Here is a 132286-nt window from a genome sequence, read left to right as displayed (position 1 = left end):
AAAAAACTCAGAAAAAAATACAATGACCCCCTTACTCCTAATTTAATCAAAAGTCCTTTCTACCATATCATTTCCCTTTTCAGTCTCAATACTGCTATTACAACATCTTTATTTAATTGTGCTTTCCGAATATCATCTTCCAAACCTAAAACTGAATCTAATGTCATTTCACACTTCCAAAATCCACTCTAATAAAACACTTTATCACCACTCTTTCCAAAATATAACTCAAGCGCTTGATTACCATACATTCCATAAGTTTACATAAATGAGACTTTCACGATATAGGCCCTTAACTAGAAGGATCAAATGGGGATCTACCAGGTTTTCAGGCACTACTATTTCCATTTTCCATGAGGAAAGTGGATGCACAATTCAAATATTTAATATTTTACAAATGCAAATTATATACAATTACAATTTCAAATATCACTCTTTCCTGGAGACACCTGACCTGCATTATTAATAGACTTCTTAAATTCATACAAAGAAATCTCTCCATCTGTGATACTATCATTGCTGCAGCAGACTTCCAACACATCAGGGTATTCACTGAAAAAACATATCCCTATATTGTTTAATTTCTTCACTTAAATTATCCTGATTATGAATCTCATCAAATGACCCAGCCAGTAACCCAACCTTCCCTGTTTCAGTAACAATCATTTTGCCCTCAATAATCAACACAGGAATATTATGATCCCCACAAATCCCCCCATTTTCTAAATCATATCCCAAACAATTCCAAGTTTGATATCCCTTCCAATATTATCTCCATATAACCTCCAGTAAATCACCTCCTTCCTCACCACGGCCTTTGCCCTTTTATTGTTAATAATGTAACTCGGAGACTGATGCACCATCACATAAAAACTCACATTTCTCCCAATTTGCTTCCTGTCCCGTTATAAATCCAAATCCAAACTCATAAAGACAGGAAGGCTGACTGACGTTCACATAAACTAATCACCCTCCGAGTTCCCATTTGAGCGACAGGCACTGCAGCCAATGACAGCAGGCGTCAGTGTTAGGTCTGAGCTGCGATAGGCTGGAGGAAATCGGCCCATGACCAGCCCCTCCTCTTCCGCTCCATCGCCATGGCGGAGATCAGCGAGTCGCTTCTGTCGGTGTCGCCGGACTCGGCGCCCACAAGGACGGGTGTGATTCCCCTTCGCGCCTCGGTGGGTCTGTTTCGGTGACGGCTGTGGTGGCTGACGAAACATGCTTTGTCAGGGAGCGAGCGAGGACCAATGACTACAACTCCCAGAAGGCCCCACTGATGACGTTGTGGTGTTTAGGGGTAAGGTATAAAAGCAAAATGGAGGAAAATGTAATGCATTACGTTTTCTGTACTGTGTCGTGCCTTCAATAGACAATTAAACTAAAAGAGAGATTCCAGCGAGAAATAGATAGAACATAGAACAATACCGCACAGTACAGGCCCTTCGGCCCACAATGTTCAACCTGGAGAAGTGTGAGGTGGGACACTTTGGAAGTACAAACTCCAAGGCAGAGTACAAAGTAAATGGCAGGATACTTGGAAGTGTGAAGGAGCAGAGGGATCTGGGGCTACATGTCCACAGATCCCTGAAAGTTGCCTCACAGGTAGACAAAGTAGTTGAGAAAGCTTATGGGGTGTTAGCGTTTATAAGTCGAGGGATAGAGTTTAAGAGTCACGATGTAATGATGCAGCTCTGTAAAACTCTGGTTGTGCCACACTTGCAGTACTCTGTCCAGTTCTGATCACCTCACTATAAGAATGTTGTGGAAGGGTACAGAGGAGATTTAACTCTGCTTAAACTCTGCCTCCCAATCTTAACTTCCTCCATATATCTGTCTAGTTGGCACTTAAACTTCACCGGTGTATCTGCCTCCACCAGTGACTCGGGCAGTGCATTCCACGCACCAACCACTCTCTGAGTATAAAATCTTCCCCCTTGAACTTCCCTCCCCTTACCTTAAAGCCATGTCCTCTTGTATTGAGAGTGGCGCCCTGGGGAAGAGGCGCTGGCTCTCCACTCTATCTATTCCCCTTAATATGAACTATACCTCTATCATTTCTCCTCTCATCAGCCTTCTCTCCAGAGAGTAAAGCCTTAGCTCCCTTAATCTCTGATCATAATCCATACTCTCTAAACCACACAGCATTCTGGTAAATCTCCTCTGTACCCTTCCACAACATTCTTATAGTGAGGTGATCAGAACTGGACAGAGTACTGCAAGTGTGGCACAACCAGAGTTTTACAGAGCTGCATCATTACATCGTGACTCTTAAACTCTATCCCTCGACTTATAAACGCTAACACCCCATAAGCTTTCTCAACTACTTTGTCTACCTGTGAGGCAACTTTCAGGGATCTGTGGACATGTAGCCCCAGATCCCTCTGCTCCTTCACACTTCCAAGTATCCTGCCATTTACTTTGTACTCTGCCTTGGAGTTTGTACTTCCAAAGTGTACCACCTCACACTTCTCCAGGTTGAACTCTATCTGCCTCTTCTCAGCCCACTCCTGCATCCTATCAATGTTTTTCTGCAATCTTTGACAATCCTCTTCTCTATCTGCAACATCACCAACCTTTGTGTCTTCTGCAAACTTGCCAACCCATCCTTCTACTCCCACATCCCGGTCGTTAATAAAAATCACAAAAATTAGGGATCCCAGAATTGAAACTTGTGGGACAACACTAGTCACAACCCTCCAATCCGAGTGTACACCCTCCACCACAACTCTCTTTCTGCCGGCAAGCCAATACTGAATCCACCTGGTCAAACATTCCTGGGTCCCAGACCTTCTGATTTTATGAATAAGCCTACCGTGTGGAACCTTGTCAAATGCATTACTAAAATCCATGTAGATCACATCCACTGCACTACCCTCATCTATATGCCTGGTCACCTCTTAAAAAATCTCCATCAGGCTTGTTAGACACGATCTGCCCTTCAGAAAGCCATGCTGACTGTCACTGATCAGACCATGGTTCTCTAAATGCCATCCACCTCTGCGTGTTTCCCATTCCCCAGTGTACTACGACAGGTATATGTAGCCTCAGGTCCCCCGGGCGGGAGGGGGCAAGAGAGCAAATGCTCCGGGGGCCCTGGCCTTCATCCTATGGGGGGGGGGGGAGAAGGTCTGCCACCCCTGTGGTGAGGCGCCTTGGTGGCTGAGGTGGGGCATTTCCTGTCTCAGGAAATCTCTGAGTTCTGCCCTCAGGCAGTTTCAGGTAAGGGAGGTGCAGAGGGTGGGTTGGTGTGGGCATGGTCTGGCTGGGTGGGGCGGTCTGGGTGGTCTTGTTGCAGCTAGATTTGCCCCTGTAATGCAGAGAACGAAGTGAGATTGGGGAGAAAGACGGGGGAGTGGGGAGAGGAAAGAAGGGGGAGTGGGGCCTGTGAGAGAGAGGGAGAGAGGGCAATAGAAGAGAGAAGGGAGTGTGGGGACCGGGAGAGAGACGGGGAGTGGATATGAAGAGACGGGGTAGTAAAAGAGAAAAGGGATTGTAGGGGGAAAGAGAGAGAGAGAGAGAGAAGGGAGAGTGTGGATTGAAAGAGGTAGAAGTCCGAGTGGGGAGATGAAGAGAGATAAGGAAGAATAGGGAATAAGTGACGAGTAAGGGCAAGTGTGTTGTGGAAGAGGGATTCCGGAGAAAGGGGAGTACAACAGTGTCACTCCACTCTTCAGGAAGCGAGAGAGGCAGAGGGAAGAGGGATTCCGGAGAAAGGGGAGTACAACAGTGTCACTCCACTCTTCAGGAAGCGAGAGAGGCAGAGGGAAGGAAACTGAAGGCCAGCTGGTCTGACCTCAGTGTTTGAGAAGATGTTGGATTCGATTATTAAAGATGATGTCTCAGTGCTCTTTGGGCAAATGATAAAAAGGGCCGGAGTCAGCATAGTTTCCTGACAAATCTGTTGAAATTCATTGAAGAAATAACAAGCGGGATAGACAAAAGACAATCGGTTGATGTTGTGTGTTTTGAATTTCAGGCCTTTAAAAAGGTTGCAGACATGAGGCTGTTTAACACGCTACGAGCCCATGGTATTACAGAAAGAGCCCAGCACATATAAAGCAGTGGCTGATTAACAGGAGGCAGAACCTGTGAATAAATGGAGCGTTTTCTGTCTGGCTGCAGATGTCCAGTGGCATTCCACAGGGGTCTGTGATGGGACCCATTCTTCTCTGCTATATGGCAATGACTTGGATGATGTATTTGATGGTTTTGCTGCAAAATCTGCAGAGGAACAGAGATGGAGGGAAAGGTAGTTCTGAGGACGTAGAGAGGCCACAGAAGGAGCTAGACAGATTAGGACTGGAAACGGCAGATGGTATTCAGAGCATTCATTTCATGAGGACTAAAAGGTAAAAGCAAGGACGAAATGTTGGAACTTTGAAAAGCTCTGGTGAGGCCTCACTTGTATTTTGAGCAGGTTTGAGCTCCTTGTCTTAGAAAGGATGTGCTGAATCTCGAGGGGGTTCAGAGGAGGGGCACGAAAATGGTTCCAGTATTGAACAGGTTGTCATATCACCATTGATGTCTCTGGGCCAGAATTCAGAAAAATAAGGGGTGAACTCATTGAAGGAGGAGCCATGATAGAGTGGATGTGGGCAGGATTTTTCCTGTGATTGCTGGAAGACCGGATGAGCCATAACGGAGGGCATCCTGTTAGAATGGAAATGAGGAGGAGTTTCTTCAGCCAGAGTGGAGAATCTATGGGATTCTTTGCCACAGGCAACGGTGGAGGCCGTCTCTCTGTACATTTACTACAGAAGGTCATATATTACTGATTGTTCAGGGTGTGAAAGGATACGGGGAGAAGACAGGAGATTGGGTCTGGGACGAAATTGGATCAACCAGGATGATATGCTGATATATTGAAATAGAGTCGATGGGCCGAATGTCCTAACCTGCTCCAGCACCTCATGGTCTTATGGACTTTCTGCCTTTTGAACACTTCTGTCTCTTTGGGATGTGTATATCCTGTGCTTTCTGAATTGCTTCCCGAAATTCCACCCAGTCTTGCTTTGACGTTATCGGTGCCAAAGGTCTTTTCCAATCACTTTTGGCCAGCTCCTCTCTCATGCCTCTGCAGTTTCCTTCATTCCACTTCAACACTGCATCTCCGTTGTGCTTCCCCTTCTCAAATTGCAAATTCAATCCCGGTTCATTGCATCACACCCTAACCAGAATAGCAGATCCCTTAGTGCAGTGGTCCCCAGCCACCAGGCCGCAATGCATGTTCTACCGGGCCGCGAGGAACCGAAATGATTTGGCGATAGTGGGGTTAACCACGAGCTGCTCTCTGAAGCCACCTCGCAGGCATTCTAGAAATTCTCCCCCGGGGCATCCAGCACCAACCGGGCTTTCCCAATCTATTTGTGTACTGAAATCCCACATGACTATTGTAACGTTGACCTGCTGACTTGCATTTTCTGTTTCCCGTTGTAGTTTGTAGACTACGTCCTTACTACTGTTTGGGGGTCTGCACAAACCTTCCACCAGGATTTCTTTGCACTTGCAGTTCCTCAGCTCTCCCCACAGCGACTCAGCACCTTCCGCCCCTATGCCGGCTCTTTCTGATGGTTTGATTTTGTTATGTTTACCAACAGGGCCACGCTGTCAGTGATGCCCACAACCTCATGTATGCCAGTCCGCAGCTCTTCCTCCACGTCAGTTTGCACAATGCGCGCATTCAAATGTAATACCTTCAGTCCTGTGTTCAGCCTTTTAGATTCTGTGCGTCTTTTCCATTGCAACTCATCCTGTCGACTGCCAGGTTGCCCTATCAGCAGCCTTTCATTGCCAGCAGTCTCACAACATACTGTCTCTGTCTACAAACCAACGACCTCATCCTCGGCGGTAGCACATCGGTTCCCAAACCCCTTACCTAACTCACAAAATATCTTTTTTAGGGCCTGCTGACATTTTTAACTGTCATTGGTGCCAATATTTACCAACAAGTCTGGTTGCTCGCCCTCCCCCTTTAGAATGCCAGGGACCTGATCGGAGTCATCCCTGTCCCTGGCACCTGGACACATCTCACCATCCGGGTGACTCTATCGCCAGCACAGAACCGCTGGTCGTTGGTTGACAACAGGAGGAACTCTAGCCATGTTCCAGAGGAGGGAGGATCGGGTGAGAGTTAATGTTCTGGAAATGGAGGGGTTGTCTCATGGATCAGAGGGAATGAAAGGTTGGAGAGGCTTCAGTTGTTTGCTCTGTAGCGATGGGGGCTGAGGGGAGACCAGAGGCAGACCGAGGTTGAGTAGAGCTGAGAGAAGAGAACCGGCAATCGTTTGTTCACCAGGTGAATATCTCAATTACCAGAGGATGTGATTTCAAGGTGAGCGTGGGACAGTTCAAAGATGATGTTTACCTGTGTCCCGGTACTCTACTCTGCTCCACAGTCCTGTCCTCTTTCTCTCTCTTTCTCTCTCTCTCTCTCTCTCTCCTCTCTCTCTCTCTCTCTCTCTCTCTCTCTCTCTCTCTCTCTCTCTCTCCCTCTCTCCCTCTCCCTCTCCCTCTCCCTCTCGCTCTCCTCTCCCTCTCCTCTCCCCTCTCCCTCTCCCTCTCCCTCTCCCTCTCCCTCTCCCTCTCTCTCTCTCTCTCTCTCTCTCTCTCTCTCTCTCTCTCTCTCTCTCTCTCTCTCTCTCTCTCTCTCTCTCTCTCCCTCTCCCTGTCTGTCTCTTGCTCCCTCTCTCTTTGTCTCTCTCTCTATCTCCCTCTCTCCCTTGCTCCCTCTCTCTCTCTCCTCTGCCTGTCTCTGTCTCTTGCTCCTCTCTCTGTCTTTCTCCCTCTGTCTCCCTCCCTCCCCCTCTCTCTTCCGCTCCCTCTGCCTTTGTATCTGTCTCTTGATCTCCCTCTGTCTCTCTCTCTCTCACTCTCTGTTCCTCTTTCTCCCTCTCTCTCCGTCTCTCTCACTCTCTCTATACATGTACAATTCCTCAACTTCTCTATCTCCTCTTTCCTCTTCTTTATTCTTTTGCACCCTCCCAGTCTTTCCTTCAAACATTCTTCCCGACACAGTCACTAACCTGCATCTTTCCCTTATTGTCTCTTACTCCGTTTATGCCTAACCTTTTCGCTTGCCTCTCGTTTTCTCCCCAATACCCCCTTTCCTGTAGCTTGCTGTCTCCGCCACCCACCGTCCAGACCAGCACCCCTCCCTCACCCCGCACTGTGATGACGGTTTTACACACTCAGTGGATTACAGATGTTTGTATAATTTCTCATCGGTTGGAAAGATTCAATGTTCTCTCAGAAGATAAAGGCTTGTGGTTTCCAGAGAGGCCTGTATGTTTCCGTTTAGTGTGCTACAGAAACAGGCGGTGGAGGAGTGTGGAGAAGGGGGGAGAGAGAGGGTAAGTGAGGACGTAAGAGAGGGGGAAAAAGAGGGGAAAGGAGAGGGGTAGAGAGAAAGGGAAGAGAGAGAGGGAGAGAGAGCGAGAGAAAGAGAGAGAGGATAGGCACAAAGAATGAGAGGGGGGGAGAGAGAAGAGGAGAGGTGAGGAGAGGACAGTTGCTTTCAATGAATCAAAGTACAGTGATAACCTTTGATTCGCAAGCCGCCCATAAAGATTAATTCTTCACCTCGTGACTGGGAGTGCGGGGTCGCGAAATGTGAGGGCCAATTAATTAACTTAACGAATCATACATCCATGAGGTACTGAACTTGTTCACAGCTCTCTGCAGTGTTTCCGGTGGTGGCCAGTGCTGTTGCCATGACAACACGACTAGTTTCCGCACAGGATGTGTTCTGTAAAAACAGATGATGGTCGTCCAGGAGGCGCCGATTTTCTTCAGCCTCTGGAAGAAGCAGAGATGCCGCTGAGCTTTCTTGACGATAGTGTCCTTGTGGCTGGACAAGGACAGGCTGTCAGTGGTGTTCACTCTCAGGAGATTGGAGCTCTCAACCCCCTTATCCTCTGCCGTTGATGTAAACAGGAATGTCGGCATCGCCCCGGCTGACTTCCTGTTGTCAGTAACCAGCTCTACTGTGTTGGTGAAATGGAGGGGGTGGGGAGTGTTGATACCAGGTCACAAAGCTCTCCAGCTCCGACCCGACACGCGGGTGAAGAAGGTTTACTGGAGTAAATTCCAACCGTGTGCAAACAGCACTGGCTCTGAAACAGCACTGGCTCTGTGAACACGGGTGGAACTGTCCAGACGGACTGAAGGATCTATTTCCCGCGCTTTCCCCGAATCTCGTCCTTCTCTCTTACTTTTCTCACTCTCACCTTCCTCTCTCTCTCCTCTCTCATCCCAAACTCTACTATCCCTCCCCTTATTCTCCTCCATTACTCCCCACTCCCTCCGCCTTACACCACTCTCACACTGACCCCTCACCGTCTGCTTACTCCCTCCCTTCCTGAATCCTACATCACTCATATGAAACATATTCCTCCCGCGCCCTCCTCATCCAGCCGAAAGTCTTTATCTGCTGTCGCTTCCGCAGGACACGGATTTACTCAACTTCCGGTGACTCTGATTCACTGTCAAACCCTCAGCTGATTTACTGTCAAAGATAGAACAGGTAAAGAGCTCGGGAGAAGTTGAGAGGCAGCAGTTACTGGGAAGTTGGAGAAACAGGACTGAATGGAACCAGACAGGAGAGGAATTTCACTCTCACCCTTTCCATCTCCCTATACGTCTCCATCTCTCTCTCTCTCACTCTTTCTCTCTCTCTCTTTCTGTCGCCCTCCCTCTCTCTCACACTCTCTCTACTCGCTGTCGCTCTCTCTCACTCTCTCCACACCCTCTCTCTCCCCTCTCTGTCTCTCACTCACTCACTCCCCATCTCATTCTCTCTACCTTTCTCTCTCTCCCTCTCTGTCTCTCCATCTCTCCCCCTCTCACTTTCTGTTCTCTCCCTCTCTTTCTCTTTCTGTCTCTCTCTCTCTCTCTCTCTCTCTCTGTCTCTCCCTCTCTCCCCACCATCTATCTCTCTCTCTCTCTCTCTCTCTCTCTCTCTCTCTCTCCATATACAATTCCTCAATTTCTCTGTCTCCTCTTATCCTCATCCGTACTCTTTTACACCCTCCCACACTTTCCTCCAAACATTCTTCCCTACACAGTCACTAACCTGCATCTTTCCCTTATTGTCTCTTACTCCGTTTTTGCCTAACCTTTCGCTTGCCGATCTTTCTCCCCAATTCCCCCTTTGCTGTAGCTTGCTGTCTCCACCACCCACCCGTCCAGACCAGCACCCCTCCCCCACCCCGCACTGTGATGACGGTCTTACACACTCAGTGGATTACAGATGTTCTATAATTTCTCGTCGGTTGGAAAGATTCAATGTTCTCTCAGAAGATAAAGGCTTGTGGTTTCCAGGAGAGGCCTGTATGTCTCCGTTTAGTGTGCTACAGAACAGGCGGTGGAGGAGTGTGGAGAAGGGGGGAGAGAGAGGGTAAGTGAGGACGTAAGAGAGGGGGAAAAAGAGGGGAAAGGAGAGGGGTAGAGAGAAAAGGAAGAGAGAGAGAGGGAGAGAGAGCGAGAGAAAGAGAGAGAGGATAGTCACAAAGAATGAGAGAGGGGGGAGAGAGAAGAGGAGAGGTGAGGAGAGGACAGTTGCTTTCAATGAATCAAAGTACAGTGATAACCTTTGATTCGCAAGCCGCCCATAAAGATTAATTCTTCACCTCGTGACTGGGAGTGCGGGGTCGCGAAATGTGAGGGCCAATTAATTAACTTAACGAATCATACATCCATGAGGTACTGAACTTGTTCACAGCTCTCTGCAGTGTTTCCGGTGGTGGCCAGTGCTGTTGCCATGACAACACGACTAGTTTCCGCACAGGATGTGTTCTGTAAAAACAGATGATGGTCGTCCAGGAGGCGCCGATTTTCTGCAGCCTCTGGAAGAAGCAGAGATGCCGCTGAGCTTTCTTGGCGATAGTGTCCTTGTGGCTGGACAAGGACAGGCTGTCAGTGGTGTTCACTCTCAGGAGATTGGAGCTCTCAACCCCCTTATCCTCTGCCGTTGATGTAAACAGGAATGTCTGCATCGCCCCGGCTGACTTCCTGTTGTCAGTAACCAGCTCTATTGTGTTGGTGAAATGGAGGGGGTGGGGAGTGTTGATACCAGGTCACAAAGCTCTCCAGCTCCGACCCGACACGCGGGTGGAGAAGGTTTACTGGAGTAAATTCCAACCGTGTGAAAACAGCACTGGCTCTGTGAACACGGGTGGAACTGTCCAGACGGACTGAAGGATCTATTTCCGCGCTTTCCCCGAAACTCGTCCTTCTCTCTCACTTTTCTCACTCTCACCTTCCTCTCTCATCCCAAACTCTACTATCCCTCCCCTTACTCTCCTCCATTACTCCCCACTCCCTCCGCCTTACACCACTCTCACACTGACCCCTCACCCTCTGCTTACTCCCTACCTTCCTGAATCCTACATCACTCATATGAAACATATTCCTCCCGCGCCCTCCCCATCCAGCCGAAAGGCTTTATCTGCTGTCGCTTCCGCAGGACACGGATTTAATCAACTTCCGGTGACTCTGATTCACTGTCAAACCCTCAGCTGATTTACTGTCAAAGATAGAACAGGTAAAGAGCTCGGGGGAAGTTGAGAGGCAGCAGTTACTGGGAAGTTGGAGAAACAGGACTGAATGGAACCAGACAGGAGAGGAATTTCACTCTCACCCTTTCCATCTCCCTATACGTCTCCATCTCTCTCTCTCTCACTCTTTCTCTCTCTCTCTTTCTGTCGCCCTCCCTCTCTCTCACACTCTCTCTACTCGCTGTCGCTCTCTCTCACTCTCTCCACACCCTCTCTCTCCCCTCTCTGTCTCTGTCTCTCACTCACTCACTCCCCATCTCATTCTCTCTACCTTTCTGTCTCTCTCCCTCTCTGTCTCTCCATCTCTCCCCCTCTCACTTTCTGTTCTCTCCCTCTCTTTCTCTTTCTGTCTCTCTCTCTCTCTCTCTCTCTCTCTGTCTCTCCCTCTCTCCCCACCATCTCTCTGTCTTCCTCCTCTCTCTGTCTCTCTCACTCTCTCCCCACCCTCTCTCTCTGCCTGTCTCTCTGACTCTCCTCTCTCTCTCTGTCTCTCGCTCTCCCTCTCTCTCCATCTCTCCCTCTGTCTCACTCTCTGTTCCTCTCTCCCTCTCTCTCTTTCTGTCTCTCTCCCTCTGTTCCTCTCTCTCTGTCTCACCCTCTCACTCTCTGCACCTCTCTCTTTCTCACTCTCTTACTCTCTCTCTGTCTCTCTCCTGCTCTCTCTCTCACTCCCTCTCTCTCTCTCTCACTCCTCACCCTCTGTCTCTCCGCCCCCTCTCTCGGTCTCACTCTCTCTGTCACTCTCTCTGTTTCCCACTTTTTTTCTCAGTCACTGTCTCTCTCACTCTGTTCCTCTCTCTCCCTCTCTCTTTCTGTCACTCTGTCTCTCCCTCCATTTCTCTCAGTCTCTGCCCACCCTCTCTCTCTGTCTGTCGCTCTCCCTCTCTCTCTCTTTTCCTCTCCCTCTGTCCTGTCTCTCACTCTCCCTCTCTTTCTCTTTCCATCTCTCCCTCTCTGTCTCTCCCTCTCTCTGTTCCTCTCTCTCTCCCTCTCTCTTGCTCTCCCTCTCTCACTCTGTTCTCTCTCTCCCCCGCTCTTGCTGTCCCTCAGTCTCTCTCACTCTGTTTCTCTCTCACTCTCTGTTTCTCTGTCTCTCTCCCTCTCTCTCACTCTCCTCTCTTCTGTCTCTCTCTCACTCTCTGTTCCTCTCTGTCTGCCTCTCTCCCGCACTCTCTCTCTTGCTCTCCCTCTCTGTCTCTCTCACTGTTCCTCTCTCACTCTCAATTCCTCTCTCTCTTCCACTCCCTCTCCCACCTTCTCTCTCTCCCTCTCTGCCTCCCTCCCTCTCTGCCTCTCTCTCTCACTCTCTGTTTCTCTCTGCCTCTCTCCCCCTTCTGTCTAGCTCCCTCTCTCTGTCTCTCTCACACTCTCCCCACCCTCTCTCTCCCTCTCACTCTCTCACTTCCCACCCTCCCTCTCTCTCCCTCTCCATCTCTCCCTCTCTTCTCTCTCTCCCGCTGTCTTTCTCCCTCACTCTCTCCCACCCTCTCTCTCTGTCTGTTTCTCTCTCTCTCTCTGTTCCACTATCTCTCTCCCTCTCTCTCTTGCTCTCCCTCTCTCTCTCCCCCCTCTCCCTCCCTCCCTCTCTGTCTTTCTCTCTCACTCTGATACTCTCTGCCTCTCTCTTTCTATCTCTCTCTCACTCTCGGTCTATCTCCCTCTCTGTCTCTCACTCTCTCCCCCACTCTCTCTCTCTCTCCGCCTGCCTCTCCTTCTCTCCCTCTGTGTCTCTCTCACTCTCACTCTCTCTCTGTCTCTCTCCCCCTCAGTCTATCTCCCTCTCTCTCTCTCACACACAATCTCCCCACCCACTCTCTCTCCCTCTCACTCTCTCACTCCCTTCCCCACACTCCCTCTCTCTTTGTCTCTCCCCCTCTCCATCTCTCCCTCTGTCTCTCTCTCTCTCTCTCTCTCTCTCTCTCTCTCCCCCCTCTCTCTCCATCTCTCTCACTCGGTATCACTCTTTCTTTCTGTCTATCTTCCTCTCTCTCTCTCTCTCTCTCTCTCTCCCTCTCTCACTCTGCACGCCCTCTCTCTCTGTCTCTCTCTCCCTCTCCGCCCCTTTCTCTGTCTCACTCTCTCCCACACCCTCCCTCTCTGTCTCTTGTCTCTCTCTATTCCTCCCTCTCTCCCTCTCTCCCCACCCACTCTCTCTCTCTCTCCCCCTTCTCTCTCTCCCTCTCTGTTCTTCTCTCTCTCTCTCTTGCTCTCCCTCTCTCCCCTCTCTCTCTCTTCCTCCCTCTCTGTCTTTCTCTCCCTCTCTCTCTGCCTCTCTCTTTCTATCTCTCTCTCTCACTCGGTCTCTCTACCCCTCTGTCTATCTCCCTCTCTGTCTAACTCTCTCCCACACTCTCGCTCTCTGCCTCTGTCTCTCCCTCCCTGCCTCTCTCTTTCTGTCTCTCTCTCTCTCTCTCACTCGGTCTCTCTAACCCTCTGTCTATCTCCCTCTGTCTAACTCTCCCCACACTCGCTCTCTGCTTGTCTCTGTCTCTCCTTCTCTCTCTCTCTCTATCTCTCTCTCTCTATCTCTCCCTCTCCAACCCTCTCTGTCTCTCTGTCTGTTCCTCTCTGCCTCGCTCCCCCTTTCTCTATCTCTCTCACTCTCTCTTTCTCTCTCCCTGTCTCTCTCACACTCTCCCCACTCTCTCTCCCCCTCACTCACTCTCTTCCCACACTCCCTCTTTCTCCCTTTCTCTCTGTCTCTCTCCCTCTCCATCTCTCCCTCTGTCTCTCTCTCACTCTCTATCCCTCTCTCTCTTTCTGTCTCTCTTCCTCCCTCTCTGTCTCTCTCTCTCTCCCGCTGTCTTTCTCCCTCTCTCTGTCTCGCACTCTCTCCGCACCCTCTGTCTGCCTCTTGTCTCTCTCTGTTCCTCTCTCTCTCCCTCTCTCCCCACCCACTCTCTCTGTCTCTCTCCCCCTCTCTCTTCCTCCCTGTCTCTCTCCCTCTCTCTCTTGCTCTCCCTTCTCTCTCCCTCCCTCTCTCTTTCTCACTTCCTCTCTCTCTGCCTCTCTCCCCCCTCTCTCTCACTCTGTCTCTCTCCCCCGCTCTGTCTATCTCCCTCTCTCCCCACCCTCTCTCTCTGCCTCTCTCTGTCTCTTTCTCTCAGTCTCTGTCTCTCTCTCACTGTTCCTGTCTCTCCCTCCCCACCCTCTCGCTCTGCCTGCCTCTCTCTTTTCCTCTCCCTCTGCCTGTCTCTTGCTTTCCTTCTCTCCCTCTCTCTCTCCCTCCCTCTCTCTGTCTCCCTCTTTCTCTCACTCTCTCGCCACCCTCTCTCTCTGTCTATCTCTCTCTGTCCCTCTCTCTTTTCCTCTCCCTCTGTCTCTCTTGCCCTCCCTCTCTCTCTCTCTCCCTCTCTCTAGCCCTCTCCCTCTGCCTGTCTGTCTCTTGCTCCCTCTCTCTTTGTCTCTCTCTCTATCTCCCTCTCTCCCTTGCTCCCTCTCTCTCTCCCTCTGCCTGTCTCTGTCTCTTGCTCCCTCTCTGTCTTTCTCCCTCTGTCTCCCTCCCTCCCCCTCTCTCTTCCGCTCCCTCTGCCTTTGTATCTGTCTCTTGATCTCCCTCTGTCTCTCTCTCTCTCACTCTCTGTTCCTCTTTCTCCCTCTCTCTCCGTCTCTCTCACTCTCTCTATACATGTACAATTCCTCAACTTCTCTATCTCCTCTTTTCCTCTTCCGTATTCTTTTGCACCCTCCCAGTCTTTCCTTCAAACATTCTTCCCGACACAGTCACTAACCTGCATCTTTCCCTTATTGTCTCTTACTCCGTTTATGCCTAACCTTTCGCTTGCCTCTCGTTTTCTCCCCAATACCCCCTTTCCTGTAGCTTGCTGTCTCCACCACCCACCCGTCCAGACCAGCATCCCTCCCTCACCCCGCACTGTGATGACGGTTTTACACACTCAGTGCATTACAGATGTTCTATAATTTCTCGTCGGTTGGAAAGATTCAATGTTCTCTCAGAAGATAAAGGCTTCTGGTTTCCAGGAGAGGCCTGTTTGTTTCCGTTTAGTGTGCTACAGAACAGGCGGCGGAGGAGTGCGGAGAAGGGGGGAGAGAGGGTAAGTGAGGAGGTAAGAGGGGGGAAGGAGAGGGGTAAAGGGACGTGAAAGAGAGGGGGAAGAGAGAGACGAGAGAGACAGAGAGAAAGAGACAGTGACAGGCGGGGGGGGGGAGAGAGAAGAGGGGAGCAGAGGTGAGCGTAAATTGGGACACTTGCTTTCAATTAATCAAGGTACAGTGCTAACTTTTGATTCGCAGCCCGTCCATAGAAATCAATTCATCTTCTCGAGACTGGGAATTCGGGGTCGCGAAATGTGAGGGGACAATTAATTAACTTAACGAATCATACAGACCATTTAATCACAACACTGCATTAGGGAGATTGTGAAGTTAGTGGCCCATCTCTCAGGAAGTCAGAATGTTCGACGTGTGTGGGGTCTTTGATAACGTGGACTGTTTTATTGAGGTAGAGAGATGTGTAAACAGTGTCCACAGTTTCCATGATGTACTGAACTTGTTCACAGCTCTCTGCAGTGTTTCCGGTGGTGGCCAGTGCTGTTGCCGTGACAACACGACTAGTTTCCACACAGGATGTGTTCTTTAAAAATAGATTATTGTCGTCCAGGAGGCGCTTATTTTCTGCAGCCTCTGGAAGAAGCAGAGTGGCCGCTGAGCTTTCTTGGCGATAGTGTCCTTGTGGCTGGACAAGGACAGGCTGTCAGTGGTGTTCACTCTCAGGAGATTGGAGCTCTCAACCCCCTTATCCTCTGCCGTTGATGTAAACAGGAATGTCTGCATCGCCCCGGCTGACTTCCTGTTGTCAGTAACCAGCTCTATTGTGTTGGTGAAATGGAGGGGGTGGGGAGGAGGGAGACTAAAGGATGATGAGATATGGGGAGAAGTAAGTGTGTAGAAGGAGGAGAGATAGAACAGATAATGAGCGGGGGAAGTTGAGAAGCAGGAGATACCGGGAGGATGGAGAAACAGGACTAAATGGAACCAGACAGGAGAGGAATTTCACTCTCACCCTCTACATCTCCCTCTCCCTATCCGTCCCCCTCCTCTCTCTTTCTCTGTCTCACTCTCTCCCTCTCACTCTCCCTCTCTCTCTCTCTCTCCTCTCCCCCTCTCTGTCTTCCTCTCACCCTCTCTCACACTCTCTTTCTTTCTCTCTCTCTGTCTGTCTGTCTCTCACTCTCCACACCCTCTCTTCCCTTCTCTGTCTGTCTCCCTCTCCCTCTATCTCAATCTCTCACTCCCTCTCTCTCTCCCTCTCTTTCTCTCTGTCTGTCTCTCCCTGTCTCTCTTTCCCTCTCTCGCTCACTCTCCCCACCCTCTCTCTCTCTGTCTCTCTCCCTCTCTCTCTCTGCCTCTCTCTCATCCCTCTCTCTGTCTGTCTCTCTCTCACTCTCTTTCTGTCTCTGTCTCTCTCCCTCATTCTGCCTCTCTCTCTGTCTCTCCCTCTCTCCCCACCCTCTGACTGTCTCTCTCCCTCTGTTCCTCTCCCTGCCTGTCTCTCTCCATCTCTCCCTCTCTCTGTCTCTCTCTCTCACCCACTCTCTCTCTGTGCCTGTCTGTCTCTTTCCCTTTCTCCATCTCTCCCTCTCCCTCTTTCTGCCTGTCTCTCTCTCTGTCTCTCACTCTCCCTCCCTCTCCCTCTCCCTCTCTCTCTTTCTCTCCCTCTCTTTGTCTCTCTCCCTCTCCTCTCTCTGTCTCTCTCTCTTCCTCTCTCTGTCTCTTTCTCTCTCAGTGTACTATAAAGGCATGGATGAAGGATATGCAGTCTGGGAGAAAGGCGGAGCTGGGTCACTGAACGAAGCCAATGCCGATACAATCAATACGAACAATCTACTAAACAAGTGTAAACAGAGCACAGAATCATTCTGTGAGGGGGGTGTAGAGGGGGAGATAGGGTGGGAGGGGGAGAGTGGGGGAGACTGGAGAGGGGTGGAGAAAGGGGAACAGGGAAGGGGGAGAGGGAGGGAAGAGAGTGAAAGAAAGGGAACGTGGGAAGAGAGGGTTCAAGAGTAGGAGAATGGGGTATACTGGGGAGGAAAGAGTGAAGCAGAGAGTTGGGAGAGAGTGGGAAGTGTGGGGAGAGAGTGTGGAAGAGGGGAGGACAGTGTGTGAGAGAGGAGAGAGTTGAGAAAGTTGAGGAAGGGGAGGGAGAGAGAGAGAGAAGTGGTAAGCAGTGAAAGTGAGCTTTGTAGGCAAGAGAGTGGGGAGGGGGGAGGGACAGAAATGGATGGGTATGGAGTGGGAGGTGCCTCACCTCATCTTGCCCTGATGACGGATGCTGCTTTTCCTTTTGCTAAGGCAGAGGTTGATGGACTTTCGATCGGTCAGGGCATGAAAGGATACGCAGTGATGGCAGGAAAATGGGGCTGGGAGGAAAAATGGATTTACCATGATGAAGCGGCAGAGCAGTTTTGATGGGCCAAATGGCCTAATTCTGCTTCTGTCCCTCATGGTCTTATGGTCCAAGAGCAGCCTCTTATTCAATGAGAGCAAGAGCAATGAACTGGTTCTGGACTTTGGGGGAGGAAACAGGAACCCATGAGGCAATCCTCATCGGGGCTCAAAGGTGGGGACGTTCAGCAACTTTAAATTCCACAGTGTGAACATTTCAGAGGATCTGTCCCGAGCCCAGGACACAAGTGTAATTACAAGAAAGCAGAAACTGTCTGACCTCAGTAGAATGGCCCAGCACATCATAGTGGATATGGCCCAGCACATCACGGGTAAAACTCTCCTCATAACTGAGCACATCTCTGTGGAGTGCTGTCGCAGGAAATCAGCATCCATCATCAAGGACCCCCACCACCCAGGCCATGCTCTCTTCTCAATGCTGCCATCAGGAAGAAGGTGCATGAGCCTCAGGAGCCTCAACCCCAGGTTCAGGAACAGTTATTACACTCAACCAGCAGGTCCTTCTTTCTTTTTACAATATTTTTATTCAGAAGAAAAAATAAGATTTACAGAGTGCAACACATAGATACATTTCAACATAACTTGTGTACATTCATATATTGTAATAAAATTGATCAAAATGTTATAGCATAACACATAAAGGTATACCACTCTGAATTCAAATATTTAAAGATAGGTCATACATCATAAAATAAATTTTGTGTGTATATATATATATATATCGATAATTAGAAAAAATGTATTCACAAGAAGAGAAGATAAAAATATACATAAAATTCTGTGCACTGTTAAACTTTATAAATTGGAAATGTACTTTAGGAAAGGCCCCCAAGTATCATAAAAAGATCATTTCGAATTTAAGACTGAGCAGCGGATCTTTTCTAAATTTAAATAAGACATAATATCACGTAGCCATTGAAGATGTGTAGGCTGGGTAGACTCCTTCCATTTAAGCAAGATTGCTCTTCTTGTTAAAAGAGAGGTAAAAACTAAAACCTGTAGGTTAGGAGTATTTAAAGTTATATCTTCATTTGCATTAATAGCAAACAAGGCAGTAAGGGGATTTGGGTCAAATTGGACCCTAAAATGTTGAGATAAGGTATGAAATACTTCCCGCCAAAACTTTTCAATTGTAGGGCAAAACCAAAACATATGAATTAAAGAGGCATCAGCAGAGTTGCATTTATTACGAAGTGGAGAAACATTCGGGTAAAAACTGGAGAGCTTCTGTTTAGAAACGTAAGCTCTATGAACCACTTTAAATTGTGGAAGAGAATGACGAGCACAGAAAGATGATTTATTAACCCGTTTAAGGATTTTATTCCATCTATCATCAGAAATCTGACAATTTAGGTCATCCTCCCAAGCTTTTATTTTATCTAAAAAGTCCTGACTAGAATCAATCAACAAGTTATAGATACCGGTAATAGAACCATTAAGAAAATGTTTTAAATTTAAAAGATAGTCCAGTAGATTTTTATCAGGACCTATAGGAAAAGTAGCTAATTGGAAATGTAGAAAATCTCTAATTTGAAGGTATCTGTAAAAATGAGATTTTGGGAGTGCAAATTTATTTGACAATTGGTCAGATGATGCAAGAGATCCTGTGATAAACAAGTCCCAAAAACATTTAATACCTAGTTCATCCCAATCCTTAAAGACTTTGTCAGTCATGGAAGGGATTAAAAAAATAATAATTAAGGAGAATGGGACTTGAGAATGAAAAATTCGCTAAACCAAAAAATTTTCTAAATTGAGACCAGATCCTTAGACTTTGCTATTCCCACAACCAATGGACACAATCAACAGCTCTTCATCTCAAGTTCTGGATGTTTCTTTCTGGGTTATTTATTTGTTTTATTTCTTTTGTATTTGAATTTTGTTGTCTTTTGCACATGGTTGTTTTGTTTGTCCTGTTGGCGGCGATCTTTCATTTATCGTACAATTGTTCTTGAGTTTACTGAATTTACAATATAATCAAATCCCCGGATTATACATGTTGACATGCCTATACTTTGATTATAAAAGCAATACACAAGTCAGGCGGCTGATATCAGCTGAGCGTCCAACACAATCAGACCATCAATTGTAATCAAAAAGCTCCAAAACCTGGGCCTCTGTACCTCCTTCTGCAACTGGATCCTCACCAGGAGACCAGTCTGTGTGGATCAGAAATAACATCTCCTCCTTGGTGACAATCAACACGGGCACACCTCAACGATACGGGCTCAGCCCACTGCTCTACTCTTTCTACACCCACGTCTGGGTGTCTAGGCTCATCTATAAACTTGCTGATGACACAACTATTGTTGGTGGAATTTCAGACGCTGATGAGGAGGAGTACAGGAGTGAGATAGATCAGCAAGTTGAGTGGTGTCACAGCAACAACCTTGCACTCAGCATGATGAAGACAAAGGAATTGATTGTGGATTCAGGAAGGGGAAGTCGAGGGAACGCACACCAGACCTCATTGAGGGATCAGAAGTGAAAAGGGTGAGCAGTTTCCATTTCCTGCCTGTCAACATCTCTGAGGAACTATCCTGGGCCCAACATATTGATGCAGTTACAATGAAGGCACAACATCGGCTATATTTCATTCGGAGACTGAGGGGAATCGGTCTGTCACTAAAGACACTTGCAAATTTCTACAGATGTGCTGTGGAGAGCATTCTAACTGGTTGCATTTCTGCCTGGTGTGGAGAGGCCACTGCACAGGATCGGAAAATGCTGCAGAAAGTTGTAAACTTAGCCAGCTCCTTCATGGGCACTGGACTCCACAGCATCCAGGACACATTCAGATGATGATGCCACAAAAACAGGGCATCCATCATTAAGGACCCCCATCAGCCAGGACATGCCTTTGTCTCATTGCTACCATCAAGAAGAATGTACAGGACCCTGGAGACACACTCACTGGTTCAGGAACAGCTTCTTCCCCACTGTCAGATTTCCGAATGGACAAAGAACCCATGAACACCCCGTCAGTATTTTCCCACTCGTTTTGCACTACATTTTAAATGTAATTTTACACATTCTAATTGTAATCTGTTGTTTTTATTACTAAATATTGCAATGTACTGCAGACACAAAGGAACAGATTTCACCACATATGCCGGTGATATTAAACCTGATTCTGATACACAAACACACACAGCGGGGCTCAGACATACAACACTCCCACATTCCTCCCTTTGTGACACCCTGCTTGCTCCGTGGCCCCCGGTATGAAGCTCAAATTGTTGCAACACCTGCCCTTTAAATTCATGGCTGAGGCTGTGTTGTGTCTGTTCACTGTTTGAGTTCGATATTAAATGAAGAGCATTGAATGGGAAGGAAGGTCTGAATAGAAGAATAAAGATCTCCTCTGAAAGTATATGGGGTCCTGGTGAAAGGCCTAGGCAGTGTAGATATAGAAAGGATGTTTCCCATGGTGGGAGAGTCCAGGACAATAGGGCAGGGCCTCAGGATAGAGAGGAGTCCTTTCAAAACAGAGATGCAAATAAATTTCTTTAGCCAAAGGGTGGTGAATTTGTGGCCACATGAAGCTGTGGAGGCCAGGTCGTTGGGTGTATTTAATGCAGAGATTGACAGCTTCTTGTTTGGACATGCCATCAAAGATTACGGGGAGAAGGCCGGGATCTGGGGTTGAGGAGGAGATATAAAACAAGGGATCAGCCATGATTGATGGTGGAGTAGACTCGATGGGCCAGATGGCCTCATTCTACTCTTCTGTCTCACGGTTCTTATGGTCTTATGGACTATTTTCTAAATGGGGAGAAATTTCAAAAACTGAGATGCAGAGGGATTTGGGAGTCCTTGTGCAGGTTAACTTCCCGAAGGTTAATTCCCCGAAGGTTAACTTTCAGGAGTCTGTGGTGAGGAAGGCATTTGCGATGTCACCATTCATTTGAAGAGGACAAGACTATAAATGCAAAGATGTAAGTTGAGTCTTTATAAAGCACTGGTGAGACCTCACTTGGGAGTATTGAGAGCAGTTTTGTGCCCCTTATCTTGGAAAGGGTGTGCTGAAACTGGAAATATTTCAAATGTGGTTCATGAAAATGATTCCAGGATTAAATGGCTTGTTATATGAAGATCGTTCGATGGCTCTGGGTCTGAATTCACTGGAATTCAGAAGAATGAGGGGTGACCTAATTGAAACCTATTGAATACTGAGAGAGCTTGATGGAGTGAATGTGGAGAAGGTGTTTCCTCTGGTGGGCATGTCTAAGGACACAGCCTCAGAATAGAAGGCTGTCCTTTTGAAAAAGAGATGAGGAGAATTCCTGTAGCAGGGAGAATTGAATCTGTGGAAATCTTTGCCTAAGGCAGCTTGTGAGGCCAATTCATTATGTATTGTTAAGACAGCGGTGGATTGATTCTTGATTGGTCAGGGCATGACGAGGATACGGGGGAAGACAGGCGATTGCTGCAGAGAGGAGAAATGGATCGGCCATGATGAAATGGCTGAGCAGATGTGATAGGGAATATGGCCTTATGATCTAATACACGAATAAACATCTCCTCTGAAGGTATATGGGGTCCTGTTGAGAGCCTGCATGGAACACTGTGCTCAGGTCTGGTCCCCGTCTCAGAGGCAGTCTGTCGGATAAAGGGAATGAAGAAGTTTCCCAAGTTGATTTTGGGTTGTGGTAGTGTCCTCAGAGAGATTACATTATTTGGGCCTGTCTCAAAACTAGAGAAATAAGAGGTGGTCTGACTGAAACAGACACAGACTCACAGGGTAGGGGCAGGAATCATGTTTTCCCCGGCGGGAGGGGGGGGGGTGTTGGCGGTGGAGATGTTGAACAAGGGTTTACAGACTCGAAATCAGAGGTCACCTCAGCAGGGCTGAGATCCGGCGAAATTTCCTCACCCAGACTGTAGTGCATACTTGGAATTTTCCTCCACAAGTTTTTTTTTTTAAATTTAAAGTCAAATTTAGGGGCTCAGAGATGATGGGAAAGTTGTTGGAAAGTGGCGCTGATGTCAAAGATCGGGTATTCTGAGGAAAGGGTAGAATAGGAGCAACGGGTCGAATGGCCTTGCACGCTCCTATTTCTTATTTTCAAAAGCACGAGTTTACCTTTGCGCCTTGTTCTCCCTTGGTTTTCAGCCGTTCGGATTGCACAGGGGAGCGGTGAGAGCTCCGGGGATCCACCGGCAGCCGCTGCGGGGCAGCTCCCGTCTCCCGGCAGGAAGGGACGGGTCTGGGAGACAACTCCAGACAACAGGCCCCGATCCTCGGCGGGGAAAGGCCGGCCGTGTAGCTGAAACATCTCACGGAATCTCCGCCGGTCTCTCCAGCTCTGCCGGTGGTGCAGCCGAAACCCGAGGCGCAGCTCCCGATCTCCGGCCTCACTCGGTTCCGGTCCCAAACTCCGGCCCGGCCGGGTGCTCAGCCTCCCGCCCACTGACACTCCTCAACCAATGAGCGCATCCTTCTCCCAGAGCTGGTCGCTGATTGGCTGTGTGTGTGTGAGGACGGGCTGCTGCTAGGAGCTGGAGATGTCAGTCACAGTTTGTTCTCAGAATCAAAGTGCAGATTAAAATACAGGTAAAATACAAAGTAAAAATGTACAGATTAAAGTACAGGGAAGTCATCAGATTCAAACGATATACATGAACTGACAGACACTGTGACACCCTCCATCAGTTTTTGTGCGGATGCATGTGTACCCACAAAAACTTTCCGGACCTTCGCCAACAATAAGCCATGGTTTAGCCCCAAACTCAGATATCTTCGCTAAGCTAAGGAGGACGCCCACAGGAGTGGGTATAGGGCCCTGTACAGGCTGGCCAGAAATGCACTGACCAGAGAAATCAGAGTGGCCATGCGGCTCTACTCCGAAAAGTTGAGGAATAATTTCTCAGCTAACGACTCATTGTCGGTGTGGAGAGGCCTGCAGGAGGTCACTGGCTACAGGAGACGCACTGCCCCTCCCCCCCTACTGAGGTTAACAAAACTTTGGCAGACGACCTTAATACCTTTTACTGTAGATTTGAGAGAGTCCATTTTACACCTGTCCCTCCCCCCTCTTCGGACTCTCTTCCTGCCTTCCCTCGACCATCACTCGATGGCACTCATCCCCCAATTACTGCAATCACCTCCCCACCATTTCTGCCCAGCCCCCCTAGATCACAGCTTAGAATCAGTGAAGGAGAAGTACGTCGACTGTTCCAGCGACATAAGACCCGAAAATCTCCAGGCCCAGATGGGGTCTCCCCCTCCTGTCTACGAGCCTGTGCTGATCAGCTGGCTCCCATCTTCACTCAGCTCTTTAACAGATCTCTGGAGCTGAGTGAGGTTCTGACTTGCTTCAAGCGCTCTGCCATCATCCCGGTCCCCAAGAATCCCACCATCACAGGACTGAACGACTACAGACCTGTCGCATTGACATCTGTGGTCATGAAATCCTTTGAACGCTTGGTGTTGAACCACCTGAAGACCCTCACCAGCAGCCTGCTGGATCCCCTGCAGTTTGCCTACCGGGCAAATAGGTCAGTAGACGATGCAGTCAACCTGGATTGCACTATATCCTGCAACATCTGGATCGTCCTGGGACCTATGCTCGGATGCTGTTTGTTGATTTCAGTTCGGCGTTTAACACCATCGTCCCTCATACCCTCTGCTCCAAATTGTCTCACCTCACTGTGCCACCTGACCTCTGCGATTGGATTTACAGCTTCCTGACCAACAGAAGTCAGCAGGTAAGGATGGGACAGGTCACCTCGGATACTCGAATCACCAACACCGGCGCCCCCCAGGGGTGTGTCTTCTCTCCCTCTACACCAATGACTGCACCTCTTCCAACCCCTATGAGAAGCTTTTGAAGTTTGCAGACGACACCACCGTCATCGGACTAATCCAGAACAGTAATGAGTCTGCATATCGACAGCAGGTGGACCAACTGGCGCTCTGGTGCGGTCGGAACAATCTGGAGCTGGACACGCTCAAGCCAAAGGAGATGATAGTGGATTTCAGGAGACATCCCCCCGTTATGTCCCCCTCACAGTCCTCGGCAGCCCTATGTCCACCGTGGAGAACTTCAGGTTCCTGGGAACCACCATCTCTCAGGATCTGAAGTGGGAGCAGTACATCAGCTCCATCCTGGCACAACAGCGGATGTACTTCCTGCGGCTCTTGAGGAAATATGGTCTGCCTCAGGAAATGCAGCTGCAGTTCTACACTGCAGTCATTGAGTCTGTCCTGTGCACCTCCATCACTGTGTGGTTTGGAGCCTCCAACAAGCAGGATAGAACCAGACTGCAGCACACAGTGAGGACTGCCGAGCCCATCATTGGAGCCTCCCTGCCCTCTATTGCGGACCTGTACTCTTCCAGGTTGAAGAAGAGGGCGGGGAACATCATAAAGGACTCCTTCCATCCTGCGCACGGACTGTTTGAACTGCTTCCGTCTGGTAGGCGCTTCAGATCCCTCCAGACTAAGACTAATAGACACAGGAGAAGTTTTCTCCCTACTGCGGTCACTTTGCTGAACAGTTAACTGCCGGTTAACTGTCGACTAACTGTTACTTGGATTGCACTACCTGTTTGTATAATCTATATTTTCATTTATATTTATCATTATTATTGTTATTAGCAGAGAGACAACATCTGCCGGAAGTAAATTCCTTGTGTGTGCACAGGGACTTGGCGATTAAAGTCTGATTCTGATTCTGAGAAGCATTTTCCTGCAGACATACCTGGAAAAAGTATAGAATAGTAACCATAACAGAAACAGGCAGTGAAAGATCAGCCAGAGTGCTGAAGGTAACACACTGTGCAAAAACAGAGAAACAGCGATAAAATAACAACGGCATGATATAACCGCAGCGGCTGCTGATGGATCTCCGGAGCTCTCACCGCTCCCCTGTGCAGTCCGACAGGCTGAAGGCCAAGGGAGAACAAGGCGCAAAGGGAAACTCGTGATTTAGAAAATAAGAAACAGGATCAGGCGCTCCCATTCGGCCCGTTGCGCTGTTCTGCCCCTCACTCAGAACATGTCTGATCTTTGGCCTCAGCGCCACTTTCCTGCAACGTTCCGAAGTTTGCCGAGCCCCTAAATATGTCCGTTTAATTTAGAAAACTTGTGGAGAAAACTCCAAATATTCACTGCACTGTGTTGGGGACATTTCTCCTCATCTCAGTCCTGCTGAGGTGATCTCGGATTTTGAGTCTGTGATCCCTGGTTCAACTACCCAGCCAGGAGAAACATCATTCCTGCCCCTACCCTGTAAATACCCTGTGAGACTGTGTCTGTCTCAATCAGGAGGCTTCTCCATGTGAACCTTGTGTTAACGAAATTGGTGGCAGTTCTTTCAGACCAGCAGCTTTGACCACAAGAACACCAGACAGTTGTCAGCACGGAATGTCCTGCAGTTACTGCAGGAGAAGGACTGGATGGACACAGTGGAGAGGTTCCCTGAGCAGACAGTCCAGACCATCTGGCAGAATGCCTCATCACCAGATCTCACCAACAGGCACCAAGACCTCACCTGTCTGGAGACGAGAGGGCCCCTCCCAGTCTGATCCTTGCTGCATGCCCGGAGTCACTCCCACAGCGCACTGCCCCGAGATTACTGCAGTGGAGACGAGAGGGCCCCTCCCAGTCTGATCCTTGCTGCATGCCCGGAGATCACTCCCACAGCGTGCTGCCCCGAGATTACTGCCGTGGAGACGAGAAGGCCCCTCCCAGTCTGATCCTTGCTGCATGCCCGGAGTCACTCCCACAGCGTGCTGCTCCGAGATTACTGCAGTGGAGACGAGACGGTCACTCACCTCTTTGTGGACAGTGGGCTGGCGAAAATCTGTGGAGAGAGATGCAAGGGCCTGTGCCACAGCAGCTGCGTGACAGAAGGCTCACTGATCTTCGGGCTGTTCCCAGGATCCAAAGAAAATCGGACAGCGAGTGCTGCTGGAAGATCATCAGCTCGGGGAAAGACACTCTAAACTTTTTGGCCTGCCATCACACCGAGATGTCCGGAGAGCAGGGGTTCCCAACCTGGGGTTCACGGTTACTGGTATTGGTCTTTGGCACAAAAAAAGTTTCGGAACTGCTTTCGTACAGGAATGCTGCCGACTGACACATTCCAGTCTATAGGGACACCATTGGATATACAGGGATTCTCTACACAGGACAGGGAGTGGCCGGGTTGGCTGAGGAATCCTCAAGGTTATTGTAGTAGTGAGCCACCCCAGGGGGGCAGACGGCTTCTCCTTTCAGCGCAGGACTTCAATCGTCTTCCAGGGGAAGGTCCTTCCGACCGCAGGGATGGGGCCTTTTGAGATTCAGCTGACGTTTTTGTCGCTCTAGGTTGTTAATAGATGGGTTTGCAAGCCATATGGCCATCTCTCCTCCGCTCGTAGCCAGGCTTAGACAGACCATGTCCACGTTTTCTTATCTGTTGCACTTTTAATGTCTTTTTGATCCCACATTAACCAAAATTTCCACTGAACACATCCAGCATCATAATCTGCAGCTCTCGTAGTGGACAATCGCGGTACTACAATCGCAGGGGTTCAGCAGATCCCCGAAAGTGAAAGCATTCTGAATCAGGAAGTGCCGGGAGTTAACATGGCTTCGAAAAGAAAGGCCGAGAGTTGGACCGAGGAGGTATTTTGTTCCATCTGCCTGGATTTCTTCACCGATCCGGTTATTCTGGAGTGTGGACACAACTTCTGTCGCTCTTGTATCACACAGTGTTGGGAAAGGGAGCAGAGAAACTCCTGCCCGGAATGTAGAGAGGTGATTGCTGACCGCACCCTCAGGGTGAATCGGGCCTTAGCAAATCTGGCTGAAAAAGCTCGAAATCTAAACCTGAATCTGAAAGGGAAGGAAAGTAAACTTCACTGCGAGGAACATGAGGAAGAACTGAAGCTGTTTTGTGAAACGGACAAGACACTGATCTGTGTGATCTGTGCAGTTGCGCAGAAACACAGAGAACACCGCTTCATGACGATTAAAGAAGCTGTTAAAATCTACAAGGTAAAAGTAATTCGAATTTAATACTCTCCCCATCGTTTATTGTCCATGACACGAGCCTCCATAAACAACACATCATCCCCCACCGTTCGCCGTCTCCAATGGGATTCTACCACGATGCACATCTTTCCCTTCAAAAGCGCAGTCCCACCCTCCTCCACAACAACTCTCCGCTCTCTACGTAATTCCGTTACCCACTCGCTTCTCCCCACTGACTTATCTCCTGACACCGATACCTGCAAACGGGGCAAGTTCGACACCTGATTCCTAGCAACCCCTGCATCACCACTATTCATGGCCCCAAACAGCCCCCAAATCCCCCCTTTTCCTCCATGGTCGATTGTCCTCTCGCTCAGATTCCTTCTTCTCCAGCCCTTTACCTCTTCTACCCGTCCCCTCTCAGCTTCTCACTTCATCAAGTTCCCCCTCACGTTGGCTCACCCGTCACCTGTCAGCTGGTTCTCATCCCCAACCTTTTCTTTCTGGCTTCTGTCCCATTCCTTCCCAGTCCTAATGAAGGGTCTCATCCTGAAACACCGACTGTTTATTTCCCCTGAACAGATGCTGTCTGACTAACTGAGTTCCTCCTGCATTTTGTGTGATAATCGGGTTTGATCACCTGTTTCTTTTGATGCATCTTTGTTTCTATTTCCTTCACTCTCTGACTTCCAGGTTCAGATAAAATCTTCCTTAGACTCTCTCACAAAAAAGAAATCAGACTTCCAGGAAAAGGAGCAGCAACAGAAAGAGAAGATTTCCGGAGTTCGGGTGAGTCTTCCTGAGTGGAATTTCTGTTATTACTGTCCAGTTTTGCTCCATTTAGTGCAGAATAGACGAGTATCGCAGCTCCACTGACCTGGGTTCAATCCTGACCTCTGCTGCTGTCTGTGTGGAGTTTGCATGCTCTCCCTGTGGCCATGACAGTTTCAGACACATTCCAAGGACATGCCGGACGAAAAGTTAAATAAAATTAACCCTGTGAAGTTGAGGGTATGTGAATCAGGTGGGAGTTAATGGGTCAATGAGGGAGTATAGGTTTCAGGGAAACGTGAGGGAATGGGGTTGACAAGAATGTCTCAGAGGTAGTATGGACCCCAGTAGACCGAACAGTCACCTTCATATCAAAAGGAAATACTACACAGCAATGTAGTAAACTAATCTTCACCTTTTATTCGACAGGAACAGTCACACAGCCTTCAGTCCCACATCACATCCCAGTTTGCTGACCTGCACCAGATTATCACTGAGAAAGAGCAGAGCTTACTCAGGGATCTCAGGGAAGAAGAGAAGAGGATTCTTAACACAATGGAGAAAAACCTTCTTAAGATTCAAGAGAATATAAGGTTTATTCAGGAGGAAATCACTACGTTAAAGGAACAGATGGATCGTAAAGACGGTGTGATATTTCTGAAGGTGAGGGAATATGTTTCAGTTTATATCTGTCAATTTGAACTAAATGAACAGTGGAAAATTTGAAATAAACACAGCACAGCGGCCAATTCTACCAAATCAATTGCCGCTGCTGGTGTCCTGACACAGAGTGTTCTCCTTGCATGACGAACCTCCAATCACTCCGTTAATGACATTCTAAAATGTCGGAGATAGATATTCGATCCTTCATCAGCAACGTATAATATTTAAGCAATGAATTTTCCGCATAATTAATCGTACATTAAACTGCAATTAATCGGTCAACAAAAAATATGGCATTTGTCAGTCCCAGGATCAAAACAGCCCAGAGCAAAGTACGAATACGTAACTTATTCCCTTCGCTTTTACCACGTCCCTACTCACGTGACTGGTTATTGTAATAAACACGTAACACAGAATACAATGCAGATAGAAAAAAGACGTGTTGCTCCTACGCACAGCATTTACAAATGGCAGTAAACTGTTTCTCACCAGACAATTGATGCAACTATTCAGGGTTGTTTTTGTCCCAAAACTGGACTTCCACAACTTCTGTACATCCCAGGACAGAATGCAATCTTCTCTGGAATGATATACTGTGATCATAACACAGAGCTGCTGATTGTGTCCTTAATTACCACGTTAAATAACCTCTAAAACTCCCATTAACACCCAGTTCCGGTCATAGGCTCTGAGTGTGACTGGTGCGGTGGGTGTGAGGGTCTCTCTGTCAATCAGTGAGGACAAAGAATGTGACCCACACATCAGACTTATCCTCCATATCTGGTTTCCATCAGATTACGGAAACTTTCACTGTCTCTACATTTTCAGATATGATTTACATGGGATTGTGTCTCATTCTCCGTCACAAGCAGGCCATTTGGTCCATCTCCTCTAATCAATTTCCCTTCTGCACAATCATCCTGCCACCTGCTCACCACAACCAGCAATACGTGTTTATCCTGCCTCTCCATTACATGCAATTTCTGCTGTTCCACTTTAACCACTCCTGTGGCACTGAGTTTCACATCCTCATCACTAAATTTCTTGTGGGATTTATTAAAAACCACCTGGCATTATATCTTTGACTGAAGGTCTCCCCATAAATAGAAATATAGAAACAAAGAAAATCTACAGCATAATACAGTCTCTTCGGCCCACAATGCTGTGCCGAACATCTACTCACTTTACAAATTACCTCGAGTTAGCTATAGCTCTCTATTTTTTCCAAGCTCCATGTACATTTGTGGGAGTCTCTTGAAAGACAGTATCGCATCCGCCTCCACCTTCGTTGCCGGCAGCTCATTCCACCCATTCCAAAACACTTACCCGACATCCCCTCCGTACTACTTCCAAGCATGTGTCCTCTCGTGTTCGCCATAATGAGGTACTTTTTCCACCTTCACGCAATGAAATTCAACACTTATCTTACATTGTTCCATTTTATCATTCTGACGCCTTATCCAGATGGTAATGCACAGCCTGTCCTGTCCTTCCTGTAAGTGTTGGTCTAATTTTGAGAAATATTCCCTGTAATTTTCCCCGTGGTTCTGTATTGTCCGTGTGTGTGAGTGACTGTTGGAGTGGAAATTTTTAACACCTTGTAATGATTTGGATGAAATTCACGATATGGACAGTAAGTCCAAGTGCAATCAGATTTGTGTTTTATTTATTTCAGGAGGAAGCTCGTCGGAACAGAAGGTAGGACAGGATTTTTACTGAAACCCTGAATGGATTTGAAAATAGTTCAGAATTACAGTTTATCACCAGCAGTTTAATATTTACAGAATCAGTTACGATCTCCAGGAATTGTCAGTGACAGATGATACCCTACCGGTTGAAAAATTCGATCACCTCTATTTGTTGAACACAGTGTTGAGAGAAACGCTTGATGCTATTAATCGAGGTAAAACTTACAAAGTTTCATTTTCTCTTTGTTTATGAGACACAATTAAGACAATTTGAGGCAACGATTGGCTGTAATAATAGGCTGATAGGGGAAAGTTTATTCCAATCATCAGGGGAGCAGACAGGAGAATCTGTGGACGTGAATGGGACACCCGAATGGTATGTTGCCTCCTGGGTGCCATGGTGGGACGACTCGGATCGTGTCCGCAGCATTTCCGAGAGGAAGAGAAAACAGCCAGATATCTTGGTTCATATTGGTTCCAATTACATTGGTTCCATTACTCTGTGCCCTGTGAGTGCAGTGTCTGATTGACGCAGGTCTTACCCCTTTTTGATCGACATCTCTCACTGTTGTCAGAGGCAGAATAGGGGAGTGGTAGTGATCGGGAACTCAATCTTCATGAAGCAGACATGAACGGGACTCCTGAATGGTACGTTGCCTCCCAGGTGCCAGGGTCAGGGACTACTCAGATCGTACCTGTAGCATTTTAGAGAGGGAGGTAAAACAGCCAGATATCTTGTGTATTTTGCGACCGATTACATAGGAAGTAGAAGCAAAGAGGTCCTGAAAATAGAATTTGGTGAGCTTGGTAGAAAGCTCCGGGATTGTAATTTCTGGATTGCTGCCTGTGCCACGTGCTGGTGAGGGTAGAAACAGGATAATTTGGCAGATTAAAGATGGCTGAGAAGCTGATGCAAGGGTCAGGGTTTCAGGTTCTTGGATCAATGAGATCTCTTATGGAGGAGGAATGACCTGCTCGAAAGGGATGGGTTGCACCTGGACTTGAGGAAGACAATATTCTCAGAGAGGTTTGATGGAGCTGTTGGGGAGGGTTTAAACTAATTTAGAGGGGGTTGGGAACTGGAATGAAGGGTAAAATGCAAAAGATAGCATGCAGTGAGGCTGTCAGACATGACAGATCTGAGGACAAAATTGCAGCCAGCAAGGTGAGTATGAGTGCTTTAGAGATGCAGAATTAAAAAGGGTAGCAGCTACAGTACAGAAAGTGTTATATCCCAATGCATGGAGTATGGAAAATAAGGTAGATAATCTTGTTGCACTATTTCCCATTGTCAGGTATGATGTTGTGGCCATCACGGAATCGTGGCTGAAGGATGGTTGTAGTTGTGATCTCAATGTCCAAGGTTACACAATGTATCGGTGGTACAGGAAGGTCGGGTGAGGGGGCAATGTGGCTCTGCTGGTAAATCAGCAGCTGAATGTGACATAGGGTTGTAAGATGTTGAATCCTTGTGGGTTGAGGTAAGGAACTGCAAAAGTAAAAATGACACTGACACCAGTCATATACAGGCCTCCCAACAGTCAGTGGGTTGAGGCCCACAGATTACAATTGGAAATAGAAAAGGCTGATGAAAAGGACGATGTTATGATAATCATGGGAGATTTCAACATGCAGGTCAATTGGGAAAATCAGGTTGGTAAAGGATCTCAAGGGAGTGAGTATGTTGAATGCAGTGAGAGCAGATTGTCGTTGAGCCTACTCGGGGAACAGCTCTACTGGATTGGGTGTTATGTATTGAACCAGAGGTGAGTAGTTAAAAGAAACCTTAGGAAGCAGAGCTCACAACATGACTGAGTTCAACTTGAAATCTGATAAGGAGAAAGTAAAGTCTGACATTGTAGTATTTCAGAGAAATAAAAGAAATCACAGTGGTCTGAGAGGGGAGTTGGCCAAAGCAAATTGGAAGGAGATGCTGGTAGGGATGAGAGCAGAGCAGAAATGGTGTCAGTTTCTGGGAAAACGAGAGAGGTGAAGGATAGATGTATTCCAAAATTAAATAAATACTCAAAAGGTAAAATTGTACAACCGTGGCTGACAAGGGAAGACAAGTTAATGAAAAGGCAAAAGAGAGGGCATATAACTAAACAAAAATTAGTAGGAAGACAGAGGATTGGGCAGCTTTTAAATATCTACTGAGAGGAACTAAAAGAATGATTGGGAGGGGACAAATAAACAAGAAATTGGTTTGAATTTAATTGACTTTATTACTTACATCCTTCATATACATGAGGATTAAAAATCTTTACGTTATGTCTCCATCTAAATGTGCAATGAGCAATTTATAGTAATTTATGATTAATTATATATATGACATGCTGGTCAATATAACATAGAAATACAGCTGTGTCCACATGAGTTAAGCAGCCTGCTGGCCTTGTTGAAGAAGCTGTCCCGGAGCCTGTTGCTCCTGGCTTTTATGCTGCGGTACTGTATCCCGGATGGTAGCAACTGGTACAGTTTGTGGTTGTGGTGACTCTGGTCTCCAAAGATCCTTCAGGCCAGTTTTACACACCTGTCTTTGTAAAACAAGTTATCAAACAATATCAAATTGTTTTTCAAGTATTGTAGAAAAATGAAACAGAGGTGAGAGTGGATACAGGACCGCTAGAAAATGAGGCCGGATATATAATAACGCGGGATAAAGAGATGGCAGATAAACCAAATATTTTGCACCAGTCTTCACTGTGGAATACACTAGCACTGTGCCCGGTGTTGAAGAGTGCGAGGGAGGAGAAGTGAGTGCAGTTGCTGTTACACGGGAGAAGGTGCTCAATAGGCTGAAAGCCCGACCCGGACCAGATGAACTGCACCCTAGTGTTCTGAAAGAGGTCGCAGTAGAACTTATGGAGGCATTTCAAATGATCTTCCAAAAATCACTGGACCCTGGCATGGTGCCAGTGGACTGGAATATGGCAAATGTCACTTAACTCTTTAAGTAAGGAGGAAGGCAGCAGAAAGGAAATTAGTGACCAGTTAGCCTCACCTCTGTGGTTGGGAAGAAATTGGAGTCAATTGTTAAGTGTGAGGTTATGGAACACTTGGTGACACTGGACAAGATAGGAGAAGTCAGCATGGAATACCCTGCCTGACAAACCTGTTGGGATTCTTTGAGATTACTAGCAGGATCGATAAAGGGGATGCAGTGGATGTTGTATATTTGGAATCTCAGAAGGCCTTTGACAAGGTGCCACACATGACGGTGGTAACCAGGTTAAGAGGCCATGGGATTACAGAAAAATTACAGGCATGGTTAGAACATTGGCTGATTGGTCGGAAACAGCGAATGAGAGTAAAGGGATCCTTTTCTGGTTGGCTGCCAGTGACTCGTGTTCCTCAGGGGTCAGTGTTAGGACACCTTCATTTTATGCTATATATCAAGATTTAGCTGATGGAACAGACCATAAGATATAGGAGCAGAAGTAGGCCATTCGGCCCATCGAGTCTGCTCCACCATTCAATCATGGGCTGATCTTTTTATTCCGGTCATCCCCACTCCCCTGCTTTCACCCTATACCCTTTGATGCCCTGGCTAATCAAGAACCTATCTATATCTGCCATAAATATGACGGCCTTAACAGCCACTTGTGGCAACAAATTCCATAGATTTTCCACACACTAACTAAAGTAATTTCTCCACATCTCAGTTCTAAAAGGACGTCCTTCAATCCTGAAGTCATACCCTCTTGTCCTAGAGTAGATGGCTTTGTGGTCGTCGAAATAATGTGCAGATTTTTTTTTCAGATGGGGAGAAAACCAAAAAAAATACAAAAACCCAAAAAGCTGACATGTAAATGGACTTAGCAGTCATTAAAGTAGTTTCTCCGCATCTCAGTTCTAAAAGGAACTAAATTAAACGGACATATTTAGGGGCTCGGCAATGTTGGGAACGTTTCAGGAAAGTGGCCCTGAGGTCAAAGATCAGCCATGTTCCATGTGAGGGGCAGAATAGCGCAACGGGCCGAATGACAACGCCTGCTCCTGTTTCTTATATTCTAAATCACGAGTTGACCTTTGCGCCTTGTTCTTCCTTGACCTTCAGCTTGTCGGATTGCACAGGGGAGCGGTGAGAGCTCCAGAGATCCATCAGCAGCCGCTCCCGTTATTAATCGCTGTTTCTGTATTTGCATTTGCACAGCTTGTTACCTTCAGCACTCTGGCTGATCTTTCACTGCCTGCTTCTGTTATGGTTACTATGCTATGCTTTTTCTGAGTGTGTCCGCAGGAAAATGCTTCTCGGGGTTGTGAGTGGTGACTTATCTGTCCTCTGATAATAAAACTTACTTTGAAATTTGAGTTTCGGGGAACTTCCTTTGATCCTGAGAACAAACTGTGACTGACATCTCCAGCTCTCAGCAGCAGCCCGTCCTCTCACGCACACAACCAATCAGCGGCCACTGCTGGGAGAAGAATGCTCTCATTGGCTGAAGGATATCCTTGGGCGGGACGCTGTGCGCCCGGCCGGATCAGAGTTTGGGACCGGGACCGAGTGAGGCCTGAGATTGGGATCTGCACCTCGGGCTTGAGCTGCAACACCGGCTGGACTTGTATCCTTTCGAAGGCAGAGCTGAAGAGACTGGCGGAGATTCCAACAGACAATAGACAATTGGAGCAGGAGTAGGTCATTCGGCCATTCGATCCAGCACCGCCATTCACTGTGATCATGGCTGATCATCCACAATCAGTACTCCGTTCCTGCCTTTTCCCCATATCCCTTGACTCCGCTATCTTTAAGAGCTGTGTTTATCTGTTTCTTGAAAGCATCCAGAGAATTGGCCTCCACTGCCTTCTGAGGCAGATTATTCTACAGATCCACAACCCTCTGGGGGAAAAAAAGTTTTTCGTCAACATTCTAAAGAGTCTAAGGGTAGATACATCTCCAGGACCAGATGGAATACACCCTTGTGTTTTGAAGGAAGTAGCTGTGGAGATCGCGGAGGCATTAGCAAGGATCTTTCAAAAGTCAATAGATTCTGACATGGTTCCGGAGGAGTGGAAGATTGCAAATGCCTCTCTGGTATTTAAGAAGGGGGCAAGGAAGCAAATAGTAAATTATAGACCTGTTAGCTTGACATCGGCGGTTGGTAAGTTGTTGGAGTCGATTGTCAAGGATGAGGTTACAGAGTACCTGAAGGCATATGACAAGATAGGCAGAAGTCAGCATGGTTTCCTGAAAAGAAAATCCTGCCTGACAAACCCATTGCAATGTTCTGAGGAAATTACAAGTAGGCTGGACAAGGGAGATGCAGTGGATGTTGTGTATTTGGATTTCCAGAAGGCCTTTGACAAGGTGCCGCACAGGAGGCTGCTAAACCAGATAAAAGCCCATGGGATTACGGGAAAGTTACATATGTGAATAGAGCGTTGGTTGAATGCCAGGAAACAGAGAATGGGAATAAAGGGATCCCGTTCTGGTTGGCTGCAGCTACCTGTGTTGTTCCACAGGGGTCGGTGTTGGGACTGTTTCTTTTTATGTTGTATATCAACGATTTGGATTATGGAATAGGTGGCTTTGTGGCTAAGTTTGCTGATGATACAAAGATAGGTGGAGGGGCCGGTAGTGCTGAGGAAACAGAGTCCGCAAGTAGACTTGGATAGATTAGGGGAATGGGCAAAGAACTGGCAAGTGAAATACACTGTTGGAAAGTGTACGGTCATGCACGTTGGTAGAAGAAATAAACGGGCAGACTATTATTTAAATGGAGAGAGAATTCAAAGTTCTGAGATGCAATGGGACTTGGGAGTGCTCATGCAGGATACCCTTAAGGTTAACCTCCAGGTTGAGTAAGTGGTGAAGAAGGCGAATGCAATGTTGGTATTCATTTCTAGAGGAATAGAGTATAGGAGCAGGGATGTGATGTTGAGATCTATAAGACACTGGTAAGATCTCACTTGGAGTATTGTGCGCAGTTTTGGGATCCTTGTGTAAGAAAGGATGTGCTGACGTTGGAGAGAGTTCAGAGAAGATTTACTAGAATGATTGCCGGAATGAGAGGTTTAACATGTGTGGTGAACTACGTGTGCCTGTCTGGACGCGCCCCCTGCTGACAGCTCCTGTGGCTCCTCCCACAGGCCCCTGTATAAAGGCGATTGAGGCCTGATGCTCGGCCTCAGTCTCCAGGATCTAGTATGATGGTCACTCACTGCTGGTTCCTTATTCCAGTCAATAAAAGCCGACATCTAGCCTTTACGTCTCAGAGTGAGTTATTGATGGTGCATCGACATGTGAGGAACACTTGACCGCTTTGGACTGTACTCCGTGGAGTTTAGAAGAATGAGGGGGGAACCTCATAGTAACATGTCGAATGTTGAAAGGCATGAAAGGACTGGATGTGGCAAAGTTATTTCTCACGTTGGGGGAGTCTAGTACGAGAGGGCATGACGAGGATTGAAGGGCACCCATTCAGAATAGAGATGCGAAGACTTTACTTTTTAGCCAGAGGGTGGTGAATCTGTGGAATTTGCTGCCATGGGCGGCAGTGGAGGTCAAGTCACTGGGTGTATTTAAGGTCGAGATTGTGGGGAGAAGGTGGAGGAGTGGGACTAAATGGGAGAATTGATCAGTTCATGATAAAATGGCGGAACAGACTCGATGGGCCGAATGGTCGACTTCTGTTCCTTTGTCTTATGGTCTTCTGATCTAAATGGCCTACCCTTTATTTTTAAACTGCGGCCTCTGGTTCTGGACTCCGCCAACGTCAGGAACATGTTTCCAGCCATTAGCATGTCCAATCCCTTAATAATCTAACATGTTTCAATCAGATCCCCTCTCATCTTTCTAAATTCCAGTGTATACAAGCCCAGTCATTCCCATCTTTCAACACACGACAGTCAAAAAATCCCAGGAATTAACCTCGTGAACCGTCACTGCACTCCCTAAATAGCAAGAATGTCCTTCCACAAATTTGCAGACCAAAACTGCACACAATACTCCAGGTGTTCTCTCGCCAGGGCCCGGTACCACTGCAGAAGAACCTCTTTGCTCCTATACTCAACTCCCCTTGTTATGAAGGCTCACATGCCATTAGCTTTCTTCACTACCTTCTGTACCTGCATGCTTACTTTCAGTGACTGATGAACAAGGACACCTAGATCTCGTTGTGCTTCCCCTTTTCCTAACTTGACACCGCTCAGATTATAATCTGCCTTCTTGTTCTTGCCACCAAACTGGATAATCTCACATTTATCCACATTAAACTGCATCTGCCCACTCACCCAACCTGTACCGATCCTGTTACTGCTATCCAAATGTGCCGCTATTTCATCTTTTATACTTGACTCCAGCATCTTCACCACCACTTATGTCAGGCTAACTGGTCTATAATTCCCTGTTTCCTCTCTCCCTCCTTTCATAAAAAGTGGGATAACATTAGCTACCCCCCAATCTATCGGAACTGATCCTGAATCTATAGAACATTGGAAAAGGATTACCAATGCGTCCACGATTTCTAGAGCAACCTCCTTGGTACCCTGGGATGCAGAACATCAGGCCCTGGGGATTTATCTGTCTTCGGTCCCATCAGTCTACCCAATACCATTTTCTGACTAACGTGAATTTCCTTCAGTTCCTCCGTTACCCTAGGTCCTCTGGTCACTATTACATCTGGGAGATTGTTTGTGTCTACCCTAGTTAAGACAGATCCAAAGTATCTGTTCAAATCGTCTGCCATTTCCATGTTCCCCATAATAAATTCTCCCGTTTCTGTCTTCAATGGCCCAACTTCGATCTTAACTATTTTTTTCCTCTTCACATACCTGAAGAAGTTTTTACTATCCTCCTTTATATTCTTGGCTAGTTTACCTTCGTTCCTAATCTTTTTTCACCGTATTGCCTTGTTAGTTGCTCTTTAAAAGTTTCCCAATCCTCCGGCTTCCAGCTCATCTTTGTTATGTTACACTTCTCTTTTATTTTTATATTGTCCTTGACTTTCCTTGTCAGCCACGGTTGCCCCTTACTCCCCTTAGAATCTTTCTTCCTCTGTGGAATGAACCGATCCTGCACCTTCTGCATTATTCCCAGAAATACCTGCAATTGGTATGTTGGCATTCATAGCAAAAGGATTTGAGCACTGGAGCAGGGAGGTTCTACTGCAGTTGTACAAGGCCTTGGTGAAACCGCACCTAGAATATTGTGTGCAGTTTTGGTCCCCTAATCTGAGGAAAAACAGTCTTGCCATAGAGTGAGTACAGAGAAGGTTCACCAGATTGATTGCTGGGATGGCAGGACTTTCATATGATGAAAGACTGGATCAACTAGGCTTATACTCACTGGAATTTAGAAGATTGAGGGGGGATCTTATTGAAACGTATAAAATTCTAAAGGGATTGGACAGGCTAGATGCAAGAAGATTGTTTCCGATGTTGGGGAAGTCCAGACCGAGGGGTTCACAGTTTGAGGATATAGGGGAAGCCTTTCAGGACCGAGATGGGGTAAAACTTCTTCACACAGAGAGTGGTGAATCTGTGGAATTCTCTGCCACAGGAAACAGTTGAGGCCAGTTCATTGGCTATATTTAAGAGGAAGTTAGATATGGCCCTTTTAGCTAAAAGGATCTGGGGGTATGGATAGAAAGCGTTCTGAGTTGGATGATAATCCATGATCATACTGAATGGTGGTGCAGGCTCGAAGGGCCGAATGGCCTACTCCTGCACCTATCTTCTATGTTTCTATTGATGTTCCACTGTCATCCCTGCTAGGGTATCTTTCCAGTCAACTTTGGCCAGCTTCTCCCTCATGGCTGAATAGCCCACTTCGTTCGACTGTAATACTGACACTTCCGGATTTCCCTTCTCCCTCTCAAATTGCAGATTAAAACTTATGATATTATGGTCAGCTCCTTTACCTCGAATTTCCTTATCAAATCTGGTTCACTACACAACACTAAATCCAGAATATTCATTTCCCAGCCCTGGTCCTCTTGCAGCCATGTCTCTGTTATTCCTACAACATCAAACTTCCCAGTTTCCAATTGAGCCTCAAGCTCATCCACTTTATTCCTTATACTTCGTGCATTCATATATGATACTTTCAATCCATTACTCCCCCCTCCTTTCACATCGATTCCTACTGCACTTGGCCATACTCTCCGATCTTTTCCTGAGCTTTCAACCCCGTTAATTCTGCTGTCTTTCTTAACTTTTCTTATTCTCCCTTTCCCTTTAACTCCATCCTTATATTTCCAGCTCATCTCCTCCACCCCATTACTTAGTTTAAACACACCCGTGTAGCGGTGGCATACCTGCCGGCCAGAATGCTGGACCCCGCATTGTATGTTGCAACCCGTCCCTTTTTTACAATTCATTCTGGCCCCAAAACAGTTCCCCCTTGTCTAAGAATCTAAATCCCTGCATCCCGCACCAGCTCTTAAGCCATGCATTCAGATCCCAATCTCCCTGTTCCTGCCCTCATCAGCACGAGGAACTGGAAGCAAACCGGAGATAACCACCCTGGAGGTCCAGCTTTTCAGCCTTCTTCCGAGTTCTCTGAAGTCACGCTGCAGAATTTCATTCCTCTTCTTCTTGACGTCATTTGTGCCGATATGCACTACCACTTCCGGCTGTTCACCTTCACCCTGGAGGATTCCCTGCAATCGGTCCGTGACGTCCTGGATCCTGACAACAGGGAGGCAACTCACCATCCTGAAATCCCAACTGTTGTCGCAGAAACCTCTTTCTGTGCCTCTCACTATGGAGTCCACGACTACCACTGCTCTGTCTGAGTTCTGTCTCCTCGGCATTGCCTCAGCGCCATCTGTTAACTGGCAGACCTGTCCGCCTCTCAGACTGGCAGTGTCTTCTGTCGCGGCAGCTTCCAAGAGGGTGAACCTGTTTTCAAGAGCTACATCTCCCGGGGTCTCCTGTACTTCAAGCCTCCTAATGGCTGCTTTACTTCAATCTCCCGAATAAGATCAGGGTAATTACACAACACCCAATTTAAGATGGCCTTTCCCCAAGTCGACCCAAACACAAGCTGCTCTTAAAAGCCGTCTCTTAGGCATTGAAAAAATTCCGTCTCTTGTTATCCGACAGCAACCTCATTTCTCCAATCTGCTTTCATATTGATGTTGCCGATACAATTGTGACATTGCCCTTATTACATGGCTTTCCCCCCTCCATACTGTGAATTAATTTAAAGGCACTCCCATAAGTTTATAAAGTTTTTATATGAAAGCTATCGACCTCCAAAGATTGATTTTTCCGCCTTATATGCTTCACACTGAAATAGTATGTGTGTAATTGTTTCATAATGACAACACGTGCACGACACAGAATGATGATTTCTAATCTGATACAAGGTATAATTAAGAATAGTTTGTAGGCAAATCTAAGTCGTGTCAATACAATTCTTCCCGTTCTTATTTTAACCCCTTCTTCTATAAACCTAACTGGTTTATGCATTCTGCAAAGGTGCTGTCCTGATATCCATCTTTCTACAAGTCTTGCCATAAGCCCCTGATGCTCAACCTTACTAACTACTTCTTAGCTTCTGATCTGCTGAGTGGAAATTCTATAGCTACTGTGACGAGTCCCTAAGGTTTATTCAATATGGACTCTGCCTCTAAAAGGAGAGAGAGTGTGTGTACACTGATTCAGAGAGAGAGAGAGAGAGCGCGCCGAACAGTTCATGAGTCGCCATGGTTACAGAAGGGCGGAGCTATATAATGGACAACTGGCGTTCAGTATGTTTAGGATGTATACAAGGTCAGCTGGCTTTTCAAACAGACACATAGACAAACGGAATACACAGACAGAAATACTAAAGAAATAGACACTGGATGAGCTTTGAGTGCCCAAGAAGAGTGGGTTTCGCTCTCAATGCGGAAAAGTGGTGACCAGAGGAAAGCTATCGGTGTGTTTAACCCTTGCCTGGGTTGATAGCTTTGCCGCGTGAAGACGGTACCCTTTAGGGTGGTCAGAGTCGGTGACTTTAACAGGACTTCGGAGGACAACATGGGTAGAATCGACGGCGTCGGCTTACTTGGAAAACAAATCACCTCTCTCTCTCTCCTAAATCTACTCAACTCAGTATCACGAACTGAACCGACTTCATTCCTATACCATCGTAAGACTGTATCATATACAACCTGAACCTGAAGAAGTTTGAGGTCTTATATTTACACACATATATGCATACACTCTACTAGCCTGTTTGATTTATATTACTATATTACGTAGATACTCATAAAGTATTTAGTTTGTAGCAAAACCAAACTCCAGGTGTGTTCCATTTCTTCTGCTGCTTCTTTTAACCCGTTTGGGGTATGTAACACTACAGCAAAACATTTAACAGGATTTTTTTTGCTAAACAGTTAAACTTATCATTTCCCTCGACATTGCGATGTGCAGGGCCCATACGGTGCAGACATATAGACGAAACTTTTTATATGCAATACTCTTTGATGATGTTCTAGCAGTAAATCTGACCTACTGTTAGAATTACCTATGTTAAGGCTTCTCAAAACTGAAAAGGATACTGAACAAATTAGTAATTTGCAAAGACAAATTTCCGCCACTCACTGTAACCCTAAAACGGTGGCAAACAATTCTGCTTCATATACTGATTAGTAGCTGGTAAATCATCTCTTTATCATTACCTGCAACGAGGGCACACAGAAAATGTAAACAGCCACACCAGCACTTTCAGATAAATTATCTTTTGATCCATGTTGTATCATCAAATACACCCATATTTCCAGCCTGATAAGACCCCAGCCACCCAAAGCTTAAACCATTCTTCTTGTGATGTCCCCAACAGCTCTCTGGCACACCTTTCACACAACGATTGTTTCTTTGCCCCTCAGATTAATCAGTATATTGACATCAAGTTCAAACTCTGTCATTGTGAGGGCAATTGTCCCATTGCAACCTGTAAATCCGAAACAGGAAGCGACCTTTCTGCACCACAATTCGATATTAAATCCTGTGCTTGCATTACGTCCATACATTTGAAAATGAAGCTGATTCATAAGTTACACAGCCGTAATCAAGAACAGATAATTAAACAAGTATAAATGTTCAACAATGATTTTCATGTTCCAGCTTAAGAATACCCACATAGATGCCTGCGGACATTTAATGTTCCTTTATATTTATTAATTATTTTACTGAGATGTTGCTGCATGTCAGCTTATTATCCATCCAACCGTCTGGAAATCTTACCGCAGACACTTCCTCAAAAGTTTAATCATATAATTTCAAATCAAGTGCAGGTCTAATAATCCTGTTTGTAAAACACGTAACGTGTTTTCGAGACTCAAAGCTCAAATCGTCGTCGATTTGCCCAAGGTTCGTCCTTGCTAATTGTAAGTTACATCCTCTGTAAAATTGTAATTGCTAACTCTAATCCATAACGTTGCAGTATCTGAATATAGTGATCTACCCAGAAGAGTACCTGTAACAGAGAAAATATAATTAATCATAATATTGAATAATAAAGGGCTACCGACACTGTGTTTCGGGGACACTCCTTCCTCACCACGGCCTGTGCCCTTTTATTCTTATTAATGTAACTCGAAGACATCACATAAAATCTTAAATTTCTCCCAATTTGCATTACCAAAAATCTATCTCCTACAAGTTGCTTCCTGCCCCGATATAAATTCAAACTCAAGCTTATAAAGATATGAAAACGATCACTTCCCAATGTTTCATCACGCATAACATCCCACAAGCACTCCAGCCAGTATGTTCGAAACTGAACGTAAATCTAGAGCGGTTAATTATTCTGAACGTTAGTTTTGGTTGTACCAAGCAGGATTGCTGTACCCATATAGCACCAAATCACAAATAAACATTAGATCATAAGATATAGCGGCAGAAGTAGGCCATTCGACCTATTAATCTGCCTCGCTAGACATTCGTGGACTGATCTAATTCTTCTGGTCATCCCCTCTCGTTGCTTTCAACCAATACCCTTTGATGCCCTGGCTAATCAAGAAAGTATCTATCTCTGCCTTACATACACCCAGTGACTTGGCCTCCACTGCCGCTCGTGGCAACAAATTCCACAGATTTGGCACCCTCTCACTGAAGTAATTTCTCCGTATCTCAAATTAAAAGGAAGTCCTTCAATCCTGAAATCCTACCCTCTTGTCCTAGAATCCCTTACCACTAGAAATAATTTGCCATATTTGATCTGTTAAGGCCTTTGTTAACATTCGAAGTATTTCTATGAGATCCCCCTCATTCTCTTGAATCCAGGGAATACAGCCAAGAGCTGCCAGACGTTCCTCATACAGTAACCCTTTCATTCCAGAATTCAGTCACTTGAATCTTCACTGAACCTTCTCCGATGTCAGTATAACCTTTCTAAAATAAGGAGCCCAAAATTGCACACTATACTCTAAGTGGTCTCACAAGTGTCTTATAGAGCCGCAACATCACACCCCTGATCTTACATTCTATACTTCTAGAAATGAATGCCATCATTGCATTCTTCATTTACACAACCGACTCAACCAGGGTTACCCTTTAGTGTATTTTGCGCAAGCTCTCGCGAGTCTCTTTGCATCTCCTCATTTTGAACTCTCACCCCTTCTAAATATTAGTCTATCCATTTATTTCTTCCACCAAAGTGCACGACCATACACTTTCTAAAATTAAATTTCATTTGCCAATTCTTTCCACATTCGCCTGAATTATCTAAGACTCTCTACAGACTATGTTTCCTCAACGATACCCGCTCCTCCACATATTTTGGTATCATCGGCAAACGTCGCCACAAATCCATTAATGCCGTAGTCCAAATCATTGACATACTGCGTAAAAAGCAGCGGTCCCAAGATTGACTCCTGTGGAACACAACTGGTAACCGACAGCCAGCAAAATAAAGTCACTTTAAACTCATTCTCTGTTCTCTCCCGAGCACCCAATATTCCTCCGACTCCAGTAAGTGTCCTGTAATTCCCTGGGCTCTTATCTTGGTAAGGAGCTTCATGGGCGACACCTTCCCAAAGGCCTTCTGAAAATCCAATGACACCACACCTACTGCGTCTCCTTTGTCTACCCTGCTTTTAATTTCCTCAAAGAATTGCAGTAGCTTTATCAGGTAGGATTTTCCTTTCAGGAAACCATGCTGGCTTTGGCCTATCCTGACATGTACCTCCGGGTACTCCATAATCTCATTCCCAACAATCGATTTGAACAACTTCCCAACCACTGATGTCAGGCTAACAATTCTCTCGTTTGCCTTTCTCCTGCCTCCGACCTTCTTAAATAGCGGAGTAACATTTGAAATATTCCAGTCATCCGGTACAATGATTCTTGAAATATCGATTCTTGAAAGATCATCGTCAATACCTCTGTAATCTCTCCAGCGACATCCTTCAGAACCCGAGGGTGCATTCCATCAAGCCCGGGTGATTTATCTATCCTCACATCATTAACATCTTAGGCTTCACCATTCAAAATCATGCCTCTCGCATTCCACTGCAATATTCTGAATCCCATTATGTAACTTCAGAATTAGGTTGGGATACAGATACCCCACCCGTCAAAGCTTCGTTTACAGTTTCCAACTTAACACCAGTTATACCAAAATACCTTTCTGCGGCTTGCATAATAATTTTACTTTTCTCAGTAGGATGAGATGTTTGGTCGGTACTGTTTACTGCATTCGTTATAGACGTCACAAACTTTACTCTATCCAGTCGTAAAGTATTTTTAGTAAGGAAACTGTGATGACGACATATATCGACTGACGTCACAGTCTGCTCTCTGACCAGGAGTACTTTATCAACGATCGCTTTAAATGACGTTCATGTTAACAATTCATCATGTGAGGTCTCATTTAACCGACAGGCATATCAGCTGCTAGCATCAAGGGACTGAGGTGGGTACAGAGCCACGACGTTGAGGATGGAAATCTGCCCGATCCTCAAGCACCTCCCCACTCCTACTGCACGATTGCCATCGCGGTGCTCAGCGAGTTTCAGCTCTGCGTGGTCGCTGGCCTCGGCGTACACAGGGATTGGCGTGATTCTCCTTCGACGTCTCGGCGAGCCCGTTCCGGTGGCTCAGGAAAAGTACTTTTGCAGCGAGCGAGCGTGAAGGCGAGATATTAGACAACAACTCCCAAATGGCCTCGCTGCCCCGCCTGAGCGCGGTGGCGACTGGAGTTGTAGATCATAAACAAAGCGTGTCTTTGTGAATTGTGTGCAGTTCTACTGTGAACAATTTGTGTCATTTGTCACCCTGTACGGGACCGTACAGTAGGACCAGTGGGGACTCTTACGGTGGAGGGCAGGATCACTGTTGAATCACCCTCAGTTTTGGGATCAGTGCTCAGTCACTGACCAACCAACGCGCACAAAATGCTGGAGGAACTCAGCAGGCCAAGTACCATCTATGGATAAAAATACAGTCGACCTTTCGGGACGAGACCCTTCAGCAGGACTGGAGGGCAAAAGCTGAGGAGTAGAATTGAAAGTTGGGGAGGGGAGAGAGAAAAACACCAGGCGATAGTGAAGCTTGGAGGAGGAGTGGTGAAGCAGAGAGCTGGAAAGTTGATCGGTGAAAGGATCAGAAGGACATGGAATAAACAAAAGGGGGAAGAGCACCAGAGGGAGGCGATGGGAGGGCAAGGAGTTAACATGAGTGTGGGAAAAGGGGATGGGAAGTGCAGAAGTGGGCATCGCTGGAAGTTTGAGAAATCGATCTCATTGCATCAAGTAGGAGGCTACCCAAACGCAAGATAAGGGTTTTTTCCTCCAACTGAAGTATTGCTTCACCGTGACATGGAGGAGGCCATGGATGGACATATGGGAATGAGAAGTGGAATTAAGATGCTTGGCCACTTGGAGATCCCGCTTGTTCCGGCGGATGCTCGGCGAGAGTTTCCCAACCTACGTCGGGTCTCACAGATATACAAGAGTCCACGGCGGGAGCACCGACCAGAGTATACGACCCCAACACTCTGACAAGGGATGTGTCGCCTCACCTAGAAGGACAGTTTGGGGCCGTGAATGGTAGTGAGGGAGGAGGTGTAGGGGCATGTGTAGCACTCGTTCCGCTTGTAAGGATAAGTGCCGGAAGGGTGATCACTGGGGAGGGAGGAAAGAACAAGGAGTCGCGTAGGGACGGCGAAATTGGCGGGGAGGCGGAGTGTAGGGTGCTTGGTGGTAAGATCCACTTGGAGCTAGCGGAGGTTTCGGAGATTTATAAGCTGGACGCGGAGGCTGGAGGGGTGGTAAGTGAGGACAAGTGGAACTCGCTCCCGGATAGAGTGGTGGGAGGATGGGATAAGTGCAGACGTGCCTGAAACGGAAGAGATGTAGTTGAGAGCATCGTTGATGTTTGTGGGAGGGAAACCCCTTTCTCCTCTGATCCCGTCTACAAAAGCCACGATTGCCTATTGCGCTTTTCTAGGTTAATCACGTCCTTCCTGGGGCGGCTGACCTCAAATACCGTTTTGACACATTTCCCTTGCACACCTGCCTGTCCCTGAAGCAAATGCAAATGCAGAATAAAATCTTCGGCGTCTCTCTGGGATGACTATTCTGATCGTCAAGTGCACCATCTTTGTGCCTTGAAAGCCTTTAGTTCTTCGCGTATCACCAGAGACCCTTAGGATTCTCCTTCACCTTGTCTGCTGGGGAAACCCATGGCTTCTTTGGTTCCTGATGAATTTTCTATGAAATACTTCATGTTACCTTATACTTGTCAAGTGACTCATTTGTTCCGAACTGTCCGCGCCCCTTTCGTCTTCTTAACCAGACCCTCATTATGCCTCTAAAATACAGGCCTTTATTTCAACAGGAACACATATTTCGTCTGAAGTTTTCCAGCTTCGGAAGCACTCGAACCCAATCTACAGTGGCCTGAACTGTCCTGATGACATCAAAGTTGGTGTATTTCTAATCTAGAATCACAATACGAGGAGCAGTTATGAAAATCTCCACAATTAAAATGAAACTAATAGAACTATGATCATTTGATGCAAAGTTTCCCTGGGCACACTCTTCTGTCACCTGTAACCTATGACGTCCGGCTTCCCATCCGCTCCCTAAAGGATTTGACTTTCTCGATTAGAGATGCCTCCGACCCTGGCACGTGAGATTCAGCATACTTTTTCAGATTCTTATTTTCATCCACGGAACTCTGTCTGTACACCTGATCAGTCAATTCCTGTCAGTCCTGCTGAAAGGATTCACAGTCTGTACATCTGATCAGTAAATCCCTGTCAGTCCTGCTGAAAGGATTCACAGTCTGTACACCTGATCAGTAAATCCCTGTCAGTTCTGCTGAAAGGATTCACAGTCTGTACACCTGATCAGTAAATCCCTGTCAGTTCCGCTCAAAGGATTCACAGTCTGTACACCTGATCAGTAAATCCCTGTCAGTCCTGCTGAAAGGATACACAGTCTGTACACCTGATCAGTAAATCCCTATCAGTCCAGCTGAAAGGATTCACAGTCTGTACACCTGATCAGTAAATCCCTGTCAGTCCTGCTGAAAGGATTCACAGACTGTACACCTGATCAGTAAATCCCTGTCAGTCCTGCTGAAAGGATTCACATTCTGTAGACCTGATCAGTAAATCTCTGTCAGTCCAGCTGAAAGGATTCACAGTATGTACACCTGATCAGTAAATCCCTATCAGTCCAGCTGAAAGGATTCACAGTATGTACACCTGATCAGTAAATCCCTATCAGTCCAGCTGAAAGGATTCACAGTCTGTACACCTGATCAGTAAATCCCTGTCAGTCCTGCTGAAAGGATTCACAGTCTGTACACCTGATCAGTAAATCCCTATCAGTCCAGCTGAAAGGATTCACAGTATGTACACCTGATCAGTAAATCCCTATCAGTCCAGCTGAAAGGATTCACAGTCTGTACACCTGATCAGTAAATCCCTGTCAGTCCTGCTGAAAGGATTCACAGTCTGTACACCTGATCAGTAAATCCCTGTCAGTCCAGCTGAAAGGAGTCACAGTCTGTACACCTGATCAGTAAATCCCTGTCAGTCCCGCTGAAAGGATTCACAGTCTGTACACCTGATCAGTAAATCCCTGTCAGTCCTGTTGAAAGGATTCACAGTCTGTACACCTGATCAGTAAATCCCTATCAGTCCAGCTGAAAGGATTCACAGTCTGTACACCTGATTAGTAAATCCCTGTCAGTCCTGCTGAAAGGATACACAGTCTGTACACCTGATCAGTAAATCCCTATCAGTCCAGCTGAAAGGATTCACAGTCTGTACACCTGATAAGTAAATCCCTGTCAGTCCAGCTGAATGGATTCACAGTCTGTACACCTGATCAGTAAATCCCTGTCAGTCCTGCTGAATGGATTCACAGTCTGTACACCTGATCAGTAAATCCCTGTCAGTCCCGCTGAAAGGATTCACAGTCTGTACACCTGATCAGTAAATCCCTGTCAGTCCCGCTGAAAGGATTCACAGTCTGTACACCTGATTAGTAAATCCCTGTCAGTCCTGCTAAAAGGATTCACAGTCTGTACACCCGATCAGTAAATCCCTGTCAGTCCTGCTGAAAGGATTCACAGTCTGTACACCTGATCAGTAAATCCCTGTCAGTCCAGCTGAAAGGATTCACAGTCTGTACACCTGATCAGTAAATCCCTATCAGTCCAGCTGAAAGGATTCACAGTATGTACACCTGATCAGTTAATCACCGTCAGTCCTGCTGAAAGGATTCACAGTATGTACACCTGATCAGTTAAACCCCGTCAGTCCAGCTGAAAGGATTCACAGTATGTACACCTGATCAGTTAATCCCCGTCAGTCCTGCTGAAAGGATTCACAGTCTGTACACCTGATCAGTAAATCCCTGTCAGTCCTGCTGAAAGGATTCACAGTCTGTACACCTGATCAGTAAAACCCTATCGGTCCTGCTCAAAGGATTCACAGTCTGTACACCTGATCATTAAATCCCTGACAGTCCTGCTGAAAGGATTCACAGTCTGTACACCTGATCAGTAAATTCCTGTCAGTCCTGCTGAAAGGACTCACAGTCTGTGCACCTGATCAGTAAATCCCTGTCAGTCCTGCTGAAAGGATTCACAGTCTGTACACCTGATCAGTAAATCCCTGTCAGTCCTGCTGAAAGGACTCACAGTCTGTGCACCTGATCAGTAAATCCCTGTCAGTCCTGCCGAAATGATTCACAGTCTGTACAGCTGATCAGTAAATCCCTGTCAGTCCTGCTGAAAGGACTCACAGACTGTACACCTGATCAGTAAATCCCCGTCAGTCCTGCTCAAAGGACTCACAGTCTGTACACCTGATCAGTAAATCCCTGTCAGTCCTGCTGAAAGGATTCACAGTCTGTACACCTGATCAGTAAATCCCTGTCAGTCCTGCTGAAAGGATTCACAGTATGTACACCTGATCAGTAAATCCCTGTCAGTCCTGCTGAAAGGATTCACAGTCTGTACACCTGATTAGTAAATCCCTGTCAGTCCTGCTGAAAGAATTCACAGTCTGTACACCTGATCAGTAAATCCCTGTCAGTCCTGCTGAAAGGATTCACAGTCTGTACACCTGATTAGTAAATCCCTGTCAGTCCTGCTGAAAGGATTCACAGTCTGTACACCTGATCAGTAAATCCCTGTCAGTCCTGCTGAAAGGATTTACAGTATGTACACCTGATCAGTAAATCCCTGTCAGTCCTGCTGAAAGGATTCACAGTCTGTACACCTGATCAGTAAATCCCTGTCAGTCCAGCTGAAAGGATTCACAGTCTGTACACCTGATCAGTAAATCCCTATCAGTCCAGCTGAAATGATTCACAGTATGTACACCTGATCAGTAAATCCCTGTCAGTCCTGTTGAAAGGATTCACAGTCTGTACACCTGATCAGTAAATCCCTATCAGTCCAGCTGAAATGATTCACAGTATGTACACCTGATCAGTAAATCCCTATCAGTCCAGCTGAAAGGATTCACAGTCTGTACACCTGATCAGTAAATCCCTGTCAGTCCTGCTGAAAGGATTCACAGTCTGTACACCTGATCAGTAAATCCCTGTCAGTCCTGCTGAACGGATTTATCATGATTTGGAAATGTAGGGGCTAAATCGGGACAACACATAGATCTAGAGAATCATAGAAATGTATAGCGTGGACACAGGCCTTTCGGCCCATGTAATCCATGCTGAACCATTGAAATTTCCCATCGACATGCAACTGTCCATTGCCCTCCATACCCCTTCCATATATGTACTGATGCAAACTTCGCTGCAGCGTTGAAATCGAGTTCACATGCATCAATTGCGCCGGCAGCTTATTCCACTATCGCAGCCTCTGAGTGAAGATTCTTCCTGTCATGTCCGCCTTAAACTTTTCACCTTTCACCATTAACCAATAACTTCTGACTGTCGTCCCATCCAACCTCAGTGCAAAGCTCTTGCTTGCATTTACCCTTTCTATAAACCCATAATTTTGTACACCTCTGTCAAATTTTCTCTCCCACCATACAAGGATTGAATCTCTAAGTGCTTAGTGTTAGCACATACCTATATCCAGACCTGGCAACACCCTGGGAAATTTCCGTGTCCCCTTCAACCTTGTGTGCAGCTTTCCTGTAGGTAACTGTCCATAACTGCAGACAGTACTCCAAACAAGGCTTCACCGGTGTCTACTACATTACATCCCATCCTCTGTACTCGATACATCTATTTAAGAAGGCCAATATTCCCACAGGTCTCTATACTGCACCAAATACCTGTGACACTACTTTCAATAAATTATAGACCTGAATTCCCAGATCCGTTTGATCTACAACACCACCCAGTGCCCTTCCTTCACTTTGTGAGACCTCTCTGCTTGGTTCCATCGAAGTGCAACACCTCTCTTTTGTTTGCATTGAATTCCTTCTGCTATTTTTCTGACCCTGATTTCAGCTGGTTCAGATCCTGTCAATCATGGGGGCCTTCGCAAAAGTGCTGATCCACTTTATCGCTTTATCATCCAGATCGCTGACAAAGGTGACAAACAACAAAGGATCCGGCAACGATCCCTGCAGCACATCACTGGTCACAGTCAGAGAGGCATCTACCTACTGCCACACTCCGGCTTCTCGCACCGAGCCCATTTGGGAGAGTCGGTAGAGTTGGGGTGGTGACGAATCTCAAGGTTGTTACATTTATAAATACTTTAACAATAAATACACTTCGAAGTTTGAACTTCGTTCTTGATTATTAAAGTGGGGTAGCTATATGGGAACTGTTTTAAATGACTCTTGCTCTGGTATAATCTATTGTGCATTTACAGGGTGTCAGTGGGTTTAGGGTGGGGTGCCTACGGCGATTTAGTGCACACAGATTTGGGGAATGCACATAGTTATGTATGTGGACACGAATATTGGGGTGCTCACAGAGTTAGGGTTGTGATGAAACAGAAGGTTTTTCATTTTTGATACTTTAATAATAAATGTACGTTGAACTTCGTTCTTTATATTAGTTTAAGGTAGAGGCAGCTATGTCCTAACAGTTTGGAATGATTCTTGCTGTGGGATAATCTAAAGTGTATGTGGGGTGTCAGTGGGTTTTGGAGTGCGCACAGGTTTGGGGAAGTCTACATACTTAGGGGCATGGCAGCGAATGTGGGGGATTAGGGAGTGCAGGTCGATTTGAGGTGTGATGAATATCAGCGTTATTTCATTCGTAGATACTTTAATAATATATGGAGTTTGAACTTTGACCTTTGTTCTTGCTCTTGGATCATCTGGTTTTCACGTGGGCATGTCAGCGGGATTTGGCTGCACAGGGATTTGAGGGTGAGCATAGATTTTTGTTTGCACATAGATTTAGGAATGTCACTGAGTTTAACGGTGCAAACTGATTTGGAGCTGCACATTGATTTTGTGAAGGGCACAGATCTAGGGATGTTTTGGCCAATATGGGGTATACACTGATATGGGAATGTGCGTAAATTTATAGGTGTGTTGTCGAATAATGTACTCAAATTTGATTGTGCGGAGAAATTTGGTGTGTGGCTAGATTTGCGGGTGTGTCCGCAGATTTAGGGTACACACGGATTGAGGTGTGATGAATCTCAAGGGAATTTACTAATAAATACAGTTTGAACTTTGAACTTTAGTTTTGCTATTTTGCAAGGAGGAGGCAACTACTTGGTGAACTGCTTGAAATGATCTTTGCTCTGGGACAATGTAATGTGTATTTGCGGGTGTCACTCTTTCGAACTTTCGGTCAGTTTTTTACTCAGAGAGTGGTGAGTGCGTGGAATGGGCTGCCGGCAACGGTGGTGGAGGCGGATAGGATAAATTCTTTTAAGAGGCTTTTGGACAGGTACATGGAGCTTAGTAAAATAGAGGGCTATAGTGAAGCCTAGTAATTTCTAAGGTAGGGACATGTTCGGCACAAGGATGTGGGCCGAAGAACCTGTATTGTGCTGTATGTTTTCTACGTTTCAATCACAGTCATGCGTGTACCCGCGTATGGACAACACGCCCTTAAATTTAAGCAAGCCCCATATCAGTGTCCTCCCCAATACTGACCGACGCATTCCTAAATCTGTACCCTCCCCAAAATCCAAGTGCACCCCCAAATCCCAATGCACTCCATAAAAATGTGTGCACTGTCAAATCCACTGACATCCCCAAAACCGTGTTTAGTCTAAACCCGTTGACACCACCAAGCGCACATTAGATTAACTCCAAGAAATAACAGTTTCAAACAGTTCATAAAATAGCTGCCTCCACCTTACAAAAATAGCACGATGAAAGTTAAGAATTTAAACTGTATTTGTTAGTAAAGTACCTGTGAATAAAACAGCGTTGAGATTCATCATGCCTCCAAATGACCTGCGACCCCTAAAACCCCATATTAGCCGACACGCCCCTAAATCTGCGCTCATCTCTAAACCCGTGCGCAGTCCTGAACCCACTGACACCACCTCGCAGAGGATTATCCCAGAGCGAGAGTCATTTCAAACTGTTCAGTAAGTAGCTGCCTCCACCTTAAACAAAGAGCAAGAACAAAGTTCAAAGTGCATTTATTATTAAAATATCTTGGGTTTCGTCAGAGTGCTACCTCCACACCAAATCTGTGTGCAGCCACATATCAGCGTGAACCCGCAGCTCTGGGTGCACTCCAAAATCTGTCGCACACAAAGCCCACTGACACCCTCCACATTAGATTATCCCAAACAAGACTCATTTCAAACAGTTCACAAGTAGTTGCCCCACCTTAAAAATATCAAGAACAAAGTTCAAACTTCAAAGTTTTCTAAGTTTTATTGGAAGCTTTATGTGTTGTCAAAGTATCTGTAAATGAAACAAATTTGAGCTTAGTGACAATCATAAATCCACTGACACTCCCAAATCGGCTTTGTGTCGGAAGCCAGATGGTGGTTGTAGATTGTTGCCTCCCTGACGGAAGACCTGACACTCCCAAATCGGCTTTGTGTAGGAAGCCAGATGGTGGTTGTAGATTGTTGCCTCCCTGACGGAAGACCTGTGACCGGTGATGTGCCGCGATCGGTGCTGGGTCCGTTGTTGTTTGTCATCTATGTCAACAATCACGTGATAAACCGGATCAGCAAATTTGCGGAAGTCACCGAGATTGGGGGTGTAGTAAACGGTGAAGAAAGATTTCATTGCTTTCAGCAAGATCTGAACCAGCTGGAAAAATGGGATGAAGAATAGCAGATGGAATTTAATGCAGACAACAGAGAGGTGTTGCGCTTTCACAGATCCAAGCAGGATAGGTCTTACAACGTGAGAGAAAGGACACTGAACAATGTGGAAGAGCAAACGGATCTGAGAATACAGGCCTATAATTCATTGAAAAGCTTCGCAGGTATTCAGGAAATTGGCCTGATAAATGAAACTATTGAGTGCAGGACATAGGATGTAATGTTTAAGATATTGGTGAGGCCTTGGTAGGAGTATTGTATGCAGTTATGGTCACCTACCTACAGGAAATTTGTAAATAAGATTGAACGGGTGCAGGGAGAAATTACACGAATGTTCCCGGGTCTGCATTACCTGAGTTATACGCGAAGACTGAAGAGCACAGGACTTTCATGCTTGCAACGTGGAAGAGTGAGAACAAACTTGATAGAGGTGCACCGAATTGTGGGGTGTATAGACAGGGTAAATGCAAGCAAGATTCCTCCACTGAGGTTGGGTGGGACTGTGACCCGAAGCCATGGGTCAATGGTGAAAGGCCGAGAGCTGAAGGGGAACATGACAGTTCCTTTGCTTTACTTTTCTATGAGTCTATAGTTCTTTTTATTGTCCCTAATTAGGCCATTCTTTATCAGATCGTTACGAATCCATTTAACAGGACTGACCGGGGATTCACTGGTTAGGGGCACAGACTGTGGGTTCTGTTGACGAGAATGAGACTTCGGAAAAGTCTGTTGAAACTCACGAGCCAGGGTCAGGGACATCTCCAATTGCGGAAGTAGTATTCTTCAGGGAGAGGGTGAGAAGCTAGGGGTCATAGTTTAGAGGTGACGGGAGTGTGTGCCAGGGGAAACTTTGCATCTTGTGATCATAATTCTATGAGTTTCAAGATAACTGTGAAGATTGTTAGAACCGGTCCTCGGATTGCGATTCCAGGTTGGAAACACAATGAAGTTTGATGTCCTCAACAGAGTTCAGTCCGGTGTAAATCGGATTAGGGTGCTTTCTAACTTGCAATAGTGAAATATTGAGAGCAGAGAGTTTATATATTTGTACACGCCGGTCCCGTCAGCTGCGGAAGTCGAGGGAAGACAATCTCCGACACAGCCGAACGTGGTGGATGGAAGTGCAAGCCCCCCAAATCCCCTGTTTGTGTGGATGCTCCGTCAGTTGTTACCCTGTTACAAATACAGGGGCATGCAAAAGTTTGGGCACCCCCGGTCAAAATAGCTGTTACTGTGGATAGCTAAGTAAGAAGAATTGATCTCCAACAGTGATAAAGTAAAAGATGAAACATTCATTTCAACATTTTAATCTAGATTAGAAACATAGAAAACCCATAGCAGAATACAGGCCCTTCGGCCCACAAATTTGTGCCGAAGGCTTACCACTATTTTACTACGCACCATGTACCTATCTAAACATCTCTTAAAAGACCTATCTTATTAGCCTCCACCACCGTTGCCGGCAGCCCATTCCACGTACTCACCACTCTCTGAATAAGCAACTTACCCCTGACTTCTCCTCTGTACCTACTCCCCAGCACCTTAAACCTGTGTCCTCTTGTGGCATCCATTTCAGCCCTGGGAAACAGCTTCTGACTGTCCACACGATCACTGCCTCTCATCATCTTGTACACCTCTATCAGGTCACCTCTCATCCTCCTTTTCCAAGGAGAAAAGGCCGAGGTCACTCAAGATATTCTCATAAGACATGCTCCCCAATCCAGCCAACATCCTTGTAAATCCCCTCCGCACCCTTTCTATGGCTTTCACATCCTTCCTGTACTGAGCGACCTGAACTGAGCACAGTACTCCAAGTACCGACCAGAGTCATATATAGCTTGTGCGTTACCTCTCGGCTCCTAAATTCAATTCCCCGATTGATGAGGGCCAATACACCATACGCCCTTTTAACCACAGAGTCAACCCGAGCAGCTGCTTTGAGTGTCCTACGGACTCGGAACCCAAGATCCCTCTGATCATCCAGACGGTCAAGAATGGTCTTAGCATGGATACTATATTCTTCCATCATATTTGACCTACCAAAATGAACCGCTTCACAGTTCTTCTTCTTCTTCTTCTTCTTCTTCTTCTTCTTATTATTATTATTATTATTATTATTATTATTAGTGTATTATTTTGCTTTGTTAAGTTATAGAGTGAGGAAAAGGAAAATTTGGACACCCCAAGAGATTTGAGCTCTCAATAAATTTTACCAAGGTCTCAGACCTTAATTAGCTTGTTAGGGCTATGGCCTGTTCATTGTCATCGTTAGTAAAGGCCAGATGATACAAATTTCAAAGCTTTATAAATACCCTGACTCCTCAAACCTTGTCCCAACAATGGGCTTGTCTAACCAGCTGCCTAGCACTCTGAAAAATAAAATAAATGATGTCCACAAAGCAGGAGAAGGCTATAAGTAAATAGCAATGCGTTCTCATGTATCGGTTTCCTCAGTTCCTAATGCAATTAAGAGATGACAGTTTACGAGAATGGTAGAGGTCAAGTTGAGGTTTGGAAAACCAAGAAAACTTTCCAAGAGGACTGCTCGTAGGATGTTTAGAAAGGCAAATCAAAACCCCCGTTTGACTGCAAAAGACTTCAGGAAGATTTAGCAGACTCCGGAGTGGTGGTGCACTGTTCTACTGTGCAGCGGCTTCTGCACAAATATGACCTTCATGGAAGAGTCATCAAAAGAGAACCTTTCCTGCGTCCTCACCACAAAATTCAGCATCAGAGGTTTCCAAAGGAACATCCAAACAAGCCTGATGTATTTTGGAATCTAGTCCTGTGGACTGCTGAAGTTAAAATAGAACCTCCAGTGTTTGGAGAAAAAAGGGCGCAGAATTTCACGAAAGGAACAACTCACCAACTGTTAAGCACGGGGGTGGATCGATCATGCTTTGGACGTTCGTTGCAGCCAGTGCCACTGGGAACATTTCACTGGTAGAGGGAAGAAGGAATTCAATTAAATACCAGCAAATTCTGGAAGCAAACATCATACTTGCCAAAGGTGGTATTACTAAGTACTGACCATATAGGGTGCCCAAACTTTTGTTTCGGTCCTTTTCCTGTTTTGTTACTTTGAAATTGTAAAGGATGGAAATAAAAAAAAGTAATCTTTCTTAAGATATTAAAGAGAGGTGTCATTTTTAACGTTATGCGTTTTGGAAATCAGGTCATTGTTAACTCGCTTAGCTATTCACAGTAACTGACATTTTGACCGGGGTGCCCAGACTTTTGCATGCCTCTATATGTGCTACGAAATAACGGACAGTACACCGCATAGAAATAGTAATATTTAGCTTTATAATTCTTCGTTTGATTAAAGAGTTAGTAAAGAAAAGAACAAAAAACGTGTCCAGTTTATTGAAGCAGTCTAATGCGCACAAGCTGGAGCTCGCAGTTTCCCCTTCGGGATCCTCCTTCGACCTCCCCGGGCTTCGTCGAATCACGGCCACACTCCTGGTCGACTCCTACAGGCTCCTCTCTCCGGCGTCTTCACTCTTCTCCGTCAACCAAGTCCCAAGCCCAACCTTAGTCTTCCTCACTGGAGAAATCGCCCCTAAACCTAACCATCCTAACTGGATGGGATACAACTCTCCTATCTCTTATCTTCCACAGTCACCCAAACAAGCAGCGCAGACAGAACAGACCAGCATCCCATGGAAATGAATATGAACCATCTGAACCAGGGCATTACACTCTCCACCCTCCACAATGATCATGTCCCCGTGACTTTGAAGTAATTTTTCATCCGGCATTATTCACACTCTGTTCAAAAGAATTTCGTGATGTCAGAAACTTCAGTACATTTTCTACAGGGTACTGACATATCTCACAAGAGGGAAAGACGTAGCTCCCTGTTCCCCTGAGCTACATAGGCCAGCCCATCTGGGATCCCTGATACTTTGAGAACTCCTTACCCCGTCATCTACTCCTTCAGGTTTGGGCACTCCGTGGGATACCGCTGGCCTATCTGGAGAGGACTCCCCCGTCTATCACTCGACACCCCCCCACAACTCGGATCCCTCTGCCGCGTAAATGAGCCCCGCATCACCCCCTTCATGAAACCCAGCCTCTCCACAGATAGTTCCCCCGATTTCACTTAGCTCAGCACGAGAAGGGTTGGGAATCCCTCCCTCAATTAGTGGGGAGATAACAAAAGACAGCTTATAGCACACCACCATTTCCTCATCCGCCGAGTCCATATCCCATTCCGGGGCGGAGTCCGGTCTCATCTTTCTTTCTCTTGCTCCTCCGATTCTCTGCAAAGTCCTCTTAAAAGGTCTCGGCTCCATATCGGGCGCTGGGTCAACACGCAGCTCTTGTCCCAGACAAGGTGGTTCCGATGGAGAATCTTGGTAGACCCGTTCCCATCCTCTTGTTTCACCGGGAAGACTATCCACTAAATCGGGCGTAGCCGCCCAGTGGTCAGCCAACTTATACTTCCCAGGTAGCCCCAAATTCCTCCTGAGGACAAGGTCTCCCGGCCCGAGATGGCAGAACCTAACCTTTGGATGATGCGTCCTCTTATGTCCTTGATTCTGCTTGGCTGCTGCGACCTCAGCAAAGTAATCAAACTTTTTTCTGCTCCGTTCTCACATTAGACACATACTTCAGATAAGCCTTCGGTAGTAGGTCTTCCTGGCCAGTGCCAAAACAGAGGTCGACGGGCAGCCTCGCCTCACGCCCAACTGCAGATAATATGGCGAGTCCCCGGTAGCTTCTTTACTTATACAGTTGCAGCAGTGGACCAGATGCCAAATATGTTGACTCCACGTGCTCTTTTTTGCTGATTTCCAAGGTTCCTGGCATGTCTGTCAAATCCAATTAAATCTCTCATGCTGGGGATCATCCTGCTGGTGATAAGGAGTAGACCTCGGCTTCTCTAAGTATGCTTATAGGCCTACTCTCAAAATCACAACCAGATCACTATGTATCAGACTGAGGAGTCCATAATAAATGAATACCGCTCCCATAAATCTTTGGCCACCGTGGACGCCCTCTAATCCTTGGTAGGGAAAGCCTGCGCATATCTGGTGTAGTAGTCCATGATGAATAAGACATTCGCTGCGTCGCTGCATCGGTTCTATTGACAGGAAATCCATACACGCCAGGTACAGAGGCCTCGCACGCTGCAAATGTGACAAGGGAGCTGCCCGCGTAGACAGTCTCTTCCGCCATATGCATCGAATGCACGACCTGCTGTATTCTTCGACCTCCAGCTTCATTAGCAGCCGGCAGAACCAATCTCTGAGCAATCGATTGGTCCTTTCAGCCAGAATCATCAGGAAGTGACTTCAACACTGTCCTCCGATACTTCTCAGGCTGAATCGGCTGAGAAGGCCGAGGCTGGTCCGAAGGCGTCATGACCCGGTATAAACACCGCAGCAGAGACATGAGAGACACAGGCCTTCAGGTAATCTGCTATACTGGTCTATAAATGATAAAAATATGATTCTAGTCACAGTCATTTCAAAAGATTTCGTTTATTTTCACTCACACTGTTACAGCGGTTTGTAGACTGCAGAATGACTCCAAAGACACGAGGAACCATCTGGGGTGTCCTGAAATAATACCTGGGTTTGTGGGGTCAGGTGACCCACACTTTGCACAGGTAACACCGCTAGTAGAAGCGAAGGTTTGAAATCGGAATTTTCCCTCTCCCAGATGAGCAACCATCGGTGGTTAACGAGCCCCATCTGCCCGGGGCAACGGGTTTCAAGGCGCCAGTGGCGCTCCTTTGCCTCTTCTCCTGTCGGTGAGAACAGCTCCGCCCCGTGAAGGCCAGGAGTCGGATCTGGTTGTCAGAAGCTGCTTGAAACGCGCGCCATGAAGAGCATTTGTTTGGCAGTGGGAACTCGTCCCCACTACCACCCTTCGGCTGTGACCACGTTTGCAGCCTAGAGAAAGTTATATCGGAAAGTTAAAAACAAAGTTTTTGTTGTGATGAAAGCCACACTTTTGTATTTTTCTCTACATAATAATATGTTTTCATTCGTTTCTTTGTAAATACTTTTCTTCAGTACAACCAGTTGGCAGCTTTTTTTACTTTTCCATCTTGCATTAATAAAACCCCTTGCACTAACTGCCATCGGTTTGATTTTCAATTGGTGACCCTCGTCGTGGACACTTCCCCACACCTGATAGCGAGGTGTGACACCCCTAAATACACGTTAGATTTTCCCAGAGCAAAACCCATTTCAGACAGTTCACAAATTAGCTGCCTCCACCTTACAGAATAGCAAAAGCAAAGTTCAAAATTCGAACTGTATTTATTAGAAAAGTACCGTGAGATTTATCACACTCCAATCCGCGTGAACCCCAAATCTAGTCACACCCCAAATCTACCCACTCACCCAAATCTACAGGCACACACCCAAATCTACCCACACACCATATCTGTCCGGACAATCAAATACGACTGTATGCGCTTATTCGATAATACACCCATAAATTTACACACATCCCCATATCAGTGTATATCCCTATATTAGCCAACACATCCCTAGATCTGTGCCCATCACTAAATCACAAATGCAGCTCCGAATCCCAATACATCCCACAAATCAGTGTGCACCGTCAGTCAAATCCACCGACATCCTTATATCCCTGTGCAGCCCATCCCCGCTGACACTCCCACGTGAAAATCAGATTATCCAGAGCAAGAACCGTATCAAACAGTTCACAAAATAGCTGGCTCCACCTTACAAAAGTAGCAAGAACAAAGTTCAAAGTTCAAAATTTATTTATCAGTAAATTATCTGTGAACGAAACAACGCTGAGATGCATCACACCTCAAATCAACATGCACCCCCTAATCCCCCACATTCGCTGCCACACCCCTGTAGACTTCCCCAAACCTGTGCGCACTCCTAAACCCACTGACACCCCATATACACATTAGATTATCCCACAGCAAAAATCATTCCAAACTGTTCAGTAATTAGCTGCCTCCGCGTTAAACGAACATCAAGAACCAAGTTCAAAGTGCATTTGTTATTAAGGAATGAAAAATGAAAAGCGTTCTTTTTCATCACGAGCCCAAATCGGTGTGCACCCACTTAACTATGCGCATCCCCGAAATCTGTGTACATTCCCAAATCCGTGCGCACCCCAAACCCACCGACACCTTCCAAATGCACTTTCGATTATATCAGAGCAAGAATCATTTCAAACATTTCCCAAATTCCTACCCCACCATAAAAAAGTATCAAGAACAAAGTTCAAACTTCGAAGTGTATTTTTTGATAAAGTATCCATAAATGTAACAACCTTGCTCACTTTAACTGGGCAGGAACGACACGCCGATGGGTCAAAGCGTTTGTTTCTGCACTGCGGTTTCTTTGACTGTCTCTCGCGTGAGAGTAACAACAGTGTGACGGGCCGAAGGGTAGTCTATGTGCTGCCCTGTTTGAGACTGACTCTAACCTTGGGAAATTATATGCACAACTAAAAGAGTTAAAACCTAACTGAGTTATTGGCAGCCTGACAAGTCGTGCTGTGAGAATAAAGTATGAACAAAGAAGTGTTTGTTGCATGAGAAGCTGCACAGTGTCCCTTATCAGAGTGTGTGTGTGATAAGGAATATTTTTAACAGCTGCGGACTCTGTACTCAGAAACAGACCCTTCGTACATTATCCTGGCTGTGAGAGTCAATTACAGACACAACACCACATAGACCGTTAGGCCCATTATCCTGTTGTTCATGTCACATTAGAGTCAGGCACAAACATGTGTGTGTGTGTGTGTGTGTGTGTGTGTGTGTGTGTGTGTGTGTGTGTGTGTGTGTGTGTGTGTGTGTGTGTGTGTGTGTGTGTGTGTGTGTGTGTGTGTGTGTGAGTGTGTGTGTGTGAGACAGAGAGAGAGGAGGAGAGGAAAAGCCACTCGGCCCATCATCCTGCTGATTCTGTCCCATTACAGTGAATCACAGTCACGCAGAAACACTCTTTCAGCCCAACTCCCTATTCGTTTCATCCCATTGTCCACAGACACTGTAACACTGGCAGAGATGCTTCAGCCCATGAAGACACCCATTCTATCCCATTATCAGTAGAAACTAGAGTACAGGGAGAGGCATTTCGGCCCATTCTCCTGCCGCATCAAAAAAAATTCGAATCAGTCACGGACACTATGGCATCGAAACAAACTCTCCGGACTATTTTTCTGTTGTTCCTGTCATGCTTGTGTCAGTCACAGACACATTACAGCAACGAAACAGACTGGGAACGAACAGGTTGATAATGCTAATTCTCCGCTAACCTTGACCCTTTGCCCGGTTAGTCACTCCCCCTGGTTCTGTCCATGGTCTATTTTCCCCAGAGTTTCATGCCCTTTTCCCTCCCGTTCCGCAACCCTTGGGAGTTCACATTGATACAATGGCTAGTTTGGCTAATCAAAACAATCATTTCATTTAACTTGCACTGCTGGTCTATAACTCATAGAAATAAGGATTCTAGACTCAGCCATTCCAAACAGTTTTATATGTTTTCACTCACACCTTTATAGGGGTTTTTAGAAAGCAGAACGACTCCAAAAGACCAGAAGGACTGTTTGAAGCGCCCTGGGTTAGTGGTGTCAGGTGCCCCGCAGGTAACACCACTGGTGGGGAATCACTGTGCAGAGTGCAATCCACTGACGACCCCAAAACAGTTTGCTGGCCCTGTTTAAGGACACCCCTAAACCTGTGTGCACTAAATCGGTCTGTACCCCTAAATCAGTGTGCAGCCCCAACACGCTGACACCCCACCTGCACATGAGATTACCCCAGAGCAAAAACAATTTCAAACCGTTTACAAAATACCTGCCTCCACCTTACAAAAACAGCAAGATCAAAGTTCAGAAATCAAACTGTTTTTATCAATAAAATAACTTTGAATGAAACAACCTTGAGATTCGTCACACCCCGAACCGACCTACACCCCCTACCTCATCATATTTGCTGACACACCCCTGAACCTGCGCTTATCCCCAAATCTGATCGCACTCCTCAGCCCAGTAACACCTCTCATACATGGAATATTATCTCAGAGCAATAATCACGTCAAACTCTTCAGTTAATGGCGGCCTCCACCTTAAACTAACAGCAAGAACAAAGTTCAAGGTGCATTTATCATTGAATTATTCAAAAATGGAACAATCTTGTGTTTTGTCTAAGTACCAATTCCGCAGACACGCCAAATCCGTGTGCACCCACATATCAGTGAGCACCTCCAAATCTATATGCACTGCCGAATCCGTGTGCACCCCAAACCCGCTGACACTCTCCACATGCACATTAGATCATCCCAGAGCAAGAATGATTTCAAACAGTTCACAAACAGCTACCCCACCCTAAAAGGTAGCAAGAACAAAGTTCAAACTTGGAAGTGTATTCATTATTAAGTATCTATAAATGTAAAAACCTCGAGATTCGTCATACCCTCAGATCCGCCAGCACTGCAAATTTGCAGTGTCGGCAGGAATTTGCAAATTTGCAAGTCTCTTCCGCCGTATGCATCGAGTGCACGACTTGCTGTATTCTTCGACCTCCAGCTTCATTAGCGGCCGCTAGAACCAATCTCTGAGCAATCGATTGGTCTTCTCAAACCCCAAATGGTCAGAGTCATCAGGAAGTGACCAACACTGTCCTCCGATACTTCTCAGGCTGAATCGGCTGAGAAGGCCGAGGCTGGTCCGAAGGCGACATGACCCGGTATAAACACCGCAGCAGAGACAAAAGAGACACAGGCCTTCAGTTAATCCGCTCTACTGGTCTATAAATGATAAAACTATGATTCTAGTCCAGGGGTGGGCAAGCTATTTGACTTGTGGGCCACAAAGGGTTCTAAAATTTGACCAGGAGCAGATGGACGGTGCGTTTTGGTAATACACCTCATAAGAGAAAATAAAATATCATGGGATATGTAGAAAACATGTGCTTTAATTTCAATTGAAAATGAACAAATGCATTACAATAAAATATCTGTCTTGAAGTCCCATGGTATTTAGCTACTTATTGAAATAACTTTTAAAACACTGAAAATTAAATGAATAAAATACAGCTTTTTAATAGTAAGTTATTATTTTAAAGCACTGAAAATTCTGTTATCCTTCAAGATATCATCATCACTCTCCTCCTGACTGTCTTTATTACAAAAACGGTAGGAGATGCAGGTCTACTTGTCCTGCTCCTTCTTATTCAATTGTCCCCTGTGCCAAAACTCAACAACGACCAGCACAAAGACAGGACAGTGACAGAGCGCCAGTTTGCGGAGCGTGTTATTTGATCTGGAGCGCATTTTTTATTTTGAGAACGTACGTGCACCTGCACACTACTCATGTCCATCACTTAACAGAAATGACATGTAACATGTAAGGCTTATTGAAAAAAAATATTTTCAAATGCATCTTTTACATAACACAACGACGAAATTTATTTTTAATTTCAGTGGGAACAGTGTTGTTGATCTCCCTTTCTAGCCAGCGCATCAAAGTCCGGATTTAGTTTTGTTGTGGCGATTCTCAGGATGGATCTGAGGTGTTGGTCAGTTAACTTGGATCTGTGGCTGGCTTTGTTGATGTTCATGACGCTGAACGCCTGTTCACACAAATAGGTCGAGCCGAACAAAGAGTAAAGCGCAAATGTGGAGTAATACGCTGCACCTCAACAAAGGTCAATGTATATAGAGTGCGTAATCTATTGGAAAAACGCCAGAATTGCGGGAAAAAAAACGTTAACAAGGTTTATTAAAATAATTTCATCAAGTTCTGCGGGCCGGATTAAAAAGCTTAACGGGCCGCATATGGCCGTACTTTGCCCATGCCTGTTCTAGTCACGGACATTTCTAATGGTTTCATTTATTGTCACTCACACTGTTACAGCGGTTTGTAGAGAGCAGAATGGCTCCAAAGACACGAGGGACCGTCTGAAATAATACGTGGGTTAATGGGGTCAGTTGACCCACACCTTGAACAGGTAACACCGCTAGTGGAAGCGGAGGTTTGAAATCGGAGTTATCCCTCTCCCAGATGAGCAACCATCCGTGGTTAACGAGCCCCATCTGCCCGGGACAACTGGTTTTAAGGCGCCAGTGGCCCTCCTTTGCCTCTTCTCCTGTCGGTGAGAACAGCTCCGCCACGTGAAGGCCAGGAGTCGGATCTGGTTGTCAGAAGCTGTTTGAAACGCGCGCCATGAAGAGCATTTGTTTAGTCGGGGGAACTCGTCCCCACTACCACCCTTCGGCTGTGACCACCTTTGCAGCCTAGAGAAAGTTATATCGGAAAGTTAAAAACAATGTTTTTGTTATGGTGCAAGTCACTGTATATTTGTATTTTTTCCCACATAAGAATGTTTTCATTCGGTTCTTTGGAAATACTTTTATTCAATACAACCTTTTGGCAGCTTTTGTACTTTTTCCATCTTGCATTAAATAAAACCCCTTGCACTAACGTGGTGGTGCGGACTGATGTCGGTTTCATTTTCAACTGGTGACCCTCGTCAGGTGCACCTCACCTGATAGCGAGGTGTGACACCCCTAAATACACATGAGATTTTCACAGAGCAAAACCCATTTCAAACAGTTCACAAATTAGCTGTCTCCACCTTCCAGAATAGCAAAAGCAAAGTTCAAAGTTCAAACTGTATTTATTAGAAAAGTACCATGAGATTTATCACACTCCAATCCGTGTGTACCCCAAATCTACAGACACACTCCAAATCTACCCACTCACCCAAATCTACAGGAACACACCCAAATCTACAGACACACCCGAAATCTACCCACACACTCAAATCTACTGACACATCCCCAGATCTACCCACACACCCAAATCTACAGGCACACTCCCAAATCTACCCACACACCCAAATCTACCCACACACCATATCTGTCTGGACAATCATATTTGATTCGGGCTTATTCGATAATACACCCATAAATTTACACACATCCCCATATCAGTGTATATCCCCATATTAGCCAAAACATCCCCAGATCCATGCCCATCACTAAATCACAAATGCAGCTCCAAATCCCAATGCATCCCACAAATCAGTGCGCACCGTCAAATCCTTATATCTGTGTGCAAACACAAATCTATCTGCTCCCTGAAATCCGTGTGCAGCCCAACCCCGCTGACACCCCCTCTTGAAAATTAGATTATCCAGAGCAAGAACAGTATCAAACAGTTCACAAAATAGTTGGCTCCACCTTACAAAAGTAGCAAGTTCAAAGTTCAAAGTTCAAAATTTATTTATCAGTAAAGTATCTGTGAATGAAACAACGCTGAGATTCATCACACCTCAAATCGACCTGGAACCCCTAATCCCCCACATTCGCTGCCACACCCCTAAGTCTGTAGACTTCCCCAAACCTGCGCGCACTCCTAAACCCACTAACACCCCACATACACATTAGATTATCCCACAGCAAGAATGCCTTCAACTTAAACTAACATTTTACGTTTCGAGATTCGTTATACCCTCAGATCCGCCGACTCAGCCAAATTTGCTTTGTGTGAGAAGCCAGAGTCTGGCCTGTGACTTCGAAGAGTATTCATTGTTAAGGTATCTATAAATGAAACAACCTGAGATTCGTCATACCCTCAGATCCGCCGACTCAGCCACATTTGCTTTGTGTGAGAAGCCAGAGTGCGGTATTAGATGGTCTCCTCTCTGAATAAAGGCCTGTGACCAGTGGAGTGCCGCAGCGATCGGTGCTGGATCCGTTGTTGTTTACCATCTATATCAACGATCTGGATGATAATATGATAAATTACATCAGAAAATTTCTGAATGCCGCCAAGACTTGGGGTGTAGTTGACAATGAAGGGGGTTTTCATGTTTTTTTTTTCAGCATGATCTGATCCAGCTGGAAGAATGGGCTGAAAAATAACAGATCGAATTCAGTGCAGACAAGAGAGAGGTGTTGCTCTTCCATTGAACCAAACAGGGTCGGTCTGACCAAGTGAACGGAAGGGCACTGAGGAGTGTAGAAGATCAAACGGATCTGGCAATACAGGTCCACAATTCATTCAAAGTGGCTTCAAAAGGATACAGATTGTTCGGAACATTGGCCTTCCTAAATCAATGTATCGATTATAGGAGATGGGATGTAACGTGAGAGATAGTGATGAGGCCTTGCTACAAGATCTGTGTTCAGTTATCGTCACCGAGCTACAGGAAAGCTGTAAATAAGGTTGACGGGGTACAGGGGAAATTTACAAGGATGCTGCCAGGTCTGGATTATCTGAGTTAAAGACAGAATAACTTAAAATTTGGGTTAGGGTTTATCCTTTTTATCCTTGCAAAATGCAAGATCGAGTGTAAATTTGATAGAGGTGTACAGAATTATGGAGGTATAAATTGGCAAGATTTTTCTGCTGACTTATGTGTTCGATGTTTGGGAGGGATCCACCCGGGATGTACCGGGCCGAATCCAATACCTTGTGTCGTTTCATCAACCCTCCCCCTTTCCTTATAAAACTGGCAACACCACCCCTCTACCAACTAACCTGTCAAGCCGAACGACAATATAATCCTGCACAGGAATAAAAACTTAAAATGTGCAGGTTTCCTGAACAGATATAACATCCGAAGAAACAGAAAATCAGAAATGAACTTCTTTAAGTCTTGACCATTATAAATCAGAGTTCTCGCATTTCATTGCAATATTTTAATCATATTATGTAAGTTGACAAGTAGACTGGGATACAGATCCCCACCCAACAAAACGTCATTTAAAGCTTCCCACAAAACACCAGTTACACCAAGAAACCTTTCTGCAGCTTTCACAGTAATTTTAATTTCCTCAGTAGGATGAGATGTCTGATCAGTACAATTCCCCACATTGGTTATAAACATCACAAATTTCATTTTATCCAGCAGTGAAGTATCTTTGGTGAGAGAACTGTGATGCCGGCATATATCCACTGACGTCACAGTCTGTTCTCTGAGTGGGATCACTTTATCCAGTTTACCTGCTCTGCTTGCTGTACTTGTCCTTGAACAGGCCCCTCTGCTCACTGTGTTGTTCTGAACCAATTGAACTGGTCACTTCATGTCTTACTAAACCAATCCCTTCTGCCTACACAAGGAACACATCCCTCCATTCGCCTCACATCCACGTGGTATTTAATAGCCTCTTTCGCCTCCACCACCACCCGATATTCACTCCAGACACCCACCACTATGGGAATGAAAAACAAAACTTGAAACGCAAGTCCCCTTTAAACAACCTGAGTCAGGTATTTGAAATCTTTGTCTTTTCCAATTGTGTTTTTTTTTTCAACAGCAGCTATGCAGAGAAAAGATACAAAATTACACTAAACTACAAAATACTTAAATAGTGCAAAAATGTCCAATGAGGATGTGTACCCCCTTTTTCCTGAAGTTCATGCCCACTGGCCTTGGACATTTCCTCCTTAGAGAAAAAAATCCCAGCTGTCCACTCTGTCTGTGTCTCTCACTTTCCTGTAAACGTCTGTCAGATCTCCCTCAGCCTCTGCCACTCCGGAGAAAATTCCCTGAGATTGTCCGGACTCAATTTATCCAGGCAGCATCCTGTTAAGCCTCTTCCACTCACCATCCAAAACCTCCGCCTTATTCCTGTCTACGAATACAATTCTCCAGATGTCATTAAACTAAAGATTTATACAACTGCAACATAACTGCCTGACAATGGAACCACTATCTCGGAGTTATGAACTCGGATTCCAAGATCCCCCTGCAGATCAACACAGTCCAATCTCGCCCCATGAATATAACAGCAACGAGATAATGCTGAGGATTTATAAGACATGAGTCAGGCCACACTTGGAAGTATTGTCAACAATGTTGGGCCCAACATTTCGGACAGGATGTGATGTCATTGGAGAGAGTCCAGAGGAGGTTCAGAAAGATGATTTCAGGAATGAAGGGGTTAAAATATGAGGTGCGTTTGGCAGCTTTGACCCTGTGCTCACTGGAACTCAGAAAAATGCGGGGGCATCTCATTGAAACCTACCGAATGTTGAAAGGCCTGGATAAGGTGGTTGTGGAGAAGGTATTTCCTGTGGTGGGGCACAGCCACAAAGTTGAGGAGCCACCTTTTCAAACAAGGGTAAGCAGCTTATTTATTTTATTAGCCAAGGTGTATTGGATCTGTGGAATGCTCTGCCACAGACTGCGGTGGAGCCCGAGTGTGTGGGTATATTCAAGGCGGAAGTTGATCGTTTCCTGATCGGTCAGGGCATCAGAGGATATGGCGGGAGGTCAGATATCCGGAATTGAGTGCGATCTGGGATCAGCCATGATGGAAAGATGGCTGACTCAATGGGCTGAATGGTGTAATTCTGTTCCTATACCTTATGGACTTAAGAACACAAGCCCCCTCCATCATGATGAATCTCCTCTGCACTCTCCCAGAATAAAACATCCTTTGTACAGAATGCTAAGCGGAACTGAACGCAACTTTTACAGAACGTTGTCAAGTCAGGCAGCATCTGTTCAGGGGAATAGAGTCGATGGTTGGGACAGAACCCCTCCCTTACCGCACTAACGCAGGCCCTTCGGCCCAACCTTTCCATGCTGTCCTCCAGTCCATTTAAACTAATCCCTCTGCCTGTCTTTGACACAGAACACAGAAATCTACAGCACATTACAGGCTCTTCAGCCCACAATGTTGTACCGACCATGTAACCTACTCTACAGACTGCCTCGGATTTCCGGAACGTATATCCCTCCATGTTTCTAAGCTCCATGAACCTATCTGAGAGTCTCTTAAAATATCCTCTTGTATCCAGGTCCACCATCGCTGCCGGCAGTGCATTCCACACACCCACCACTCTCTGTGTAAGAAACTTACCCCTGACGTTCCCTCGGTACCGACTTCCAAGCAGCTTAAAACTACGTCCCCTCGTGTTAGTCACTTCAAGCCTGGGAAAATGCCTCTGGTTATCCACACGGTCAAAGCCTCTCATCATCTTATTACAATTACTTATGTACAGGTTAGGAGGAATATAGCTTCAACATCACCTCACAGCTCTTGAACTCAATCCCACGGTTGATGAAGGGCATCACACCAGACCCCTTCCTAACAACACTGCCAACCTCCACAGCAGCTTTGAGTGTCGTATGGACATGGACCCCAAGATCTCTCTGACCCTCCACACTGCCAAGAGTCTTACCATTAATATTATATTCTGTGTTCAAATTTGACCTGCAGAAATGAACATCGGTGTTGAACTCCATCTGCCACTTCCCAGTTCAGCATCCGAGGTGAGGAAATAGATTGCTGAGCCCCAGGCTAGGATCATTATGTCCTCAGTGTCCATGGGAATAGTACCGGAGGATTGGAGGGAGGTGAATGTTGTCTCCTTGCTCAAAAAGGGTAGTAGGGATAGTCCGGATAATTATAGACCATTGAGCCTTACATCTGTGGTGGGAAGGCTGTTGGAAAAGATTCACAAAGATAGGATCTACTGGCATTTAGAGAATCATGGTCTGATCAGTGACAGTCAGCATGGCTTTCTGAAGGGCAGATCGTGTCTAACAAGCCTGATGGAGTTCTTTTAGGAGGTGACCAGGCATATAGATGAGGGTAGTGCAGCGGATGTGATCTACATGGATTTGATAAGGCTTATTCAGAAAGCATTGGACTGAAGGCATTGGATCCGGGGATGTTTGACCAGGTGGATACAGAATTGGATTGCCTGCAGAAAGCAGGGAGCTGTAGTGGAGGGAGTACATTTGAATTGGAGGGTTGCGACTAGTGGTGTCCCACAAGGATCAGTTCTGGAATCCCTACTTTTCGTGATTTTTATTAACGACCTGGATGTGGGGGTAGAAGGATGGGTTGGCAAGTTTGCAGAAGGACACAAATGTTGGTGGTGTTGTGGATATTGCAGAGGATTATCAAAGATTGCAGAGAGACATTGATAGGATGCAGGAGTGGGCTGAGAATTGGCAGATAGAGTTCAACCTGGACAAGTGTGAGGTGGTACACTTTGGAAAGACAAACTCCAAGGCAGAGTACAAAGTAAATGATAGGATACTTGGAAGTATGGCCAGAGGGATCTGGGGCTACGTCCACAGATCCCTGAAAGTTGCCTCACAGGTAAACAGAGTATTTAAGAAAGCTTATGGGGTGTTGGCTTTCATAAGTCGAGGAACAGAGTTTAAGAGTCGCGATGTAATGATGCAGCTCTATAAAACTCTGGTTGGGCCACACTGGGAGTACTCTGTCCAGTTCTGTTCACCTCACTATAAGAAGGATTTGGAAGCATTGGAAAGGGTACAGAGGAGATTTACCAGAATGCTGCCTTTGTTTAGAGATTATGGATTATGATCAGAGATTAAGGGAGCTAGGGCTTTACTCTCTGGAGAGAAGGAGGATGAGAGGAGAAATGATAGAGGTATAGTTGATATTATGGGGAATAGATAGAGTGGACAGCCAGCTCCTCTTCCCCAGGGCACCACTGCTCAATTCAAGAGGACATGGCTTTAAGGTAAGGGGAGGGAAGTTCAAGGGGGATATTAGAGGAAGATTTTATTCTCAGAGATTGGTTGTTGTGTGGAATGTACTGCCCGACTCAGTGGTGGAGGCAGATACACTAGTGAAGTTTAAGAGACTACTCGACAGATATATGGAGGAATTTAAGCTTAGGGAGGAAGATTTTAAGGGTCGGCATAAAATTGTGGGCCGAAGGGCCTGTACTGTGCTGTATTGTTCTATGTTCTATCTATTTCTCGCTGGAATCTCTCTTTTAGTTTAATTGTTTATTGAAGGCACGACACAGTACAGAAAACGTAATGCATTACATTTTCCTCCATTTTGCTTTGATACCTTACCCCAAAACACCACAACGTCATCAGTGGGGCCTTCTGGGAGTTGTAGTCATTGGTCCTCGCTCTCTCCCTGTCAAAGCATGTTTCGTCAGCCACCACAGACGTCCCCGAAACAGACCCACCGAGGCGCGAAGGGGAATCACACCCGTCCTTGTGGGCGCCGAGGCCGGCGACACCGACAGAAGCGACTCGCTGATCTCCGCCATTGCGATGGAGCGGAAGAGGAGGGGCTGATCATTGGCCGATTTCCTCCAGCCTATCGTAGCTCGGACTTTACACTGACCCCTGCTGTCATTGGCTGTAGTGCCTGTCGGTCAAATGGGAACTCAGAGGGTGATTAGTTTATGTGAACGTCAGTCAGCCTTCCTGTCTTTATGAGTTTGGATTTGGATTTATAACGGGACAGGAAGCAAATTGGGAGAAATGTGAGTTTTTATGTGATGGTGCATCAGTCTCCGAGTTACATTATCAATAAAAGGGCAAAGGCCGTGGTGAGGAATTAGGTGATTTACTGGAGGTTATATGGAGATAATATTGGAAGGGATATCAAACTTGGAATTGTTTGGGATGACTTAGAAAATGGGGGGATTTGTGGGGATCATAATATTCCAGTGTTGATTATTGAGGGCAAAATGATTGTTACTGAAACAGGGAAGGTTGTGTTACTGGCTGGGTCATTTGATGAGATTCATAATCAGGATAATTTAAGTGAAGAAGTTAAACAATGTAGGGATATGTTTTTTCAGTGAATACCCTGATGTGCTGAAAGTCAGCTGTAGCAATGATAGTATCACCGATGGAGAGATTTCTTTGTATTAATTTAAGAAGTCTATTAATAACGCAGGTCCGGTGTCCCAGGAAAGAGTGATATTTGAAATTGTAATTGTATATAATTCTCTTTTGTGAAAATATTAAATGTTTGAATTGTGCATTTACTTTCCTCATGGAAAATGGAAATAGTAGTGCCTGTTCTAAAACTTGGCTGATCCCCATTTGATCCTTCTAGTTAAGGGCCTATATCGTGAATGTCTCATTTATGTAAACTTATGGAATGTATGGTAATCAAGCGCTTGAGTTATATTTTGGAAAGAGTGGTGATAAAGTGTTTTATTAGAGTGGATTTTGGAAGTGTGAAATGACATTAGATTCAGTTTTAGGTTTGGAAGATGATATTCGGAAAGCACAATTAAATAAAGATGTTGTAATAGCAGTATTTCTTGATACTGAAAAGGGAAATGATATGGAAGAAAGGACTTTTGATTAAATTAGGAGTAAGGGGGACATTTTTTTTGTATGGACTGTCCAAGTAACGGTCGGCATGTTTGTGTCTATGAGATAGAGAATGGAATCCTACCCCCGCCATTGGAGAACTTCTTCAGTGGGACATGTCTCTCCTGCTGTTCCCACATCCGTCAGCCACCTCTGTTAAGCCGTCATCCCCAGAGTAACGTCCCGATACAAATGTACACGACAGTCATATGAAGCAAGGTTAGCAGAGCTGGGACCTTTTTCTTTGGAGCGTAGAATGAGAGGGGACTTGATAGAGATCTAGAAGATTATGAGAGGCATAGATAGGGTGGATAGTCAGTACCTGTTTCCCAGGGCACCAATAGCAAACACCAGAGGGTGCAGGTACAACATTAATGGATGCAGGTTCAGGGGAGATATCAGGGGTAAGTTTTTTACACACAGGGTTGTGAGTGTCTGGAATGACTTTCCAGGGATGGTGGTGGAGGCTAAAACATTAGGGGTATTTAAGAACCTGTTGGAGAGGCACATGGATTAAAGACAATTATAGGGTTAAGTGGTAGTGTGGGTTTAGTACGTTTTTTTAGGATTATATGGGTCGGCACAACGTGAAGGGCTGAAGGGCCTGTTCTGTGCTGTCGTGTTCTATGGTCCTATGCCACAGAATGAAGTTTTCTAATTAGATACAAGGCATAATTAAGCACAGTGTTGGCAATTCTAAGTCGTGTCAATATCATTCCTTCCTTTCCTGTTTTAAGCCCTTCTTCCAAAAACCCAACTTGTTTATGTATTCTGTAAAGGCATCAGTCCTTGTGGCAATTTTACTACAGATCTTGCCATAAGTCCTGAATTCTTAACCCTACCATCCCCTTAGCTTCTGATTTGCAAAGTGGACTGTCTATATCCTTAGTTGAACTTCTAACAGGTTTTGTTGCTGAACAGTCAACTCCATCATTTCCCTCAACAGTGCGATGTGCAGGGCCCATAAGGTGCAGACATATGAACCGAACTTTGTATATGAAATAATGCTTGATGAGTTTCCAACAGTCAATCTGACCTACTGCTAGAATGTCCTGTTCTAAGGCTAATCGAAACCGAAAGGGAATCTGAACAAATTACAAGTTTGCAAGGACCAATTTCCTCCACATACAGTAACCCTAAAATCAAAGCAAAGAATTCTGCTCCATAGACCCACAAATGGCTGGTAAGTGTTTTGCTTATCATTGCCTGCAACTCAGGCACACACACAAAATGAAAACAGACACACCAACATTCCCAGTTAAATTTTGTTTTAATCCATCTGTAAAAATGCTGACCGTATGATAATAACTTTCATTAATATACTCGTGAACCAACAGACTCTCAGGCAGAACAGAATCCAGTTGTGTAACCTAAGGTTTACTACAGTCGTTGGAAAAAACAACAAAGTGGGGTTACCAAGAAAGCTACAGTGGGACAAATTGTATCATCTAATACACCCATATTCCCAGAGTGATAAGAACGCAGTCACCCTGAACTAAAAGCATTCTTCTTGTGATGTTCCCCACCACCCTTTAGCACATGATGTTAAATCCAATTTGTTAACATCAACTTCCACCTCTGTCCCTGTAAGGGCAATTGTCCCAGTTCAACCAGTAAAGCCGAATCAGGGGATGACCTGACTTAACCAGAACACAATCATAAAGCACAAAATGTATCACACCCAAAAATCATAAAGTTGAAGAGGAAGGTGATCTATAAACCACAAACATAATGAAGAACAGATCCAATTAAACAAACGAGATTGGTCAACAAATATTTTCATGTAACACCTCAGAATATTCAGAGAGATAACAAAAAGTATTTAAAGTTTATTTACATTTATCTATTATTTTCTGATCCGGTGCTTCCATGTCAGCTAATTATCCGTCCACATGCCTGGAAGTCTTACCACTGACACCTTTTAAAGAGTTTGACCATATCATTTCCAATCAAATACAGGTCTGCTAATCCTGTTTGTAAAACAAATAACTTATGTTTTTGCTACTGAAAGCTCAAATCCCATCTATTCGCCATCTGTTCGACCTTACTAATTGCTAAAACATCCTATATACAGTAAAAGTGAAATTTCTACCTCTAATCCATAAACCTCCATCATCTGCATATAGGGATTTACAGAATAAAAAACCTGTGTCAGAGGAAAATATTATTAATTATAATATAAAATAATAAATACTGCCTGAGGGATCCCAGTCTCTATCTCATAACAACCTGAATATAACTTTCCCACCCATACCTGACACAACCATTCAATTAAAACAACTCAAAGCCCCTCCAACCTCATTTCCACAATTTCCTAAAAATTCTTTCCTTCCATAAATACCATTTTCCTTTTGAAAAGTAAAAATACTGCTGTTACAACATCTATATTTAACTGGCTTTACTAATACTATCTTTCAAATATAAAAATGAATTCAAGGTCATACTTGCCCATCCAGACCTTTACAAGACATACAAATAAAAAAATCAGAAAAAATTGTACAAAAGCCCTCTCAATTGCATTTCCAAATATTAATCAAAAGTCCATCCTTCAATAAATATTATTTGCCTTTTCAATATCAAAAAAAATCTATTACATCTTTATTTAACTGTACTTTCCTAATATGATCATCCAAACTCAAACTGATTCCAATGTTATTTAAGGCAGAGATTGCTAGGTATCTGAGTAGCCAGGGTATCAAAGGTCATGGTGAGAAGGTGGGGGAGTGGGACTAAATGGGAGAATGGATCAGCTCATGATAAAATGGCAGAGCAGACTCGACGGGCCGAATGACCGACTTCTGCTCCTTTGTCTTATGGTCTTATTCTACCATTCCAAATTCCCCTCTGATAAAACGAGAAATTACCTCTTTTATCGAAAATATAGTTCAAACACTTAATTACCATACATTCCACAAGTTTACACAAATGAGCCTTTAAAGAACTACTACAACCATTTTCCATAAGAAAAGTAGATGGCCAAACCTCCAAATATGATTCAGAAAGTTAAAATCTTCACAAAAGAAAATTACACACATACCTGTTGAATCAAGATTTTCTACAAGTTCAGGATACATTTTATTCCCATTCACAACTCTATACTCTGCCCCTTTCCTTATAAAACTGACAACACCACCCCTCTACCAACTAACCTGTCGAGCCAAACGACAATATAATCCTGCACAGGAACAAAATTTAAAATGTGCTGGTTTCCTGAACAGATATAACATCGGAAGAATCTGACAAATCAGAAATAAACTGCTGAAAGTGTTGGCCATGTAAAATCAGGCTTCTTGCATTTCACTTCAATATTTCAATCCCATTACATATCTTCACAAGTAGACTGGGATGCAGAAACCCCCACAACTCAGAGCTTCATTTACAGCTTCCCACAGAACACTAGTTACACCAAGATACCTTTCTGCAGCTTTCACAATAATTTTAATTTCCTCAGTAGGATGAGATGTCTGAGCAGGACAATTCACCCGATTGGTTATAAACATCAGAAACTTCATTTTATCCAGCAGTGAAGTATCTTTGGTGAGAGAACTGTGATGACGACATATATCCACTGACGTCACAGTCTGTTCTCTGAGTGGGATCACTTTATCCAGTTTACCTGCTCTGCTTGCTGTACTTGTCCTTGAACAGGCCCTTCTGCTCACTGGGTTGTTCTGAACCAATTGAACTGGTCACTTCATGCCTTACTAAACCAATCCCTTCTGCCAACACAAGGAGCACATCCCTCCATTCTCCTCTCATCCACGTGGTATCTAATAGCCTCTTTCGCCTCCACCACCACCCGATATTCACTCCAGACACCCACCACTCTGGGAATGAAAAACAAAACTTGAACCGCAAATCTTCTTTAAACATCCTGAGTCAGGTTTTTAACATCATTGTCTTTTCTAATTGTTTTTGTTTTCAACAGCAGCTATGCAAAGAAAAGATACAAAATGCACTAAATTACAAAATACCTCAATACTGCAAAAAGTCCAATGAGAATGTGTTCCCCCTTTCTCCTGAAGTTCATGCCCTCTGGCATTGGACATTTCCTCCTTAGAGAAAAAATCCCGGCTGTCCACTCTGTCTGTGTCTCTCACATTCCTGTAAACGTCTGTCAGACCTCCCTCAGCCTCTGCCACTCCGGAGAAAATTCCCCGAGATTGTCCGGTCTCACTTTATCCAGGCAGCATCCTGTTAAGCCGCTTCCACTCACCATCCAAAACCTCCGCCTTATTCCTGTCTTCGAATGCAATTCTCCGGATGTAATTAAACTGGAGATTTATACAACTGCAACATAACTGCCTGACAATGGAACCACTATCTGGGAGTTATGAAAATGGATTCCAAGTCTCTTAAAATATCCTATTGTATACACCTCCACCACCGCTGCTGGCAGTGCACTGCATGCACCCACCACTCTTTGTGTAAGAAACTTACCCTGACATTCCCTCGGTACCGACTTCCAAGCAGCTTAAAACTACGTCCCCTCGTGTTAGTCACTTCAAGCCTGGGAAAATGCCTCTGGTTATCCACATGGTCAAAGCCTCTCATGATCTTATTACAATTACTTATGTACAGGTTAGGAGAAATATCGCTTCAACATCACCTCACAGCTCTTGAACTCAATCCCACGGTTGATGAAGGCCATCACACCAGACCCCTTCCTAACAACACTGCCAACCTCCACAGCAGCTTTGAGTGTCGTATGGACATGGACCCCAAGATCTCTCTGACTCTCCACACTGCCAAGAGTCCTACCATTAATATTATATTCTGTGTTCAAATTTGACCTGCAGAAATGAATCTCTTCATCTGTGTTGAACTCCCTCTGCCACTTCCCAGTTCTGCATCCAAGGCGAGGAAATAGATTGATGAGCCTCCGGCTAGGATCATTATGTCCTCATTGTCAACGGAAATGGTCGCAGAGGATTGGAGGGAGGTGAATGTTGTCCCCTTGTTCAAAAAGGTTAGCAGGGATAGTCCGGATAATTATAGACCATTGAGCCTTATATCTGTGGTGGGAAAGCTGTTGGAAAAGATTCACACAGATAGGATTTGTTGGCATTTAGAGAATCATGGTCTGATCAGTGACAGTCAGCATGGCTTTCTGAAGGGCAGATTGTGTCTACCAAGCCTGATGGAGTTCTTTTAGGAGGTGACCAGGCATATAGATGAGGGTCGTGCAGTGGATGTGATCTGCATGGATTTTAGTAATGCATTTGATTAGGGTCCAAACGGTAGGCTTATTCAGAAAGTCAGAAGGCATTGGATCCAGGGATGTTTGACCAGGTGGATTGAGAATTGGCTTGCCTGCAGAAAGCAGAGAGTTGTGGTGGAGGAAGTACATTCGGATTGGAGGGTTGTGTCTAGTGGTGTCCCACAAGGATCAGTTCTGGGACCCCTACTTTTCGTGATTTTTATTAGCAGCCTGGATGTGGGGGCAGAAGGATGGGCTGGCAAGATCGCAGAAGACACAAAGTTTGGTGGTGTTGTGGATAGTGCAGAGGATTGTCAAAGATTGCAGAGAGACATTGATCGGATGCAGGAGTGGCTGAGAAGAGGCAGATAGAGTTCAACCTGGAGAAGTGTGAGCTGGTACACATTGGAAGGACAAACTCCAAGGCAGAGTACAAAGTAAATGGCAGGATACTTGGCAGTGTGGAGAAGCAGAAGGCTCTGGGGCTACATGTCCACAGATCCCTGAAAGTTGCTTCACAGGTAGACAGAGTAGTTAAGAAAGCTTATGGGGTGTTAGCTTTCATAAGTCGAGGGACAGAGTTTAAGAGTTGCAAAGTAATGTTGCAGCTCTACAAAACTCTGGTTGGGCCACACTTGGAGTACTCTGTCCAGGTCTGGTCACCTCACTATAAGAAGGATGTGGAAGCACTGGAAAGGGTACAGAGGAGATTTACCAGAATGCTGCCTGGTTTAGAGAGTATGGATTATGATCAGAGATTAAGGGACCTCGGGCTTTACTCTCTGGAGAGAAGGAGGATGAGAGAAGAAATGATAGAGGTATAGTTGATATTAAGGGGAATAGATAGAGTGGACAGCCAGTGCCTCTTCCCCAGGGCACCACTGCTCAATACAAGAGGACATGGCTTTAAAGTAAGGAGAGGGAAGTTCAAGGGGGATATTAGAGGATGATTTTATACTCAGAGAGTGGTTGGTGCGTGGAATGCACTGCCCGAGTCAGTGGTGGAGGCAGATACACTGGTGAAGTTTAAGAGACTACTAGACAGATATATGGAGGAATTTCAGCTTGGGGAAGCATAGTTTAAGGGTCGGCACAACATTGTGGGCCGAAGGGCCTGTACTGTGCGGTATTGTTCTATCTATTTCTCGCTCGAATCTCTCTTTTAATTTAATTTTTTACAGAAAACGTAAAGCATTACATTTTCCTCCCTTTTGCTTTGATACCTTACCCCTGAACAACACCACAACGTCATCAGTGGGGCCTTCTGGGAGTTGTAGTCATTGTCCTCGCTCGCTCCCTGTCAAAGCATGTTTCGTCAGCCACCACAGCCGTCACCGAAACAGACCCACCGAGGCGCGAAGGGGAATCACACCCGTCCTTGTGGGCGCCGAGGCCGGCGACACCGACAGAAGCGACTCGCTGATCTCCGCCATGGCGACGGAGCGGAAGAGGAGGGGCTAATTATGGGCCGATTTCCTTCAGCCTATCGTAGCTCAGACCTAACACTGACGCCTGCTGTCATTGGCTGTAGTTCCTGTCGCTCAAATGGGAACTCGGAGGGTGATTAGTTTATGTGAACGTCAGTCAGCCTTCCTGTCTTTGAGTTTGGATTTGGATTCATAACGGGACAGGAAGCAAATTGGGAGAAATGTGAGTTTTTATGTGATGGTGCATCAGTCTCCGAGCGACATTATCACCAATAAAAGGGCCAAGGCCGTGGTGAGGAAGTAGGTGATTTACTGGAGGTTATATGGAGATATTATTGGAAGGGATATCAAACTTGGAATTGTTTGGGATATGATTTAGAAAATGGGGGGATTTGTGGGGATCATAATATTCCAGTGTTGATTAATGAGGGCAAAATGATTGTTACTGAAACAGGGAAGGTTGTGTTACTGGCTGGGTCATTTGCAGAGATTCATAATCAGGATAATTTAAGTGAAGAAGTTAAACAATGGAGGGATATGTTTTTCAGTGAATACCCTGATGTGCTGGAAGTCTGCTGTAGCAATGATAGTATCACTGTTGGAGAGATTTCTTTGTATGAATTTAAGAAGTCTATTAATAATGCAGGTCAGGTGACCCCAGGAAAGAGTGATATTTGAAATGTTTGAATTGTGCATCTACTTTCCTCATGGAAAATGGAAATAGTAGTGCCTATTCTAAAACCTGGCAGATCCCCATTTGATCCTTCTAGTTTAGGGGCCCATATCGTGAATGTCTCATTTATGTAAACTGATGGAATGTATGGTAATCAAGCACTTGAGTTATATCTTGGAAAGAGTAGTGATAAAGTGTTTTATTGGAGTGGATTTTGGAAGAATGAAATGACATCAGATTCAGTTTTAGGTTTGGAAGATGACATTCGGAAAACAGAATTAAATAAAGATGTTGTAATAGCAGTATTTCTAAATGATATGGAAGGAAGGAGTTTTGATTCAATTATGGAAATTGGGAGTGAGGGGTAATTGTATAGTTTTTCAGAGTTTTTTTTTATTTGGACGGACTGTGCAAGGACGGGACGGCATGTTATGTTTGTGTTTCTATGAGACAGAGAATGAGATCCCACAAGGCAGTATTTGTAGCCCTTCATTATTTAATATTATGATTAACGATATTTTCTCTGAGATAGGAAAATGGGATTCCCTGGGTAAATCACAATAGACAGATGATGTAGCTTTATGGATTTGAGGTATTAACTGCAATTTACAATTAATAGGTCAAACAGTGGGCAGATTGATGAGGATTGTAAGCTTTCAGTCGTTAAAACACATTGCGTGGTTTACAACCAGCATTAATAGACTTGCACTTGATTTTAAATTATATGATTAATGTCTTGAGGAAGTGTCAGTGGTAAGATTTCTCAGTATGTGGATGGATAATAAGCTGACGTGGAAGCACCTATCAGTAAAGTAATTGATAAATGTAAAGGAGCTTTAAATCTCCTCAGGCATCTATGTGGGTATTCTTGGGTGCAACATGATCATCTTTGTTGACCAATTATATTTGTTTAATTTGATCTGTTCTTGATTATGTCTGTGTGGCTAATGGATCAGCTTCATCCTAAAATTAAAAAAAAAATGTTTGTGATACAATTACAGACTTTCAGATTGTTTTCTAGTGCAGTAATGTTGTCTCCTGTTTTGGCTTTGCTGATTGCAATGGGACAATTGCCCTCAAAGTAGCAGAGGTTCAAGTTGATGTCAACATACTGGATTAATTTGCGGGGGCAAGGAAATGATCATCCTGTTAAAGGTGCGCTGGAGGACGGTTGGGGACATCACAAGAAGAGTGTTTTTTTGTTTCGGGTGGCTGTGTTCTTTCCACGCTGGGAATACGGGTGTATTTGATGATGCAATATGTCCCACTGTAGCTTTCTCTGTAACCCCACCTTGTTTTTTCCACTGACTTCAGTTGATTTTAGGTTACACGATCGGTTTCAGTTCTGCCCGAGAGTCTGTTGGTTCATCAGTATATTAATGAAAGTTATTATCATACAGCATCTATTTTTACAGATGAATCAAAAGATAAGTTAACTGGGGATGTTGGTGTGGCTGTTTTTGTGTGACTGAATTGCAGGTAATGATAAAGAAATGACTTATAGCCATTTATCAGCATAGGAAGCAGAATTCTTTCCCAACAGTTTAGGCTTACAGTGGGGGGAGGAAATTGGTCCTTATAATTTGCTCAGAATATATTTCGGTTTTGATGAGTCTTAAACAGGTCATTCTGGCAGTAGGTCAGATTGACTGTTGGAAACTTGTCAAACGGTATTTCATATATAAAGTTTGATTTATATGTCTGCACATTATGGGCCCTGCACATCAGACTGTTGAGGGAAATGATGATGTTGACTGTTTAGCACCATAAGCTGTTAAATATTAAGCTGTGGATATAGACTTGCCACTTAGCAAATTAGAAGCTAAAATTAGGGGCTTATGGCAAGACGTAGGATAATGGACGTAAAGACAGACACCTTTACAGAATACATAAACTTGTTGGGTTTACAGAAGAAGGGCTTAAAACAAGTGAAGGAATGATATTCACATGACAGAAATATCCACACTATGCTTAATTATGCCTTGTAACTAATTGGAAAACTTCATTGTGTCATTTAATAAAAGCTATTAAATTGTGGGACTGACTTTAAATCAATTCACAGTTTGAGCTGGAAAAGGCATGTAATAATTATGTTAAACGTAAGGAAATGACATAAAGGGTAGCAAAGGTGAGTGGGCTGTTGGATTACTGAGATGCTCTTTTTATTTATTTATTATTTTTTTAGAAAATTACAAAGAATATATGTAATGAAAAATTAGTAAGAAAAAGAAAAATAATATTAGTCCTCCTCCCCCTCCCCACCTTAACCCTTATCTAAAGAAAGAAATAAAGAACAAAAAGATTGCCTCGATATTGGAGGATACCCGCATGCTCCATGGAGTTCAAAATAATTTTAATATTTATTCTTACTTTCCCCAATTACATTATAATTTTATCTTCAAAGGACCTATATATTTAATCCTATCTTTTGTAGGTATGGGAGCCAAATTTTGAAAAATATATCATATTCATTTCTTAGATTATATGTAATTTTTTCAAGTGGAATACAACTATATATTTCATTATTCCAATGATCCATAGTTAAATATAACTCAGATTTCCAAGTAATTCTGAGAACTTTTTTAGCTACTGCCAATCAATATTTATAATTTTTTTCTGATACATATTCAATTTAATTTTCGGTATTGTCCCTTCAATATCTCCTAATAAAAATAATATTGGACTATTTGGGAGTTGAACTCCAGTACTTTGTTCCAATAAAAGTCAGATATATCGAAAATGGTTGAATTTTAAAACAAGACCAAGTAGAATGTAAAAAAGTACCAATTTCTTGATTACATCGAAAGCATTGGTCAGACATATTTGAATTTAATCTATTTATTTTCTATGGTGTTATATATAATTGATGTAAAAATTATATTGTATTAATCTAATTTGAACATTTATTGTATTTATCATACTATCAGAACATAATCTTGACCAACTTTTTCCAACAATTTTAACATTCAAATCAGTTTCCCATTTTTGTCTTGATTAATGAATTCCAGATTCAGTCTGTTTTTGAATCAAATTGTACATACAAGATGTAATTTTTTAAATTTTTCCTTTTTGAATTAATATTTCTATTTCACTAAGTTTTGGCATCAACATTGTTTGACCCAGCTTTTCTCGTAATTGTCCTTTAATTGAAAATAAGAGAAAAGAGTGTTGTTTGATATTTTATATTTATTTTTTCATTGATCAAACGACATCAATATACCTCCTTCAAAACAATTACGTATATATTTAATCCCCTTTTGGAACCAATTATGTAAAAGTTTATTATCCATTGTAAAAGGAATAAGCCTATTTTGAATTAAAGTTTATTTTTGCTAATAAAGATTATCTTATCGTCCATATTTACCTTATTCCATAAATCATTCAAGTGTCTTAATATAGGAGATTCTTTTTTTTCCCATATCAATTTGGATTCCCATTTATATGTAAAATCTTCTGGTATGTTTTCTCATATCTTATCTAATTTTATTCTAATCCATGCCGGTTTTTTTTTTCATCAAAAAAAGATGCAATAAATCTAAGTTGATTTGCTTTATCATAATTCTTAAAATTTGGAAGTTGTAACCCTCCTAAATCAAATTTACATCTCAATTTTTCCAATGATATTCTTGACATCTTTCCTTTCCAAAGAAATTTCCTTACATATTTATTTAGTTCTTGAAAAAAGTTTGGAATATATATTGCAATCTATGGAATATATTCATTTTTACAGCATTAACTCTACCTATTAATGTTATTGGTAACATCAACCATTTATCAAGATCCTCTTATTTTTTTTTAATAATGGCAAATAATTTTGTTTATATAAATTTTTTACATCATTGTCAACTCTGATACCTGAATATTTTATCCCAATTATTGACCATCGAAATTGAGTTACTAATCGACATTGATTATAATTTCCTTTTGTAAGGGGTAAAATTTCACTTTTATCCCAATTTAATTTATACCCTGATACTTTCCCGTATTCTTCCAATTTAAAAGATAATCTTTGCAAAGATTGTAATGGGTTTGTTAAATAAATCAAAACATCATCAGCAAATAAATTAATCTTATATTCTTCTTGATTAACTCTAAAACTGCCAATATCTGCATCTGTTCTAATTAATTCAGCTAATGGTTCTTTTGCCAATACAAATAAAGCAGGTGATAACGGGCAGCCTTGTCCAGTTGACCTCGTTAAGCAAAATGGTGTTGAAATCTGAGCATTTGTAACTACTTTAGCTTGAGGATTAGTATTTAAGGTTTTAATCCATTGTATAAAAGATTTTCCTAGCTCATATTTTTCCAATACCTGAAACAAAAAATCCCATTCCAATCTATCAAATGCTTTTTCTGCATCCAAAGCAAATGCCACACTCATTTCCTCTCTTTTTTGTGCCAGATGAATTATACTAAGTAACCAGGTTAGATTATCCATTGATTGTCTGTTTTTAACAAAATCTGTTTGATCCATATGTATTAATTTTGGTAAATATTTAGATATTCTATTAGATACAATTTTTGCTATTATCTTATAATCTGTATTCAACAAAGAAATAGGCCTATATGATGTTGGTTTTAGAGGATCTCTTTTTTTGGCAATACAGTTATGATCGCTGTTAAAAAAGATTGTGGGAGTTTATGCATTCTTTCCACTTGGTATATTAATTCCATAAAGGGAGGAATTAATATATCTTTAAATTTTTTTATAAAATTCTGGAGGAAAACCATCTTCTTCTGGGGATTTGTTACTCTGAAGTGATCCGAAAGCTTCTTCAACCTCCTTTTAATGTAAAGGGCATATCTAATCCTTTCTGTTCTTCCAAATTAAATTTTGGAAGGGTTATTTGTGATAAAAATTTATCCATCTCAGTAATCTTATTTTGTGATTCTGATTGATATAGTTCAGTATAAAAAAAATAAAGTTTCATTAATTTCTAAAGGTTTATCAGCAACCTTATTTACACTTGTTCTAATTGCATTTATTGTTTTTAAAGCCTGTTCTGTTTTCAACTGCCAAGCAAGAATTTTATGTGATCTTTCACCTAATTCGTAATATTTCTGTTTATTTCTCATAATTACTTTTTCTGTACGATATGTCTGGAGTGTATTATATTGTAGTTTTTTATTAACAAGTTGTCTTTGTTTTTCTTCTGTCATATATCTTTGAGATTCTTTTTCTAACTTTATGATATCTTTTCCCAATTTTCCTTCTTAATTTTAGATGTATAACTTATAATCTGACCCCTTAAATATGCTTTCATCGCTTCCTATAATACAATTTTATCCTCAACTGAATGTAAATTTGTATCCAAAAAAAATTGAATCTGTTTTTTCATAAAATCACAAAAATCTTGACGTTTTAATAAAATTGTATTAAATCTCCATCTAAGCTTTATGTCTATTTGAATAAAATGAATAATCTCTTTCTCTTGGATTAATTTTTCTCCATATATCAATCAGGTTTAAATCTTTCATTAATGATAAAGTTAGTTTTATTACTTTTAATTTTGTAACAACTTTATTTGACCTATCCAAAACTGGATCTAAACAAAAATTAAAATCTCCGCCTATTATCATTTGCGTCAGCCAAGTTCAAAAAATCTTCTTGTATGAATTTTGCATCATTTTCATTTGGTGCATAAATGTTCATAAAAGGCCATAATTCTGAAAAAATTTGACAATGTATAATCACATATCTCCCCACAGAAACAATTATTACATTTTGTATTTTAATTGGTAAAGATTTATTAACCGAAATTGCAACTCCTCTCGATTTTGAATTAAATGAAGTTGCTATAACATTTCCAACGCAATCTCTATTTAATTTCTTATGCCTGTGAACTTACTGAACACATCCTTGCCAGAAAAAAAACATCCCAATTCACTCTTCCTAGATCCTTTTCCATTTCCACAAAATTGGCCGATCTCCAGTTTTACCGGAACATTAAGCTGCCAGTTCTGCCCCTAAGCCTCACTAATAGCAGTAATGACGTTATCCCACGTGTCAACCCAAGCCCTAAACTCATCTGTTTTACCGACAATACTCCGTGCATTGAAATAGATGTTCCTGAGAATATGTATATCATCCGCTTTTTTATCATTTCCGTTTATACATGCAGTCCTCTCATGTTCCTTATCCTCCTGCACCTCACTATCTGCTCTGACACTCTGGTTCCCCTCCCTCTGCAAATCTAGATTAAATTCTCCGGAGCAGCACTGGCAAATCTACCCGCAAGAATGTTATTCCCCCCCCCCCCTCCCGCCCAGTTCAGGGGCAAACCGTCCCGTCGGAACAGGCCCCACCTTCCCGGGAACAAAGCCCAATTGACCAGAAACATGAAGCCCTCCCTCCTGCACCATCCCCTGAGCCACGTATTTAGCTGCACTCTCCGCACATTTATATTTACAGGGACTTTACTCCTGACGCCGGTCCCGGGACCCGACCCGTTTACAGACCCGGAGCGGAACCGGAGCAGATTCTCAGCCACTGGTTTTCATCCCAGGTCTCGAAGAAAGGATAAAGTTTCCCCGTGAATTTATTCCCAGTGAAGGTGTGGAGATGGGACTTGGTCTCCGCGTTGTAAAATGAAACTGTCCCGGACTCGTAACTGAGATAAACTCCCACCCTCCCGGGGATGGGACCGGCAGCGAGACGGGACTCGGGGGAGGGGCGACCGAACACGTCACAATCCCGATGTAACACGTCATCATCCCGCCTGATGACCCAGAATCCGGTGTCCGGACTCAGACTGACCCCTCCCTCCCTCTCCACAGACTCTGCGGCGACTCCCAGACCCCAGTCCCGAATCCCCGTCACCTCCACCTCCCAGTAATGTTTCCCCGATGTGAATCCCTCCGATCCCAGCACACAAGGCCAGTCTGTGAATCTCTTCCCGGTGTCAGGGAGATCCCTCCAGGTCCGGGTCCATCTCACACTCTTCCGATCCTCAGACACCTCGAGCAGCAGATTCGCCGTTTCCTCATCCAGGGTGACAGAGACTGGGGGGAGAAGCAGAGAATTAGAGAGTCCCCGGGGATCGGGGGGAGACTCGGACAGCGCGGTCCCGGGGATCGGGGGAGACTCTGTCCTAAATGGACATCCCTATAGTCGGAGGCTGTGCTCACCGTTCTCGACCCACCCACATCCTCCCAACATCAACTCTCTCCAGACAGGTGTCAGAGAGATCTGGCGAGACCCTTCATCAGGACCTGTGCAGCTTGGATTACCAGCATCTGTAGATTTTCTTGTGTTTGATTTTTAAAGCAGGAGTTATTTTATCATGAGCTGATCCATTTTCCCATTCTCCCATTTAGTTCCACTCTCCCACCCTCTCACCATGACCTTTGATGCCCTGTCTACTCACATACCTATCAATCTCTGTCTTAAATACACACAATGACTTGGCTTCCACTGCCGCAAGAAATACACAGATTCACCACCCTCTGGCTAAAAAAATTTCTTTGCATCTCCGTTCTGAATGGGCGCCCTTCAATCCTTAAGTCATGCTCTCGTACTAGACTCCCCCACCATGGGAAACAACTTTGCCATATCCACTCTGTCCATGCCTTTCAACATTCGAAATGCTTCTGTGAGGTTCCCCCTCATTCTAAACTCCACGGAGTACAGTCCAAGAGCGGTCAAACATTCCTCACATGTTAACACTCTTATTCCAGGAATCATTCTCGTGAATCTTCTCTGAACCCTCTCCAATGTCAGAACATCCTTTCATAAATAAGGAGCCCAAAACTGCACACAGTATTCCAAGTGAGGTCTTACCAGTTCCTTATAGTGCCTCAACATCACATCCCTGCTCTTATTTTCTATTCCTCTAGAAATGAATGCCAATATTGCATTCATCTTCTTCACCACCGACTCAACCTGGAGGTTAACCTTAAGGGTATCCTGCACGAGCACTTCCAAGTACAATTGCATCTCAGAATTTTGAATTCTCTCTCCATTTCAATAATAGTCAGCCCGTTTATTTCTTCTACCAACGTGCATGACCATACACTTTTAAACATTGTATTTCATTTGCCACTTCTTTGACCATTCTCCCAATCTATCCAAGTCTCTCTGCAGACTCTCTGTTTCCTCAGCACTACCGTCCCCTCCACCTATCTTTGTATCATCAGCAAACTTAGCCACAAAGCCATCTATTTCATAATCCAAATTGTTGATATACAATGTAAAAAGAAGTGGCCCCAACATGGAGCCCTGTGGAACACCACTGGTAACTGGCAGACAACCAGAATGGGATCCTTTATTCCCACTCTCTGTTTCCTGCCAATCAGCCAACGCTCTATTCACATATGTAAATTTCCCATAATTCCATGGGCTCTTATCTTGTTTAGCAACTTCATGTGTGGCACCTTGTCAAAAGCCTTCTGAAAATCCAAATACACAACATCCACTGCATCTCCCTTGTCTAGCCTACTTGTAATCTCCTCAAAAGATTTCAATGGGTTTGTCAGGCAGGATTTTCCTTTAAGGCAACCATGCTGAGTTTGGCCTATCTTGTCATATGCGTCCAGGTACTCCGTAACCTCATTCTTGACAATTGACTCCAGAAACTTTACAACCATTTCTCAATCTAACAGGTCTATAATTTACTTTTTGCTTCCTTGCCCCTTTCTTAAATACCAGAGTGGCATTTACAATCTTCCACTCCTCCGGAACCATGCCAGAATCTATTGACTTTTGAAAGATCATTGCTAATGCCTCCGCGATCTCCACAGCTACTTCCTTCAAAACACAAGTGTGCATTCCGTCTGGTCCTGGAGATTTATCTACCCTGAGACTATTCAGCTTCCTGAGTACTTTCTCTGTCGTAATTGTGACTGCGCACACTTCTCTTCCCTGACACCCTTGAGTGTCCGGTATACTGCTGATATCTTCCTCAGTGAGGACTGATGCAAATACTCGTTCAGTTCCTCAGCCATCTCCTTATCTCCCATTACAATTTCTCCAGCATCATTTTCTATCTGTCTAATATCCACTCTCACCCGTTTTTTATTCTTTATATACTTGACAAAGCTTTTAGTATCTTCTTTGATATAATTTGCAAGCTTCCTTTCATAGTTCATCTTTTCCCTCTTAATGGCCTTCTTAGTTTCCTTTTGTAAGCTTTTAAAATCTTCCCAATCCTCTGTCTTCCCACTAATTTTTGCTTCTTTGAATGCCCTCTCCTTTGCTTTTACTTTGGCTTTGACTTCTCTTGTCAGCCACTTTGGCTTTGACTTCTCTTTTTCCATTTGAAAAATTCTTCTTTTTTGGAATATATCTGTCTTGCACATTCCTCACTCCTCACATAAACTCCAGCCACTGCTGCTAGGCCGTCCTTCCCTCTAATGTCCCTTTCAAGTCAAATTTGGCCAGTTCCTCTCTCGTGCCACTGTAATTTCCTTTACTCTACTGCAATACCGACACATCGGATTTCGGCTTCTCTTTCTCAAATTTCACAGTGAACTCAATCATGTTACGATCACTGCCTCCTAACGGTTCCTTCACCTCAATCTCTCTAATCACCTCTGGGTCATTACACAATATCCAATCCAGTATCTCTGATCCCCTAGTGGGCTCAACAACAAGCTGTTCTGAAAAGCCATCTCGTAGACATTCTACAAATTCTCTCTCTTGAGATCCAGTGTCGACCTGATTTTCCCAATCCACTCGCATGTTAAAATCCCCACAATTATCATAACACTGCCCTTCTGGCAAGCCTTTTCTATTTTCTGTTGTAATTTATAATCCACATCACTGCAGCTGTTAGGAGGCCTGTAGATAACTGCCATCAGGGTCCTTTTACCCCGGCGATTTCTTAGCTCAACCCAGAAAGATTCTGCACTTCCGATCCTATGTCACCTCTTTCTAATGATTTAATATCATTTCATACCAATAAAGCCACGCCACCCCCTCTGCCTACCTGCCTATCCTTCCGATACACCGTGTATCCTTGGACGTTTAGCTCTCACAGCCATGCATCCTTTAGCCACGTCTCAGTGATGGCCACAAAATTATACCTGCCAATCTGTAGCTCTACGACAAGATCATCCACCTTATGCCTTATGCTGTGTGTATTTAAGTATAACACCTTAAGTCCAGTATTTGGTCAGTTTTGCTTTGATTGCACTGCAACTCATCCCAGTGGCTGCAAATTTGCCCCATCACCTGCCTGTCCTTCCTGACATCTTTACTGCTCACTATCTTAGATTTATAGATTCCCTCTCCTCCGCTCTATCATTCCGGTTTACCATCCCCCTGCCAAATTAGTTTAAACCCTCCCTAACAGCTCTATTAAACATTCCCGCGATGATATTGATCCCCTTCGGGTTCAGGGGTAACCCGTCCTTTTTGAATAAGTAGTACTTCCCCCAGAAGAGATCCCAATGATCCAAGAATCTGAAGCCCTGCCCCCTGCACCAGTCTCTCAGCCACACATTCATCAGCCTGATCCTACTGTTCTTGCGCTCGCTAGCACGTGGCACAGGTAGCAATCCTGAGGTTACTACCCTGGAGGTCCTGCTTCTCAGCTTCATTCCTAACTCCCGGAAATCTCTCTTCAGGACCTCCTCCCTTTTCCTCTCTATGTCATTGGTACCAACATGTACCAAGACAGCTGGCTGCTCACCCTCTCCCTTCAGAATATTCTGGACCCGATCCGAGACATCCCGTACCCTGGCACCTGGGAGGCAGCACACCATGTGGGTATCTCTGCCAGGCGCACAGAATCTCCTGTCTGTTCCACTGACTATGGAATCCCCTATGACTACCGCATTCCTCTTCTCCCTCCTTCCCTCCTGCACAACAGCGCCAGGCTCAGTGCCAGAGACCCGGTCACCGTAGCCGTCCCCTGTCAGGTCATCCCCCTCAACAGCGTCCAAAACGATATACTTGTTGCTGAGGGGGGCAGCCACAGGGGTGCTCTCCACTATCTGGGCATTTCCCTTCCCTCTCCTGACAGTCACCCAGTTTTCTGACCCCTGTAGCCTAGGGATAACTACCGCCCTGTAGCTCCTGTCTATCACCTCTTCATTTTCTCTAATAAGCAGTAGGTCATCAAGCTGCAGCTCCAGATCCCTAACACAGTCTCCGAGGAGCTGAATCTCGGTTCACCTGGTGCAGATGTGGCTATCAGGGAGGCTGGAGGTCTCCCAGGATTCCCACATCTGACACCCTGAACAAAGCACAGACCCTGCAGACATGCTACCTAATTCTACAGGAATGACACAAAGAAAGATGGGTCTACTCACCCACTTACTTCACCAAGCACACGGACTTTTTAAACGGTTAACTAATGTGCCCTGCTGTTCCCCCGTCCGTCCAGGCCGATTTGCCAAGGGGAGAAAAAGAGTCGGTTCCTCGCTCTCAGCTCTTCCCGTTACCGCCTAAGCCCGTTGAGCCAAAGCCCTACACTCTGCTGCCACCCACTCCGCTGCCCGCTGTATAGGGTGGTCATCTTTTTAAACTCTCCGCGCTGTCCTGTGCAGTCTCGCCGTTCTTGTACACAAAGTTTTTTTTTTACACTGTCTTCCTTCAGAATTTAGCTCCCACGCCGCCCTTCTTGTCCCAATCTAAAAAAACACCTTCAGTCCTGTATTCATCAGCCTATTCCACACTGTCCACATGAACTTAAGCAAGGCCTTTGATGTCGATGATAGACCACACTTGGAGTATTGTCTGCTTTTCCGGTTCCCGAATATGGGGAGGATGTCATTACACTGGACAGGAGGCTTCAGGAGGATGTTACCAGGACTGGGGGCTTGGGTTAAAATCAGAGAGTGGGTAAGCTTGGGCTATTCAGCTGTAGTGTAGGATGTTCAGGTATGACCCCTTATCAAGGTAAATAATTCTAAGGAGCTTAAATAACGTTCTTTTTCCAAGAAATGGGAGTACAGAACCAGAGGCCTCAGATGGAAAGTGAGATGGGAAATCGGGTAACATTCTCAGAGAGAGGGAGGTTGTTGAACGGAATTTGCCCTCAGACGCTGTAGAAACAGGTAAAAAATAACATATTTTAAAATAAATACACAGATGGGGAATGGTTAGAGGGATGGGGGGGGGGCAAACACACAAATGGGCCATGCTCAAGAAGACATCTTAGTCTTGCAGATTCATGAAGTGGGCCGTGAGTTCAACATCCATCAAACCCTCCCAGATCATCCTCCTGAGGAATCTCACCCTGGAGTCTGTCTGTGAAGTGTTGATGTGACGTCACGTCAGAGGGCAGCTCAGTGACACAGAACAGACAGACTGGGTAAGGACGGCAGATTTCAATCCTAAATGGGAATTTGTGCCTATAACTGTGGCCGTGTGTCACACTCTAATAGTATATCTGTGTGTGTGTGTGTGTGTGTGTGTGTGTGTGTGTGTGTGTGTGTGTGTGTGTGTGTGTGTGTGTGTGTGTTGATTGTGGTAAATATCCGTGTGGTGTGTATACACATTGAAGGATAGTGTGCACATTGAAGAATTTGTATGTTACAGTGTGTCATCACATGTCTGGTGTGTGTTGACAATGTGTCACACGTGATTGAGTTGTTTAAATGAATAAATTACTGTCTCTGAAGAGACTGGTTTCCAGGTTACTGAGGGAAATAACAATGTACATTGCTGAGGCTCTGACTACAATCTGCCAGTCCTTCCTGTGTATGTGTGTGAGGGAGCTTTGCCAGGCCGGTTATGCTGTGTGTGCTTCTCCCGAGATGAAATCTTGACCCATGTCAATGCTTGTTGGTGTGTCCGAGCTGATTCTCACAATGCTTCAATGAAGTGGTCTGATCACCATAAAACATAGGAGCAGAATTAGGCCATTTTCCTATCGAGTCTGCTCCGCCATTCAATAATTGATGATCCTTTTTTTCCCTCCTCAGCCCCACTACCTGGTCTTCTCCCCGTAACCTTTGATGCTGTGTCCAATCTAGAACCTATCAAGCTCTGCCTTAAATACACCCAACAGGTTCCACAAATTCACTAGCTGCTGGCACAAATTTCTCCGCATGTTTTAAATAGATTCCCCCTCTGTCTTGAGGCTGTGCCCTCTTGTCCTAAACTCCACCACCATGGGAAACATCCCTTCCACATCTACTCTGTCTGAGACTTTCAACATTCGAAAGGTTTCTAGGAATTTCAACATTTGAAAGGTTTCAATGAGATTCCCCCTCATCTTTCTAAATTCCAGCGAGTGCAGACACAGAGCTATCAAACGTTCCTCGTATGATAACCCTTTCATTCCTGGAATCATCCTTATGAAATGAACCTTCTGCAATGCCAGCACATCTTTTCTTAGACGAGGAGCCCAAAATTGTTCACAATACTCAAGGTGAGTCTTCACCAGTGCCTTATAAATCCTCAGCATCACATCCCTGCTCTTGAAATGAATGCTACCTAAACCCCTTGGACTGAATGCTAACATTGGATTTGCCTTCCTCACCAGTGACTCTACCTTCAAGTTAACCTTTAGGGAGTTCTGCAGAATGACTGCTGAATCCAATTTCGGCTCAGATTTTTTGATTTTCTCCCCATTTGAAAAAAAAATCTGCACATTATTTCTACGACCAAAGTGCAGGACCATGTATTTTCCAACATTGTATATAATTTGCCAATTTCTTTCCCATTCTCCTCATCCAAGTCCTTGTCCAGCCTAACTGTTTCCTCAACACTACCGGCCCCTCCGCCAATCTTCGTATCATCTGCAAAGCCTGGAAACAAAGCCATTTACTCTAGGACAAGAGGGTATGACTTCATGATTGAAGGACGTCCTTTTAGAACTGAGATGCGGAGAAATTACTTTAGTCAGTGTGTGTGGAGAATCTGTGGAATTTGTTGCGACATGTGGCTGTGGAGGCCAAGGCATATTTAAGGCAGAGATGTACCGGTTCTCATTTAGCCAGGGCATCAAATGGTATGGGGTGAAAGCAGGGGAGTGGGGATGTCCGGAAGAATTGGGTCTTCCCATGACTGAATATTGGAGCAAACTCAATGGGCCGAATGGCCTATTTCTGCTCCTATATCTTATTGTCTATTCCATCAGCTAAATCTTGATATACAGCATAAAATGAAGGTGTCCTAACATCTGTGTCCCTGAGGAACACGAGTCACTGGCAGCCAACCAGGAAAGGTTCCGTTTACTCCCATTCGCTGTTTCCTACCAATCAGCCAATGTTCTAACCATGCCTGTAACTTTTCTGTAATACCATGGCCTCTTAACCTGGTTACCACCTTCATGCGTGGCACTTTGTCAAAGGCCTTCCGAGATTCCAAGTATACAACATCCACTGCATCCCCTTTATCGATCCTGCTTGTAATCTCCTCAAAGAATCCCAACAGGTTTGTCAGGCAGAATATTCCCTAACGAAGCCATGCTGACTTGTCCTATCTTGTCCAGTGTCACCAAGTATTCCATAGCCTCATACTTAACAACTGACTCCAATTTCTTCCCAACCACAGAGGTGAGGCAAACTGGTCAATAATTTCCTTTCTGCTGCCTTCCTCCTTACTTAAAGAGTCAAGTGACATTTGCCATTTTCCAGTCCTCTGGCACCATGCCAGGGTCCAGTGATTTTGAAAGATCATTTGGAATGCCTCCATAATTTCTACTGCGACCTCTTTCAGAACACTGGGGTGCAGTTCATCTGGTCTGGGTGACTTATGTATCTTTGGGGCTTTCAGCTTTTTGAGCAGCTTGTCCCTTGTAACAGTAACTGCACTCACTTCTCTTCCCTCGCACTCTTCAACACCGGGCACAGTGCTGGTGTCTTCCACGGTGAATACTGGTGCAAAATATTTGGCTTATCTGCCATCTCTTTATCCTCTGTTATTATGCATCCAGCCTCATTTTCTAGCTGTCCTATATCCACTCTCATCTCTGTTTTATTTTTTTTACAATACTTGAAAAATAATTTGATATTGTTTGCTATCTTGTTTTCCAAAGATAGGTGTGTAAAAAGGGCCAGAAGGATCATTGGATACCAGAGTCACCCCAACCACAACCTGTACCAGTTGCTACCATCCGGGATACGGTACCGCAGCATAAAAGCCGGGAGCAACAGGCTCCGGGACAGCTTCTTCAACCAGGCCAGTTCAATTCAAATCAATTTCTTGTTTATTTTTTCCCACCTTTTAGTTCCTCTCTGTAGATATTTAAAAGCTTCCCAATCCTCTCTCTTCCGAATAATTTTTGTTTAGTTGTATGCCCTCTCCTTTGCCTTTACATTAACTTGTCAGCCATGGTTGTACTATTTCGCCATTTGAGTATTTATTTATTTTTGGAGTACATCTATCCTCATTTTCCCAGAAACTGACACCATTTCTGCTCTGCTCTCATCCCTGGCAGCATCTCCTTCCAATTTGCTTTGGCCAACTCCTCTCTCAGACCACTGTAATTTCTTTTACTCCTCTGAAATACTACAAAGTCAGACTTTACTGTCTCCTTATCAGATTTCAAGTTGAACTCAGTCATGTTGTGAGCTCTGCCTCCTAAGGTTTCTTTTAACTACTCACCTCTGGTTCAATACATAACACCCAATCCAGTAGAGCTGTTCCCCGAGTAGGCTCAACGACAAACTGCTCTAGAAAGCCATCACATTGCATTCAACAAACTCACTCTCTTGAAATCCTTTACCAACCTGATTTCCCCAATTGACCTGCATGTTGAAATCTCCCATGATTATCATAACATTGTCCTTTTCATCAGCCTTTTCTATTTCCAGTTGTAATCTGTGGGCCTCAACCCACTGACTGTTGGGAGGCCTGTATATGACTGGTGTCTGTGTCATTTTTACTTTTGCAATTCCTTACCTCAACCCACAAGATTCAACATCTTCCAATCCTATGTCACATCTAGCTGCTGATTTGCCAGCAGAGCCACACCACCCCCTCACCCGACCTTCCTACACCACCGATACATTGTGTAACCTTGGACATTCAGATCCCAACTACAACCATGATTCTGTAATGGCCACAATATCACACCTGACAATCGGTAATAGTGCAACAAGATCATCCACCTTATTTCTCATACTCCATGCATTGAGATATAACACTTTGTGTACTGTATCTGCTACCCTTTTTAAATCTGCATCTCTAATGCACTGACACTCACCCTGCTGGCTGACATTTTGTCCTCGCATCTGTCCGCCATATCTGACAGTCTGACTGCACGCTATCTTTGCATTTTACCATCAGTCCTATCCCTTCACTCCAGTTCCCGACCTCCCCCCCAACAAATTACTTCAGACCCTCCCCAACAGCTCTATCAAACCTCTCTGTGAGAATATTGTTCTCCCTCGGGTCGAGGTGCGACCTATCCCTTTTGAGCAGTTCGTTCCTCCACCAGAACAGATCCCGATGATCCAAGAACCTGAATCCCTGTCCCCAGCACCATCTTCTCAGCCATGTTTATCTGTCAGATTATCCTGTTTCTACCCTCACCAGCACGTGGCACAGGCAGCAATCCAGAAATTACAACACTGGGGGTACTGCTTCTGAGCTTTCTACCAAGCTCTCCAAATTCTATTTTCAGGACCTCTTTGCTTTTACTTCCAATGTCATTGTCATAAATTTACCAAGATATCTGGCTCTTTGGCCTCCCTCTCTAAAATGCTGCGGACACGATTCGAGGCATCCCTGACCCTGGCACCCAGGAGGCAACATACCATTCGGGTGTCCCGTTCACATCAATAGATTCTCCTGTCTGTTCCCCTGGTGATTCAGTCCCCGATCACGACCACTCCCCTCTTCGGCCTCTAACAACAGTGAGAGTTGCTGATCCGGAAGGGGGAAGACCTGTGTCAGTCAGGGTCTGCACTCACAGGGCACATGAAGGACTTGTGTATTTTCCTGACAATCCCGGTCACCACACTGATACTCATTTTTATTCCCTACAATATTATTGTCAGTATTAAATTCCCAGTTCCTCTGGTTAGATCCAAACTTATGTACTGGTGTGTTAGTGCATTCGCCTGGGATTGGAACACAGTGGTTCATCTGCCAGTCCCGTGTATTGGTTGTATTGTGACCCTGTGCTGGTGTGTCCAGGGGTCTGACATCTCCAGCTGACCATGTGACAGTGATGCCTCCCAGTCAGTGGGGTTGATGTGGAATAAACTTCAGTTCCCCTGCACCCCAGTATTATAGACAATCTTTGCCTCAAATTGGAAGTAAATTGATCTTCATAAACAAGGAGAAATGAATCTTTGTAAGTTTTACCTCGATTAATAGCATCAAGCATTTCTCTCAGCACTGTGTTCAACAAATAGAGGTGATCGAATTTTTCAACCGGTAGGGTCTCATCTGTCACTGACAATTCCTGGACATCGTCATTAATCCTGTAAATATTAAACTGCTGGTTATAAATTGCTATTCTGAACTATTTTCAAATCCATTCAGGGTTTCAGTAAAGAGCCTGTCCTACCTTCTGTTCCGACGAGCTTCCTCCTGAAATAAATAAAACACAAATCTGATTAGACTTGGACTTACTGTCCACATCCTGAATTTCATCCAAATCATTACAAGGTGTTGAAAATTCCCACTCCCACAATCACTCAGACACACGGACAATACAGAACCATGGGGTAAATGACAGGGAAAGTTTATGAATGTCAGACCATTACTGAGAGGAAGAAACTTACAGGGAGGACAGGACAGGCTGTGCATTATCATCTGGATATGACGTCAGTGTGATAGGATGGAGGAATTTAAGATCAGTGATGTATGTGATTGTGTGCGGTGGAGGAAGTACCTCTATTTATGGGGAGACTCGTGGGGAGATGTAATTCCAGATGGATTTTAACAAATTCCACAAGAAATTTAGTGAGGAGGATGTGAAACTCGCTGTCACAGGAGTGGATGAAATGGAACAGCAGAGACTGACTGTAATGGGGAGGCTGGATAAACAGTTGAGGGACTAGGGAGTTCGGGGCACTGTTGCTGGGTGTGGTGAGTAGGTGGCAGGGGGCTTGTGAAGCAGGGATACTGATAGAAGATGGACCTAATGGCCTGTTTATGATAGAGAATGGGATATAATCCCATGTGAAATGTATCCAAAAAATAAAGAGACAGTGAAAGTTTCCATAATCTGACGGAAACCGGATACAGGAGATAAGTCTGATGTGTGGGTCAAATTCTTTGTTCTCACTGAGACCCTCACACCAACTGCATCAGACACACTCACAGCCTGTGACTGGAACCGGGTGTTAATGGGAGTTTTGGAGGATATTTAATGCGGTAATTAAGGAAACAGTCAGCAGCTCTGTGTTATGATCGGAGTAAATAATTTCAGAGAGATTTGCATTCTGTCCTGGGATGTACAGAAGTTGTGGAAGTCTAGTTTTGGGACAATAGACAATAGGTGCAGGAGTAGGCCATTCGGCCCTTCTAGCCAGCACGGCCATTCACTGTGATCATGGTTGATCATACACAATCAGTACCTCGTACCTGCCCTCTCCCCATATCCCTTGACCCCGCTATCTATAAGAGCTCTATCTAACTCTCTCTTGAAAGCATCCAGAGACTTGGCCTCCACTGCCTTCTGGGGCAGAGTATTCCACGTATCCACCACTCTCTGCGTGAAAAAGTTTTTCTGCATCACTGTTCTAAATGGGCTACCCCTTATTCTTAAACTGTGGCCTCTAGTTCTGGACTCACCCATCAGCGGGAACATGCTTCCTGCCTCCAGCGTGTCCAATCCCTTAATAATCTTATTATTATGGGACAACAACAACCCTGAATAGTTGTATCAGTTGTCTGGTGAGAAACAGTTTGCTGCCATTTGTAAATGCTGTGTGTAGGAGCAACACGTCTGTTTTCTGTCTGCATTGTATTCTGTGTTACGTGTTTATTATAGTAACTCGTCACGTGAGTGGGGACGTGGTAAAAGCGAAGGGAAAAGGTTACGTATTCATACTTTGTTCTTCACAGTTTTGAGGGGAGGATGGGCGGATGTCATTCTGTTCTTGACCGCTGTGTTGCAGCTTACTTTACAATGAATTACCCTGAAGCTTCATCGCTTCAAGATTGTATTTTACTAATGAAGGACTGAAAGCGTATCTTGGACATTTTGAAATGTCATTATTGGAGTGATGGGAGGGCGCATCATGCAGGTATAACAACTTGTGTGAGGTTGCCAGCAGCGGCAATTGATTTGTTAGAATTGGCCGCTGTGCTGTGTTTATTTCAAATATACCACTGTTCATTCAGTGCCCTTTGACAGAAACAAATTGAAATATAATCCCTCACCTTGAGAAATATCACACCATCTTTCTGATCCATCTGTTCCTTTAACTTAGTGATTTCCTCCTGAATACTCCTTATATTCTCCTGAATCTCCCGAAGATTTTTCTCCATTTGGTTGAGAATCCTCTTCTCTTCTTCCCTGAGATCCCTGAGTAAGCTCTGCTCTTTCTCAGTGATAATCTGGCGCAGTTCAGCAAACTGGGATGTGACGTGGGACTGAAGGCTGTGTGACTGTTCCTGTCGAATGAAAGGTGAAGATTAATATACTGCATTACTGTGCTCTGTTTCCTTTTGTCGTTCAGTTCGGTCTATTAGAGTCCATGCTACTTCTGAGTGCATTCCCGTCAACACCATTCCCTCACGTTTTCCTGAAACCTATTCTCACTTATTGACCCATAAACTCCCATCTGATTCACACACACCCTCCCCACCTTCACAGGGTTAACGGTAATTAGCCATTCATCCAGCATGTCCTTGGGATGTGTTGGAGTCTCTCGTGGTCACAGGGGGAGCATGCAAACTCCACACAGACAGCAGCAGAGGTCAGGATCGAACCCAGGTCACTGGAGCTGCGATACTCGGCTATTCTGCATTAAAGGGAGCAAAACTCGACAGTAAAATCAGAAATTCCGCTCAGGAAGCCTCACCTGAACTCCGGAAATCTTCTCTTTCTGTTGCTGCTCCTTTTCCTTGAAGTCTGATTTCTTTTTTGTGAGAGAGTCTAAGGAAGATTTTAGCTGATCCTGGTAGTCAGAGAGTGAAGGAAATAGAAACAAAGATGCATCAAAAGAAACAGGTGATCAAACCCGATTATCACACAAAATGCGGGAGGAACTCAGTGAGTCAGGCAGCATCTATTCAGGGGAAATAAACAGTCGGTGTTTCGGGATGAGACCCTTCATTAGGACTGGGAAGGAATGGACAGAAGCCAGAATAAAAAGATTGGGGATGAGAACCAGCTGACAGGTGACGGGTGAGACAACGTGAGGGGGGACGTGGGGGAGGGTGATGAAGTGAGAAGCTGAGAGTGGACAGGTGGAAGAGGTAACGGGCTGGAGAAGTAGGAATCTAATTCGAGAGGACAATCGACCATGGAAGAAACGGGAGGAACTGGGCTGTTTGCGGCCCTGAATGGTGACGAGGGAGGAGGTTAGGAGTCAGGTGTAGCACTTATCCCGCTTGCAGGTGTCGGTGCCAGGAGGGAGATCAGTGGGGAGGAGCGAGTGGATCAGGGCGATACAGTACGGGGAGCGATCCGAATAGAGAGCGGAGAGTTCCGGGGTGCGGAGGTGGGCTGTTGGACGGAGAGATGCTAGAATCCCGTTGGAGAAGGCGGAAGTTGCAGAGAATCACGTGTTAGTTATAGAGGCTCGTGTGATGGTATGTAGGACAAAGGAAATATTTTAAGTATTGAACTAACGTTAGTTTTTACCATATAGTTTTTAACAGCTTCTTTAATCGGCCTGAAGCGGTGCTCTCTGTGTTCCTCCGCCACTGCACAGATCATACAGATCAGTGTCTTGTCCGTTTCGCAAAACAGCTTCAATTCTTCCTCATGTTCCTCGCAGTGACGTTTACTTTCCTTCCCTTTCGGATTCAGGTTTAGATTTCGAAATTTTTCAGCCAGATTTGCTAAGGCCCGACTGGCCCTGAGGGTGCGGTCAGCAAACTCCTCTCTACATTCCGGGCAGGAGTTTCTCTCCTCCCTTTCCCAACACCGTGTGATACAAGAGCGACAGAAGTTGTGTCCGCACTCCAGTGACACCGGATCGGTGAAGAAATCCAGACAGACGGGACAAATTACCTCCTCGCTCAAACTGTCGGTCTCTCCTTTCGAAGCCATGTTAACTCCAGCACTTCCAGATTCAGAATGCTTTCACTTTCGGGGAGTTGCTGATCCCCTGCAGTACCGCGATTGTCCACTACGCGCGCTGCAGACTCGGGGAATCACACAACACACACACAATGCTGGTGGAACACAGCAGGCCAGGCAGCATCTGTAGGGAGAAGCACTGTCGACGTTTCGGGCCGAGACCCTTCATCAGGACAGCAGTAATCGTGTAAAATCCCAGTGCGACAAAAACGTCAGCTGAATCTCAAAAGGCCCCATCCCTGCGGTCGGAAGGACCTTCCCCTGGAAGACGATTGAAGTCCTGCGCTGAAAGGAGAAGCCATGTGCATCCCTGGGGTGGTTCACTACTACAATAACATTGAGGCTTCCTCAGCCAACCCGGTCTCTCCCTGTCCAGTGCAGAGGATCCCTGTAGTTCCAATGGTGTCCCTGTAGTCTGGAATGTGTCAGTCGGCAGTATTCCTGGACAACAGCGGTTCTCAAACGTTTTTTAATGCCAAAGACCAATACCAGTAACAGGAACCGTGAACCCCAGGTTGGGAAGCCCTGCTTTCCGGACATCTCGATGTGATGGCAGGCCGGCAAGCTCCGGGCGTCTTTCCCCGGGTTGATGATCTTCCGGCAGCACTCGCTGTCCGTTTTCCTGCGCGTCCTGGGAACAGCCCGAGGATCAGTGAGCCTTCTGTCACGCAGCTGCTGTGGCACAGGCCCTTGCATCTTTCTCCACAGATCTTCGCCAGCCCACAGTCCGCAAAGAGGTGAGTGACCGTCTCGTCTCCACTGTAGTAACCTCGGGGCAGCGTGCTGTGGGAGTGATCTCCGGGCATGCAGCAAGGATCAGACTGGGAGGGGACCTCTCGTCTCCACTGCAGTAATCTCGGGGCAGCGCGCTGTGGGAGTGATCTCCGGGCATGCAGCAAGGATCAGACTGGGAGGGGCCCTCTCGTCTCCACTGCAGTAATCTCGGGGCAGCGCGCTGTGGGAGTGATCTCCGGGCATGCAGCAAGGATCAGACTGGGAGGGGCCCTCTCGTCTCCACTGTAGTAATCTCGGGGCAGCGCGCTGTGGGAGAGATCTCCGGGCATGCAGCAAGGATCAGACTGGGAGGGGCCCTCTCGTCTCCACTGCAGTAATCTCGGGGCAGCGCGCTGTGGGAGTGATCTCCGGGCATGCAGCAAGGATCAGACTGGGAGGGGCCCTCTCGTCTCCACTGCAGTAATCTCGGGGCAGCGCGCTGTGGGAGTGATCTCCGGGCATGCAGCAAGGATTAGACTGGGAGGGGCCCTCTCGTCTCCACTGCAGTAATCTCGGGGCAGCGAGCTGTGGGAGTGATCTCCGGGCATGCAGCAAGGATCAGACTGGGAGGGGCCCTCTCGTCTCCACTGCAGTAATCTCGGGGCAGCGCGCTGTGGGAGTGATCTCCGGGCATGCAGCAAAGATCAGACTGGGAGGGGCCCTCTCGTCTCCACGGCAGTAATCTCGGGGCAGCGCGCTGTGGGAGTGATCTCCGGGCATGCAGCAAGGATCAGACTGGGAGGGGCCCTCTCGTCTCCACGGCAGTAATCTCGGGGCAGCGCGCTGTGGGAGTGATCTCCGGGCATGCAGCAAGGATCAGACTGGGAGGGGCCCTCTCGTCTCCACTGCAGTAATCTCGGGGCAGCGCGCTGTGGGAGTGATCTCCGGGCATGCAGCAAGGATCAGACTGGGAGGGGCCCTCTCGTCTCCACTGCAGTAATCTCGGGGCAGCGCGCTGTGGGAGTGATCTCCGGGCATGCAGCAAGGATCAGACTGGGAGGGGCCCTCTCGTCTCCACTGCAGTAATCTCGGGGCAGCGCGCTGTGGGAGTGATCTCCGGGCATGCAGCAAGGATTAGACTGGGAGGGGCCCTCTCGTCTCCACTGCTGTAATCTCGGGGCAGCGCGCTGTGGGAGTGATCTCCGGGCATGCAGCGAGGATCAGACTGGGAGGCGCCCGAATCGCCGCCAGACAGCTGAGGTCTTGCTGCCTGTTGGTGAGATCTGGTGAGGAGGCATTCTGCCAGATGGTCTGGACTGTCTGCTCAGGGAACCACTCCACTGTGTCCATCCAGTCCTTCTCCTGCAGTAACTGCAGGACATTCCGTGCTGACCACTGTCTGGTGTTCTTGTGGTCAAAGCTGCTGGTCTGAAAGAACTGTCACCAATTTCATTAACACAAGGTTCACATGGAGAAGCTTCCTGACTGAGACAGACACAGTCTCACGGGGGATTTACAGGGTAGGGGCAGGAATGAAGTTTCTCCTGGCTGGGTAGTGGAACCAGTGATCACAGACTCAAAATCCGAGGTCACCTCAGCATATTTAGGAGCTCGGCGATGTTGGGAACGTTTCAGGAAAGTGGCGCTGAGGTCAAAGTTCAACATGTTCTGAGTGAGGGGCAGAACAGTGTAACGGGCCGAATGGCAACGCCTGCTCCTGTTTCTTATTTTCTAAATCACGAGTTTATCTTTGCACCTTGTTCTCCCTTGGCCTTCCGCCTGTCGGATTGACAATAGACAATAGGTGCAGAAGTAGACCATTCGGCCCCTCGAGTCTGCACCACCATTCTGAGATCATGGCTGATCATTCACTATCAATACCCAGTCCCTGCCTTGTCCCCATATCCCTTGATTCCCCTATCCATGAGATATCTATCTAGCTCCTTCTTGAAAGCATCCAGAGAATTGGCCTCCACCATCTTCCGAGGTAGTGCATTCCACACCTGCACAACTCTCTGGGAGAAGAAGCTCTTCCTCAACTCTGTTTTAAATAACTGACCTCTTATTCTCAATCCATGCCCTCTGGTACTGGACTCCCCCAACATCTGGAACATATTTCCTGCCTCAATCCTATCAAATCCTTTAATTATCTTAAACGTTTCAATCAGATCCCCTCTCAATCTCCTCAATTCCAGCGTGTACAAGCCCAATCTCTCCAATCTCTCTGCGTAAGACAGCCCTGCCATCCCAGGAATCAACCTAGTGAATCTACGCTGCACTTCCTCAACTGCCAGGACGTCCTTCCTTAAACATCGAGACCAAAACTGTACACAATATTCCAGGTGTGGTCTCACCAGGGCCCTGTACAAATGCAAAAGGACATCCTTGCTCTTGTACTCAATTCCCCTTGTAACAAAGGCCAACATTCCATTTGCCCTCTTCACTGCCTGTTGCACTTGCTCATTCACCTTCATTGACTGGTGAACTAGGGCTCCTAGGTCTCTTTGCATTTCTCCCTTACCTAACTCGACACCGTTCAGACAATACTCTGCCCTCTTGTTCCTGCTTCCAAAGTGGATAACTTCACATTTATTCACATTGAATGACATCTGCCAAGTATCTGCCCACTAACCCAGCCTATCCAAGTCTCCCTGTATTCTCCTAACGTCCTCTTCGCATGTTACACTGCCACTCAGTTTAGTATCGTCAGCAAACTTGCTGATATAGTTTTCAATGCCCTCATCTGAATCATTGACATAAATCGTAAAGAGCTGTGGTCTCAATACAGAGTCCTGTGGTACCCCACTAGTCACCTCCAGCCAGTCCGAGAATCACCCATTCACTGCTACCCTTTGCTTTCTATCTGCCAACCAGTTTTCTATCCATGTTGAAACCCTGCCCCCAATGCCATGAGCTCTGATTTTACTCACCAATCTCCTATGTGGCACAGGGGAGCGGCGAGAGCTCCGGAGATCCAGCAGCAGCCGCTGCGGTTATTTCATGCTCTTGTGATTTATCCTGTTTCTGTATTTGCATTTGCACAGCTTGTTACCTGCAGCACTCTGGCTGATCTTTCACTGCCTGCTTCTGTTATGGTTACTATTCTATACGTTTTCTAAGTATGTCCGCAGGAAAATGCTTCTCGGGGTTGTATGTGGTGACTTATCTGTACTCTGATAATAAAATTTATTTTGAACTTTGAGTTTCGGGGATTTTCCTTTAATTCTGGGAACAAACTGTGACTGACATCTCCAGCTCCCATTAGCAGCCCGTTCTCACACTCACAGCCAGTCAGCGATCACCGCTGGGAGAGGGATGCTCCCATTGGCTGAGGGGTGTCAGTGGGCGGGACGCTGTTTGGACCGGGACCGAGTGAGGCCGGAGACCGGGAGCTGCGCCTCGGGTTTCGGCTGCACCACCGGCGGGTCGTGAATCCTTTCGAAGGCAGAGCTGAAGCGACCGGCGGAGATTCCGTGAGATGTTTCAGCTGCACGGAGGGCGCCCGGCCTTTCCCCGCCGAGGATCGGGGCCTGTTGTCTGGAGTTGTCTCCCAGACCCGTCCCTTCCTGCCCGGAGACGGGAGCTGCCCCGCAGCGGCTGCCGGTGGATCTCCGGAGCTCTCACCGCTCCCCTGTGCAATCCGAACGGCTGAAAACCAAGGGAGAACAAGGCGCAAAGGTAAACTCGTGCTTTAGAAAATAACAAACAGGAGCATGTCTGGCCACTCGGCCCGTTGCGCCTATTCCATCCTTTCCACAGAATAGTCCTTTTAAAATCTTTTTATTGATTTTAAACAAACATAAATGAAACATGAATACATAGAGCTTGAGAGTACATAATTAATAGGTTAAGGTATAAATACAAATAAATGATAATAACCTCCCAACATAGTGGTTACAAAAAGTGGAGAAAATAAAAAACCCTCCCCCCCACAAAAAATGAAAAAAATCCTAACCGACTTGGGCCATTGCATTATATCAATTATACACACTAGCCTCAACAATTCCGCACCTCCATCCAAATAATTAAGGACAATAAAAGTAAGGTTTAGGAAAAGTCAGTTTAGTTTATATGAAAATGTTGAATAAATGGTCTCCAAGTTTCTTCATATTTAACTGAAGGGTCAAAGACAACACTTGTAATTTTTTCTGAACTCAAACAAGAAATAGTTTGAGAAAACCACTGAAATATAGTTGGAGGATTAATTTCTTTCCAATTCAATAGGATAAATCTTCTAGCCATTAATGAAACAATTCAATTATCCGCCAGGCTGGGGGGTGGGGATAAACGACTATTATCCACCATTGGTAAACTGAAAATTGCAGTAATAGGATGTTGTTGCAATTTGATATTCAGAACTGTTGAAATAATACCAAAAATATTTCCAATAATTTTGCAAACAGAGGCAAGACCAGAACATGTGGGTCAATGAAGCGACTTCAGAATGACATCTGTCACTGGTTGGATCAACATGAGAATAAAATCGAGCGAGTTTATCCTTGGACATGTGAGCCCTATATTTTCTGTAATGTCCATTGGACATAATTTCGGAAAATACTAACATTCAAGAAATTCCTAACTTGCAAGTATCTAAAAAAAATGAGTTTTAGGCTGGATAGCTGTTCAAAGGACATACAACTGTTATCTAAAAATAGATCACAAAAACATGTTACACCTTTTGTTTTCCATAACACAGGATTAGTTATTTGTTTATTCGGTTTAGATAAAGCAAAAGGAAGCGAAGATCCTAAAATAGAAAACAATGAGAAGTCTTGTACAGATTTCCACTCCAAATTTACCCATTGTGGGCAAGGTACTATGACCGATTCTTGTGTGCAAAATATTAAATATTGAATATTAACTGCCCAATAGTAAAATCTCAGGTTTAGCAAAGCAAAACCACCTTTCTTCTTAGGCTTCTGTAAATATTTTTTACTTAATCTAGGATTTTTATTCTGCCACACATAAGAGGATACTTTGGAGTGAATAATATCAAAAAAAGATTTAGGAATAAAAATTGGTAATGCTTGGAATAAATATACAAATTTGGGTCATACTATCATCTTGGTAGTATTAATTCGATCAACCAATGACAGAAATAATGGGGACCACCTGGTAACAAGTTGCTTGATTTGTTCAATTAAAGGTAAAAAATTAACTTTAAATAAACCCTTATGTTTCTTAGTAATTTTAATACCCAAATAAGTAAAATGATCTGTGACAACTTTAAATGGTTTATAAATTGGAACTTGCATATTTAATGGAAATAATTCACTCTTATTAAAATTCAGTTTGTAGCCAGAAAAGCTACTAAACTGAGCAAGCAAGGATGAAATAGCAGGAATAGATCTCTCGGGGTCAGATATGTATAGTAACAAATCATCAGCATATAATAATAACTTATAAGTCCCTTACCCACGGGTAATACCAAAAATATTAGGTGATTCACGAATGGCAACGGCTGAAGGTTCCAAAGCAATGTCAAATAATAGAGGATTTAAAGGGCAGCCTTGCCTCGTGCCACGGGACAACTGAAAAAAAGGAGATCTTTGATTATTGGTAAGAACTGAAGCCAAAGGTTTAAAATACATTAATTTAATCCATGATATAAATTTCAAGCTAAAATTAAAATTCTGCAACGTATCCATTCAACTCTATCGAACGCTTTTTCAGCATCTAAGGAAATGACATTCTGGTATTTTAGATAAAGTATATATTATATTAATTAATTTTCTAATGTTAAAAGATGAATAACAGTTTTTAATAAATCGTTCAGAGATAATTTGAGGTAATACATTTTCTAATCTAGTGGGCAAAATGTTGGTAAAAATCTTAGAATCCGTTGGTCGATAGAATGCACATTTAGTGGGGTATTTATCTTTTTTACGAATTGGAGAAATGGAGGCAGCATAAAAAGATTGTGGTCATTTACCTACAGTTAACGCATCTTTAAAAATTTTACAAAGCCTAGGAGCGAGTATAGAAGAAAAGGATTTTAAGAATTCAGCAGTATAACCGTCTGGACCAGGGGCTTTACCTGAATTCATTGAAAAAGGGAGTAGGTTCCCCTTTCCAGACCCTGACCGGGGACTTGCCTGCACTCCTCGGGGTTATATATGGAACCTCTCGGACAGGGACAGGGAGTGGGTTCCCCTTTCCAGACCCTGCCCGGGGACTTGCCTGCACTCCTCGGGGTTATATATGGAACCTCTCGGACAGGGACAGGGAGTGGGTTCCCCTGTCCAGACCCTGCCCAGGGACTTGCCTGCACTCCTCAGGGTTATACATGGAACATCTCGGACAGGGACAGGGAGTGGGTTTCCCCTTTCCAGACACTTCCCGGGGTCTTGTGCCACTCCTCTGGGTTATATATGGAAACTCTCGGGCAGGGACAGGGAGTGGGTTCCCCTTTCCAGACCCTGCCCGGGGTCTTGTGCCACTCCTCAGGGTTATATATGGAACTTCTCGGGCAGGGACAGGGAGTGGGTTCCCCTTTCCAGACCCTTCCCGGGGACTTGTGCCACTCCTCAGGGTTATCTATGGAACCTCTCGGGCAGAGACAAGGAGTGGGTTCCCCTTTCCAGACCCTGCTCGGGGACTTGTGCCACTCCTCAGGGTTATATATGGAACCTCTCGGACAGGGACAGGGAGTGGGTTCCCCTTTCCAGACCCTGCCCGGGGTCTTGTGCCACTCCTCAGGGTTATATATGGAACCTCTCGGACAGGGACAGGGAGTGGGTTCCCCTTTCCCAGGCAGACGCCCGAAGGTGCCCGAGGCTGATGTAATACAAACCATGGCACGGTGGGTCACTGAGGTAAGGGAACCAATTTGAATGACAGACCGACTGCAAGCAGATTTTGGTGAATTTGCCCTATAACTACAGAAAATAGGAGAATCCCTTGCGTACTTTATAGCTCGTTTTAAGGATACGTGAGAGTCAAATGCCGGCAATCCCCTGGACAGATCAGTGTCCCCAGCTGGCAGTGCAGACTTTTCTAAACTGTCTCAGGCCCAAGCCTGCCCACTCCATTAAGAAAACTAATCTCAATTTGCTGTGTCAGACCTGGCCCCAGGTGACATAAATTCATATAAATATGGAGCGCAATTGACTCTTTAAAGGAGCTGGGGAAAAGCGAGAGAGTGCACAGATAACCGGTAGTGAAGAGATGGAGTTCGGATCCCGACGAAGAACCCAAAACGGGTGGCAGGATCGTGCGGACCGTGCAGATGAAGAGGACACTTGGCTGAGGACAGAGATGGGGTCTGCAGAAAGAGGGGACATTGGACCTATGATTGTCGCACTGCAATCACAGACAAGAATAATAAGGGGCAGGAAGAGAGCCCGAATCACAGTGATAATCGATAGAGTACCACATTTACTCTCCGCAATCCCTTTGGTCTCGGATAGGGCAGGCCAGAGGGGACCGATCACAGTGATACTCGACAGAGTACCACATTTACTCTCCACAATCCCTTTGGTTGGATAGTGCAGGCCAGAGGGGACGGATCACAGTGATACTCGACAGAGTACCACATTTACTCTCCGCAATCCCTTTGGTCCCTGATAGTGCAGGCCAGAGGGGACGGATGACAGTGATACTCGACAGAGTACCTCATTTACTCTCCACAATCCCTTTGGTCCCGGATAGGGCAGGCCAGAGGGGACGGATCAGAGTGATACTCGACATAGTAACAGATTTACACTCCACAATCCCTTTGGTCCCGGATAGGACAGGCCAGAGGGGACGGTGATACAGGCGGCTCTGATCAGGCTCACCACACAGGCAGTCTGTTATCTCACTGCTGTATTCAGGTCGAAGGTACAAGAGCCTCAGGACTCGCCCCACCAGGGTCAGGAACAGTTACTACCCCTCAACCATCAGGCTGTGGAACAACACAGGATAACTGCACTCACTTGTTCATAGAGATGCTCCCACAAAAAATCATCGTACTGGGACTGTCTCAAAATGAGTGAAATATGAGGTGGTTTGACTGAGACAGATCACATTAGGGATCCCTACTTCTCATTTTCTGAAACACTCGGTTACCTTTGCCCCTCACTGTTTCTTGTCCTGTCAGATTGAACAGGGAGCGCTGAGTCTATCTGCTGCCGCTGCGGTTATTTTTTTGCTTTGGCGAAGTTTGTTGTCTTCTGCACTCTGGTTGATCTTTCAGTGATCCAGATATAGTTACCGTTCTGCAGCTTTGCTCTGTATGTTTGTAGGAGTTTTCTGTGGCGACTTATATGTACTCTGTTAGTTTTTAGAATAGTCGCTTGGGGAATCTGAGGTGGAGGAGTACTTGGGGCTTATTTAAAATTAGACATAGATATTATCCAAACAGTGTTTATTTGAGAAGGGTTAATTCTGATATTGAAACTAACTGCTCTTTTTGTGGTTTATATCCAGAGGATTTATTACATCTGTTTTGGGATTGTGAATATGTTCAACATTTTGGGTTGATGTTTGTCAATTTATGGATCAATATATTAATGTGGATTTTACTTTTTGATTTCAAAATGTCTTATTTGGGTTTACTAGTAATATCAAATCTCACAGGGATCATATCTTTATCATAAATCTTTTGTTAATTTACAGCAAATTTTATATCCATAAATGCAAATAAAGCAATAAGAAACCTTCATTTATATTTTTACGTCAGACTGCAATCTATCCGATTATACTCTGAAAACTTCCCGTAACCAGAAACCTGTAAAGACTGGACAAATCTGTCAATGTTTTGTGTTATCTCTGTAAATGTTCCTGTTTTGTGACTCCTCTTAGATACAGTCCCTTCTGTCCAACAGTATTTAGAGCAGATTTCCTTGTTTATTTGTATATTTAAAGTTAATAGTTATATATTTGTTGCCGCTTTTGTGTGATTCCCTGGCTTTGTTAGCATATGTTGAGTGTTTCTGTTTTTGTTTGTGTTCAATAAAAATTAAAAAAAATTAAAAAATAGTAATAATAATTCTCTGACCCCCATTCTTCACCACAGCCAAAGGAAACATCATTCCTGTCTCTACCCTGTCAATGCCCTGTGAGACTGTTTCTCTCTCAGTCAGACGGCCTTTTATTTCTCTAATTTTGAGACAGGCCCGGTCAGTATAATCTCTCCGAGGACACTACCTCACCTCCTAAATCAATCTGGGAAATCTCTTCATTCCCTTCATCCCACAGGCTGACTCCGGGAGGGAGACCAGACCTGAGCACAGTGTTCTATGTACGCTCTCATCAGGACCCCATACACCTTCAGAGGAGATCTTTATTCTTGTATTCAAACCTTCCTTCCCATTCAATGCTCTTCATTTAATATCGAAATGAAACAGAGAACAGACACAACACAGCCTCAGCCCTGAATTTAAAGGGCAGGTGTTGCAACAGTTTGAGCTTCATACCGGGGGCCACGGGGCAAGCAGGGTGTCACAAAGGGAGGAATGTGGGAGTGTTGTTTGTCTGAGCCCAGCTGTGTGTGTTTGTGTATCAGAATCAGGTTTACTGCATCTGTGCTGAAATTTGTTCTTTTGTGTCTGCAGTACAATGCAATGTTTAGTAATAACAACTACAGGTTACAATTAGAATGTGTAAAATTATATTTAAAATGTAGTGCAAATATACTGAGGATATATACCGAATATACTGAGGAAGTGTTCATGGGTTCTTTGTCCATTCAGAAATCTGACAGTGGGGAAGAAGCTGTTCCTGAACCAGTGAGTGTGTCTCCAGGGTCCTGCACATCCTCCTTGATGGTAGCAATGAGAAGAGGTCATGTCGTGGGCGATGAGGGACTTTAATGACGGATGCCACCTTTTTGTGGCATCATCTTTTGAATGTGTCCTGGATGCTGTGGAGTCCCGTGCCCATGAAGGAGCTGGCTGAGTTTACAACTTTCTGCAGCATTCTCTGTTTTGGGATTGTGAATATGTTCTGCCTTGTTGTGCCTTCATTGTAACCGCATCAATATGTTGGGCCCAGGATAGTTCTTCAAAGATGTTGACAGGCAGGAAATGGAAACTGCTCACACTTTTCACTTCTGATCCCACGATGAGGACTGGTGTGTGTTCCCTCGACTTCCCCTTCCTGAATCCACAATCAATTCCTTTGTCTTCATGATGCTGAGTGCAAGGTTGTTGCTGTGACACCACTCAACTTGCCGATCGATCTCACTCCTGTACTCCTCCTCGTCACCATCTGAAATTCCACCAACAATAGTTGGTTTGTCAGCAAGTTTATAGATGAGCCCAGACACACAGACATGGTGTAGAGAGAGTAGAGCAGTGGGCTGAGCACGCATCATTGAGGTGTGCCGGTGTTGATTGTCAGCAAGGAGGAGATGTTATTTCTGATCCACACAGACTGGGGTCTCCTGGTGAGGATCCAGTTGCAGAAGGAGGTACAGAGGCCCAGGTTTTGGAGCTTGTTGATTACAATTGAGGGTCTGATTGTGTTGAACGCTGAGCTGTAATCAGCAGCCTGACTTGTGTATTGCTATTGTCCAGGTGATCTAAGGCCGAGTGTGAGCCAGTGAGAATTGTTGACAGATTATGGCAATTGGCAAATTGCAGTGGGTCCCTGCACACAGACTGGAGTTGATTGATCATGACCAACCCCTCAAAGCACTTCTTCACAGTAGTGAGCGTCACTGGGCGATAGTCGTTGAGGTAGGTCACCCTGGTATTTTTGGGCACTGGTGTGATTGTCGACGTTTTTAAATGTGTGTTTGTGTGTGTGTGTGTGTGTGTGTGTGTGTGTGTGTGTGTTCGCAGCTTGAGCAGAGAGACAGAGTATTTGAGGCTTTCCAGTTCAATTCATGAATATTTCCAGTAACTGGAGTGCCTCGAAAGACGGGTCGCAGAGCTGGGCCGACCATTCAGATCAGAACAAAATAATTTACCCAGCAGACTGAGCTCCCAACCCCGCTCTTGTGTTTCAGAGTTATTTACAAATTTAAATGTATAATTTAAAATGAGCCAAGTAAATTTATTATCAAAGTATAGACATGTCACCATGTATAATCCTGGGATTTGATTATATTGTAAATTCAGTAAACTCAAGAAACATTATAAGATGAATGAAAGATCGCCCCCAACAGGACAAACAATCAACCATGGGCAAAAGACAACAAAATTCAAATACAAAAGAAATAAAACTAAAAAATAACCAGAAATAAACTTCTAGAACATGAGATAAAGAGCTGTTGATTATGTTCATTGGTTGTGCGAATAGCAAAGTTTAAGGATCTGGTCTCAGTTTAGAAAATGTTTGGTTTGGCGAATTTTTCATTATCATCTCCCAATCTCCTTAATTATTTTTTTTATCCCTTCCGTGACTGACAAAGTCTTTAAGGATTGGGATGAACTAGGTATTAAGTGTCTTTGGGACTTGTTTATCTCAGGATCTCTTGCATCGTTTGACCAATTGTCAAATAAATTTGCACTCCCAAAATCTCATTTTTACAGATACCTTCAAATTAGAGATTTTCTACGTTTCCAATTAGCTACTTTTCCTATAGGTCCTGATAAAAATTTAATGGACGATCTTTTAAATTTAACACCTTTTGTTAATGGTTCTAACTTGTTGATTGATTCTAGACAAGACTTTTTAGATAAAATAAAAAAACGCTTGGGAGGATGACCTAAATTGTCAGATTTCTGATGATAGATGGAATAAAATTCTTAAACAGGTTAATAAATCATCTTTCTGTGCTCGTCATTCTCTTCTACAATTTAAAGTGGTTCATAGAGCTTACATTTCTAAACAGAAGCTGTCCAGTTTTTACCCGAATGTTTCCCCACTTTCTAATAAATGCAACTCTGCTGATGCCTCTTTAATTCATATGTTTTGGTTTTGCCTTACAATTGAAAAGATTTGGCGGGAAGTATTTCATACCTTCTCCCAACTTTTTAGGATCCAATTTGACCCAAATCCCCTTACTTCCTTGTTTGGTATTATTGCAAATGAAGACATAACTTTAAATACTCCTAACCTACAGGTTTTAGTTTTTACCTCTCTTTTAGCAAGAAGAGCAATCTTGCTTAAATGGAAGGAGTCAACCCGTCCTACACATCTTCAAAGGCTACGTAATATTATGTCGTATTTAAATTTAGAAAAGATCCGCTGCTCAGTCTTAAATTCGAAACAATCTTTTTATGATATTTTGGGACCTTTCCTAAATAACGTTTCCAATTTATAAAGTTTAACAGTGCACAGACTTTGATGTATATTTTTATCTTCTCTTCTTAAGTGAATATGTTTTTTTTTTCTAATCCATTGTCATCCATCAGCTTTTTTCTTTGGTAGTTGGTAGGGGGTTGACTTTATATATATATAACATTTATTTTATGATTTGATCTGCCTTTAAATTTTTGATTCCCAAGTGCTATACCTTTATGTGTTATGCTATAACATCTTGATCAATATTATTACAATATATGAATGTACACGTTATGATGAGATGTATCTATGTGTTGCGCTCTGTAAATCTTTTTTTTTCTTCTGAATAAAAATATTGTAAAAAGAAAGCAGGACCTGTTGGTTGAGTGTAATAACTGTTCCTGAACCTGGGGTTGATGCTCCTGAGACTCATGCACCTTCTTCCTGATGGCAGCATTGAGAAGAGAGCATGGCCTGGGTGGTGGGGGTCCTTGATGATGGATGCTGATTTCCTGCGACAGCACTCCACAGAGATGTGCTCAGTCGTGAGCAGAGTTTTACCTGTGATGTGCTGGGCCACATCCACTATGATGTGCTGGGCCGTACTACTGAGGACAGAGAGTTCCTGCTTTCTTGTAATTGCACTTGTGTCCCGGGCTCGGGACAGATCCTCTGAAATGTTAACACTGTGGAATTTAAAGTTGCTGAACGTCTCCACCTTTGAGTCCCGATGAGGATTGCCTCATGGCTTCCTGTTTCCTCCTCCAAGGTCCAGAACCAGCTCATTGCTCTTGCTCTCATTGAATGAGAGGCTGCTCTTGGACCATAAGAAGCAGAATTACGCCATTTGGCCCATCAAAACTGCTCTGCCGTTTCGTCATGGTAAATCCATTTTTCCTCCCAGCCCCAATTTCCTGCCTTCGCCGCGTATACTTTCATGCCCTGACCGATTGAAAGTCCATCAACGTCTGCCTTAGCAAAAGGAAAAGCAGCATCCGTCATCAAGGCAAGATGAGATGAGGCACCTCCCACTCCATACCCATCCATTTCTGTCCCTCCGCCCTCCCCACTCTCTTGCCTACAAAGCTCACTTTCACTCCTTACCATTACCTACCCAGGACTGTATACAGTGCAGGCATTACAATAAATAATAAACAGGACAGTAGGGCAAGGGGTCAGTCCAGGCTCTGGCTATTGAGGAGTCTGATAGCTTGAGGGAAGAAACTGTTACATAGTCTGGTCATTGTCCGAATGCTTCGGAGCCTTTTCCCAGACGGCAGGAAGGAGAAGAGTTTGTATGAGGGGTGCATGGGGTCCTTCATAATGCTGTTTGCTTTGCGGATGCAGTGTGTAGTATAAATGTCTGTAATGACGGGAAGAGAGACCCCGATGATCTTCTCAGTTGACCTCACTATCCGCTGCCGGGTCTTGCGATCCAAGATGGTGCAATTGCCGAACCAGGCAGTGATGCAGCTGCTCGGGATGCTCTCAATACAACTTCTGTAGAATATGATGAGGATTGGGGGGGGGGGTGTAAGATGGACTTTCCTCAGCATCCGGAGAAAGCAGAGACGCTGCTGGGCTTTCTTTGCTTTGGAACTGCTGTTGAGGGTCCAGGTGAGATTCTCCGTCAGGTGAACACCAAGAAATTTGGTGCTCTTAACGATCTCCTCTGAGGAGCCGTCGATGCTCAGCGGGGAGTGGTCGCTCCGTGCCCTCCTGAAGACAACAACCATCTCTTTCGCTTTGCTCACATTCAGAGGCAGGTTGTTGGCTCTGCACCAGTCCGTTAGCCGCTGCACCTCCTCTCTGTAAGCTGACTCGTTGTTCTTGCTGATGAGACCCACCACGGTTGTGTCATCGGCGAACTTGATGACGTGGTTCGAGCTGTGTGTTGCAGCACAGTCGTGGGTCAGCAGAGTGAACTGCAGTGGACTGAGCACACAGCCCTGGGGGACCCCCGTGCTCAGAGTGATGGTGTTGGTGATGCTGTACCTGATCCGGACTGACTGAGGTTTCCCAGTTACAAAACTGTCTGCCCTTTTATTTCTTCTACCAAAGTACACGACCATGCCGTCCCCGAAATTCAGTCCTTCATCCATTGATGTCCTCTGTAAATCTTTCTACAGGAAAGGAACAGCAATTTGTGTCCGGGAATTCTCAAATTCCGGACACATCTATGTCCGGATATTTAAGGAGTGACCAGATATTTCCATTGAAACACCGATATATCAGTTGTTGATCCTTGAAGTAGTGTCTCATCTCAGCCGGAGACGTGACTGAAATATTTTCGATGTAACTCAGTGAAATCCACTGGAACCGGGCGCTGAGAACACAAGTAACAGAAGTAAGGCTGTTTACAAGAGGGGGATGAGCGGTCCCCGTTTTCTAAGGAAGCCGAGATCCTTGAATGTGTCAGGCAGGATGCTGGAGATGTTTTACCAGTCTGTTGATGTAACTGCAGTTTTCTTTGCCGCTTTACGTAGGGGCAGCAGCATCGGTGCAAAATAAACTCATCAGAAAGGTTGGAACCATCCTTGGCCACAACCGGGGCTCTTACGAGTGAGTGGTGGAGAGGAGTGGTGTCACTAAACAAATGGCCATCCATTACGGACAATCGGGCACATCCTCTCCATGACCGACTGCACAGGCAGCGGAGCACCCTTTCGAACAGACTCACTCAGCACCGCTGTCACAAGGACCGTTACAGAAGCTCTTTCCTATCAGATGTAATAACCACATACAACAGTTCATCTGCTAACCGGCCACCCACAGCTCCAATCTGTTCATTAAATTTGCCGACAGCACCACATTGATTGGCCTAATCTCAAACAATAATGAGGTGGCCTGCAAGGAAGAAGTCATCTCTCTGACACACTGGTGTCGAGAAAACAACCTCTCCTTCAATGTCGAAAAATCAAGGGAACTGGTTGTGGATTACAGGAGGAATGGAGACGAGCTAACCCCTAGAGACATCAGTGGATCTGGGGTGGAGAGGGCAAACAGCTTTAAGCTCCTCGGGACCCTCATCACTGAGGATCTCACGTGGTCTGTACACACAAGCTGTGCGGGGAAAAAGGCACAACAGCGTCTCTTCCACCTCAGACGGTTGAGGAAGTTTGGTATGGGCCCCCCCAAATCCCAAGAACTTTCTACAGGGGCATAATTGAGAGCATCCTGATTGGCTGCATCACTGCCTGGTATGGGAACTTTACCTCCCTTAATGGAAGGGTTCTGCAGAGAGTGGTGCGGGCAGCCCTGCGCATCTGTAGTTGTGAACTTCCCATGATTCAGGAAATTTACAGAGACAGGTGTGTAAAAAGGGTCCGTAGGATCATTGGGAACCTGAGTCCCGTCAATCACAATATATTCCACATGCTACCGTCGGGGCAAAGCTACCGCAGCGGAAAAGCCAGGACCAAGGCTCCGGGACAGCTTCTTCCACCAGGAATCAGACTGCTTAACTCACGCTGATTTGAGTGCATTTCTATGTCACCTTGACTGTTCTGTTTATCATACATTATTATGAATTACTATGATTGCACATTACACATTTAGACGGAGTAACAGTTTTACTCCACATGTATGTGAAGGATGTAAAAAAATAAAGTCAATTTAATACATCTTTCTGCGACAGATTATAGTTCAATAGTCTCTGCAATATTGTTTCATGCATTATTATTGCACATTGGTACAGTATTACTGTGTATGTTATTATTCTCTATTTTTTGTAAAGTCTTCACACTGTTAAGTCCGATTTTAAATATTGCTGCTGTAACGAAAGAATTTCCCACTCGGGATCAATAAAGTATTTATTATTATTATTCTCCGGCCCTATATCTCTTTCACCGACTTCACCGCTCTTGACTTTACGCCTCCCCCTTTCCCGTTTTCACCTATCACCTCACGTCGCCCCACAATCTGACTCCCGCCCTTCCTTTCCAGTCCTGAAGGGTCTCGGTCTGAAACACCGACTGTTCACTCCTCTCCATCGTCGCCGCCTGCCCCCCTGAGTTCCTCCAGCATTTTGTGTCTGTTGCTTTGGGTTCAGGATCTGCAGATTCTCGCCTGAAAAAAAATTGCGCATGCGTGGTCGTCGCCACCAATCCCGACTATCGCGCATGCGCTGAGTAGCAGAGGCTGACAACGACCGGACAAAGGTAAGAGCGGGTTCCGGCCGGGTTCTCATTCACCGGCGTCTGAAACGCGACCGAAGGACAGTTACTGTGATTTCCAGCAACACCGGTGCTGCACCCCGCGATGCTCCTGGTCCTCTCCCTCTCTCTCAGCCCCATGATCCGTACCCGGCCCCGGAGAGATTTCGACTCCCCGGCGTTGGTGCCGCCGCCGCTTATTTTGCGGCGCATGCGCATTCGATGCGGCCAGGGAGGTTTCTCTCTCCCTCCCCCTCTCTCTCCCTCCCCCTCTCTCTCCCTCCCTCCCCCTCTCTCCCTCCCTCCCTCTCTCACCCTCTCTCCCTCGCTCCCTCCCCCTCTCTCTCCCTCCCTCCCACCCACTCTCTCTCCCTCCCTCCCTCCCCCTCTCTCCCTCCCTCCCTCTCTCACCCTCTCTCTCTCCCTCCCTCCCCCTCTCTCTCCCACCCCCTCTCTCTCCCTCCCTCCCTCCCCTCTCTCTCCCTCCCTCCCCCCTCTCTACCTCCCTCCCTCCCCCCTCTCTACCTCCCTCCCTCCCTCCCCCTCTCTCTCCCTCCATCCTCCCTCCCTCCCTCCCCTCTCTCTCCCTCCCTCCCCCTCTCTCCCTCCCTCCCTCTCTCACCCTCTCTCCCTCCCTCCCTCCCCCTCTCTCTCCCTCCCTCCCCCCTCTCTCCCTCCCTCCCTCTCTCACCCTCTCTCCCTCCCTCCCTCCCCCTCTCTCTCCCTCCCTCCCACCTCTCTCCCTCCCTCCCACCTCTCTCCCTCCCTCCCTCTCTCTCCCTCACTCCCCCTCTCTCTCCCTCCCCCTCTCCCTCCCCCTCTCTCTCCCCCCTCCCTCCCCCCCTCTCTCCCCCCTCCCTCCCCCCCTCTCTCCCCCCTCCCTCCCCCCCTCTCCCTCCCTCCCTCTCTCTCCCTCCCTCCCTCCCCCCTCTTTCCCTCTCTCCCTCTCCCCCTCTCTCCCTCTCCCCCTCTCTCCCTCCCTCCCCCCCTCTCCCTCCCTCCCTCTCTCTCCCTCCCCCTCTCCCTCCCCCTCTCTCTCCCTCCCCCTCTCTCTCCCTCCCTCCCTCTCTCTCCCTCCCTCTCTCACCCTCCCTCCCTCTCTCACCCTCTCTCCCTCCCTCTCTCCCCCTCTCTCTCCCTCCCTCCCCCTCTCTCTCCCTCCCTCCCCCCTCTCCCTCCCTCCCTCTCTCACCCTCTCTCCCTCCCTCCCTCCCCCTCTCTCTCCCTCCCTCCCACCTCTCTCCCTCCCTCCCTCTCACCCTCTCTCTCCCTCCCTCCCCCTCTCTCTCCCTCCCTCTCTCCCCCTCTCTCTCCCCCCTCCCTCCCCCTCTCTCCCTCCCTCCCTCCCTCTCCCTCCCTCTCTCCCTCCCTCCCTCCCTCCCCCCTCTCTCCCTCCTCCTCTCCCTCCCTCCCCCCTCTCTCCCTCCCTCCCTCTCCCCCTCTCTCCCTCTCCCCCTCTCTCTCTCCCTCCCCCCTCTCTCCCTCCCCCCCTCTCTCCCTCCCTCCCCCCCTCTCTCCCTCCCCCTCTCTCTCCCTCCCCCTCTCTCTCCCTCCCCCTCTCTCCCTCCCCCTCTCTCTCCCTCCCTCCCTCTCTCTCCCTCCCTCCCTCTCTCACCCTCCCTCACTCTCTCACCCTCCCTCCCGCTCTCACCCACTCTCTCCCACCCTCTCTCACCCTCTCTCTCCCTCTCCCCATTCCCCTCCCCCTCCCCAGCTTAATGGGGCATGACCGCCACCTTCTGCTGCGGAGTATGCGATGGACTCACATTCTAAATCCCTTCACCCAATCGCACACATACACATACCCTAACCTACACTTTATCCTCCCCATCCTGGTACCCTATTTCTGTTTATCCATCACATCCTATAAAAAACCCTGTACCCCTTAAGAAAGCTAAAAATACCCTGACCTGTGTTCTCCCACCCATGGCCAGCAACCCTTTTAATGTGAATTCCTGCACCCCCAATTCCCTTAGATTAATTCTCATCATCTCTCTCTGTATCCCATACTTCCTGCAACTCAGAACTACATGTTCTACTGACTCCTCTTCCTGACATTGCTCACACAGTCCTGTCTGGTGTTTTCCTACCAATTTCAGTGTTTGGTTTAGTGCACGGTGCCCCAACCTTAACCTTGTCCACACAATTTCCTCTCTTCTGTATCTACTTCCTACCCTAGAACCTGCAACACTTTTATGTATTTGATATAAATGCCTCCCTTTCCCCTCCCTGTCCCATCTTTCTTGCCACATTCGGTTAATTTTTTCCCCGATTACACACTTAACCTCTGCTTTACTAATACTAATGTGCATTTCCATATTTTCTTTCTTTATTGCCCTCTTTGCCAACTCATCCACCCTTTTGTTGCCCTTTAACCCCTACATGAGCTGGAACCCATAGAAATTTAACCTGACCTCCCTGATTTGCAACTCTTGTGACTGACTGAAGGACTTCATGAGGTACATCTTGCCGGCTGTTTGAGTGAGAAGACCGTAAACTCGCCAGTACTGAAGATGAATCTGAGCATATCAATGCTTTGACTAGTTTAGATTTCTCCACCCATCACAATGCAACCAACACTGCCATCATCTCCACTGGACACACCGCTAACTTATCAGATATTCTTCTGCTGATTGCAATTGCTTTTGCTGGTATAGCCACCCCAAACCCTGTCACTCTGGTCTCAGGTTCCTTCGCACCATCTGTATAGACCTGAGTATAATCACTGTACTTTTCCATCACATAACAGTTAAATGCACTTACCAAATCAGTTTTATACTTTCCTTTCCTTTTTCCCTCTAACAAATGCCAGTCTACGTCAGGCCATACCAGCTTCCATGGAGCTACAACTGGATAAACTCCTGAAGGACTTATCCTTAAATCGAACACCACATGATCTAGCAATATCATTCCCTACACGACTAAAGTTTTCCCTCTGTAACTACCCATTTAACACTCATTAAGAAGGGTGAGAATCATTGTGTCCCTGCAAATTAACCCAGTAGTTTCCCATCAATTGCGTCCTTCTCAATTCCAAAGGCATTGTTCCCATTTCTAACTGCAGGGCTGATACTGGTGATGTTTTAAAAGACCCACTGCACACTTTCAAAACCTGAGCCTGAATCACATCCAGTTTCATTATAAGAGACCTGGCTGCTGATCCATATGCTACACTTCCATAATCCAACACAGATCTTACTAAAGCCACATACATTCTCTTCAATGCTGAACAACTTGCTCCCCATTCCCTAGCAGTCAAACATCTCATCACGTTTATTACTTTTTTACAATTCTCGTCAACTTTTCTGATATGGTCTGCCCATGTTAATCGTGAATCAAATATAACTCCCAGAAATTTAAATGATCCAACCCTTTCTAATTCAATCCCATACATCCTTAACTTCTTCCCTACTTCAATTCTTTTCCTAGTGAAAAATACAGTTTGAGTTTTTTCCACTGAAAATCTACATCCCCAATCATAACCACACTCTACCAATTAATCAATTGCTCCTTGTAGTTTCCTGATTATATGCTCCGTGTTCCTGCCTCTTTTCCACAAGCCCCATCATCCGCAAACAGTGACCTACCTATATCCACTGGTATCTTTGTGAAGACATCATTGATCATGATGATGAAAAGTAACGGGCTAATCACACTACCCTGAGGTGTGCCATTTCCCACTGTGGACTGTATTGACAATTCTGATGTAATCCGAACTTGAATTTTTCTACCAAACAAAAAATCTTTAATCCAATTAAAAACTCTCCCTCCAACCCCCATCTTGTGCAGTTTAATTAATAATCCTTCCTTTCACGTCATAATCATAGGCTTTTTCAATGTCAAAAAACACTGCAACTACTGATTCTTTACTTGCCTGGGCCTTTCTTATTTCAGTCTCTAACCTTATCACTGAGTCCATGGAATTCCTTCCCTTCCTAAAACCACTCTGATAACTTTCCAGCATTCCTCTCTTCTCAAGATCATATGATAACCTTTCAGTTATCATCCTTTCCATTACCTTACATATACTTGATGTTAGTGCTTTTGGCCTGTAGCTAGTGGGTTTTGACGGATCCTTGCCAGGTTTCCTTATTGGAATTACTACTGCTTCTTTCCATGCACTTGGCAATCTTCCCTCCTCCCACACTCTGTTGTAACAATGCAGTAACTTCAAGAGCGCTCCTTCTCCTAGATTTTTTAGCATAATGTAGCGTATTAGATCTTTCCCTGGGGAGGTTGGTCTCGATCTCTTTATTGCTCTCACCATTTCTGCCAAAGTAAATGGATCATCAGTTATATCATCTGTTTCTTCCCTCCTGTTTAACGCACCTGGGTATTGACTCATTGTTCTTTCCCTTCTCCTTCTCCCTTCTTCAGAGAAATCTTCTGAACTGTGTATCTTTACAAATGACTTGGCCATGATCTCAGCCTTATCCCTGCTGGAGACTGCTGTTTCCTCCTCAGATATCATTACTGGATGCTCCCAATCCCTTCTATTGCCCCCCATCCTCTTAATCATTCCCCATTCCTCTCCCACAGGCGTTGTTCTTTCTATTTTGTTGCAAAAACTCCTCCAACTTGCCCTTTTAGCCTGACGTATACTTCTCACCACTGCCTGTGCCTTCTTATATTGAAGCAAATGCTGCATAATGTGGGTTCTTTTAACTAGCCTGAATGCTCTGTTTCTGTTTTTTACAGCCTGACCACATTCCTCTGCCCACCATGGCACTATTTTTCTATTCATCCTATTTTCAGTCCTGGGTATAAATCCTTCTGCTGCCATAATAATTGCTGAAGTCACCTGACTGTTTAATTCATCTATATCTCCAGAAATGTCAATCCTTGTCAATGCTTCTTCAGTTAACTTCTGGAACTTACCCCAATCTGCTTTTCCAAACACCCACTTTGGGACTACCCCACCTGGTCTTATTTCACCTCTTTCACCCACTGAACATAAAACTGGGTAGTGATCACTACCTACTGTTGAAGCAGTCCAAACGCCCCAGTTACTGATGACAGCCAAGACATAAGACACTAACGTAATATCTAATACCGACTCAGTTCTTGTTGTTATGTTTATCCTTGTTCCTCTCCCATCATTCATACATACCAAATCCCTTTCTTCCATCAAATTGTCAATTACAGTTCCATTTGAATCTGTAATCGGATCCCCCCATATTGTGCTGTGAGCATTGAAATCTGAACACCGCACTACTTTATGTCTATTTTGTCCTTGTATCCTTAGTAGGCTGTCCAAATCCAACCTTTTACATGGATTGTAGTAGTTAATTATAACCACTCCCTCCCCTCTCTCCCATATTTTCACCACTATGTATTCCTGATCGTTTCCTTTTTCCAGTACTCTATACGGTGTACCTTGCTTGATTAACATAGCACAACCTCCTCCTCCCCCTAGATTTTTATCTTTTCTTATCATTGTATACCCATGTACCACAAAGTCTAAAGCTGGTTTCAACCAAGTTTCCTGAATACACACTACATCTGATTTTACAACCATTTCCTTAATAAATTCCTTAAATTCCTGGCCATTGGCCAGTAAACTCCCTGCATTCCATTCAAAAGAATCACCATAATGAGTACTAACCAAACTATGACACGTCCTGGCTTGACTGATTAGTGAGGTTCTCCCTGACTTCTTCCCATGTCAGTCCTACTAACACTAAATGGTTTACTGCTGCCTTGACCACCAGCAGAATTTTGTCACTTTTTGACTTTACCTCTGCCGTACAATTAATGACTCCTGCAATGAATGTTACCAGAGCTTTTTTTCCCACACATAAATCCTGTCTGCATAAACTCTTTGCTGCATCTCTTGCATCCCAATTGCTCTCTGGTCATTAGGAGCATTATTCTGTTCTCTGGACATTCTTACAGCTCCTGCATAAGTGATCTTTCTTTTCACTCTTATTTCTTGAATTTTAATCTCCCGTCTCATAACCTCACACCCACTATATGCCACATTATGAGCTCCTCCACAATTACAGCATTTTGGTTGCACTCCTGTTCCGCACTTTCCATATTCATGAACATCCCCACATCTAGCACATCTCCTCTGCCTTTTACAGTTTTTAGCTATGTGTCCAAACCTTTGACAATTATAGCACCTCAATGGGTTTGGCACATATACCCTTACTGGGTAACTCATGAAACCCAGGAAAACTTTACTTGGCACTCTTGCTTCTTCAGATTCAATCAATACTGTTTCACTTTCCTTTTTCATTCCCTCCTTTGTTGTTTTCAGTCTTCGAACATTAATTACTTTCCCCCCTTTGATATTCCTCTTCAACTCTTCCATGTTTATACTCATTGGTACACCCGTGATCACTCCCTTACAACCACCATTTCATGCTCCCACCCTCCCTGTATATTCCACCTTGCATTTTCCTATCTCTTTTAGCTTGAGTGCTTTCTCAAGTTGTTCCTCATTCGCACATCTTACCAATAGATTGCCATCATTAAGGACTTTTGCAAATACTATTTCCTCTATCTTACTTGCCAGAGTTGTTGTTAGCACAAACGGGTTCATTTCCTTCATGTGTCCTTGCGCCTTCTCATTAAACCCATTTATGACAACACCTCCCCTCTCAACTTGTTCATCTTCCTTACTTTCAGAACTCTCTCCACTGTCATTTCTTATTCTTTTATTCCCTTTGTCTTGGTTTTCATTCATCCATCCCCTCACTATCTCCTTATTCCTTTTTGTTTCTCCCTTCACAATAATCCATTTCTCCCCAGCTGCCTACCTCTGCTCCCAAATCCCTATCCCACTCCTTCTCCACTCTCTTTCCCTCAGCCCCTCCTCTCACCTTGTCTGCCTTTACCAGACCCAGGCAACCCGCTCCCAGCAATTCCCACTCCTTCCCCACTCTCTTACCCTCAACAAGTTCCAAACCACATTCACACATGCACCACCACCTTCCAACCTCTCAGCCCCGCCCACAACCAACCCAACAACACCGGGAGGTTTCTCTTCGTGAGGGTTTCTGGGTAAAGAGGCAGCCATGGGCAATAGTACCGGTGTTGTTCCGTACATTCGAAGGAACTGCGAGCGGATGTATCTCCTGAACGTTGCCGTGCTCCACTATGTAAATCCGAGGATTATGAACTCCGAACGAAAATATAGTTCGTAGTTAAGCTCGGTTGAAGAGTTTACCTTCCAGTCAGTGATAATGTCAATTAGTGCTGTACGGAAATAAAACCTTCCATCAGATTTAGTTCTCTCTGGGTCAATAACGATATGAAACACCTTTGCCTCGATGACAAGTGACTTCTGGCTTTCAGATCACAAAGGTGCCGCACTCCAATGAGAATAACCACTGCCCTCCACTATATATTCATTGGCATTGCCATCGATGGGTTCATCACTGTCAATCAGCAGATGGGGGGGGGGGGGCGATCCAAGTAATTAGTAAATCTCCAGGATCGTACATGCAGTAACACGTGATCTTTGTAGTATTGTGGAACATGACCAGAACTTGAAATAATCCCAAAGGAGAGAGACAAATTGGGCCAAGTCACAGGTTGATTGTAGTCAGAAACAGCCCATTCTCATAAAGACAGGGATATAGTCAGATAATTTGATGGTCAGTCAGAGTGTCTGATCCAAGCCTTGTTAGAAGATGAGTGCTTATGGAAACATGGAAATCTACAATATAATACACAGTGTGCCGTCCATGTAACCTGTTCCAGAAACTGCCTCCTATTTCCCAACTGCATTGCACTCTGTGTATTCTGAGCTCCATGAAGTTATCTGAATCTCTCAAAAGACTGCATAGTATCTGTCTGTACTGTCATCGCTGGCTGTGTATTCCATACACCTGCTACTCTGTGTGAGAAACCTATCTATGACATTCCAATCGACCAAGCACCTTAAAACAATGCCCCTTGTGTTTGCCAATTCAGCCCCAGGAAAAAGCCTCTGGCTGTCCACACGATCAATGCCTCTCATCATCTTTTACACATCTATCAGGTCACCTCTCATCCTCCTTCGCTACAAAGTTCACTCAACCTATTGTCATAAGGCATGTTCTCCAATCCATGCAACATCCTTGTAAATCTCCTCTGCACTCTTTCTATAGTATCCACATCCTTCCTGTAATGAGGAAACTGAACAGAATACTCGAAGTGGGGTATAAATCAGGTCTTGTACAGCTGCAACATTACCTCACCACTCGTGAATTCAGTTCCATGGTTGATGAAGGCCTTATTAACAACAATGACAATCAGCGCTGCAGCTTTAATTGTAAAATTGACATGGACCCCAATATCTCGCTGATCCTCCACACTGCCAAGAGTCCTAACATAATATTGTATTCCAAATCAGGTTGGATAGATTTTGGCATAGTAGGGGAATTAAGGGTTATGGGGAAAAGGCAGGTAGGTGGAGATGCCCATCGCCAGATCAGGCATGTCCTTATTAAATGTTGGAGCAGGCTCGACGGGCCGGACGGCCGACTCCTGCTCCTATTTCTTATTTTCTCACCACAGACTATAATCTCTCCTGAAATACTCTCCTTCTCCCATTGATGTCTTTTGCAAATATTTTTTACAGGTTTGAAATGGCAGAACACTTGCGCATGGGAATCTCAAACACAACAACACATCAGTTTTGCTGAATGACTGGATATTTAAGGAGTGACCAAATATTTTCTTTGCAGCACCAACACCTCTGTTGTCGATCCACGGAGGTGAAGAATTATCTCATAACATCTGGTAATGTGTTCTGTCACTGAAATCAAGCATTCTGTTGTAACTCAGTGAAATCCACTTGAACCGGGGTGCTGAGAACACACCAGCATTTGTTCACTGGAGATCAGTTCTTCTACTGCATTGATTGTAGACGGGATTCAAACGTCTGACTGTCTGAATTGCAGAGAATTGATCGCAGTGAGATATCATTCTCCTTCTCTCAGTGTGGGAGGGGATTCACTCACAGCCTACCCGCAGACACGCTGGTGAGTTCACATTAGGGAGAGGCCATTCACCTGCTCTGTGTGAGGGAGGGGAACTACTCAATCATCCAGCCTGAAGATACATCAGCAAGTTCACACCACAGTGAGATGCTCCACCTGTTCTGACAGCGGGAAGCAAAACATTCTGTCATCGATGCTGAAGATATATCCTAAAGTTCACCAGTGAGAGGACATTGACCTGCTCGGATGGTGGGAAGACATTCACACGCTCAACCAGACCACAGTGACACCAATGAGTTCACACCGGGGAGAAGCCATTCACCTGCTCTGAATAGGGGAAGATATTCACTCATTCGTCCACACTACATAGACACCAGCGAGTTCACACTGGGGAGAGCCCATTCACCTGCTCAGACTGTGGGAAGAGATTCACTCAGTCGATTCACCTGCTGCAACATCAGTTAGTTCACACTAGGGAGATGCCATTCACATGCTCAGACTGTGGGAAAGGATTCACCCAGTCATCTCAACTGAAGGAGCATCAGCGAGTCCACACTGAGGAGAAGCCATTCACTTGCTCTGAATGTGGGAAAGGATTTGCTCGGTCATCTGAACTGAAGGTACATCAGCGAGTTCACACTGGGGAGAGGCCATTCACCTGCTCAGACTGTGGGAAGGGATTCACTCACTCGTCCAACCTGCACAGACACCAGCGAGTTCACACTGGGGAGAAGCCATTTATCTGCTCTGAATGTGGGAAGGTATTTGCTCAGTCATCTGAACTGAAGTCCCATCAGCGAGTCCACACTGGGGAGAAGCCATTCACTTGCTCAGAATGTGGGAAAGGATTCGCTCGGTCATCTGTACTGAAGTCACATCAGCGAGTTCACACTCGGGCGATGCCATTCACCTGCGCAGACTGTGGGAAGGGATTCACTCACTCGTCCAATCTACAGAGACATCAGCGAGTTCACACTGGGGAGAAGCCATTCACATGCTCTGAATGTGGGAAAGGATTCGCTCAGTCATCTGAACTGAAGTCACATCAGCGAGTTCATACGGGAGAGAAGCCATTCACCTGCTCTGACTGTGGGAAAGGATTTGCTCGGTCATTTGAACTGAAGTTACATCAACGAGTTCACACTAGTGAGAGGCCGTTCACCTGCTCTGACTGTGGGAAGGGATTCACTCACTCGTCCAATCTACACAGACACCAGCGAGTCCACACTGGAGAGAAGCCATTCATATGCTCTGAATGTGGGAAACGATTTGCCCAGACAGCTCAACTGAAGTTACATCAGCGAGTCCACACTGGGGAGAGGCCGTTCACTTGCTCTGAATGTGGGAAGGGATTTGCTCAGTCATCTGAACTGAAGGTACATCAGCGAGTTCACACTGGTGAGAGGCCGTTCAGCTGCTCAGAATGTGGGAAAGGATTCATTCGTTCATCTCAACTCCTGAGACACCAGCAAATTCATACTGGGGAGAAACCATTCATCTGCTCAGAATGTGGGAAGGGATTCACCGATTCAGTTCATCTGAAAGAACATCAGTTTGTTCACACTGTGGAGAGGCCGTTCACCTGCTCAGACTGTGGGAAAGGATTCACTCGGCGTTTTAGTCTATTAACGCACCAGTTAGATCACAGTGAGGAGAAACCATTCATATGCTCTGAATGTGGGAAAGGATTCACACAGTCATCTCAACTGAAGGAGCATCAGCGAGTCCACACTGGGGAGAAGCCGTTCATCTGCTCTGAATGTGGGAAGGGATTTGCTCAGTCATCTCAACTGAAGTTACATCAGCGAGTCCACACTGGGGAGAGGCCATTCAACTGCTCTGAATGTGGGAAAGGATTCAGTCGTTCTTCTCAACTCCTGAGACACCAGCGAATTCACACTGGGGAGAAACCATTCATCTGCCCAGAGTGTGGGAAGGGATTCACCGATTCAGCTCAGCTGAAAGAACATCAGTTTGTTCACACTGGGGAGAGGCCATTCACCTGCTCAGACTGTGGGAAAAGATTCAGTCGTTCATCTCAGCTCTCGAGGCATCAGCAAATTCACACTGGGGAGAAACCATTCTGAGGAAATGCGGATATATAAAAAATTATTTTGAACCTAAGTAACCTCTAGATAAAAGAATAATTGGGACTGAACAGGAATTTTTGAACTAAAGCAAACTCTGTCTTCAGCAGTTAAGAAACTCAATGGCTTATACTGGTTTCCTTTTAATTGTCAGAGGGACATTGAGAATTTGATAATATATATTGTACTCGTGTTTGAGTCAGGACTCATCGATAAGGTCAGCAATGAACATCGGTCTGGAATGAAGTCAGGACCTTGCAAAGGGAATAGCTGATAAGGACTGGACTGTATATCCATCTATATTCAAGCCTTGAGTTAGTGCACTCTGTTATCTAAGACATTAAGTTTTGCACCAACAGACTTGGTGGGCGTACCAGTTCTAATAGCAGCTTGCAACAGTGATGTATGGGACTTACTATGTATGAATATACTGCTGTAACCTGACTGAGAGAGTCCACTTGTCAGATGGTTGGCAGCACTGACATGCCTTCCCTCTGATAACTGGGTCTCAGACTCTTGCAAGAGAATGCAATAAACTGTGGTGCCGAGAGGAAACTGGTCTCCCGAGTTTAACATTGGGTGTCACGAACAGGATCCCAATACAGAGAGTGCGAAGCAGACAGACGGAGTAAGCGGCCGGACCACTCCGGGAACTGTGGAGACCGACCAGGTGCCCAACGGGTATTTCACCTTTTGTCGCTCACCGTCAGTTCCTGTGGAGGCACGGTTCCTCGCCGAAGGCTGCTTGCATATCTTGACGGGATCGGGAATGTCTCTGTCGGAAGACTTGTATAAGGTAGGCAAATTTTATTAATTGAGTAGGAGGCGGTACCGGGTTAATTTTACTAACTGGGCAGGAGACGGACATGCTGGATAAATTTATCAACTCAGCACCTGGTGCCTGCTGGGTAAATTTATCTTATTGTTAATTGAGCAGGAGGCTTTGTGCCGGGTAAATTACTTAGAGAGCACGGAGTCAAGTGATACGAGTGGGCCAAGAGCAGCCCAACACAACGTGTGTGAGAGTTTTCCAGACAAGAAAAAAGATTTGTGAATTTTGACTGCAGCGCTGAATGAAAAGATTGGGGAAAAGAATGTGGCCACTGGGCGGGAGCCGGCGATATCACCTCTTGAGAACACGCAGTAAATCTGATCTGGAAGATGAACTGTGGGAAGAAGTGGAAATTGTTGAAAAGGCAATGGAAGGATAAGGCAGATGCAAAGTTGAACAGTACATGATGAGCAAGTTGGAGGGATAATGCGTGTGACAAAGGGAGAGAGGTACGTACTGCAGAAGGTTGCGAGACGCTAAAGGCGGAGTGTGAATGGGTGAATGGGCGCCGAAAACGAGAGCAGGAAAAACAACATCAGCAAACCAAGGCCGGCCTAGATAGGAGAGAAGGGCAGGAACGTCAGTCTAAAGTTCGAACTGACAGGGAAACAAGGGATCCCGATCCCATGTTTGGGATACCGATCCTGTTTGAGAATGGTGACCGTGATTAGGAATGAGCACCCACCGTACTCCCCCCACCCTACCAGGGGCCGAGTGTACCCGAGCCCCAATCCGCCCAGTACTCAGATACGGTGGCCACTCGGGTAAAGCAGCAGCAGCGGGGAAGGAGAGGCTCTCTATACCCTCAGATCCAGAAGGGGAATACCGAGGATTATTCCGAGACAGGGAGGGGAGAATCCAATAAAAGCCCAAAGTTAATGGCTCCACAGAGACAATTACCCACCCGAATGCTGCCTAATCCATGAGCAGCGGAGGAGGGACAGCCCTCAGTGATTCCTGTGTATGCACCCTGGAAGCCTCAAGAAATGACAATGATCATGAATCCGGCCCCCGATAGAAAAGAAAACCCAGCACAGATTGCTCAGTATGTCCGCAGTTCTATACAAATGTATAATGTGACCCCACAAGGTTCATTCAGTCTCTGCTGCATGATTCTCTCAGCTGATGAGGGGCAGAAATGGAAGGCAGAATTAAGATACCAAACCTATCAGGAGTTACAGGTGGGAATCCATGATGAGAATGAACAGACGGACCAGATTATTCAAGCCTTGGAGAGGGATCTCCAACAAACTGTAAGCATCACTAAAGTGCTTGAGTCCAAACGTAACCCTGGGGAATTAGGACCAGACTATCGGAGAGAATTGTGGCCGGCTACGCACTTTTGCAGGGGACAAAACCTCTAATAATGGTACGGAACGCATATGGAATTCCAGGGGGACCCAGCGTGAGGTTTCATTTACAGCCACCGCCAGTCTGGGGTGTAATCTAGCAGAGTGAGACTTGCTGTGTCCGTTGCAAGTGGAGATTCTATACACAGACTAGCGAACAACCGGCAGCTTCCCCAGTTACCGAATCCCCCTCCAGCGGTGGGCACTGAATCTGGACTCCACTTCGTCTGAACCCTCTCTGCCGGAGGCAGACCCTCATGTGACCCCTATGTGGTGCTAACCTGAGGAAACCGATATTGTGCACCCCTCGAGGGACAGAATTTCAAAGTCACCGTGACTGGTGAGGCTAAAGGAAAAGTGGGCAGTGCATTACTGGCCGAAGTTCCAGGTTTCCTTTGGTGACAGACAGGATTGGTGCTTCCCCAGACCACCATTAGGATTTGCCCTTGGTTCAAGCTAAAGGGCGTGGGTTTCCTGCCTACTCCCTGACGAAACAAGCCTCTAGCACCAAGGGGGACTTGCAAGACTTGGCCACGGGCCACCTCCGATACTGGAAGGAGTCAAAGGTGAAGACGGGACATCTGGTAAGACACTCTTTTAATATTGACCAAACCCAAGACGTTGTACCACATCTCTGGACAATTTCAGTCCATGAAGTCGGCTGCACGAAGTTCACCCCCCCCCCCCACTGTTTGGATCACCGTGAAAGAAGGACAGTCTCTCCCACCCCTTCCGCATTACCCCCTCAAGCCCGAGGCAACGTTTTATGAGGATGGAAGGTCTCTGGTAATACAGCGAGGAAACGATGTTCTGGCTGTGTGATAATGAGGGACAGTGACGTAAGCCTCTTTTGAAACAGCTGTTTCCCTCCAGAAGGCTGAGC

General features: G+C 45.3%; 3 protein-coding genes and 1 long non-coding RNA gene across 5 annotated transcripts; 2 read left to right on the top strand and 2 right to left on the bottom strand.

Moving 5' to 3' along the window:
• Positions 1 to 63671: 63671 nt before the first annotated feature.
• On the bottom strand, positions 63672 to 79413 carry LOC132385703 (uncharacterized). The gene is made up of 3 exons (XR_009509234.1): positions 79206 to 79413; positions 66286 to 66437; positions 63672 to 64945 (listed from the first exon to the last, which is right to left on the bottom strand). It is a non-coding gene; the product is annotated as an uncharacterized LOC132385703 (long non-coding RNA).
• A 2953-nt stretch (positions 79414 to 82366) lies between these two features.
• Positions 82367 to 101905, bottom strand: LOC132385691 (nuclear factor 7, ovary-like). 2 transcript variants are annotated; one of them, XM_059957899.1, is made up of 7 exons: positions 100741 to 101905; positions 99956 to 100051; positions 99312 to 99545; positions 97489 to 97511; positions 97284 to 97402; positions 86904 to 87079; positions 82367 to 85744 (listed from the first exon to the last, which is right to left on the bottom strand). In XM_059957899.1, exons 1-7 carry the CDS (start codon positions 101149 to 101151, stop codon positions 85727 to 85729), a joined length of 1077 nt encoding a protein of 358 aa, XP_059813882.1. In that variant the 5' UTR covers positions 101152 to 101905; the 3' UTR covers positions 82367 to 85726. The 2 variants fall into 2 exon arrangements, with proteins under 2 accessions (XP_059813882.1, XP_059813880.1); XM_059957897.1 differs by having other exon boundaries at positions 82367 to 87079.
• LOC132385677 (uncharacterized) lies at positions 101771 to 111555 on the top strand. Its single transcript, XM_059957880.1, has 3 exons — positions 101771 to 101918; positions 105238 to 105573; positions 109016 to 111555. Exons 1-3 carry the CDS (start codon positions 101771 to 101773, stop codon positions 109381 to 109383), a joined length of 852 nt encoding a protein of 283 aa, XP_059813863.1. The 3' UTR covers positions 109384 to 111555.
• A 6626-nt stretch (positions 111556 to 118181) lies between these two features.
• LOC132385687 (zinc finger protein 420-like) lies at positions 118182 to 129296 on the top strand. Its single transcript, XM_059957892.1, has 2 exons — positions 118182 to 118208; positions 126775 to 129296. Exon 2 carries the CDS (start codon positions 127615 to 127617, stop codon positions 129220 to 129222), a length of 1608 nt encoding a protein of 535 aa, XP_059813875.1. The 5' UTR covers positions 118182 to 118208; positions 126775 to 127614; the 3' UTR covers positions 129223 to 129296.
• Positions 129297 to 132286: the final 2990 nt, after the last annotated feature.

This window comes from Hypanus sabinus, assembly GCF_030144855.1.
Source record: "Hypanus sabinus isolate sHypSab1 chromosome X2 unlocalized genomic scaffold, sHypSab1.hap1 SUPER_X2_unloc_1, whole genome shotgun sequence".
NCBI lineage: Eukaryota > Metazoa > Chordata > Chondrichthyes > Myliobatiformes > Dasyatidae > Hypanus > Hypanus sabinus.
The sequence above is the reverse complement of the archived record's forward strand: the minus strand, read 5'-3'. Positions and strand labels throughout refer to the sequence as shown.

Bases quoted from the DNA above. Each gene is read 5' to 3' on its own strand.
- LOC132385691 (XM_059957897.1), bottom strand. From the start codon at position 101,151: ATGGCTTCGAAAGGAGAGACCGACAGTTTGAGCGAGGAGGTAATTTGT. The intron at 97,512-99,311 runs GTGAGGGATTAT...TATTTATTTCAG, and splicing joins ATGGTGTGATATTTCTCAAG to GAGGAAGCTCGTCGGAACAG. The intron at 87,080-97,283 runs GTAAAACTTACA...TTCTCCCCCCAG, and splicing joins GCTTGATGCTATTAATCGAG to TCTCTGTCACCCTGGATGAG.
- LOC132385677 (XM_059957880.1), top strand. From the start codon at position 101,771: ATGATCTTCCGGCAGCACTCGCTGTCCGTTTTCCTGCGCGTCCTGGGA. The intron at 101,919-105,237 runs GTGAGTGACCGT...GAGGGGTGTCAG, and splicing joins AGCCCACAGTCCGCAAAGAG to TGGGCGGGACGCTGTTTGGA. The intron at 105,574-109,015 runs GTAAACTCGTGC...GACTCTTTAAAG, and splicing joins AGGGAGAACAAGGCGCAAAG to GAGCTGGGGAAAAGCGAGAG.
- LOC132385687 (XM_059957892.1), top strand. From the start codon at position 127,615: ATGCCATTCACATGCTCAGACTGTGGGAAAGGATTCACCCAGTCATCT.